Genomic DNA, 144179 nt, shown 5'->3' with positions numbered 1-144179 from the left:
GTGGCTGAACCACAGTGGTTCGGACCAATCAGCGTCCTATGAGGAACCACTGGCAGCTACGGGCGTGGTTTAACAAAGATGGCAAGAATCTTCTACCAACATGCAAACTGCATAGCTAGCTACACTGACTGCTTACTAGCTTCCAAAGTTCCTCAGAATTAGTTGTTGTTGTGTTTTGTGTGTTTTTGTGATCTGATTGGTTTAAGTTAGCCCATGATAGACAGTGATAGACAGATAGTTCATCCGGTCACCTGCCGTGTACTTTTTGAAAGTGCCTGCCCTTTTCCAAACAGTTTCCAAGGACCCTAAGCTACGATGGACAATCACTGTTCAGGGCAGGAGTTAAGCAAACAGTCAATTCAATTAAAAATTCTCTTTAGCCACATGTTCCTGACTGACACAGAGAACGACTTATTTCAGGTGTGATGAAACAGCCTCCACAGGAATTTTACACAGATTACAGATACAGTTGTGCCTAACCCATGTGCAGCACTTGCATTTAAACTCTGAAAGACTGTGAAAGATGCAGCTTTAGGAGCAATGTCTTAATTATATCAGTAATGTGACTGCCAGGAAATCACAAAAATACATCAATTAGTTTTGTGGTCTGCAAAGAATGAAAACAGCATTATTCTGAATGAGACTGGCAGAGGGTTATTATACCAATTAGACTTTGGCTCTCTGTGTCCCACTGAACTCTCTGGATAATTACTCTCTGCTGTGTAGATTGTGGGGTTTCATAACGACACATTTAAAGGGAGCACAACCTGAAAAGTCTGAGAATGGAAGCACTGATCAAGAGGATGTGATCACGTGTGAAGGTCAGGCAATCTGAGCTTTTATTTTTAAGATTGGGAAGTATAAATTCATAGCATATTCACAGTGAAATTCTTACTTACGTCTTTTTGAATGTTAAATCTTCATACACAGCTTATAGACCTTCTTATGTCTTAGCCAAATGGGTTTGGCTTATCCAATGTTTTATATAAATCCTTCGTTATGAAAACAACTTTTCAACCACGTGCACATATTTCTGCCGCTCTCTACAGAGAGCCCTCTATATACGTCCTGCTTGTGGAATCTTTTCGGTCGTCGAGGTGGAACTACGCAGTGCCCAGGTAGGTAAAAGTCTGGATTGTGAAGTGTTCACCTCATACAGACAGTGAACGCTTTTCAAGCAGCAGAGAACAGGCCTGTGTCAATACTGGGCAAGACAAGGTCCTGATTTATCCAAGGGTCTGACGCACTAGAATTAGTCTGAAATGCCTACTTTTCCAAGAATGACTTACAGTGAAACGAAAGAGAAGCCAGTCACTGCAAAAAACGTCCTTAGGTGTTATATATGAACATGAATGACAGAGGAGGGAGGGTTACAACTCAGAGCTCAGGTATGATAAATAGTAAGGGTCTGTGTTTCTCACGGGGCTCCCTTTATGATAACTACAACATCAATCAGCCCAAAGTATGTGAAGCAATGACTCTGTTTTTATTTTCCAGCACTGAGGAGAGTTTAGCTTTGAAAGGCTCCCAAAGGAAACGGAGAAGCAGAGATCTCTGCTTGTGCAGTATACTGTACTGAGTGACTCTTTGTGCTGCCACCACAGTACAACAATACAACATTCATCCACAAATCTCTCCACACATTTGCTGAAACGATTAAATCATTTTGCTTGTTTAATTCCAAACCTTGTTTTCCTTTTTTTTTTATATCCCCCAGTTCTTGGCTCGCCATTTTAATTATCAGCCTGCCAAAGAATAACCCCAGATTGGCTGTACTTTGAAGCACAGAAAGATTTATGAGACATTCAATTATAAGTAAGTGCCAGGAATCATTCAGTTTACCCTTCAGTGTTTCCCTCAAAACTATAGTTTAATTGGAGGCCAATGCTTTGTGGCCCATCTGTAGATTGTTTGAGAGCGGCATGGGTATGATCAAGTTTCCTAGCAGCCATCGAGTATTCATCCCATGTGCAAAGTCCACATCCAGCACAGTAGCAATTGGTCCTTTGGTCCAATATTGTACGACAAGTATAGTTATAGTAAATACTTGTAATCGTTCATCATGAAAATATCATTGCAACAGAAAAGCAGCAAATGTACTAATAGTAAAGCCCTTAGGTAAAATATTTTGAAAAAAGAACACTTAAAGTTAAATTCTCATCTGCTCGCCTGTTTCAATTCTACACCTGTCTGAGTCCAAGTCTCCTCTTTTATCCTGTTGTTTTTTTTGCTGTCCTTCTCATGCTGTTCCTTTGCACAACAGACTTAAAACTCTGTTAATTAAATGAAACCCAAGCCTCATTTTCATTGGTCTACTCCTTCATCCTTGTGTGCTTCATCCTTTTGTGACCTGCACTATTTCTTCATAAATCAAAAAATGTTTCACATCATTTTCCATTTGAGGCATGGCCTTTGCATGTTACATTTGTGATATGAAGGAATGGCACAGCTTGGCGCTATTAGACTGTTTTCAGAGCGGCTTAACTGCAGTGGCATGGCTCCCAAAATCATGATAAATAAAGTTTGAACAAATTTGTAACGTTTTTGTTTGCTGGTTGGTATGCTAGTATTTTAATAGTAAGTGACTAACTGTACTAACTTTGTATATGGTAGAGAAGAGGAACAGTAATATGCATCTCTGATTTAGATGGCAAGCTGACAAGTTATACAGAATATTCTTGCTATTCATAATAGAAACAGGATATTGCTCACTTCTGTGTTTTTCACATAATTTATCATAGAAAACGGTAAAATTGAATGATCTCCACCCTTGATGAGACAGGCCTTCTGTTAACTAATGTATGGAGACATTTGTAAGGGGCGAGGGAGTAATTAAACCTTGACTTGACTGACTACAGTTGTAATTAGCAGGCGGAAATGTATATGTACGCAAACAGTTGAACAGCTCCTCCTCTCATGTACAAGAGACCTCTGAACAACAAGGCGTTTGAACAGTGGAAACATTAGACGACAATTTACAGTATTGTCACCTGTATTGTGTTTTTTTTCTATCAGTTTCTCTCAAATACTTTTACTGTTGTGAGGGGTGAGTATTCCCTTTACATCTGCTCCCTCAGAGCAAACTGAAACAGTATGTAATACAGCACATTTGCTTTCAAAACAATCACAGGTCTGTTCGGTAAAATATGTTTAGATTTAATGTTAATATCCCTCAAATGTGTGTTTCAGGATCTACAAATAAAATGATTTAAAAAACGTGTGTGATGATTTTTGAGCAATTTGTGGTGTTCACAAATGCTTTTGCCCAATCTACAAACAAATACCAACTCAAAAATCACACATTTGTAAAGATTTGTCACCCATGACTACCCAGACTAATTTCTCTCCATACACACAATCACGTTATTGTCATGACGTCTAAATCTTGCCACTGGACAGACAAGAAAATCATACTTGTACAGCCTTGTTTAATGGTGACCATTTAAATTGCTACACAGCCGTTATTTATGTTCCCAGATATGCACTAAAGACTATTTACATCATGTGTTTTTTTACAATGAACTATTGGTTATATTGTAAATATGTATTGTGAGTAGTGTAGATTATAGCACAACCTAACTCAAAAATCAGACATGTAGGTTATCGTATGTAACTGACTCCTTGTTTGAGCTCTACCGTATTTGTGATTTGAGTACAAATGTTTTTCTCAGAAATTGAGGAATTTAGTGCCTTAATTATGTCTGTTTGAGTCTGTGTGCTGCTGTCTGGGCAGTGATTAGAAGCCTTTATGAAGTCTTACATATGACATGTTTTATTTTGAGAAAACTCTCATCCTCTACAGTTCAACACCTACAGCATCTTGGATCCTTTCCAAAAACGTAATCAAGCGTCTTCTGAAAGGAATAGCGACATGCTCCACAGCACAACAGAAGCTCAGCCAAAACAAAACACTCTTGTTTCTCTTTGGAGCAAAAATAAAAGACATGGAGCTTGAGAGAGGAAACAAATTCTCCTTTATCTGTTGCCTCTCTGCATAAACTGAGCACAATCTCCGTGTTGATTTTGGATGAACAGCAGAAAAGTTCTTACACAGGAAACCAGACATATCCCGTAATTCAGAAAGGGGGGGCGCAGCCTACAGGGAGAAAATATAATCATATTCTCTCCTACACGGTATTACAGTACAATATCAGTCAGTCCACAAATCTCCTGTTCAAATGTCTTGTGATGCAAACAGCAGAATTTAGGACTACTGTTCTTTCACAGTGTTGTATTTATTTTTATTAGCCATGCTAGCAGCATGGCTCTATGGATGGTGTCGGTCAGTCTGTTGGTCCATGCATCATTTGGTTCAGACTGAAATATCTCAATAACTACTGGATGGATTGACATGAAGCATCAGGGTTTTATTTTGACACCAACATTTAGGTTTAAGGCCAATCCACCTCAACTGTGCTGTACTTTGTGTTTAGCGCTAATTAGCAATGGTTAGCATTCTGATCAAAGCACAGCTTTGCCTAAACACAGTGTTGATACTTCAAAAGAGGGTGATGGCATTTCCTCATAGTTTAAATGAGCTTTCCTGCTCAAGTCAACATATCTTTTTATATACTATATACTTATGGTAGATGTTTACATATTCTTACAATGACATTCTTGGCAAAATTCACTCAGTTGCCAGTTTATCAGGTACACCTCTCTAAAACCGTTTCAACAAAAACTTTATAACCTTCATGAAGGTAGGATTTATTGCAGAACTGTTGTATTAGACTGCATTAGTCTTAGCTGTGTGTGCCTAATAAACAGTGTAAGGTTTATGTATACACTCTATATTTAAATGCATTCTGCATACTGTCAGCCTAGTCATCAAGCTCTTGAGGCTTCATAACCAACTGACCAAATGCTATGCAAAAGCTACTGCACTAACAAATTCAATATGCTGTAGAAGTACACCTTGAAAGGCATCATTCAAAGAAAATCAAAACTCAAAGTGTAGAACAAGGTCAGCAAATCAAGAGGATTTGTCTGCTTTCACTTTATGGTGTATCAGCAAATCTCCCTCTCTGGGAAAACTCATAGAGTAGCTCGATAAAGTCCGGTGGACTCAAAGTAAACTCAGCCCTGTATAAATGTCTCTTGCCTCCTTTTGAGCGGCTTGGGAGAATAAAGCACAATAAACAGAAGCCCCCCTCTAAAGGGCCACAACAAAAGCAAATAGCCCCAGCCTGGCTATAGCTTTATTAGCGGTCAGCTGGTTCCCATTAGAAGGGCTTTGTGAACTGCTATCTCCTCTCAAGAATCCCAAACAAACTGACCCTCGGCTCTGTTTGTCTCCCTCTAACCTCTCTCTGCATCCGTCGAGCTTCTTCAAGAAATATCCCTGGATACCAGCGGCCCTCCTACAAACGGGTCGGCCTTAGTGACCTCTCTGACCGCTGATGTCGTTACAAAGCCACTTAGGTGTAGCTGGTGTTGAATGATTTGTTAGACATCTGTTTCTCTTTTTTTGTCCTATTGCATCAGAGCAATGGCTCCTCGTCCTCCAACTTTTCTTTCTTTTTTAAAACAACTTATTTTTTTAAGGAATGTAATCATCTGTACAGATGACATTTTGAGAAATAAGTTAATTTGCTTTCTTGCCGAGGTTTAGGTGAGAAGCTCGATACCACTCTTATGTTTGTACGGTAAATATGAAGCTAAAGCCAGCAGCAGGTTAGCTTAGTTTAGCATAAAGACTGGAAACCGGCAGAAACAGCTAGCCTGGCTCATTAGTAAAAAAAAAAATTACAAAACTCTGGGAAGTGACTGTTGAACTATTCCTTTTTCAACTTTTGAAGGTTTTGTTATTAAAAATTGGGGGATCACCAAAGTCATTAGGATTCATCCTCTGGGAAACATGAATGTCTGTACAAAGTGGCATACATTTTAATTAATATCTGTGGAAAAGGTTTGGTCTACTGAGGGGTTTGGGATCATTTGGGAGATTGTATATATACTGTAGAAATGTGATTAGATATCAGCTTGAGCTGTGTGAAATCAAATGGGAGTTTCTTGGTAAAGAATGTGCTGAAGTTGAAATATGGGAGACGAAAACAGAGACTCTTTCCTTCATCAAAGTTGGTCAGGCCTGCAGCACTGAGCATCCTTTGTTGAGCGCCGGCTCTTGGGTCTTACTCATGCTCTCAGACAGCCCCATCTGGTTCAAAGCTCCACCAGCAGTCCTGCCATGTACTTCTTACTTCCTGTGATCAAAAAAAGAGATAGATGGGTAGAAAGAAAGAGAAATAGATATCAATCTTTACACATCTAATGTATCGATAGAACAAATGAAGACGAAGAGAGGGGTAGTTGAGTTTTGGAGGTATGCAGTCGTGGTGGTCGTGAGGGGGACTCAAAGACCTGACCAAACCAACATGAAGACCAACCAACAAAGCTACCATTCATGTTCTTTCCCCAGTAATGGAAAACGTTTCCCCCCTGATGCTGAAAACCAAATCAGCAAAGACAACAGACAGGGAGAGGTCCCCGCCGCCGTGGATTAGGATCTGCTTGCTGTGAGCCACACTCAGATCTCCACACGGGCGAAAGGAACCAGGCATCTGCACCACAGAGTGCAGAGCAGGGAGGAAATGAAAGGCCCGATCTTATTCCTCCGTGGGCAGAAGGATCATATGGCCTTGGAGGCCAGGGGGACCTGTCCTGATCCTGGGCCTGCTCAGACTGCTGCTGGGTATAACCGAATAACTGATTTACTTCATCCACCTTTAACTAGTGTTTGTATGATCTCAAATGCTTTATTTGATGTCTAACAATAAGAGTAGCAACCAATTAACAAGTTAGGAACTAATCAGAAACTCACTACTCATGAATAGCAAACAAGTAGTTCCTCACTATTTATTATTTAACATTTGTAAGCAGTATATAAACATTTCATGAATTGTTTATAACACACTATAATATAATGTGTGCATATAATAAACTCCCAGAAAACTTGAGATCTGCTCCAAATCTCTTTTCTTCATGCATTTTATTTCTCATGTTAAGTTATTGAAAGGTGCTGTACAAATAAAGTATCATCTGATGTAATTCACATTTGTCATATTATCTGGAATGTGAGGTGGGACAAAAACATTGGGGTGCTCAAGTCCATAAAAAACATTCACAGAAACAAAAAAATAGAGAGTGGCTGTTATTTCACCATGTTGTTATGATTGCCATAAACATATTGTTTTCAGATATTGGGGGGAGGCTACGGTCAATGGACGGTGCCAGAGAAAGTATTGGCATTCTGTCCCTTACTGCCAGTAATGAATCTTTTCTGATTAACTCTCTTAATCACATGCTAAATGCCAATACCTAATATGATTATGCAAAAAATGTAACCATAGAAGATCGCTTTAGATTCATGGCTTTAATGAAAAATATTGAACAGAAGTGCAGATTAAACCAAGCTTTAATACACATTCTGTACCATATCAGATGATGTAATCATAGGAGATATATTCCACTTTTCTTGTCTTATGAGGGCATATAAAGAAAGATAGAGATGAGCAAAAATGAGGTACAGGCCAAGTCTGATCACCAGACTGATTGCAGGATGTTTAAAATGTTATCAAAGCACAATCCCTGTCTTTATCTTAAGAATGAGTTTGCAGAAAGCTTGTTTTACTTGGATCCAGCTCTGCTCAGCTCTGAAAAAATATAAAGACGTAGATGAAGGGATGATCAAAAGATTGAATCAGCTTTGGGTGGCCCCTGAGCTTCCGATTGCCCCATATTGTGTTTTGGAAAAACGTTATTTTGTTTGGGGGTCTGAGTCTGCTGAGGGCGCTGGTATGAATCGGAACATCCTGTTTCCTGAGGGGAAGATGTTTCTCTCTTTCCTTGTCTGTCCTGGGGTGCTGCCTACAGCGCTGGAGAAACTTGAAGGCCATGACTGTTGATGTTTTTATTTTAAAAAAAGTGTGCGTGTGTTGTAATTGGATGTGAGATCAAAGTGCCCAGCGCAGAGGAACTAATTAGGTCAATATATCTCAGAGTCGCTGTCAGTGTGTGAAATCCTGGGGTTATAAAGATGATGAGATAATTCATTTGAACTTTCCCCCCATATACCCTATACAGTATATTTAAAAAGTAGAAATAAATACTTCTGAGAGCAGTTAACCTAGAAATGTTTTGTTTATACTGGTACAGATATTCACCACTTTCATTAATTTCCTTTGTCCAGGATATTACTATACAGCAGCACTACACATCATCCAGTAATATTATTTTACTGTAGAGGATCGCTTCAATTAACAGATAATTCCTGTTTATTCCAACTTGGATCTTGATTTCGTAGTTTTGACCACCATCTTCTATCAGTCATCTATTTATTTATCTACCATCTATATTTTTATATTTACAAGGGAAATGACTATATATAATGTGCAAGGGGTTGCTTGTGGTGACGAACTCACAGAGAATTATCACTCAACATTGCTTGTTTTTGTTTTACGACCTGCAGTTTTACTGTTCCCTCTCACCGCTCTCATCAGTGTCGTTTTTCAGCTGCAGCAGGCAGCTGTTTTCAGTGAAAACACTCTGTTAAACCCACTGTACACTACCTGGCCAGCACCAAATAACAGACAGACAAAGCTGGCGACTAGCTGGTGAACATAGTGGATCATTTAGCAGCTGGAGAGACAGATATTTCCCTCAGGAGTTGATAGAAACCAAAACAAAGCTACCAGGAGAGAGAATATTTAAAATATATTTGTGAAGTGGACACAAACACGCTTCCAAATCAATGCTGATGTATTTCTATGACTACTGGATGTGTAAATAACCCACTGTTTGCTATCACATTCGCTATAACAACCTTATAAAACAATAATATGGATGTTTGAAATTGTGTTTACAGCTTGTTACACTGCCCCCAAGTGGCCAGAAAATCAATGCAGGTTTAACTTACTGGGTACAAAGCCATAAGTACTAACAGGGATACTGGCCAAAACTACAAAAATAAGACACAACCTGTAAAAATCCCCAGAATGATCCTTTAAACAACAAAAAGTCCAGGATAATAATATTAACCAGATTGTATTATATTGACACAAAGCATCTGATGAAGTTTAGAAGACATCATTTTCATTAGGTTTCCCTAACATAAGGAATGTGCTCCGGAGCTCTGTCTATAGCACAATGATGTGACCTCCTGAACCAACTCTGCGCCAGTGCTTTATAGTTGGTTGCAGCTTTGAACTCCATTGAACCTCCTCTGAAACACTCGCTGTGTCTCTCTCCTCTGTGCAGAGTGAGTGCCCTTCTATATAAGATGTCTCCTCAGGCATCCTTCTCCTTCACTTTTAGACTCTAAAGAGCAGGTTAGGGAGAAAGGAATGTGGTAATTTGAGTTGGTGGAGGTGGGGATGGAAGGGGGAAAGTGCAGCTGGGCTGGGTCTCAGGAATTACCTGAGGAATGACAGAACATAGTTGTACGGTCCTGCCCTGACAGAAGGTTATTCTACTATCCGACTATTACAATACGCAGGAGCAACAGTCCAGGTTTTAGTGTTTTTACGGAAAACACTGACTGGATTTCTAGGATTGGAAAAGTTAGAATCGTACAGGTTAGCCCAACACATGTGCATACACTTGAAAGACGTAGTCAGAAAGTTTAAACCTTGTCTCCCAAAGATTACATTTATATACTGCTATATTGCTTTGCACTGGCAACATTTTTTCCAGTCAAGAAAGTCATAAGGAAGTATTTTTTGTACAGAACACAGGACTTTGACACTAGAAAGGGGGTGTCTCTCTTGTCTTGAGTCCCATATGTGGGTAGATTTAGGCAACAAAAATACTTTGGTTACGGATGGAGAAAGATTGTGATTTTGGCTAAATACTCAAAAGCTAAATCAAGATCTTTCTCCAACCTTAACCAAGTGCTTTGAGTGCCTAATCAGAATCATATAAACATTAATTTTGCTGTAGTTACTACAAGCAGATATAATGTGAAAACAAATTAAATCAGTCAATGTTTTACAGGTACGTTCATTATGAAGATTTTGCAACTTTGCAGATACGCTAATGAGAAATTAGAACATTTAGAAAATGTCCTTATTATGTTGCTCAGAGTTTGGGCGGTACAGTGTTTCTTTCAGAACATATTTGCTCTTGCAAATTTGTATTTGCATAATTTCTAGGAGACAGGGCTAGAAAATGTAGCCTATTAAATGAGAGCTCATATTCATTAATGAAGAACTGTCCTGTAATACAAATAAAGTGTGACCAGTGCAGTCCTTTCACAATGAGCACCAAGATTTTTAAACATTCATGGCTTACCTGAGACCCAGACTTTCACTTGAAGGAAATACTGATGGGTAGCAGAGTAAATCATACGTGAATTAGCATTCTCTAGCAGAGTTATATTTTCCTTCATAATAAGTAGTAAAGGACTGAAAAGTGAACCAAAGCTCTGTAGAAAATATACACTGATCTCAAGATGTCAAGATTTTATGTAAATGCGACAGCTTACATTTTCAGCTAATTATACATTGCATCGGGCAGTGCTGATTTGGATGACTGCCTGCTGCTTAATGTGTGTCACTGGGCGTTACCGCAGAGGCCTGAGAAGGCAGAGAAGAAGAAGATCTCCCAGTCTGACAGACACAATTACCTTGTCGGTCGTCACCTCCCTCCTGCAGCAGCAGCAGCCTCATCAGCTGCCATCCTCACGTGGTGACGGGTTATTACACACCTGGCCTGACCTTCAGTTCAGTAGCTGCCCTGTCAAATGTCAGGGAAGTGAGTTGCCATGGAAACAGATGGATACCAATGTCAAGTTTTCATAACGCACTGGCAGAAGACCAAATACTTGATGTAATTATTGTGTCAGATTAAAGGAGGTATTTCCACCTGGACAAACTAGCCCCTCTGCTCATCTTTGATCGTATCATTTTATGTGAGTAGAAATACTTAGATTAACCTTTTCTTGTGAGATTATTTTACATTATTTACAGTCTCACAGTCTGTAGCTATTTTCAACTATAGGTTATGTGGGCACATTACAGGCAAGGAAGCAACAGTAAATCACAGGGGGAGTCGAGAGATGATGAGGCTAAAAGTGTGTTGAGGTCAGTGTTTGGTGTAATTAGGACAGAGACAGTAAAACAGGGAGAGAGAGAAGGGGGTGAGGGGAGGGAAGAGAGGGAGAGGGAGAAGAAAAAACAGAAATAGAAGAAAGAGACTTGTCAGAGGGAGGCAGAGCAGAGTTTTCAGCCAGCCGCTGAGCTCTCATTCATGGGCGATTGGACGTGAACACTGGGCACTCTGTGTCTATGGAGGTGATGTCTACTGAGAGATGCTATCTTTACCTCATTGATACAATGGCCTCATAGACAGCAGACAGTGGGCTAGAGCCACAGGTCTCCACACTGAGCTTCACTGCTCAGCCATAGCTACTGCCAGGAAGAGTGCGCCACCTACAGGTGTTGACAGAGAGTGAGAATGTGGAGGTCTGTGGTATAATACAGTAGTTCCATACCTGGGGCCGCTATATTTGTTTTGTGAATAGATGGAGTCTTAAAGAAGAAAAGAAGTCTCAAGAGGACATTTTGTTGCCATCCTTTTAAAGACCATTTTACTGCTATATGGCAACACCATCTTCTGCTCAACCAGTTTCATCTTTTTGTTTGTTTTTTGTTTTTGTTTGTTGTTTTTTAAGAAGGAAGCATCGCTGCAGCAGCTTTGAGTAGGTTTGGATGCATGACTGCTAGAGCTATTTCCTTTTGGCATAACCTTAACTCTTCTCATGACGAGACATTCTGGCAGGAAGACAGGGGCAGAATGGAACATTTCGCTTTTTTCAAAATGTACCGATGCCAGGTGTCGTAAAACATATAAGAGGGCACTCAGAGCCACAATACATTAAGAGGACTCCCTCAGTCACTTGCTACATTCCATGTTTAGAGGATTTTTGTCAGGAAGGAAACCCCACATCAGTGAAGGAATTTCTCTTCACCTCCTTTTTTCACTATTGCCTCCTCCCTGTCACCTCGTTTTTTTTCCTCTTCCCACCCTCTCGCTCTTTACATTCCACTTTTCTCCTTTCTCGCCCTCCCCTGGCCCAATCGTCCCCCACTCCCTTTATTTTCATGTTGTCAACTCTTCCTACTCTGATCATTTTCTTTCATGCCAGATATCAGCTGATGTTGACTGAGTCCTTAATCCTTTTAAAGGAGCATACAGTCTTTCAGGAAAAAGAGTTTTTTTCAACAGCTGTCTTTTTTGTTGCATGGTGTAAATCAAAAGCTTTTATATAAAGTCTGCAAGTTTGTGGTCAGTGTAGATGATAATATTTTACTGATGATAACACTCCCGGAAAGACTTTGCCAGAGAAACCACAACCCACAAACACTGGACATCCTCTTTTAAACACACATGCACAAATCATAAGTTATGACCCATGCACTTTCTGCTCCAAGTATCTGCCGCAAAGCCTTTCTTTTTCTACTCCTACCGTCACTGAGTCAGAGCGGTGGTCACTGCAGTGGTAAAAGTAAAAAGAAAAAAAGTGCAAATGAAACCACCGGTTATTTAATCTGTGCTACCAGCTGAGCGGCTGGCAGACAGCTGACCTGTTTCCGATGTGGGGCCGTGCCGTCTGTGAGCAATTTGCATTCTTTTCGCTGAGTGTTTGACAATTTTGACAGTTTTAACAAGTCACCTTGTTAATATGTTAAAAGAAAATACATCAGCCTCAAAGACCCTTGACAATAACAGTGTGGTCAAAGGCTTTAAATGTTGACTAGAAGTTACAAAAGTGGACTTTGTTTGCTGTTAATAAAACATTTTTAGCCCTTTTTGAGCTGTTGCTGTTGTTTCCTAACTTTGTGCTGGAGTTACTGCATACTTTTGTGTTTGGGCAATCATAATATCATCTTGGTCACTAAACTGAGACAAAGTAGGTGGAAAACAAAAAGAGGTGGGGACTGTTCTGAGTGCGAAAAAACGGGCCTATTAATATAGCTCCCATTTGTCTTTGAAAAGTGCAATGTGCGGTGAAGGACACACCCTGGCTAAATGAGCCCTGACAGGCTCTCAGAGACGCCAGAGCAAAGCAGGTTACGGGAGAAAAAAAAGTCATGAGGGGAAATGGAAAACAAACCTTGAGAAATGCTTTCACTCAGAGCAGTGCAGAGATTTATACAGACTTAGACACGTGTGTGCTACTCTTTCATTTTCTTTTAGAAGTCAGCTTTGTTTGGGTCTATTAGGGGGGCAAGTGAAATCTTTTCTTTAATGAAACGTGGTCTTGTTTTGTTGTGCTTGATCATGCTTCTTCATACAGAAGGCCCACATGACCAGCAAATGTAGCTATCACATGACAGTTTTGCTGTATTTTGGAAAATCTTGCAAAGACTTGATAGCTCTACCATCTGTACAGTGGGAACCGTTGAGCAATTCCTCACATTTCACAGCTTCTGCTATGAATAAGCTCCAACTACCAGCTTTGTTGAAGTCCTGATATATCCATCTTTTGCTGTTTAAAAGAACATCTTTCCCATTATTGTCTCAAATAACTTTCTTTCTGTCTGAGTTTTGCCAGACTTTACAGGTCACTTTCCCAGATAGAATCTGAAACAAACAGTTGGTAGCTGAACCTCCGGCCAGGTGAGGGGATTACTGTCTAACTCCATCCTTCAAAAGGCTCTACCAACTCCCCCTGCCTTCATTTCAGTCCCCTGACCTGCATTTCCACTTCTAATGTCTTTCTGTCTGTGTGCCTGGTTCTGTCTGTCTCTCTTTCTCTCAGCTGTCTGTGTGAAGTCTTGCCAGGTTATTGGATTTACAAGTCTGTGAATGTCACTCTGCCATGCATTTACTGGAGCTGATCACTGGCACACCCACTAGAGTCCAGTGTGTGTGTGTCTCCGTGTGAGTGTGTACTTGCGTGCACATATGCCACGTGTCTTGTCATCATTTATTGAGTCCCTCCACTCAGTTCACTGTATAATTATCTAACAAAGTAGGAGGGCAGTTCTGGTGTCCTGCAGTTACACTCCTCCTGAGGTTGAGGAAACCAGCCTCGGGTCATTTGGGTCATTTGGTCACTCTCTCTCTTTTTGCATCCCTCTTTCAGCTGCAGGGCCGTTGCTCTCTTGCTCACCTCTCTCCTACCTTTCTTTCTCAGTTTGAATCCTTCTCACCCCGCTGTCATCCCACCTTCTCTGGCATTAGTAAACTACTGCATACCGCTGTCAGTTTGACATGAACCTGAGGTTAGAAAACTGCTGACTCAACATGGAAATACCTCCTGACGGACACTACAGGAAACAATAGTAAAGAATAGTATGTTGTTAGTAAGAGTTAAACTATTTTAAATTATATGTTGTGAAGAATTGTAATTCTGTGCAGATCATTATAAATCGGATAAGGTGATACCAGGTAACAAGACTGACACTCAAAAGGATTGCTATAGATTAAACTGCTCAAAAGTCTACAGAGTTGTTAGAATTAGTTCCACTTCAGCCACCTACACCATTAAAATGCTGTTTGAGCACTGGGAAATTAAGGAGCACTTGTGCACAATAAGTGCTTCTACTTTTAATACATTTTTCTAACAATACTTCTGTGCTCTTTGAATGTGCAACTTTAACGTGTAATGGAGTATATTATGAATTGTAGTACTGTATATCTACTGTTACCTAAGTCATGGATCCAAGTACTCCTATTGCTCTGATCGGCTGATACTGATGCTTAACTATCCATATTTTCCATGATGCATTACAATGTTTCTCAAAGTCACTATGTCTTAAATTAGTACACTAATAAAAAACACTATTGTGTGTCAACAAAGTAGTACGAGACTAAACCATTTAACTCCTACCAGCTGAAAAGAGCACATACTTCAGTACTCTTGGGGATGGAGCACAAGTGAAGCAGAAATCCAGCCAGCATACAGAAAAAAGTGAAAAACCTGTTTTCCTTGTAATTTATATACCAAGCGGCTAAGTGAGTCAGATTCTGAAGAGATAATCATCAGTCATGTTTATTTGAACTTGAATGCATGTACCCTCACTCATCACATACATCCCATGCTGCCTTTAAGCAGTAAAAGTGTTCCGATTTAACATAGGCTATATTCTGTTGCTGCCTGCCAATGATATGTTACTCTTTTCATCAGGGCTGCATATTATCCTCACTGTCCTGTTTTCCTTTCTGTCTCTGTACCATGTCCCAACGTGCCAAGGAAGAATGCCGTCTCTTTTAACTCCCTATGTTTAACCATTTAGATGCGTAATTACATGCCATGCAGGATGTCATAGCCGGGGGCCAAATTTACCCCAATTTTCTTAAAAGAAAAATGCCACATCCTTTGATAAGTTAGAAGAGAAAAAAGTCAAAGATAGTTACAGGCTCGGTAGAACATTTGTTCGTCCATCAAACTATGGTGGTGGTGGCCATGTAAATTGTCTTATATTGTATATTTTATACATTGATGTATAAAGAGATTGTATATAGTAACATTCATGACAACAGCTTGTAATCTGTCACCAGCAGTTGGTTTCACTGAACATTCTGTTGCTAATAGCAACCTCTACTGGAACAGTTCCATGGCAGTTGAAGTTAAACTGAAATTGTTACATCCACCATTTTGTCAGATCTGTGACCAGCAATAATCTGTAAGTGCTCATTTCATTATAGCTACTTTTTGATGGTTAACGTGATTTAGCACAGTTTTGTTTTCTGCTAACCAAACTGTTTAGCAATTAGTTAACTAGCTAGCTATCTGAGGCTAATGTTTTGCTAGTGGTACAACATTCAAAGTTACTAGTTAGTAAATAGTAAATAATGAGATATAATCATGATTGTGGAATGTAAGGGTGAAACACGTGGACACAATAGTTGAATCAATTTTGTATACTCTCAAAATATGAAGGAGCATGTGATTATCTTTCAGTGTCCTCTTTTGCAGCTGTTACAGTAAACCTGCAATAACTGTTCTTTGGCCTCTTGGGGGCAGCATAAACAAGCTGCGAACACAACACAGACTTATGGTGAGCTTGTTAGCAAACAGCTGCTTATGTACACATCCAGTAGGTACGGAGCAGCATTATTTGGAGTCGTGTTTCTGCATTGCCACCTGATGAAGGTAGCTAGTATTCCAAGTAGTCCAATATTTACCCTCTGTTTTGGTCTCCACCGAATCCTGAGGGATGTATCTGGCTCTTGAACTGCTCAATGCCCCACTATTTTCACCAACCGGTCACTAACTCTGTCTGTCTGCCGTTTAGTGCTTGGCAGGTAGTGTACAATCAATATTTAGAGCTTTTTTTTGCTGAAAACAGTTGTTCAAAAATGAAATTATGAGAGCGATGAGAGGGAACCAAAACAGTAAATCATAATAATGAGCTGAAAGACACTCAAACACTCAGCTGAGGGGAACTGCAGAGTAAAAATATAAAAATGTTGATTATAGCCAGAAGAAATGAAGTTAATCTTAAGTGTGTCAAATATTTGAAAATACATTCAAACAGACTGAATAATAGTTATGCTGATATGTTTACAGAAGGGCAACACTCATATCACGGCAGCCTCTATTATACTTGCCTATATTGTATTTATTAGACGGGCCCATGTGTTTTGCCATCTCTCTTCCAACATCTGGGCTGCAGCCATGGATGTACTGCTGCAGCTGGAGCTGGGAGCACTTCCTCAAACCTTTCCTCTGTCATTACCTCCTCCTGCAGTGTCTAAGGCCATTTTATCTGACCACTTTCACAAGTGTTAATCGTGCATGTACACAAATCTACTTTGTTTCTATCACTAGTTAGTTCTCTCCCTATTTGTGACATCTTTGGGTGGAATATCCAGCCAGACAGATAAAGATTTCTCCAGATGGTTAATAGATTATGTCTTTAGTCATACAGTACATAGTCAGTAGTCAGTCACTTGGTTGCATCTTGATTATGACTCTTCTATAGACCCTTCCCGTATGACTCAACTATAATTTCTGATATAGATAGAGATGTAAGTTGATTCGATAATACATCAGATGTATTGAGCTTTGGAAGCTCCCCCCCAGCAACTTAGATCAACCAGATGGTCCATTCAGCACAGTCTTGCAGTAGCTCTTGTCTCAGTTTCATTATCCACTTCATATTCCACAGCTTCATTCTTACTCTCATGTATTACTCTTTGTATTTGTGACCATAACCCTGTTTCAGATGCTGCCTCAGCCCCAGGTACAGCATGTGCATCTGAAAAGTTCCTGGTCTCACCAATTATAAGTTTCATAATAAGCCAGGTAAGAATCCACATTTTTACTTGGTTCACTGAGGGTAAGAGATTTATAAACTTTGTACCCCCCCTGTCCACCAAGCCTCATCACCCACCCCCCCTCCCACATCCACATCCTCCTGTCTGCTTTCCCAGACAGCCTTGTTAACATGTCTACCGCTCTCTGAGCTTCTGCCAGTAGGGAAATGATAAACACATTATTTCTTCGAGTCCACTTAACATCAATCATCGCTTTGCTTACTGCTGCACTCGCTGTGGTTGACTTTAGTGACTCTCATTAAGAAAATTACTCTCTCAAAGCTCTACAGTACTCTACTCTGCACTCCTCAATTCAGACTTTACTGAACCTGTTACTGAATTCCAAGAGGAGTTATTGGGGTCTTGCCGGAAAAACAGAAAATAACACTTAGTTGCTGAATAACTTAGGGCCTTTCTAGTGTACATGACAAAGTCAGTAATTATGCTGAATGTGAGAATACCTTGATGTGGAAGTAATGTGACTATTCAGCTGCTTTCCAGGTCATGAGCCCAGGATGAGTTATTGCACATTTATGAGCCAAAGTAGATGAAAATGGTCTATTCTAGACCTGTAATAAAACGATTTCTAGTTTCTATTTCTATTATTATTATTTACACAATATTATATTATTATCATCACAATTCATCTATTATGCCACATTTAAACTCTTACAGAACAGACCTCTATGTACACATACTTACACAATATACACTTAATATACTCTGTCTGTCCTGTCCCAACCCATTCAATCCTATCGTTCATGTTTGTCATTTGTTACCAGTCTGTGTGGGCATTTAAGTGACATAGTTTGAATGTGTCACACACACACACACACACACACACACACACACACACACACACACACACACACACACACACACACACACACACACACACACATTCACTTTATTGCATAATCATAATTGATCCCCCATTCATTCACAGAGAAACACAGCTTCAGTTAGTAAATAGTGCCATCTTGTGGTTAAAGAGAGAACTCTTTTTGGTTTTCTGTACTGGCTTGTTATTTTAGTATAACAAGTATTGTAAAAACATGAATATGTTTCATACCTTTCTGCTATTTCTGTTCACAGGAGTCTTTTTACAGACGAAGAGGAAGTAGCTCAAACTGCACACAACAATAGACACAGTGTGTGATAGGAACCATGACTTTGCCATTCATTTACATAACAATATATTATAGATAATATGTGCTTATCTCTCAGTCAAAGTGTTGAGTGATACAATTAATTATGGAGACTTTCTTAAAATGTGACTGAAAATTCAAATGTGTCTTTAAAAACAACACTTCATCTGCCAACTTTTTGTGATTTTAAGACATTTTTAAAATTTTTGATTTAGATTTTTTCTTTTTTCTCTTAAATTTATATCTGCTTTTTGTCTTACAGTTACAGTGTGTGGACAATTGTAACACTCAGCCCAGCTCAAGTCATGGCTCCACCTCCACCCATAAGCCCCATGTGACCTAGTGTCAGGGTGAGGCTCTGGGTGCACTTGTTTCCGAGGGTTCAACCACTACACAGGACCAGGAGGCCAAGGCTCAGTTGGAGGGAGAGGTTTCTGGAGCCATGGACTACCAACAGAAACTGGCTGAAAAACTCAGCATCCTCAATGAGAGAGGGAATGGGGTGCTAATACGCATGAACTACATTAAGAAGGTGAGGGAGGATAGATTTAAAGAGGCCAGTCGTCTGTGTAACAGAAACGAGAAATAAGGAACTTGACTTTCATTTCACGCGCTTGGTAATTTTGTCACATTTTGTATCTGTGTACAGTTATCACACAATACAAAGATACATCTAAGAGTTAATATATCAGTACACAGTTATTCACTGCTTATAAATGAACTAAAATTGAATCATATTTAGAATTGTATGCATTCATTTCTATTTTCAGATTCCATTGAACTGTTAAAAGGGAATGAGAGCTTGATTGTACAGATAAAGATAACAATTTAAATTTGTATCTACAATACAAAGAATAATGATTGTATAATGCCAAACATGTTAAAGTACTTCATCTGCAATGCACAAAGGCACTACAGAGTCTTATAAGGACGCAAACCACCAATAATAACCCAGTAATGCATTGTTTCTTGAAGTCAAGACACTCTTCAGGAGGTGTAACTCAAACTGCGGTCATGAAATGATGTGAGATAATTGTAACAACTGTGTAGTGTTCGCAAAAGTGGTTTGTGTTTATACAGGCTTAGCAGAATAGGCAGCACTGTGTTCCAAATACAACTGAGCTTATTTCTCCAAAGAGGAAGTGCAAACAGGAAGTCAGTCTGAGCTGTCAATCAACTCAAATTTCAGTTATTCTGAACTGAATGCTTAGAAACTCACACATCAGAATAGAAACGAACCAGTAAACCAGTAAAATATAATGAAGAAATCTGATGACGTAATTAACTGTTATAATGTGACTCCAGAGAGAGTATGATTGGTTTATTTTGACAACCTACACATGTCTGGATGCGACATGCAGGAAGTGACTCTCTCGTCATGAGAAAATAGAATATGTTTTGTGTTCTGTGTACAGGCACACACACACACATCCCCCTCTCTATAACCCTATATGAGTATGTGTTTGCATTTATCAGGAGGAGAAGTGAAAGAACATGCTGAGCATGCATGCGTTTTTTATTTTAAGTCAGACTTCACACTTGGGAGCTGCTACACAGTCCTCTACTGTCAGCCTCTAAACAGCCCCATAGGAGCGGTTTGAGGTTAACTATCCTGCTCAAGGTCACCTTGAGGGTGGTTGTTGTGGGAGATGGGGAAAGCATTATTACTTGCTCTGCTAACAATTCTCCCAGCTAGTTTGTGGTTGCTTTTCTAACCACTGGCTGAATGCCACTGTAAAAAACAAACAAACAAGGACAATCTGTCAAGAAAACCAACAGAGCATAAAAACTGATTAAAAATCAAGGATTTAACTGCCAAAACCCGCAAGTGAAATACGACAAAACTCTGGCTGAGTGCTATAGTATGACGTGCAAACTGATCACATCACATCCACACATATTTATCATCTCCTAACCTCTGTTACAGACCTGTGCAGACCCTAAGACGCGGCTATCCCTCCTGACAGATAAAACCACGGAGTCCGCCGTCAAATACATCAACAAGAAATTCCCCAACATTGACTTCAGAGGAAACATTGTAAGTGTGACTGCAACCTTTGCACAAGCTTCAGTTGTTTTGTCTTGTTTTACACACAAGCACATGCTTGTTCTAATTCTTTGTCATGAAAATATTATTTTGGGCTCTTGACACAAAAAGGTTTGTTTGTTCTTGATCAATACATAATTAATTAACAATTAACTGTGTGATCCACTGAAAACATTATGACGTTAAGTTGAGTTGACAAAAGAACAAGTTAACAAGCAACCAGTTATGTCAAAGAATTGACAAACTATTTTCTTTGTTATCACAAAACTATCTTTTGATCCCAATAAAACAAATGTGTTATCATGAGCTTGTAAAAGAACTGACTTGTGAAGTGTTTAAAAACAGATCAGTGGTGCCCATGCACGTCCTCTCTGGCTGTCCAAACCTCTATCTCTACAAAGTATACATGATGGTACCTCACAAAGTTAGTGCATGTTGCAGGCCTATGGTGTTATATTGCGTGATATTTGCTGTATGAGTCTTGTGTATCTGTCTTTGTGTCTATACTATGTTTATTTGTTTATTTCATTTAAACATTTGCATATGTCTCACGTTTTAATTTAATTTTTTATTTTATTCATCCTTTATTTAGCAAGGAAAGTCCTGTTGAGATCCAAGACCTCTTCTTCCAGGGAGTCTTGGCCAATCAAGTTAAGCTAATCAAGTAGCATGTGGAGCTAATGAACTTACCCACAGGAAGAAGGACTTCAAGAAATAGTCTATTTTTCACACAATGTGACATCTCATAATACCGTACCTGAAAAGTTCACTTTATTGTTTATTCCAGCAAAATCTGACAAGCATTCAGCGACAGAAATCTGAAGTCTTGGCAGCCACAGCAAGCTACTACGACTCTTTCCTGGATGTCAAAGAGTTCAGGGTGATTGCATCTTTCTTTCTTTCTTTCTTTCTTTCTTTCTTTCTTTCTTTCAGAGGGAGAAACAGAAGCATAACAACAGTCTACATTAACAAACAGTGAAAAACCTTGAAAATGAAAAATAAATATACATTATTCTTTAAATATGAAAACACAAATCTGATAATAGAGGACAATGATGGTGTTTGCAATATTCTCTCCCTTTATTTCTCTCTGTTTTTCTTCTGCTCGCCCATTATTTTAGACATTTTGGTTTACAGAATACATTTCCATATAGAGTGCTTCATTCTGATGTAGGAAAATAATTGATTGTATTCCAAATATCAAGGACAGTTAGCTCACTGTGGTTTGGTGCAGTTTGTTACACCTCCCTTCACATTTGCATATTCCTGTGATGGAGGTCGCGTTCAGGCCAAGGCATCATAGGTATTTGTAAGATTGAGAATGACTCAATCAGGATGTTATAGAAATATGCAAATGTGTAATGATTATTAGGCTTCTGGAATCTATAAAAATGATAATGTGTTTGGGAGATGACATTAGAGGCTTATCATGATTTAAATGTTGCTTTGTTGCAATGTGGGTCTTTGTTTTCTAATCTACTCCTTCTCTGTTCTTCATTCAGGACCACGTTTATGAGTTGCTGAACACCATAGATGCCTGCCAGTGCTTCTTTGACATTGTGAGTATTTACTGTGTGTCGTAATTGTTTTAAATCTGGGAAAGCGCTGAAGTCATACACAACATCTGCTGATAATCTGACGGGCTCCCACTCATTTCTGCTACTACGCTGTTTACTCCTTCTTGCTATGCAGTGCAGGCTGTCTCTGCTCACCGCCCCCCAGCCTCCTCCTGTTCAGTTTGTCAGGTTTTTTTATTATCATAATTAAAGTGGCACCTCTTGCCTTGTGCATTATGTATATCCTACTGTATATTTCAGTGATCTCTGTCTCCTGTGATCTGATCTGCACAGTCAATATGGGTCATGGGTCATTTTAAGCATCTCACACAGCTTGGATTTACCTGGGGATCATCTCTCAGCGCAGGACCTTTTTTTGTCAAGTACAACTGCAGATCCATTTATAAAGTCTGGTTTGAATTAATTCTTATTATTGCAGTCGTAACACATTTTGCAGTCACCTTTAATACCCCTAAAAGGATCTGTGATGTTATTTCTTCTAAAACTGACAAATAATATTAAAGTGATATTTCACCCCAAATCTATATAATCTATCTCCCCCTCTTGGCTTGAAAGGTGGCCATAGTTTGGTTATTGAGGGAGAGTAGTGGCTGTGGTCATCAATTTGAATTCACGCAGTTACAGAGACAGGTTTTCAGGTTGGGAAAAAGTAACAAAAGATTTAACCGCTCAAACCACTCCCTCAGTATAATCCACTTCTGTCTGTATGCCTGCCATGTTCCAAAACACTCCATGCATGTTCAACCACTTTTCTCTGTCAATAAGGAGACTATACAGCCACTTTCAAGCCTGCAGGGGGTGATCTCTATACACGTATATACTGACAAATACTTAAGAATACAAAAATATTTTTAAGGTTTTTTCAACCAAAGAACCCTAAAAAACGATTTTGTTATTTTCAAACTGGGAGTGACAGTAAATAATTAAAATTGTGATGTTCAATAAAAATGTCTTTCTTTGAGGTCCCCAAATAGCTGTACTGCATCTACACTATGTCCTAGTGGGACTGAGGTAGGTTGTTTCAGAGCCACTGACTTCACTGAAACTTTGATTTTCAGGGAATCAACTTTGACTTCACCAAGAACTACTTGGATCTGATCATCACCTACACGTCTGTTATCATAACACTCTCCCGCATCGATGACAAAAAGGCACTGGTGGGCATGTTCAACTGTGCCCATGAGATGACCAATGGAAGCAGGTGAGAAAACATGAAACTGCTTAATGGACGCTGAAGTAACATCATAGATGGAGTACAACATAAGTAGAGGGATGGATGTGTTTTCCATTTACTCGCCCCTATTGATCAAGACAGCACTCAGTCAACAAAGGGTTGTATTTGCTAAGTGCAGCTCTCTACCTACGACGAACACTTTAATTGATGCCATTACGAGTTTCCACATCCATCAGAACGACAATGTTTCTGATCCTTGTAATTAATTAGAATTTTAATTGCCGTAGACATCAACAGCCCACCACTAACCTTTTCTGAGTGCCAAGTGGTATTCTGACATTTTGAGTCTGCCCACTTTGCATGATTTTTATTTATACCCTTCAAAAAAACACAGAGGGCTTATCTCAATTTGAGACGTGAGCAGGGAACACAAACACATACATTTTAATGTCACATTTGACTTGCACACCAAACACAGCTCGCCCCTCGAGAGGGAACAGTCTTAGCGCTTCATTATTTCAGCCACCTAAAAACAAGGCTGTATAAAATTATGTGATTCATGAAATCCAACACTTTCATCATCCCTGTAGGTAATTCTAGACTGACATACTGTTGGCAATGTTGTATTATTATGATGGCCTACTTCTTTTTCTTCTTCTTGTCCCTGCTTTGATTAATTGCACACTGTGATGACTCCTGCAGTGACCCCTCCTACCCACGGCTCGGCCAGATGTTTGTGGAGTATGAGCATCCTTGGAGGAAGCTCACTGAGGAGTTTGGCCCTCACACAAGGGTAAGCTCAGTGTGTCACTCTTTATATATATCACATATCTATTCATAATTTTGTCATCATGACTGTCAATGCTGTAATTTTATTATGTTGGTCTATTCTGTACACACGACATTTTGTAGCTTTAAAAGCCTCCATTAAAGAGGTTAAGGTGACTAACTCGCAGTTGGATCTCCGAGTTTTACCAAACTCAGAAATCATTTCTTCATGGATGAGGCTAAAAGTACATAAATGCATGTGGACATATGACTGCCAAAGAGTAGCTTCCAAGGGCTTTACACATGACTAACAAAATACAAATTATATAATAATAATACAAATGATATGTCACCTTTATTTTCTTCTTTAACACCGGCAGTTACTCCGGTCTGTGTGGAGGATCATAAATATGCATATGTGCAAAAAAACCAGCGTGTTTTTGCCTCTTCCTCTCTCTCTGCCTCTCTACAGCTTCCTCACTCACTGTTGTCCTTTCCTTCTCCGTCCCTCTCCTAGTCTGTGACGGCGGCATTGCTGTCTCTGAAGATGGTCTACCCACGCAGAAACCTGCCAGCAGAGCAGTGGCGGAGCGCCCAGCTCCTCAGCCTGCTTAGTGCTCCAGCTGCCATGCTGGACCCAGCCTGCTGTGACACTGTGAGTCCACCCTTCCGACACCTCTCCTCCTGTATTTATCTCTGACAGAGGGACAAAGAGAGAGGAAGGGGGGTGTCTAAAATATGTTTTTTTCCAGTGATGTCAGGCACAGATATGAGAGAAGGTGCAATAACAGTATATGTGTTGTCTTGAAGGTCAGATACAGTCCACTTAACATTAGTAGCTAGTGTCCCATTTTCTCTGTCCTCCTATTATAGAGCTATCATTTAGAAAATGATTTATTTTATTGTATTTTAACCTCTCTGCTCCGCCCTGAACATTTATTTCTACAATCTCCCCTTTCTGCACTGTTCAGTCCTCTGTCATCCTCTCTGCTGTCGTCAAACACGGTCATTATGGCTCCTTTGATGTAATGTTATGATCCCTGTTGCCCATGGCTTCCTCATAAAAAAACACTAGCCCAGCCAAGACAAGGACCCCCAGGCAACAACAATATATTTGAAAGCAATCATTTCAAGTCTATAGAGTACTATACTGCTACTGATAGGTCTCTTGAGCTGCATTATAAAATGTGCATTTTTGTATTCTTTTTTTCCACCACATGTAGGAAGGATAGTCAATATTTCCTGGAAGGAAAATATGATTGATTTTCTTTTGAAGGAGGAACAAGAATATGGTGGCAATGAAGACGCTGATGGCTGTCATATAGTTTAACTGTTTAACTGACAGGATTTTACTCAATCATAGACTCAGCACATGTAAGGCTGTAGTGAATGCGTCTGTAATGGCAGTTAATAATCTTGTTGTTCCTTACAGATGGCATGTGAATACCTGTCTATGGAGGTGATGGAGCGGTGGATCATAAGTAAGTGTTAATCAGCCTGAATTATAACTTCCTCTAACTGTTCACTTTGTACAAATATATCAACGTTATGCAGGTATACTGTATTTAAATATCAGTGCCTGCAGATTTTAAGACATATGCTTGAAAACTTTGACGCGTGAGAAGAAAAAAAGCTTTGCACTCAAATATAAATCTCAGACCACAGGTTTCAGCAAAAGATTCTGAAGCCCAGTTAATGATGTAAATGCATGCAGCAGTGATGTGCCAGCCCCACAGACTGTATCATAAATGTTGCTGACTCTGCCCCTTGTAGTCGGCTTCCTGTTATGCCACACCAGCCTGAATACAAACCAGGCCTCCCAGGAGCTGTGGAAGATGGCTCTGCGGAGCGGCCTCTACCTCAACCTCACTAGAGACGAAGTGCTCAACATACACAAGGTCTCAGAGGACCTCTTCGACAGCATCAAAGGGTATGTTACAGTATGCTCTCTCCACACTGTGGACTGTGAGAAATAGTCCAAGTTGATGAAAATAACTTTTCAAAGCAAGGTAAGAGGCAATGGGTACAAGATAATGTGGCCTCATATTTCACAGTTAACGAAGGAGAACTGATTTAAAAATGTATCTTGAGTGTCATTCTCATTTCACTTCCCTGAATTAAAGAGTTCCTGTTGAGGACCTCTCGTCTGGTCTCTTTAATTGTTCATTAATTCTGGATATAAAGAGCTGGACTGAGCCTTCCTCAGCTCAACTGCCAGATACTTTACAGATATGTAACAATTTAAGTGTGTGTTTTTGGGGGAATTATTATATATCAGATTATGCACAGATTACTAAAAACAGCCAAAAACATCAATCCAATTAAAACGATTACAAATGTTATCTTTGCATGTTTGTAATAAACAAAATTGCATCAAAAGTGCATTTTTAATTAATTGTTCATTTATTTTTCAGGTATAGCAAGCGAGTTGCAGACATCAAGGAATGTCGTGAGCACGCTATAGTAAACAGGTGAGACTGGCAGGAAACTAAGCAAAGTTTTCACCACTTTTGTGTCATAAATATTCATTGATGTGTATTTATATTGAAATGAGTGGTGAGAACCAAATGTCCATGTCCATTATTACCAGTGGAGCTATGCACAGAGAGAAGAGGCAGTTTCTGAGAGGAGCGATGATGGAATTATATAAAGTTCTGGAGGATGAACCTGGACTTCTGGGACCAAAGGTAGAAGTATATGTAGTAATGAGCATAACAGCTGTGCTTGAGGAATTTAAATAATTTCCTTACTCTAAGTTATAAGTCCAAATGAAATTCTGGTCACATGACATAACGGTATCTTTGATCCAGCCTCCATCCTGCACACATCTTGGACTTTGGGGAATATTTGGACAGGAGGGGGGAATTCCTTTGAATGACCCTTCATTTCATAGTAATCATGGCCTTTACCAATCGTAGCTGAGACTCTTTCCTAACATTCCTCTTTCCTCTCTGTTCTGTGTGCCAATCAAATCCCCAAGGCCCTGTTTGTCTTCATGGCTCTGTCGTTTTCCCGTGACGAAGTCCTGTGGCTCGTCAGACACTCTGAGAATATGCCAAAGATAAAGACGCCCGAGGACTACATTGACAAGTAGGTCACAGGTGCAGAGAACGTGAACCACTGTGTCATCTTACTGTGCAAAAATCTGGCAGCCAGCAAGTTCTCCCTCGCTGCATCTCCACTCTTCAGATATCTCTCAGTGGTGCAACAGCAATGTACATGAGTTTTTAGTAGAGCAGTTATCCTAAAGCCTGCAGAAGGGATTTTAAAATGGCTTATTTGTACACATTTTAATTATGTAAGGTAATAGAAAGTGAATATTTTTGGTGTTGATTAGCTTTCTTTTTGATTTTCCAGTCAGATGGCAGAGCTGCTGTTCCACATGGAGAAGTTAAGAGGTCTGATGAAAAAGTACATTCATGTAATTCAGCGCTACCATGTCCAGTACCTGGCGCAGTTTGATGCCTTGGTTCTCAATGACACCATACAGGTACATATGGTAGATGGCGTGTGCATGTGTGTGTGTGCATAAACTGATGAGAATGTGCAGCGTGTACTATACCTCATACATAACTGAGGTGCAGAAAGTGGCAGAAAGAGGGAAGCCAGCAGTGTTTTTATTACTGAATGCATCCCCTATTCTCCTTCCTCAGCTTACACTTAGAGACCTTTTTCTCCTCTGCAGAACATGTATGTGTGTCCAGAAGAGGAATCAGTCCTGATGAGTTCATTCGTCTCAACCCTGTCTGCTCTGTCGGTCAAACAAGGTAATCACAACAAAATACTGCAGATTATTTTACAGACAATTTTTCTCTATGTAAAATGCATCATGAGAATTTTTATTTGATTAATGATGGATTAAATTTTACTCTGCAGTGGAAAACAAGGAGGAGTTTGATTTCAGAGCACTAAGACTGGACTGGTTGAGATTGCAGGTAGGAAGGCTTGTTGATACATATCAAATATCGCACAATGTTCATTTATCATTGTAAAACTTGAGGCTTTCTTTGTCTTCTGTTTTTAGGCCTACACCAGTGTGAACAAGGCCCCTCTTCCAATAAAGGACTACCCTGACTTAGCGAAGGTGATGAACATGATTCAGTTTCACACCAGGATGGTGGACAGTCTGGAAGAACTTCTGCAGGAGACATCTGAAGTGTCCATATTCTGGTCAGTTTCTCTTCTCTTCTCTTCTCTTCTCTTCTCTTCTCTTCTCCTACAAGGTTGATGTTTTGTTTTCCAGTTTCTATCCACGCGTCTTCGAGAAGATGTTTTGCCAGAGCAGTGAGGAGATGACCATGAAGCGTTACCTCATGGCCTTCCCGTCCGTCTGTTCTCACTTCAGCCAGTGTGGACACCCTCTCTGCCCAGAAGAGGTCAGTGTTCAGTCATTTTCTGACCAAGCTATTAATCATCAGCTGAAAGGAATTGAAGATACTGGTTACACACTACATGAAGTTTGATTTCTAACACCATGTCACCAGCTGTATCACAACAGCAACGTATAATTTTCTTCATTCATGACAACTTTTTTGACTTTATTCTCTGAGGTACTGAAATATTCTTTGCTATTAAATCACAGGCAAGTAAGGTGAAGTGAAGATCAGTGAAGTTATACCTGCAGTTTGAAACTTTTGAAACAGTTCCTATTTACTTAACAGTGAACTAACTGTAACTACGGAAATGATGGGAGAAAATGATGCCTTCTACATTTGTGTGTGCATGTGTGTGTTCAGGAATGCATTTTCTATGCCTTTGTACATTTCCTCTGTTGTTGTACACTCACACTTACTGCACTTGTTTGTGTGTGTAGGCAGAGACAATGGAGAAGAGGAGTCTGCGCCTGTGTGTGACCTTCCTGGAGCAGATAGCTAAGCTGACCAGCAGTGTTGTGTTAGAGATATGTGCTGAGCAGTGCAACCTCAATGACCAGGTGAAGTCTGAGTCTATTTCGGGTTTGAAAAAAAAAAACACATTATCTGGCGCAGATTGATTCTGCCAAACTCCATATCCAGATATAATCACACTAGTCACAGCTTGGCATCAATGGATTTAGCTGGAGGCAGTGGACAGACTGGAGAATTTGAATAAAATGATAAGACGTGTCTAAAACTCTGGAGTTGATTAAAGTGGTCTCTAATCCCTTGAGGAAAATATGACGAAAGTGTTTACTTTTTGACTGCTTCCAATGTGAATGAAAACCACCATGTTTGTCTTTGAGCATGTTACTCAATATCTCCAGGGCTGAATTCTTCCTCTCTTTCTTCCCCCCTTCTTCTCTCCTTCTCTGCATCCACTTGATAACCCCTTAGTTGCAGCCCAAGCACTGTGCCGAGACCATCAGCGCAGCTCGCCATAGAAAGCAAAAGAAGCCGCTGCCAAAGAAAGGAGAGGTCCAGAAAGAGAAGCCAGGCGCTGAAAGCCAGAGGAAAGACCGGGCCATCGTCACCAAGTCAGCTTTTCTTTCTGTTTCCCTGATTATTACCATAACTTTCTCTACTTATCTCCCCCCGCCTGATCCTTCAATAATTATACTGAATTGTAAAATTTTCGAAAAGTGAATGTAATTAATACACCTGTGATTTCTGGAGGCATACAGCGTTATCAACCGCTCTTGTTCAGGTCAGAGGGCAGTTACATAAACATTCGACAGTGTACGATTCTGATTTGCAAAGGTGAGAATTAGGTTAATGCAGTTCACGTTGTCTACTCATATTTCAAAATGATTTCCTTCACTCCATGGCGCATTTTTTTCCTTAACATTTTCAGGAAGACAGGATTAAATTGCTCTCGCCTACAAGCCATTATTTGTTCTGAGCTTTATTACCCTTCAAGTTGAATCAGTCAGGGTTGATGGGTACAGAACCAAGCTATTAAAAATACAAAACAAAACGTCTCAGTGTATTCAAAAAAACACTTTTACTGGCAGCACATTCTATTGTTGCCGTTTTTATCGTTTTGATCATATCCTGTATATAGCTACAGTTAGAAAGCTCACTAATTAAGTCTGAAGAGTTGTAATGCTGTCTCCTTCCCTCCTCTCAGTTTTCCTCCCCGCTGCCTCAGTTTGGAGATGTTTTACAGTTCTCTAACATGTTTATTACCTTGTTTGTCTGAGAAAAGCAAATCCATACCACAGTCATTGTCAAAATATTTGTCCTAAGTTTCTAAGACTTACATCCTCCTCTCTCTCTCTCTCTCTCTCTCTCTCTCTCCCTGTCTCTCTCCCTCCTCTCCTAGTGTGGACAAGATGCATCTGATGCTGACAGAGCTCTGCTCCTCCTACAGCTTCTGCATTGACTTCATTGTCTTCGACCACATCGTTGTTCCTACAGAGTTCCTCCTCTCTCATCTGGAGACACGCCTCTCTGAGTATGCTGAGTGGGGATGGGGGCCCTTATTATATTTGTCTGCACAAATGTGGATGATGTAATGAGTCCTGAAAGTGTATAAAAAGTCCCTGAGGTGACATTTGCTATTTATTCTTCCTATAAAGGTTCCTGTGCACTCTAAAATCTCATGTGCGCCAGAAGCATCTTCAGTTTTTTGCATATGTCACTTCAGCTGCTCCACAATTACTGTCAGAAATATGCAAATTACTGACATGCGTGCCCATTTTCATTGTGAAAGGAACATATTGTCCATGTAATATTGTTTCCTCTGCCAGTGTGTAAATGTGCTGTACAATTGTACTGCAGTGTGCCAATATAATGCCATCATTTCACTGTTTTTATACTGCTGACTCTATGGCCAAACTCATTGCTTGAATGCTCCCATAGCAACTGACCAGTGGGCCGACCTCCACGCTGCACAAGGGCTTTAGAAATGTTCAAGACTCAAACCAGGACGTGACAGAGCACTGGGAAAACTCAAAAGCTTCTCGAGCTCCATTTTCTCCAAATTGCCACTCATTCCCAGATTTGTACACAGCTTTTTTAGTCCTCCTGACAATTAAGGATCATTTGGAGCTTGTCTTTTGTGAAATGTCTCTATAATGAACCCTGCTTTTCTATCTGATTTCTCCGTGCCAGGCTGTGTTGCACCCACTTAAAAATCTGAGAAGAGATCCATCAAGTCACTCCCTTGCTCTGTGTCATTTCAGTGCTAACTGTTATTTAGATTAGGGCTTGGTACCAGGGCAACCTAATGTTTCTGTGTATATGCTCTGCTTAGTCTCCCTGTCTTGGCTGATGATTATCTCCCCTGTCCCCCTAAAATGAGTGCCCTTGAGTAGCAGCACGCCAGCAGTGATTGGTCCTTCTATGGCCAAAATTGTAAATACAGTTTAGTCAGGGAGAGAAAGAGTGAAGGGCCCTGACGAAGAAATAAATAAAACTGCAGTGAAGCCCCGAAGCAGTGAATGTGCTGACCTAATGAGAGTATAGTACCATGCCACCATGGCTCGTTTAACCCGTTTTACGGTCCCATCTGTCTGCCCTCAGTCCACTCCGGCCTGGTGATAAGTGATGTTGGTTAAACATGTTTCTCCAGGATCATCGTGAGAATGGCCAATTACAACCAGACCACCCAGGAGATAACCCGTCCCTCGGACCTCCTGGCAGGGTTAAGAGCCTACACAGCCAGCCTGCAAAGCCTCTCCAGCTACATCAATGTGGATGTCACCCGGCTATTGAAGAACGTCCTGCTGCAGCAAACACAGCCACTGGACTCTCGTGGAGGGCAGACCATTACGACCCTTTACACAAACTGGTGTGTGTAATATATAGGTGTATAGCATAGCCATCATACACAAAAGCATGCAAGTAGCACACATAAGTACATCTTCTCGGTTTCTCTCTCTCCGAATTGTTTCCTGTCTTTCTTGTCCCTTTTCGCTGTCTCTCACTTTCACTCTGTAATTCAAACATCTGCTGTGTAAAGGCTGAGGATGTATATATTTTTTTTCTGCACCTCAGGTTCCTGGAGAGTCTCTTGCGTCAGGCCAGCAACTCCCTCATCGTTCACTGTCCCACGATGCACTGCTTCGTCAACCAGACTACTGACAACGACCCAAGTTTCAGAGCAGAGGAGTTTTCAGATATATCAGGTCGGCCCCAGAGCTTCATTTCAGTAATTTAATTTGTAGCATAAATCAATATGTCAATATGAACCTAAAGGTACATCTCTCATTACATCTGCATGAATGCTCACAGGTCTAATAACAAAGTTAGAAGCGCAACCTTTTGCACATTTTTGTTACCGAGGTGATATAGGAAACAATAACACAAATAAATAATACAAAGCTTTCATTGCATGTTGCATTGTAAGAAAAAGTAATTCAGATGACACACATCAATGACATGAGTTTAGTATCCATAGCAACAACTCTAAATCTTGGCAGAGGCTTTCTCTGAACTTGTCCATGTTGTACACTAAATTCATGTATTTAATTACTGCAAATTATAGAGAATTTTAGTCATGTGGATGTAATCTGAGAAAAATTTGCCAAAAAAACAAACACATTGCAACAGTTTTTAACATATTTTTTGTATGAGAATGTTTGCATGACAAACGCAAAAAGGAATCAGTGAGAAAGAAATGTTTTCCTCCATTTTCACTGACACATGGCTTTACTCCTGACAGAATCAAAAAGTTCCCCTGTACTCTCAATTTTAATGATCACGGGCCCACAGATCCAAGAAAGGACTCGCTCTTTTAAAAAGGCACAACTTACAGATCTCGTTCACTCCTGTGACGCCACATCCAGAGGGAGAATTATTGCTCAAGAGGATGTGGAGCTTGTTATTGTGGTGGTGTGTAGTGGTTTTTTTCACGCTGCCTGTCATGCGGTTTACTCTGACACTGCCTGGCTAATGTAAAGTTCAGTATTGCTTATCATCTCCCCTGCTCTTCCGTCCTTGCCTCACAACCATTCCAGCATCACTTGTCTCTCCTCCACACAGCCTCCCTTTCGGACTCCACGCTACCTTGTGGGAGCAGTGGACTTCTTTATGACTGTATTATGGCTATATTCAATCCACTACAGACTTTGGTTCATACACACACAAGCAAACATGAACATGATGCATTCATAAGACATGCATACATACGGTACCTTGGAGACCACTGCACTTCAATAGACGCCCCCTCACAATGTCATCATCGTTGTCTATATTTACTCTGTAGTGAGATATCTGCCTGCCTCACAGTGACTCACTCGCCCATCCATTAACCACCTCCAATTTTAACCACACACGTCTTTATCCATCCATATTCATGTTGACCTGAGTGAAATGTCTAATAGCTGCAGTTGTCTCTCTTTCATTGATTCAGGCACACTCACAAATCAAATTTAATGTCCATGTCCTTTCTTATTTTTGTCAAAGGTAGAGAGTCGAAACACCTCACTGGAAACAAACAAAACATCTCTACAGCAGAGCCCGGTTTTGTTTGTGCATTTTTGTAAACATGTTTGGCTGCTTGACATCAACATCAATTTAAACCTCTGTTGATCCCTCATCTCCTTCCAATAATGATCTTAAATTATTCACATCACCTTCTGAACAGAGTTGCAGGCCCTTGCGGAGCTAATTGGTCCATATGGCCTGAAGTTTCTGAGTGAGAACCTGATGTGGCACATCACCTCACAAGTCAGTGAGCTGAAGGTACAGTATGATGCAATGGACTCGTTTCAAGGATGTAGATCAGTAGCCTGCTGATCTCTCAGGGTAAACTAAGTGTTACTTGTCTGTAGCGGGGAGACTTTACAGCCCTACAAAGGCACAGAGCAGTAACATCAGAAGCAGTGTAGTCGAGTTTTTGAAAAGTTTTATGCCATGATTACTTTACCCGACAAATATCATTGCCATATAACCTACATAATACCTAAACTATGCAGATAGGCTACTGCACACTCTGCCTTTGGATAGTCTTTAAGGAATGCAAAGGGAAAATGCACTTTCGTGTAACATTTTAACTTTGTTTAAGAAAATTCATTTTATTTTGATTATTCACAGTCCATAGCTAAAAGGAATTAAATAAATCTGGGTTTTGCTGTGTGTCTGTCTGCCATCTGCTATTGTTGTTTACACTGAAATTAATATATTCAATTACTTAAAAATTCAATACATGTAAATATATGATTTGAAGATAGCCAAATCAAATCCCAAATGAAAGCCAGTCAAAAGCTGAGATGGTAGCCACTAAGCTAGTTGGCTATAAGCTTTGAGTTTAGCGGTTGTTTTTCTCAACCATGATTGGATTTAAGCTACGTGGAATAACAAACTGAAATGTAATTTTTCCTTTACAGATAACAACATTTGTCTAGTAGGTTTAGTTTTAGCCAATGCTCGGCCTAGCATTCTAACCAGTTTGTAGTTACTGTGTTTATATAGCCAAATCTATGAGCACAATAGTAACGTTACCCTTTATCTTGCCATGAATCTCTTGATCTCTTGATCTTGATCCTCATGTAAAAACCAGTTGTGGCTGCTGTACTGTGTCAGGCTCCCCACTTTGGCACCTATGATTGAAGTGAGGAGTTGCAGCGCTGCAGCTCTGAACTTGCTGAGAGACAGATCTGTCACAGCTATGACCTCTCACCATTATAACTCCCACCTGGAGGTGGTTTAATCACTTACTTCACTTACTTCTCTTCTGTTAGAAACTGGTGATTGAAAATATGGACGTCCTGGTACAGATGAAGAACAACTTTGACAAGCCTGAGGACATGGCCAATCTTAAAAAGAGGCTGACAGGTGAGAAGTGGAGAGGGGGACGTGGGTGGAGGTGTGAGGGAAGAGCTACGGGGTTGAAAAGGTGTGAGAAAGGCAGACAGGAGGAGATCAGATAGAGTACAAAGTTCAATGTGAGAAGAAGGAATGTGACGACAGAGAGGAGATGAACAATAACAAGAAGCGAAAGAGGAGTACTATAATCACTCTAAGTGGAAGCCATTGTAGTTTCTATACTGACTGACATACACAAGTATATCTTTAGCTCACCAGCAGACTACTCGCACTTCTGTATGTTTTTCAGTATAGAGACAAGCATAAATATAGTTAATTGTGTTCATTTTAAGATGCTGTTAAGACAATCTGATGCAGAAGAGGGAAATACTGTCAGCACTTGCAGGCAGGTGCAAGATGTATAGACTAAATAATTTAATCCTTTGGGGTGTTATCAGTCAAAAGCAGAAGGCTATTAAATTTACACATAAGCACTCACAAGCACTCACACATTTTCTCCTTAAAAAAATAAATGAATGAACACATTAATGGATGTATCTATGTCTTATCTCTTCACAACATTCAGCAGTACACTAATGCTACATTTTTTTTCTAGATCTCTTAGTTTACAAAGCTCATAAAAAAGTATATTCGTATGCCACCTTTTCTAGAACTAGGTGAGCTGTCAGTGACATCACAACAATAATCTAATTTGCCCAGTGACAACATGTACTTAAATCTTTATAACAGCAACTAGTCTCAAGTTCGCCCACAATGTTATACTAAAGCCACAGCTACAGCTTTACTACTTTACATACAGCTGCAGGCCTCTGATTTGTTTCATATGCATTTCTACTGCAGGTGGAGAGAACGTGCTGAAGAGGGTGACCATCATCGGGGTGATCCTGTCCTTCAGATCGATGGCACAGGCCTGTCTGAAAGATGTAAAGTCCAACAAGATTTTATGATAATATAAAACTCTTAGACTGCTGATATGCTGATGAAACTGTTTGTAATACTGTGTAGGTACAACAGACAAGTGGATGTGGTACTTTGTGAATTACGAAAGTTAAAAATAAGAGTCAAGTTAATTCACGACCTTTGGAATAATGGTTTGACAAACTTTCCGGAGCTTTCAACTACATCTTACAGTCTTCATCCGCAGTTGGAGTTTTATCTATATGTTATTTATACCAGCTATATACGACCACCTGTTGTTGTGTGAGCGAACTTCCATATCAGGGATCATGTCATGACAAATAAACAAACCCTGCGAGATGCAATTGAAAGCTCTGGAAAAAAGCTAGTAAGTGGACCTTGAGTTAAAATGTTCTCTATTTTGAAACTAGTTTTAGTTTCTTAACAAAAAAAGACATACTGAATGATTGCTAATCAGACATACATTATTGTCCTGTAGTGTCCCTGTACCAGCACCGTTCAATCTAATGCAGCTCAAAGTCCTTTACAAATATATATAAGAAAAAATAAAACATAGTAGGTGAACAATGCTTCCATGCACTGCTAATCTCTATGATCTCAGTCATATTGTGCCATATAATCCTATCATCTAGATCCTGCGGAAGCATTGCCCGTATCTACTGGGGCCCATCAAGTGCCTGAGAGACTTCATCTCCCCTGAAGCTAACATCAAGGTAAAACACAGCTTTTATACCACTTTATGACAGCTAAAAAAAAGCATCCATATGTTGAGATCCCACAGAGGAATGGAAGTGCAATAATCAAGGTTTCACTGTGCATGAATCATCCCATCACAGTTTGTCAACATGAACAGTTTATTTTCACAGGAACTTATTGTGGGAGAATTTAGGTTGAAGGCATATTATTGTTTGGGTACATTTATCCACATGTATTTACATTTGAGAGTTTGGGGAATTGACCGACTTCCATCAGAGGTTAAGAATGCAGAATATACTGTAGCACAATGTGTAGCATAATGTAATTATTTAAATAATAGACTATGTGCATCAGTAGATCTGAGTGGGAGAATTGCAGAGAAACATTTTTTTGTATTCTCTAGCACCAACCAAATTAAATTCCTTATCTCCCTCTGGAGCAATCTGTGTGACTGTGGCTCACAAACTCCCCCTCCCTCCCTTAGTTGCGTCTGGCCTCTGAGTGAGGCATGACAGCCGTGCCACAACCAGGGCCAGGATAACCCCAAAGACGTCAGCAGCCCCCTCATGCCTCCGTGAGAGAGACTCTGATCGCCGCTGCAGCTAAACCACATCAGTCGAAACATTGTGCCCAGACAGTCTAACGATGCATGCAACCAGAAATAGTGCATGATCAAAACCTGTGTGTCAAGACAATAACCCACACCGCTGATTTAGTGTCGCTCCTCAGAGAATATGCAGCATGTCACTTTTTGTGGCTGCGACATAAAAATGCAAAGCACAGATCAGCAGCATCCTACTGGCTGTGTTTTATTGACGGCATGGGACAATAAAATGCAACAAAATTATGAAAATAGAAATGGTGCATTAAATTTAAATTATGCACCTCTTTTTGCCGCAGAGGCCTTAAACTGCCTATTTTAGCTGCTCTTCCATTAATGCTTCATGACCTTACAGGTGACTCTAAGCGTTTTCGAGCTGGCTTCTGCTGCAGGGCTGACATGTGATATTGATCCTGCCCTCGTCGCAGCTATCGGCAGTATGCAGACAGGTAAACACTAAAACTATTAGTGCCACTTCTGTAGACAGCGTCATCTAATGGCTTAGACGTCAAGAGAAAGAGAGTGTTCTTTCATCTCTTAATGTTTTCTATGCAGATAACACGTCAATTGATGAGGAGTACAAGCTGTCCTGTTTGCTGCTGGTCTACATCGCTGTGTCCCTGCCTACCCTGGCCCTGGACCCCAACTCTTTCTACAGCCGAGACCATGGCGGTGCATATTCATTCATTCATTTTCAGCTGCGACAAACAGCTTGACAGTAATTAGCCCCCAGACAGCCCTCAACCAAATACTAATCACTACTTCTTCCAGGCATTACTTCTTCCATCTGCTGATAGCGTCTAAAAAGGTGCTCCACCCTGAAACACAAGGCGTATTAGCATCTCTGTGTATCATACTTTCCAGTCTGACTGACGTGGTCTGAAGCAAAGTATGTTGGTTAATGAGAAACACGTTTCTGCTTAGAGACTTTTGTTTACAGATAACTTCGGCTGACGTGCATCGATACAGTTACTCTTGGCATGTGGCCCTGCTGACCCTAACCGCTTGGCTCCGAGCCTGGACTGCAACATTAAGAGCAGCAAATAGCCGAGATTTCTATCAAAGCACAGGGTGGCGTTTGTCTCAGATTATTTTCTTTGTCTCTATTTTCCATTGGCATGTTTGAAATAGATTTACCCTGTGAGCCTGAGGAAGTATGCTCAGTATGCTTCCTCTTAAGTTTTATGGATCATTAACTACATTTTCTTCTAATTGTCGGGCCATGAAAACATCCTCTCTGTGGCTAAAGTTACAGGACATCCTATTCTATTCTTTTAATTCTGCAGTGTTTAATTTTTGTGCTTTTATTTTCTCAGGCCACAACAACAACATCCACTGTTTAGCTACAGCTATCAACCAGCTGGCTGCGGCCATGTTCACTGTTCAGAACAAGAACATAGAGCAGCACCTCAAAGAGTTTCTGCTGGTGAGTGGCAAACATTTTATTAGCATTTAAATTCAAAAATTAATTAATTCAGATTTTGAAGTGTTCTGACTTCACAAATCAGTAGATTAATACCCAAGGGATTATCCCGAGGGTCCCAACTAGGGGTCACAAGATGAACCTAAATTCTGTTACACAAAATGTTGTGTAACAGATTTTTCAATAATCTTTGTTTATTTTTTCATGTGAAATACTGGATACTTTTACCTCTTCACGCCTAATAAAGTTGAAAAAGAAGCCTCAGAAGAAGGGAAAATCGCTTCAGTCAGTTGAACTGGTATATCTGATAGACCTGCAGCCTGTGACGAGGGGTCTAAAGTAGACTTGCCTTATATTAAGGAGCACTGCATTAATAAATAGTGTCACAGAAAACACAGATGATTGTGGCATGGTGCAAAGAAAATCCATTAATTAAACATACAACAACTATGGATAAATAGTTTCTTGGGCACACAACACTGACAATATTTCAGTGAAAGAGCTTTCTCAAGACTCTTCCAACCTTTGTCCCGTTTGAGGTCAAGTCCACCAGTGTAAAAACATTGTTTGACGTGCCTCTTTTTAACTTTGTGTTATGCCACAGCTGGCCTCCTCCACTCTGCTGCAGTTGGGACAATACGTGGAGAGAATGGAGTGCAAAAACCGAGAGTCCGTCTACCTGCTCCTGCACATGGTAGGCTTGCCAGTACAATAATAATCATGCATTTTCAAGTTTACAACAAGGCATTAGTGGGTTTATAAATTGACTGATGGAAAAACCTATGACCCTCCATTAATTGAGGTTTTTCTCTTTGCAATAAGCCATCATGCCCACAGTGTCTTCTATAATGGCTTACTCCTTATCTTTAAAGCACTAATAAATGAATGATTAGCTATAATAAAGTCATTAAAGACATCTTCTAAAAGTAAGTATGCATATTTTAAAAATTCAAATGAATGGAGAGGGTTTTTTTTCACATCAAGAATACAGAAATCTCGGCTCACACTAAAGTACTGTAAGTGCAGAAGAAATGACCCACAACCTTATTAAATCCTCAACGTATATTACAGTAATTTTGTGTTATGGAAAAACGTTACGGTGCAAATTTATTTAAAATATCAGACGTGTTATTCCATGATTTTCTGTATTGTCAACAAATGCCATGAAAATACCAAAACTAGCAATGAATCGATCCTACCAACAAAGCATCGTCTTTGTTTTCAAAGCTTGATATATGTTATTCCTCTTTGCGATAGACCTCAATGTTTGTCCAAAAACAATTAAAAACTCATCAATGAGCCTCGCTGTTGCACTGGCCGACATGTTCCTCCATTAAAATGAACATGGGCACTGTAGTCTGAGTCAGTCCCACACACACGGTACACCTGCTGCCTTAAATACTCAGTATTACAGCAAATGTGTATTAATCCACCGCTGAAAATAGTCCCCAAAAAGGCACTGTTTTCTCCTGTTTGAGTAACCTTTGCTAAAAACTACAGTGCCCAGCTGTTTTAGGAATTTACCTTTTCTTTTTTTAAATGAAACTTTATATTAGTAACTTGTTTTTGAAGATTCACGTCTTCAGTAGAAGTGAATGGGCTTGGAGCAGACAGGTTTTGGTAATTTAATGGGATTTGTTAACAATAACACTACATTAATAACAACATCCGTTAACACTTTCAACCCTGATTCATTTAGATTGTGGAGGAGTCTCCGTTCTTGAGTCAAGACATGCTGGAGAGCTGCTTCCCCTATGTTCTGCTCCGAAATGCCTACAGAGAGGTGTACAGGTCCTTCATCGTCACTCTGGGCTGAAGAACACTTTTAATCTAACCTTTATTCATCCAAGAGACTATTTTAATGTGCACGCATGTTTTGCTTTCATTACCATTCGGTCTCCTACTCATGCAGGTCACATTTGCAGCAGGTTAATCATGGCTTTGGATATTTTCTGTCACAGTTATCGGTGATAAGGCTTCCTGTGAGTCAGCACTCTTTATATACTCACATTACAAAAGATCCTCCCTCCCTCTTGCTTTGGTGCTGCTCATCTGCCAGTATTATAGTGTAGGTTTACAACTGCTGTATTATTACTAATATCAGCTTGAATAATTCAAATGCAAATATATTCTGTAACATCTTTTTTATATTTTACATATCAGTGCCATGACTTAAAGAAAACATGTTTTTAGATATTTTTAGAATGAAACCACATTTATTAAGATTTTTAATAGATCAATGTATTAATAGTTGGTGTATAAAATGATTTCTTGCAAATGTTCCACGAATAAAGATGGTAATAATATGCTATTTGTTTTCTTTTCGGTCTATATTCAACAAGTGTTCCTCTGCTATTTCCAGTCTGTCCTCCACCCTCGCTACCCTCCCATCCTCCCTCCCTGGAGGAGAGCCTTGTCCTCTTCATTTTTCATGTACAATTTAAATGATGCATTCCAGTTTTTCAGAACCAAAAGTGCTTGTTGCTAATTTTAGATGTCGCCTTAGTGATTTTATTTTGCAACCGGAACTGTTCCTTTTTTCTTCCTTTTTCTTCTGTCTCCTCCCTTCTCACCCTTTCTGCAGCTATATCCGCTTGGTTGCCACGCTGGAGAAATGGATGTTCACATCCGTTTGCGCACAGTGTGTGTGTGTGTGTGTGTGTGTGTGTGTGTGTGTGTGTGAAGGGACCCAGCCTTCTCACAAGAGCACAAGACTTTCAATTCCCACTACAGGCAACACTTACGTGAATACACAGATGAACATTGATGAGTAAACAAATGACAGATCCTAAAAACAGCACAACTTACTTAATGCAAAGTATATAATGTGCCATTGAGGGAAAAATGAACAGAGCTACGGTCAATTATGGCCAAAACTACAAACATTAGATTTAGTTTGTAAAAAAACCCATTCATTTATAATGACTGTTATGTGCAGAGGGAGCAGCCAGATATCAGGTGGGGGGTTTGCTCATTCTTATTTCATCACACTTCCCATTAGGCACCAGCCAGACTTGTAAGCTGCCTGTTTGTGAGATCCTTAATGCCTCTTTCATTTCTTTTTAGTGTTGAATATTTTATTGGAATTTTTCCTTGCCTTGCTTTGGAGGAGGCTTGTGTCCTCATCACTATTTAGAATTTATAAGCAATATATAAACATTTAACACATGGTTTATAACACACTATTAGGTTGTTGTAAGCAGATGTAAGTGTTTATACACCCATAAGTGGAGGCTGGTGTATAAACAGATAATGAATGACAATATAGTACAACGTTACAGTACAAATACTGTACATTAATAAACACTTAAAATGACTTTATATATGCATACATCTACATTATAATGTGTTATAAACCCTTTATTAAATGTTTATAAACTGCTTATAAATGCTAAATAATGGCTTAAAGTAAATTGTTACTATTGGTATCATACAGTATGTGTCTATTCTGTGTTTTAAGGTTTTACATGCAAATAAATTGATCCCTTGTAGCTTCACAGTGGATCCTGTCCCGAGACACTGAGGACAGTTAATGGTGGAAACTCTGGTCCTGATATAAAGACTCTCTGCAGATTGTGTTGGTGACACAGAGCCTCTCCTGCTGACACTGAGGATTACACACACGTCACACACACACACATACACACACACACACACACACACACACACACACACACATACACACACACACACACACACACATACTGCGCACACACTGCAAAATACAGTATACAAACACAGAGGAAAGGACTAGATGTATCCGAGAGAGTAAACACAGAGCAGTGTGGATTAACATAAACTACAGCACTATATACACACATTCAAACAGAAGACATTCACACATGCTGGATTTATAGTAACGCACAGAGGCTCAAGCTCATACTGTGTCTCTCTGACGCTTACAATCACACACACATGCTCTCCAGCAGCATTCAGAGCCAGAGGTCATGACACCAACTTGCAAGATACACAAAGCAGCTGATAGACATCTCAGCCTTGTGACATGGAGGACCACACTGGAACGGTAAGACTGCCTCTCATGGTTTATTTTTCTTACTCACTTCTTGCATTCAGTTATTTACATACATAAACCAGTCATCGTTTCTGTAAATTTGCTGGTTTGAACAGTTTTCAGTAACATTCTTGGGTTGTTGTGGGCCATAAAGATGCTGAAGGGTTAGATTTGTTTATTCAGTGACTGCTGTGCTGTGCCGTGAGGTGTCACTGCATTTTGTTTTGCAACATGCACACATACTTTGTAAGATAATATACAATACTAACATACATTATTTATGTATGTTGTCTTTTCACATTCAGTTCAATGATCTTAAAGGTTTTTTTTCTATCAAATTACAAACAAATAAATACACAGATTTTCTCTCTTCTACATGAGGCACATTGTTTCACAGTTGTTGTTTATGTGTAAATTATATCATTTAAGACAGAAACTAAAGAGGAGAAGCAAAGAAAGTATGTAGCACATTAGACTGATATATTACTTAAACGTTAAAGGGTCAGTTCATCCAAATTAAAAAAACTCAACCCTAACCCTACTGGTATTTAGCCATATTGTTTTAGGTTTTATTTGTCCAGGTTTTGAGATAACTGTCTCTGAGATTTCTGTCTTTACCCCAACACACCAGATATTAATAGCATTTTATTTGTGGTGCTCAAATCATTAAAAAATGACAAGAGTAAACAAGAGTCTTCATCCATGCTTGCGGCCCTGTGAAGCTGGAATTAGGCACATTGGTGCTTAGAACCAAATTCTAATGCTAGCAAAGTAAAATGCTCCCAGTGACAATGCTAACAAGCTGAATTTTAGCAAGAAATGTTTACCACATTCACCATCTTTGTTCAGCATGTTAGCAAGCTAACATTTGTTGATTAGCACTAAACACAAAGTGCAGCTGAGGCCGATGAGAATGTCAACAGTTTGCAAGAATTTGAGCCAGTATTGGACAAATTAAGATTTTGATCTGATGATGGGCTTAGAAAATTCAGGGGATCACCAAAGTCCATCCAAAAGCTGTTGAGACATTTCACGAAAAACCAAAAGTATCAACCTCAGGTTGGCGCTGGAGGAAAAGTCAGTGGATCATAGAAGTCAGTTAGATTCATCTTCTGGGGGTCGTGAATGCCTGCACAACATTTCATGGCAATTCATCCAACAGTGGTGGACTGACCGACCGACAGACTGACAGACCGACATTGCCCTCCCAAGAGCCACAACAATGTCTTTGTTACTCTGTATGATCCATACGACACACTGTCGATAGTGTTCAGGGACTATTTCTTTGGTAAATAGTTGTTCCAATGAAAATGGTTCACAGTATCATCTGTTCCTATAAAGAGAGATTACACTGAAAGTTTAAATGTGATTTTACATTGCTGTGAGCACCACTAATGAAATTCCATTCACATACTCTGTATCAGGGTGGTGGCAGAAAACTCAAATAAACAAAATGAACCCAAAACAATTTGCTCGGCTGAATACCACAGAAAGTGAGGCAATGTGCTTTTCGGAACAGGGATGAACCAACCCTTGAATTAAACCCAGAAGGCTGATCGGGTGCGAGCTTCATCCCAGAGACCAGAGAAACTTGAGATAATAAACATTTGACCCTTTGACTTTGTATTCAGTTAAAAAAACTGAAAATCTATTTGATTCCACTGTTGTAAAAACAAAAATGACCGCTCTGCGTGCCCCTCAGCACCCTCAGTCTCTTGAACATCTAGTTCCCATGCAGAGACATGAAACATTTCGATGTGATTTATGGTGCCACAAAGTCAGATTACTCTCTCTGAAGTGTGGAGCCTGTGAGTAATAAGGTCAGTGGGTGGACAGAGAGAGATCAGAGGGTGTATGTTTGTCATCATCAGAGGGAGACCAAGAGCATGACGGACGACTGCAATAGTTTAGAGTGTAAAACAAGAGGCTGGCAAGCACAAAAAGGGTTCAGTTTGAAGGATTATAAGCGACACTAGATGAATTACTCCTCTGTAGTGTAAGTCTATTAGGAGCATCATTCACTCGCATTTCTATGCCTTGATTCTCTTTCTCTCTTGATATTACATTTTCTTTTGGTAAAAACAAAAAACAGCTCAAAGTGACACGGGAGATGGAGAATCATGTGTCATAATGTTACTTCTCTTCATTTTTGCAATATGCCGTGCCATGTCAAAGAGCATGGGAGCATGAGAGTCAGTCTGACCCAGCAGCCAAAGCAGGACAAGCAAGGAGGGAGGCGGGCAGCAGGCAGGGGTTTTCCCAAGCCACGTTGTCGCACAGCTCTCACAATACTCTCTAAATAAAGACTAGTGATGGATTTAGGACCTAGAACTGTAAATGTGTTCAGGGACGACTTTCACTGTCTTGTCTGATCTTGCAGGTTTGCGTGTTTTCCTTTTTTGGTGCCTCAATGGACAGGTTTTTCTTTTGGCTTGACATACTCTCTTTACTGCTCAGAAAACACTCAGCTGACATTTATTGATGTAGCTAAATATTTTTATATAAATAAACCATTTAACTGCTGTTAAAGTCAATTATTGATACGATCTTAATTATGATTTGAACCTCTGTGCTTTTGATTGAAGCTACCACAGCTGGCTCTGTCACTCCAGTGTTTGTATCTTGTAAAAGTTTACACATGCTCTGAGGAAGTCTCTGATATTCTGCTAAAAAATAAGAGGTGACCTGTCAAATAAACATTACTTTAAATGTAAAAGTGCCCATTTGTTTTGCCTCTCATATTTTCTGTGCACGGCAGCATCGAGAACAGCAGTTAACCTACTGGGCTGTTGTGGGTGGCTTTCGAGGTGGCTTTGTTTATGTGTTTTGGTTGGGGTGACTCTGGTGGGATTCAGTGAAAGACTCTCTGTGTAGTTCCCTAATTTGCGGCTGCGGTGGAAAATTCTCATTTGAGATTTGAGTACACACGGCTTGAAAGCCTCGCAGTCAACACTTCATCAGTGAGTGAGGTCAACTCGCTCACACTTCACACAACGGGTGTACACATATACACAAACACTCACTCACTCACAAACACACACACACACACACACACACACACACACACACACACACACAGACATGCACACACTGACACAGTTTGGTCCTGCCTAACCAATCAGAGTGAAGTGGAGTAGGTCCCCCCAGAAGTGGGTGGGAGAGCTGTTGAAACAGAAGTCTGTCTCAGGACACACAAAGTTTGCGCTGGTGGTTTGGAGAACTTTTCTGCTTACTACTTCTCTGCAATCATTTCCCTTTTTCATCTTGTTTTTTTTTTTTTTTTTTTTGAACTCTGGGGTCCATTGGGGCACAGCTTGAGTGTGGAATGGCTGAACTGGTGCGAATCCGTAAGAAACGGCTGCAGATCCCCATCTCTAGGTAAGACGGGAGGTTAAGATTAGCACAGATTTGATAATAGTTAGTTACCAACAGCCTTTCTGTGACTGCATAAATAAGGCTGGGGGACTTTAACAAGCTACATCTTTAAAATTAACATGACAACTTATTGTTTGGAGCAGTAAGGCTGTCTGGATTGAATTCTGATGTAGGAGTTTTCTTGTTTTGTAGCAATGGAAATATGTGAGTCAAAACTACACCCTGTACTGCACAGTGATGAGTGATAATGTAGCAGCCCTCAGTATGTTTTGACACACATCTGCAGACCTTGATCACTGCAAAGTAAAGAATAAGAGGTTTAAACTAAATTTAAAAAGATAGTTGCCCTCTTAATTTTAATTAGCAGTATGTGAGCAAACCCTTGTCACTCCAAGTGGTTTTGTGAACTCTCATCTTACTCATGCTTTAGCTGTGGGAGGAAAATGTGCTGCAGAGGTGTCAGGTCTTGTGGTTTTGTCTTGAGTAGCACATTGACATCTTAGTGTCTGCAGAGTTCAGAGCTCGGAACCAAGCCTTGTTGGGTGTCTTTTGGGTTATTTTTTTGCCAGGAACTAATTTCTTATGCTGTCACAATCAATGTTTAAGTGACAATTCAAAGCACTTTTGATATGAGATATGATCTGATGTGGATCTAAGTTTTTGTTTTCTTCTTTTTTTCTGAATAAAATCTACGTAGACACAGAAATATGTGAAAAGATTTGTGCTGACAAAGCTGATACCATTCAAAGTCTTTTACACAGCTGTGCACCTAGTAAGGATGACACTATGCAGTGTGTAGATTCAACAAAGTCTGAGCCAAAGAAAGATTTGTCATTTTGCACTATAAACAAAGTTTCACGAGTGCACTTGACGAGTAATTTCCTGTAAACGTCCTGTCAGAAGCTCTTCTACTGCGAACAGTTGAAACAAAAAAGACTGTGTTATCGTGAAAGATTATTGAGATTGAAAGTGAGCGGTGGCATTCAGATGCATGCTATTTTTATGACTCAACAGCTTTTGAAAGCCCTTGCCAGCGTGATAAACACTTGAAAAGCTGTGAGCGTGTCTTCCCCAGGAGTTGGCTCCACAGCGTGGCCTGGCGCAGTCTGAACACAATCATTCTGGTCACGGCAACATATGGGCAGAGACTTTATCTGTGGCATAAATGTGTTATCAGATGAAATACAACTCTATTTCAAGTAGAAAGATTCCAGTTCTCCTCATCATGACTGAATTATGCTATGAAAGCTCTTGGATTTATTACTGAGATGAGATTACATTAACACGCTGCAGGTGGGTTACACTGTAGGTGCTCCAAGCATTTGATTTTTATTACACTGCAGGAGATTCATTCATTCCCACCAGTTCTTTATCATAATTTGATTAAAAGTTTCAAAACCAAGAATGAGCAACATGTTCTCAGATGAGATCAGAATGTGGCCAACACTTGAAAACCCAAAAACACAATTTTTCATGGAGTCCACTTTGACAAAATGTGGGTTACATAAGACCTCATCCATGGGAAGTTTTCCTCTCATGGAAAATTTGGCACTGATGATGCCCTTTTGCCATTGGCTTTCTTTGGGCAGCTTGGCATTTAAATCACTTCCAAATAAACTCTTTCCTTTTCACAAGGAGATTTCTCAACCTGTTGTTAAAGCACCTCTCGGACCTTGTTTCACTCACTCAAGACAACGACAAGTGCTGTCAACATATAGAGTTCAGAAAGCTTGTATCACACAAAGTCCCCATTATGTTCAAAATGACCTTTCTTCTGGAGCTATAACTTTTATTGCTGTACCCAGTGTGGTTTAATGTGAAGACTTTGATGCCAAATTGCTGCAACCTCCAACCATTTTCACACAACTACTACCTCTGAGTGATTTTTGTTTTGAGAGGTGAAGCAGTTCCAGTACTTTCAAAAGGGCATCTGCCATCTTATTTTGTTGTGATCGCATCCGAATAACATGATTGTGTTTCCTTCCAGGCTGAGGAGCATGTTGAAGCAGCTGGAGGAGAGAGATGTCGACTTTGAAGAGATCAAAAAGAATCTGGATTTCACAGTGTCGCTACTGGAGGCAGTTTACCTCGATGGAACAAGGTAAAATATCGTTGAATTCTATGATATTGAAAACAAAAGCTAATATGTTGACATTTAGCATTTTTTTTATACCAGCTCTTTTTGAACAGTTCATTACTTTGAACTTGCATAGAAAATGAAATAATCCTTTCTTTTAAATTGTATTAGACTAGAACTAATATCAATCCATTACAGTATCTAGACCCACTCATTCTTTGCAGTGTTGCTGGAGCCTGGAGCCTATCCCACTTCACATTGGACAAATAAGTGGGGTACACCCAGGACAAGTCGTCCAATATAAATAACCATTCACACTCACATTCACACCAGGGCCTAATTTAGAGTCACCAGTTAACCCCACCTGCATGTCTTTGGTCTATGGGAGGAAACCCACGTAGGGCGTTGTGAGGCGATGCACCATACTGAATTATTTTATTTTTTATTTATTTGAAATCAGCAATTAGGGGCTCCTCCAATTATGAACTACACCTGTAAATATCTGTGTCACACTGATAATCAGGTGCTAAAATGCCAATAAAATGTTAGAAATACTCACAAATGTTTTTTTTCTACGTTTTGATGGTGATCAATATCAACAATCTTTCTACAGCTTACTTGAAAGTTTTAATTTCCTTTATTTCCAGCTCTGCATCTGAAGTATAACATAATTATAGAACTCCTTACCTGAATTGTTTTTGTGATTATTGTTTTTTAATGTTTTATTTTTCCCTGTCAGTCACAGGACCTCAGCAATACCACCACCATATGGTGTAGTTTGATGATGTCCTCTGGTTAACTGCCATTACACAGAGGCACGTTCCACTGAAGAGGTCCAATAAACTACATAAAACAAAATCAAACCCTCATTCTCTTATTCACTACTTCCTATATAATATTAGTTTACTCTACAGTAAGCAATAAATTGAGATTTCAGACACATATGAAACATCATTATTCTGCGTCATAGTCACATGACTGTAGTTTTCGCATCTATAAAACGTGATGCATTGCATTGTGGGATTGTTAGCCGACAGTAGTGTACATACCATGGACTGTACACTACTTTTTGTTTGTTCTATTGTGGGCGCTACATAGTGCAAACAACAAATATAGTGCACTTGTAAACAGGGAGTTATTTTGGACACGACTGATCCTGTAGTGCTGTAATCGTCTATGACTGTGTGTTTTCACACCGTCTGTCTAGCTGTCACTGTTTGTGTGTATGTGTGTTGTCTCTCTCAGGCAGTGTCTGGAGTCTGAGGACGACCTTCAGCAGCTGCAGTCAGACGGGGTGCCTTCAGAGGTCACTGATTGGCTGGCGTCCACCTTTACCCAGAGGGTTCGACGGCCTGTACGACGCTCAGACGAGAAGCCCAAGTTCCGCAGTATTGTGCACGCGGTGCAGGCTGGGATATTTGTGGAGAGGTAAAATAACGTTTTATCTCAGCATTATAAGGTTATGCTTTTGATTTAAGGTTATGACAGTTATTCAAGGAGGCCTGTATGATTTGTTAGTATGTTTAATACTTGTCTGTAACAATGCAGCTGCTGCAGAAAAGAATCAGTCATACAGCTATATGTTTTATTTATGAGACCTAAATACAATAAAATAAGGAAACGATCATCTCATACTATAAAATCCACATTGTAAATGACTGATTTCCGCATCTGTACTATAACTCTGATATAAGCCCATACAGTGTTGTTAGAATCACAGCCACAGAAAACACAGACAGCTGCACTGGACTGTGAATCATTAGCCTCCTTTTCTCTTTAAAACATCCTCCAAAGGGGACAGGGACTTTGGAGGATTTATATAAACAGCTCCTGAGACGAGTTCACTGCACAGTGTCAACATCTGAACTTTAACTCAAACATAAACATTGCATTATTCCAGGATGTTCAAGAGGGCCTACACGGCAGCCATGCCAGACCAACCTGCGGCGGTCGTAAACTGCCTGAGGGTAAGCCTCCACCAATCATAAATCTCACTGTGCGTCGTGTGTTTGTTCAATAAATCAGACATCACAAAAGGGATCATATACACACCACAAGTATGCATCAATAATTTCCTCTCCGTCTCCTCAGGATGTCGACCGCTGGAGCTTTGACGTGTTTGCTCTGAACTCAGCCAGCTCTGATCACGCACTACGAACTCTGTTCTTTGAGCTGATCACCAGATATGGGCTCAACAGCCGTTTTAAGGTCTTTTAACTTTCATTTCATTGGACATTATATACAGTGCACTTTCCATACAATATGTTATCATAGAAATGCAAGAATGTCAGTATTATGATCATTACTGCCCTCGTAGACTCTACTTTTGTGGGGAATGTGTGTTGTAATTGCAGATATAATCTAGCATGTGTGTTTTATTAATAATTTGTGATGTTTGAAGGAACAATGGGTTTCCAAATTCTGTGTGAAAAATCACATGCAACATACTGTGGGCCCTGTCGATCCTTTATTACAACATTCAGATCTTTTATTGTTGACCCAAACTTTGGATTTTTCCACACAACTCTGACTGTTGACTGCTGACTGACACAACTCTAATGATTATGTAATGCACTTTGCAGATCCCCATCTCATGCTTGACAGAGTTCCTGTCTACGCTGGAGAGAGGATACTGCAAATACAACAACCCCTACCACAGCCACGTTCATGCTGCAGATGTGACTCAGACGCTGCACTGCCTGCTGCTGCGGTCTGGACTCGTGGTAATGAATACTTGTCCCATTTCTGAAGGATAAGGATGGTGGTTTTCCATATTGATCCTGTGTGGTACGAACTAGTTCTGTTTGAGCATAACTCGACCCAAAGTCCGTCTCTCAATACTTTCAGATTTCTCTACCTTGTCTGTGAAACTTGGCCTCTGGTCCATTTGGTCTGACTGAAGATAAAAATCTAAAAAACAGGCTAAGTCATTTCCTAAAACAGCTGGCCATTGTCGTTTTAAGCAAACATTACTCAACATCCCTCTTTTGGGGACTATTTTCAGTCGCCGATTTATACACATTTGGTTCACTAAACTACATGTGTCCCAGTAAAACTGTGTTTTTTGTTTTTTGACTATTAGATGGATTGCCACAACATCAGCCTTTGTACAGGCATTCATGGTCCCCAGAACATGAATAATCTCTTAATTTTTAATCTAGTGCCGTCATTAGACCAAAATGTTAATTTGTCCAATACTTAGGTGTATTACAAAACACCTAAAACTAATGACATTCCCATCAGCCTCTGTTGTACTTTGTGTTTTGTGCTAATTAGACAACTCAGATAGTTACCATGCTAAACATTTTACCTGCTAGCTAAACATCTTCACGTCAGTATTGTCATTGTTAGCATGTTAGCATTCTGACAGCTAGCATGGCTGCAGACTTTTGTTTATCTTTTTAATAGTTTTTGGCGCAGAGGAATAAACTATATCATCAGGTTTAGCTATGCAGGTAATACTTGCTAGTAGGACCAATTCATTGTAAGTTTTGGTCTTTTCTCAGGATTTGTTGACAATAAGAAAAATAAGCCTAATCCTTTCAATCTAAGTGATTCAGTCTGTTTTTACACATTTGGGAAGAATCACTCCCTCGTTCTTTGACTGAATATCTAAATCACTAAATCACGACTTTGAGATGTTGCTATTATATATCAGTAGATTGTCTATTCCCAAGTCACAATACTGACATTATCTGATATGACTGCACAGTAAAGGACATAAAAACTGTTCCTCTCACAGTACATTATGTGCACTCTGCTGCACATTTGTTTTGTCTCCTGTGTCTATCAAGCACTGGCTGACAGAGCTGGAGGTGATGGCGTCACTATTTGCTGCAGCCATCCATGACTATGAACACACGGGAACCACAAACAACTTTCACATACACACAAAGTAAGCCCTCTTTTTCTGAACCACATTTTTATAATCCTGCCTTATAAAGCACCAGCTATATACATATATAGAGTGCTGTTGTGTTGTATGTGAGAGAAAGAGAGCACTCTAAAGCAAACACATCTTTGTGGAGGGAACACAGTATTTTTAGATGTCGATTTTCCACATAGGAGGGCTGAAGAATGCGGTCTCTTGGCACACATTATCATCATCATCATGCTTTATTTCTGGAATAATAATTGTCCACAATAAGAGAAGATGTCTTAGTCACTCAATCTAAACAGTATCAGTCATACTCCACCCAAAATTTCACAGTGTCAAACACTCACCTTCTGTAAGCTTGAAACACTAAGTTTCTTTTTACTTCATGAAGAACATTGGCTTTTTCCCAAATTAAAAGCAGTTTTCCCAATATAAAAACAGTATAGAAAATGTCCATAGAAACCTCTCAAATCACTCCTGCAGCAGAGTGCACTTCTCCACTGTCCACCACATACGCTCCAAACATTCAACGTTTCGGGAAAATATTACTAAACAGCTTCATGTTGTGCAGCATGGGGCTCCTCAAAGCTTTGATGCTCTGATTGAGGGTGTGGATAGTGCTGCAGTACTATACTGTATTGCATTTGAAGTTTCTGTAGATGGAAAAGTTAAAAAGCCTTTATTATGGTGGTTTCTATGTATGTTTTGTTACTGTAGCGCTTTATTGTATTTGTACTGTAATGTCCTATACAGTCATCAAAATAACCATGTAATTTAGTGGTAATTATAGGGTAAAAGGTGACACTGTTCAATTGGTACATTTCCATTTAACTCATTATTACAATTAATTGCTAGTGTAAATCTTTTAGTCAGTGCGCACACACACTCAAAAACAATTTAATTTGGATACAAGCAAGCATGCAATTTCTCAAAAATAAAGAATAATATAGTTTCCAATAACAAATAATAATATAAATTTATTTTGGTTTAAATCGAGAAGTTCCTCTGGAAATCAGCAACTCCATATAAACTAAACAAATTACAATAAACTAGATATGTTAAGATGAGATCTTGAGCCCACGGGTATAGTGAGAGCTTTTTAATGCTAATAAGATGCAACAGCTAATGTTTCGACATACAGCATGTCCTCTTCAGAGTAAGAGGCATTGACAGTGTAGATGTTTAAATTGCCTGCACCCTGGCTAGTAGCTGTCTCTCACAAGATGGATAGGCGTTCACTGACGTCTAACCAACTCCATATTGCCACAGCATGTATAAATATACATAATAAAAAACATTATAGAAGCCATCAAACGTCTTAGAAAAATCATAGTAAAGAAGATTACTTCTCAGTGCATTTGGAAATCCTCAGAGTTTCAGTAAACTGTAAAATATCTGTCTCAGTACATCACCTCTATTTTCACTATGATTACTGTCAAATTACATACTTTTTACCATAAAATAAAGTGTTACTCAGGTTTTTTCCCCCACAATGAAATGTTGTCATTATTAAAAACCATTGTAACCATCATGAATTCCAGGTTACTGTGGCCACTTTCTCTGTGAAGGACGAAACTGCAAAAAGCTTTTACAGCCCTCAAAAGAACACACAACTGAATGTTATCTTTGAAGACATTTTCACAAGTGTTTTATTTTATGTTTGGTTTAACTGTGATGGGTTTGGCGGAAGTTTCAAAATAATAATTGGAAAACTTTTCACAGCTCACTTTGTTACCCATTTCAACAGTCTAATACAGCAGATTATGCAAATGAGTGGACACAGGATGCCTGATTGAGAAATTAGTTAATTAACTTACCACACTGAGTCATTATACCCACATGGTGCCAGTTTTTATCACATCCCACTCCCTCTTTAGCACTTTTAAATTCATCATTAAAGACCTACAGTCATTGTGCTTAAATTGCTCCCTGAGGACTCTCTTTTTATCTCATTCCCACCTCCTCCTCCCCGTACCACTACAGAATAAACTGCTACCCTTTTATGCACACTAACACTCCTGCATTTTCACTGTCTGTCTGGTAGGTCCGAGTTTGCGTTGATCTACAACGATCGGTCGGTACAGGAAAGCCATCACCTGAGTGCAGCATTTCGCCTGCTGCAGGACGACCAAATGAACATCTTCATCAATTTGACGAGAGAGGAATGGATGTAAGACGACAACATTTTTACCTTCTAAACTTGTGTTGCCTATTGTTGTTTCAGTTACATCACAGAACTTAACATTTAAAGAAACAGCAGATACACAGATTTGGCAGATAAAAAGACTCTCCACTTTGAGAGAGCTCCCAAAGAATCAGTGCTAGCCATCGCCCTAATAAAAGCATACATGAACATTAAAAGTTAAATCAAAAATACCAGAAACTCTGCGCAATGGAGTAGCAGCAAGAAGGTTATAGGATAAGGATGTATATCCACATTAATACAATTGGACGTGACCGGTTGGCCAACAGCTGCATGTGAAGCATGAATGAAACAGCTGGTGTCATTGAGCTAAAGCTAGCTTGACTTCAGTGCTCTGCCTGAACTGACGGCATGCTTCATTTACTATTAAGTAAATAAAGGCTTTCTTGAGAACACGATTTAAAGGGCAAATCAAATCTAAAACACTCAAATATTGAATGTTTTGTTCTCATCACGTTTTTGCGCAGTTAATTGTTGTGTGTTTCTCCCGTTCTTGTTGATAAGTGGTTAAATTAAGCGAACATGACATGATGTAGAGACCTTTCTCAACACAGTGACAATGAAATTTGATAGCCAGAGTAAAGGTTTCCTTATGATTAAGTATTTTGCACCAATGGTCAAACCATACAGAGAGATTACACAAAGATACTAAAATTTATCCAATAGACCAGAATGCATTTTGAACAAATTGCATGACAAGCTCTGGGAAAAACCAGACTGTGGTCCACCTACATTACTACACAGCTGAGTGTAACAAGTTTCTGTCAAATGTCATTCTCACTTACTGAAATAGAAATAGATTATAAATGTCTGGCAACAACCTTTCATGGTCTGTACAAGAAAAGAACAAATCACTTTCTGCAGTGAGATATTTGACAAAATCCAAGAAGATTTTATTTTCAAAGGATAAAGCAATATTCTATATTTTTCTTATTGTCAACAAAAACCAACAATTAATTGTTCTTACTAACAAATATTGTCTGTATAGCCAAAGCCTGACACAGCTTATTCCTTTGTGCCATTGACCTCCATTGTCCAAAAACTGTTAATGAGTCACACTGTTCTATGTCTCTCTCTCTCTCTCTCTCTCTCTCTCTCTCTCTCTCTCTTTTAATCAACATGAACATGTGCACTGTAGTTTATTTTGAGTCAATCCCACATAAAACATTCTGCTGCCATAAATACTCACAAGTGCTTATTAATCTGCAGCTGAGAAACAATACAAACAAATTCACGATTTACTGCTGCTTTTGTAATTTTTGCTAAAAACCACAGAGAACTGTTTTTCCTTTTAAAAAAAAAAATGAAACTTTACATTTGTGACCTGTTTTTAAAGATTTATTACTTGATAGTTGAGTAGGTTTGGAGCTGAGAGTCACAAACAGGGTGGGGAAGTCAGAAAGTACTGAAACACGTATTGCTGGTTTGGGTCTTTTCAATAGATTGCCAGTAACGCCAGCCTTATCGTTTGAAATTTAAACATGTGAGTGGTGTAATTGTGTTGGTGGACTTGAAAATGCTAAGAGCTACATATTGACAGAAGGGGGACAGAAGGGGACAAACACCTCATGAGGGCAATTATCTGTCCAGCATGAATCCTTAAATGAGATTTTGAGTCCTTACCGGCTCCAAGCCTTCTCCTCTAGCTGACCCTGACTTCTGACCTCTCATAAAATGTCTCCTTTAGGAATCAATAAAGGATCATGTTACTATTACTGGTTGATGACTCATTCACTCATCAGCGGTGGTGAACGAGTCACTGTGTACTTCCTCTGACTACAGTAACTAACAATCAGAGATGTGGTCAGTGAGCTACAATGATCGCATTTCATCGTTTACTTTAACAATGTGATATGTAATGTAAATAAACAGTTAAAAGTTAAAGCTATGGTTGAGGGTTATTGACCGAGATGTTAAACTAAATTGGCATTAGCTCACTTTCTTCCCGTACATACAGTATATTCTCACAAAACCGCCCATTTCTGCACTGGAACACAGTTTTTGATGAGAAAATATTCGAACAGTTTTTATATTCATGGAGGCTGATGCTTCATTAAGCACAGATACAGTATGTGACTGTTATTCATGGAAGAGCTCTGCAGATATCACCAAAGATAAACACCAGCAGCATACTGTAATGGGCTTTTCTAGCAGTCAGTGTTACCATGGGAACAAGAAAAAAAGGTTTCGACCCCATTGACTCTTCCTGCCTGCCGTTTTTACTCCATACAGTTTGTTCCCATAATCATAAGGTCAACTTGTAAACTGTGTGTCTGTTTATAGGGAGCTGCGATCACTTGTCATAGAGATGGTGTTGTCCACAGACATGTCCTCCCACCTGCTCCAAGTCAAAGCGATGAAGGCCTGTCTACAACAACAAGAAAGGTAACGCTAATGGACTGTCGTGCTGTTGACACTGTGCTGCATAATCAACAGGTCATAATATGAATGTTCGGAGGAAATTCAGCTGATTAAAATATCCCGCACAGAGGTGCAGACGGGCAAATTAGAGTCACACTGGCTGGTGTCAAGTCAGCTTTTTTTTAGGCATGTCTGACATGGCATGCACAACACATCAACAAAAACAAGAAGTGCATCATGCTTTTTCCAACAGGATTGACAAGCCCAAAGCACTGTCTCTGTTACTGCACACGGCTGACATAAGCCATCCATCAAAGCCCTGGGCACTGCACTCTCGCTGGACCAAAGCACTGATGGAGGAGTTTTTCAGGCAGGTAGGAACTCTAATAGACCTGAACTGACCGTGTGACTCTTTCTCCACTCTTCTCTTCTTCTTAGTTCAAGCATTACTGTGAATGCAATAATATGGTCAAACACAACAGAAAATTAGCTAAAATGCTACAAAACATAATCGTTTGTCTTGGTTAAAGGAATAAGGAAATCATTGCAGAGAGTTAGATGAGTTGATCGCTACCACTCTCATATTTGGGTGGTAAATATATAGCTAGAGCCAGCAGCCAGTTAGCTTAGCTTAGCATGAAGACTGGAAACAGGGGGAAACTGCTAGCCTGGCTCTGCCCGAAGGTAACAAAAACCCGCCTAACAGCACTTCCAAACAAATAAAAAGTTTGGCACATATACAAAAGCAACTTGTAATTTATTTTTTGTAAAGATTACACAAGATATAACATGTTAATTAGTGATATTGTCCCCTCTTAGCCAACTGAAATAGTCAATAAAGCAACTTACATCACTTAACCACACAAAAACAGGATGGATTATGGGGGTTGTGTGCCGAACTATTTGTGTTGTCTGTTTTGGACAGTGACAGGTTAGCTGTTTCCCCCTGTTTCAAGACTTTATGCTAAGCTAAGCTAACCAACTGCTGGCGGTAACTTCATATTTAACATAAGATAACATGCGAGTGGATCTTCTCATTTAACTATCTGCAGTAAAGCAAATAAGCGTTCTTTCCAGTTAGAGTTAGTATCTACTGTGTTTTATACGAAATATCATCAAACAGTTATTAAAACCCAGAAATACTTTATAGAAACCTCACATTTTAGAAGCTAGAACCAGAAAATATTTTACCCTTTATACTTTAAAAAAAATGCTGTAAACGATTAATTGATTATCATAACTGTTTCCAATTACTTTTCTCTGAACAACCAATTTTTAAACTGACCAATTGTTTCAGCTCTACTGGAGGAAAAACACAATTTAGACCTTCTTTGTGTGACATCTTATGTGTAACATTTTCACTGAAGTATTGTAAAGAGAAATATTCCCTTCACATAGTCTCAGATCTTTCTACTCTGTTCTCTACTGCTGTTCTTTCATGTCCTACTTCTATTCTTATCGGACTGGTTTTGGTCTGTTATTATCTTAGTGTGATTGATGAGTCAAAAGGTCGGACGCCTAATAACAGCTCAAGTTGCGTAAATGACTCATCGGAGTCTGAGAGGGAGAGTGGGAAACCTTCAAAGAGGTTTTCTACGTCAGAGCTAAAGAAAACGACATAAATAGCTCCTCAGGTATGAAGCAGAGACAGTCAGAGAGAGGAAAGTCTCCTTGAAAAGATTATTGAACATGTACTTTTGTAGTAGAAGCCACATTAGATCTTACAAGCTCAGGTTTTACAAAAGATTTAAGTCTGGAAATTATTTGGATATTTGATCTTCTTGAAATGGTGATGATGTCTTTCAAAACTCTCAAACCTCAGGAAAAACTGAGCCTAGAAGATCATCCTTGATCTTTAGGAACAATACGTGTAATCATTTAACAATTTAAGCTAAAAGATAATGAAGACTGTGGAAGTTCAACCTTTGAGGTTTGATTATTATGGAAGCTGAATTTGAATTTGAATTTGAAGTGTTACAAAGGGCTGAGAATTTAATTATTAAGATAATTCAGTTTATTGTTAGTGGAAATTATTTCTTTGATGTTTGGATAGTGGGTTCATGTTTTGAAAGTCTGGTATATTGAGACTTTGTCACTTGCATTTAAACAAGTGGACATAGATGTAAATAAACCGTCAACACCATATGATCGGATCTCCTCCCTTCTCTGGAGTTGCGAATTATTAACAGTAGAATAAGAGTACTCACCTCCAGGTCCATTTAGCAGCTGTTTTGGAGGTTTCGATAATATGACATGATCTTCATCAACGGATGGAATTAGATGTTTTTACTACTTATATACTTCTAAACCAACATGGATGAGAAGTCTTTAAAAAGCTGTTTGAAAATCTACAGTTGCATGACTGATAAGGATCAATTGAAAGCTCCAGAACAGCTACTGAATGAACCTTGAGGTGAGATTAGACGAGATGTTACAGATATCAAATGAAGCGTGATTCTGCAACTCCCCCTGATATTTACTACAAAGCTGATTTTTGTTTATTTAATACATTTGACAACATTTTCAGAACAGTTGGCATGATTTTTTCAGAACAGTGACAGCTCAGCAAGAGATGCAACCATCCAATCAGGTGTAGGAAGTGTTTATGTGGATGTCTGCATTACTGTAAGAAGAAAACTGTCAATCATGCAGTCTTACAACCCCCTTAAAATGTCATTATTTTCAAGCAAATTCCTACTGAGCCTTGCCAGATGGCAATGAACAAATTGGCTGGTGCTGGTACTTTGACTGAGTGAATTTCCAGTAAATACAACAAGTGTGCTGCCATCCTCTTTCCTCTATTTTCACCGCCTGGACTTGAAGAGGAATATAGAATATAGAGGAGGTGTTGGGCAGCCCTACTCTGTTTGAAAGTAAGATGTGAGAAACCTCGCTCTGAAAAGGCTCTTTAATGTTTGTTGTGTTACTTTAAAAAACAAAAGCACTTGTGTGGTACTCTTTGAACGATCTGAAAGTCTCAGCTGGCGAGTGATGGAATCAAATAACCTTTGAAAAGTTATTTTCAAGCGACGTGTGGGATGCCCTTTAAGATATCTTCTCTCTCTCTTTCTATCTTTGTGAGGGTGATAGAGAGGCGGAGCTCGGCCTGCCCTCCTCTCCTCTGTGTGATCGAAAAAGCACTCTGGTAGCCGAGTCCCAGATTGGTACGTCTCCCAAAACACTTTCCAAAACCTGTTTCTTTCACTCAGTTCTCTTCTCACTGATATTCTATAAAGGAGATTTAGTTTATCCACACTTGTGTTTGGTGAAGTCATGAAACTGCTGTGAAGCAACAAACATACAGGTGTTCCCACATAAATACATAAAAAATGTTAATACACACCAACTAAAAATCACCACTCATAACAGCCAATTCTTCTCTTTGTCGTAACTTTTCTTCCCAGACTCAACAAGTCAGTCAGTGACGTGCTTTATGCTGATTTTTTAACCAGTTAGCATGTCAATATATGACATCTTATACCTTATTACTTCAATCACTGACTTACATTTCGATTTCTTTACTGAAATACAAAAAAAAAATCCAGACATTTTTACTGCTCTGAAACATGTTATCTTCACATGATAATAGAGCGACATTTGCTCTTGCAGGTTTCATAGACTTCATTGTGTATCCTACATTCTCTCTGCTGACGGACATGGCTGAAAAGATTGTTATTCCTTTGGTGGAGGAGAATCCAGGTCCACCAGACCCCTGCAACAGACACAGGTAAGACAAGGTTGAAAAGTACACTGTACTACTTTTTTTTGGTTGAACATTTTTAGTGTAAAGACTGGAAACCATGGATGTATTAAGAGATCCGGTTATGGCAGCTCCACTCGACCATTTTGTCCCAGTGGCCACTTGTGGTATTACAATGAAAAACTCCCTGTGGCCCAAAAAGCATTGTCTCCATAGAGCAACATTATAAAAGAGACGTATATAAAACTGCTGATAGCACACGTCAAACTGCAAACAAGGTAAATTATTACGCTTCGTAAACTCAATGTAAAGTCAATGGGCCCAGTGGAATCACTGGGGTGCGGCTGGCAGGAGAAACACTAATGTGCAGTGGGATGCACAATGTGGAGGCATTGCACTTGGCGAGCATTTTTCATTGAAATGAATGGGCACCATCTTGGTATCCAGATATTATAATACATCCATGCTGGATACTGGGGGTAACAGCTAGCCTGGCTCTGTCCAAAATTAAAATAAATCCACCTATCAGCACCTCTAAAGCTCACCAATTAACACGTCATGTCTCATTTGTTCTGTCCGCACAAAGACTAAAGTGTAAAAACAACAAGTTGTAGTTTTACAGGAGGTTATGGCCGCATAACTGTATTAGTACTGCATGTGCATGTGTCTCACCCTGCTTCCAGTCTTTATGCTAAGCTAAGCTAACCGGCTGCTGGCTATAGCTTCTTATTAATGAAACGACTGGTTTCAGTCTTCTTGTCTAACTCTCAGCAAGAAAGCAAACAAGAAATGTCAAAGTATTCCTTTAAGAGACATTTAGATCTTTAAATAAAGACAAAAGTCACAATTATATAAACTTAAAAGAAAGAAAGGTGAATAAGGGTCAACTGAAGAACATATGAAGTATTGCTATGACAGCGCTGTTATTTCTCAATAGTAATCTCTGGAAGGAGAGCTCCAGAGGTCTGCAGTGGAGTCTCGCTCATATCACAGCTGAGCTGGTGAGTTTCCGCTCCACTTGGACACGACACACCGAAGACAACAAGCTCAAATGGAAGGAAAGTGGCTCCAATGGTATGTCCTATATTCATTCATTCATGTTACATATGTACGCACAACAATCTCGAAAAATGGTTCTACTTTCCAGAATTAAAGTGATCGCCTACGAAGAGTTTGACAACCTCTGCTAACACAGAAAGAAGGATCTTTTTTCTAGATGTGTGATTTGGCACGGACGAGGCCACTTTGCTCCATAAATGTGCTCACTTTCCCTGATTTGATTTGTTATCTACATTCATTTTACAGTGATCTCATGAGGAGATTAATAGATACAGATATTGTTTCCCTTTCAGCTTAACAAAATTTTCCAATGCCTCTTCCAATCTCCTATATCCTCCAGGATTTTCAGACCCCGGTGAGAGAAAAGAGCAGAGATCCAGACAAGAGGAGCAGTCAGAAAAATCCCTGCATGACCCCACTACAGATACAAAACAGTAGACCAGACTTCATTTATGATATGTGCTTTTTTCATAGAATATCTATAAACTGAGGTTAATGTTGAGTCACTGTTTGTAACAAAACCACAATGCCTTCTTATACCATGATGAGGGAGTCAGAGGAGGAAGGGGTGGAGGAGGAGGAGGGAGGGCTGGTTAAAGGTTAACATCATCTTCCCAAGGTAAGATGCAGTATATTCACAGAAATGTCCTCATGTCTTATTTCAAGTGTAGTATACTATGATAATTTAAATGCAAAGTGTACATGCTGGCCATGTTATACAGTATAGTGCATGTTATTAATTTAATTTGACACCTAAACACTTGTAATAATGTTTGAACTGTACACAAATCATTTAATCATGCAATAAACGTTGAAAATATGTCAGTGTTTGTCATATGTGACGTTTGGTATTGATTCATTTTAAGGCTGGCTTGGAGTGGTGGGATATTGTGCCTTGTTGTTTTCGTTACAACTTTTAAAAGGATCCAACCGTGATCAAAGATCCTAATCTTTGATTGAATTGAAACTGCCTGCCTTGCATCATTTTAACGATTATGTTATTCAGTTCCAAGACTGCAAAATATGTTAAAGCACATTCAGCAAACCAATAACTGTATGTCAATGATGTTCTGTACAAACGCAAGTGATATCGTCACCCTTTTCTAATATGTAATCCCTTTTTAAAACCAGTCATTTTAAGTAGTTTATGTTTGACTATAAAAAGTGACGTTTTTACAGCACATACATTTGTTTGGATCTGTTCAGCCTGATTTAGTGGACCATTCTCATTATAATACAAACAGTATTGTTACTGTACATTTCTCTTTGAGTTAAGAAGGCAGTGCTTACTTGTTTAAGAAGCTGTCCAATCAGGCGGTTTGTATCCACCAGACGCCAAAGTGTCCTGTCCTGTTAAAGTGCATGTGAGACTGCATCTTAACCATAATTGAGCATGGAAAGCGTAAATATACAATTTCAATATACTTTACTTGTACTTTACTGCAAAAAAACTTTTAGAAAAGTATTACATTTAAAGTGGCTCTCCAGCAATTTAGTACTGCATTTCCATAAAGTTGGGGGGACTTGCAAGAGACAGATCAAGTATGTTCAAAATAGATGCATTAGAGGCCAAGCAATCATGACTTTTAGTCCTTAGTATGGGTCAATTTCTAAAAACTTGACCTCATACTTCCCAAATGCAACTTGAAAGTGTCTTTTTTTAGACATCATTTTTACTTTAACATACAAAAAAGTTCCTTCATGCCTATTAAACCAAGGGTTTCAGTTCTCTGCTCTCCCAGCTGGAGGGGCTGTAGAGCAAAGGGAGAGAGCAGAGAGTTCAGCTTCTAACCTAATTTCTTATTTTAACAATGGTCAGTTAAGCAGTTTGAAATTGCATCTTCAGTTTTCTTCATTTCTGGACAACAGTGAGGACAAACTAATGCACTCTACATCCAAGTCAATTGAGTGGCTATAAATTAATGAATGGCACAACGTTGAAGATTGAAGACACAGTTCTGTTACCTCTTTAAATTAAATGTGCATAATCTGAGCAGTGCATGCTGTGCACGCACACTCGCAAACCCAACACCCAACACACACACACACACACACACACACACACACAGACATAGTCACTTCACACAAATTGTGTATGAGATGATGTGTTAAGATGTAGAGTCCTTCCTCAAGCCAATTTAAAAGTTGTGATAACAGTGTCTCTCGCCCTGCAGCATGTCCACCTGAAGTGACACCTGCAACTTGCTTTGCAATAGAAGTGATCAATCTCACTCAGGCTATCCTGAAAGACTGCTGGAAGTGTCTGTATAGATATAACATGTATCTTAAATTGCTGCAGTGTTACAAAATACATTTGTGAAAACCAGTCCTGTGTATGAAAAATGTATGTGTTTTTATGCTCCCGGCTCTGAGGACATTGAATTATTTATTGACAGAGTGCCTATTTTTAGGATATAGTCAAAGTCAACCTCTACTAAACTTATGACTAGTGGTCTAATGATGTCAGGCAGTGTAAATTTCACTTGAAGTTTTTGGAGACTTTCACCAAACAAACCTCATTTTAATGGGTAAGCAGGTCCTGTTTACATGATTTGGACGTTCAAGATTTCTAAGCAAATAGTTGAGAACAGACATCATGCTGACTCTCACTGTCAAACATGCTTTTAACTTGACTGGATGTAATTTATTGACTGTGCCTGGACATGTGCAAAATAAAAAACAGCCAATCACCAATTTAAACATTTTATTGTATCAAACAAATTTAGATTACAGATGTAATCGTCAATCAATTCAAGTAAAATTGGAACAAAACTCTGCAGATTTAATTCATGTAAAGTACACTATTACCATTCAAAAACAGAACAAACATTACATGGTCCATAAATACACTGCAGAAGAAATAACAAAAAAGCTTGCACAGGAATGTTTAACTGTATTTCTTGCTCGTTGTGGAAATAGTGTTCATTGTTGGCAGCTGGGAAATAAACTGCTCATACTGTGGCTGATTCACCTGCTAAAGTGACATCAATACTAGGGTGGCTTTAGTTTTCTGCTTCCGTTTGTTTTATTTCTTTCAGACGTGTCAAGTATGATGTGAAGGTTATGGAAGGATTGTCACATAATCTACATAGTAATGCCACTTCAGTGATACAAACAGACAAAATGACAAACATTTATGAACGTGGTGATGACTTTAGAATGTCCTTGTTTCATACAAAACTAGAAGTAAAAGGGATTGCCAGTAAGTACAATTTCTGTCCGGTATTTAAAATGTTTGATTCACTCTTTAAATTAATTCCCGTACAAAATGAAGCACAGAGAGGATTTGGACCTTGGATTTACAAAAAAAAGTCACTGTACGTTCGGTGCCATGCAGGAAGGTGTTTTATGACCAGGATTTAGATTCCCAAAAAAAGCATTCAAGTGTCAAATATGAGGGTGCAATTTGCTCACTGGAGATGTTTTTTTCCTTGTTAATTAAAAATATGCAAATGTATCTGCAGACACGGTAATGTTGCTAATAATGCTGCTTCTTAATTACAGATTAACAAACACACAGTTGGTTGGAAAAAGTCTGATTGTTAGTGTACTGCTGTAACCAGACAGGATATCATTGTTGTTAACTGGGATATTCCCAGTAATTACTTCCTCACCATTACTTTGAAGTCCAACTGAAATCACATTTAGTCCCTTCTTGCAGTCAAAAATAATGTCATGTTTTTTGTAAAATGTATTGTTAATAGTTGTTTTTATTATTAAAATGAATGGAAAAAAGGTGTTTGTGGAAATATCAGAAATACTCCTTTTGCTCTGAGCGGCTGGGGGGCGTGTCTGTGTTTGATTGACAGCAGCTATGCTTGACTGGCTGTATGGAAACAAGGTCTCCATCTACATAGACGAATACACAATGGTGTCTTGACAAATTAATGCAACGATTGGGGGCGCCATCATGAATCCAAAAAATATGAAATATAAATTTCTCCCGTTTGGTTTCTGTTTTTTGTTTTTTTCTCAAAGCAGAACGCAGGACAAGTGATTTATAGATGTGTATGCTGTTAGGGCTGCAACTATTAATTTAATTAATTATTCTGCTGATTATTTTCTTGATTAATCGATAAATTGCTTTGTCTATAAAAAAAAAAATCAGAAGATAGTGAAAAGTGTCTCTCACAGTTTCCCAGAGTTCTAGATGACGTCTTCAACTGTCTTGTTTTGCCCAACCAACGTCCAAAACCTCAAAATATTTAGTTTACAATTGTTGAAGACTAAGGAAACCATCATGTCCTCACACTGGAGCAGCTGGAACCAGAGAATTACGGCATTTTTTCTTAAAAAATTAATCAAAACGATTAATCGATTAACAAAAAAGCCGCCTATCAATTTTATTCTCTATATGTTGGGAGAAAAAAACATGAGATTTAATTTCACTTGGACTTTAAGAACATATTTGTAGATATTCAATCCAGTAATGTAAACACATGTAAATATATTTGTAATAGTCAGTCAGACGTGCTGTCCACTCATTTAAGATTCAGCATGTAACTCACTGGGACTAAATGATGGCATTTGAATTTAAATGTGATGGTTTCAGGTTCCCGTTATTAATGAGGTACAGATATATTTTTATTGCTTTGAGATGGAACAATATTTGCAGAAGTCATGGCACATATTTAATGGTAAAAAGGTTAATGTCTGAAAGGATTGCAGACAGAACATTTGTTGCCTTCGAACATTAAAATGGACATTATGCACATGAGTCATGGTAGTTTATGATAATGACAGTATGACTAAGACAGGAAAAGACTCTCTCTCTTTCCCATTCACTAGATCCTAACTCCCAGTCTGGTTCATACATACAGTAAGCTAGTTTTAGTTTAGTGCAGGGGATGCTATAGAAAACAAATACATTGTAATTAAATAGTTGGCCCTTTTACACAGGCATTGTTGACACAAGATAAGTGTTGAAACCTTTGTTCTTGTTCTCAGGCTGGTAACTGAGGCCTGACTGTAGAGGAACATAGATGCCCTGATGTATCTAAAAAGTGGATCTGCAGACACAATCTTCTGTCACTGTGTTGGGCTGGCTGAGCAGACTGAGCAGCGTTGTGTTGTGCAGCAGACCGCTCTATTTCTCTTTCTCCAGGCTGCATTTCTTTGTCTTCTCCTCTGCCGGCTGACTCGCACTGGATGCTGCTGCTTTTGTGTCTGCAAATTATAGACAAAAACATAAAAGACTGAGAGGCCATAAGAGAGAGAGAGAGAGGAGGCTGACTCTGGGGATTTTAATGGACTTGTGCAGCTAAACAATAAATAAACATTTGGTAACACTTTTTATTAATCCAACGTAGAGATGTTGTTTCTCCAAATGAAGACGAAATTAAACTTTTCTTTTTCTGTTGCTTTGTGTTACATTTCTACACAGAAACAAAAGGTCACCATATACATTTATTCATGTGGCTCTGCAGTATGAGTGAGTTAGACAGGAAGTCGGGTAGAAGTTCTTAAATTCACTCACATTTTGCTTTTTTGTATTTTCTGGTATCATATGAGACATGAGGGTAGAAGTAATCTTTTAACAAGGCTTTTTTGTGCTGCTACACAGAAGCTACACAGTCTGAGCCTCGGGCTTGTTCGCTTGACATCTGTAGCACGATTAAATTCATAACACCTTATACATTTTCATCAATTATGAAGAATTGACCGTCTGTTAAACACCTCAACCAAATAGTGATTGTCTCCTCGTAGCTTAGCAACCGTCACTAGGCACGGCAGGCCTGTCAAGCTTTAAATTTCTTAACATGCCAAGTGGTTTGCATGAGGCTCGAATAAGAGTGATACGTGGTGTTTTAAGAGGGTGGTGTCTTTTTTTTTTTTCCCCTGTCCACCACCAGAAATACAAGAGCTGAAGTGTAAGAAACGGATTAAACTGTGTGTTTTTTCTGAAAGCGTTGGCGTGTCCGGCTAAGTAGCTTACTACTATCGGTTACTGCCAAGGCAAAGGAGCACATCATTAACTAACTAAATAATTTTGTGCAGATACACGTTACATTAGTAAAAACTGGTCCTGAATGCTACTATATCAGAGTTTAGTGGCTCTGTCCTGCTTTTTTATCTGATTTGGTCAAACTTAGACCCCTGCAACTCCAGCCAGGCCCATTAACAGTTGTTAGTCCTGATTCTCTCTCTCTGAAGTCATTTTGGAAAAGTAAAACAAACTCATTGGAAATACGACAATAAAGGACAAATCTAAAGTGATTCGCTCCAAGTGAATATTCATCCCATTTCATGTTTCCATTGCCTCTAGAATTAGCCTTGTGTTCTGTCTGGACACACAGTAAGACATATCATAATTCATAAGGAAGGTTTATAGTAAGTATTGACCAGTAATCTGTTGCAACAAACTGAATATTCTCGATTAACAGATCCAAAAGATCAATTGTAGAAATAAATTAAGAAACAAACAGAATCTACAGTACTGACAGAACCTCAGTATCAGCTCAATCCCATCGGACCACCAAACACATTTTTCCACTTCCGTATGTTGCTGCCTCCCAGGGTATTTCAGCCACAGCGGCGCTCTATGAAGTGTGGATCAAAGCCACTTCACAGATGTTTGCTGACAAGCCGTGATTACATGACACCAAGCCAAGCCTGTTGAACTGTTTAACATATCTAAATAAACCCTGCCCAGTGAACGGATGATGAAGAGTCCCCTGAGGGGAAAGGATTCCTGTGTAATCGTGACTCTTTTGACACTCATGTACCTGCTTGTGCGTTGTTTTGTTGCGATGAGGGATCTGCTACATTAGCAACGCTGGAACAATCCTCTTTCTCCTTGGAGAGGGGGCACTCGAGTCCACCTGCAGCTTCTAATAGACTCTCCCTGGAGAACTCTGCAGGGCGCAGAGGGGCAAACGGAGGACGAGATGAGGGCGAAGAAAAGCGACAGATACAATTAACCAGGCTGAAGAAACAAATACCTTCTCCATCAAACAGCATTGTGGATGCAAATGCTCCTACCTTTTCTGTTAAAATATGTCTCATCTCATCTCATCAATCAATCAATCAATGCCACCTGACATTTACAGATGCATGTTATTTAGTCATGCTGAGTGAATTCAAAAGGCTGATCTTTAAGCGAAGCCACCCTCGACTAGACTCGTGTTAATGGTCATTGATTTGTTCCCCCAGTTTCCTCTTTGCTCCCTTTATCTTGAGTGAGAACTTAATTTGCAGCTAATCCATAACACACAAGCAATCCATAAAAAACATGGTCACCTTGTTACATTGGAGTACGTTTTTTTTTTTTTTCAAGCTTTTGAAAAAAAACTTGCGTGTCCCAGTGAATGAACATGAAAATAGATAACAGCATTTCCCAAATTAAATTTTTGCACCTCAGAAAAGCAGGCCTGTCCACTCATGATGCATTAGTGCTGAGCAATTACTGAATGTGTGTACAGTATGTGCTGCACTCTGTGACCATCTACTCACCTGCCATTAAAGTGAATTACATGGCCTGAGCTGAAAAGCTGACCTTTCATCTGCTTTTTTCTCATCAGATGTGAAGTATTTGGCACATGAAGGAGACGCTATCTGCCAAGGTGGCGCTTTGAACCATGTACGTGTGTTTTCATGAAAGGAAAAGTTTAATTATTCACTTTTCTCACGGAGAGTTAGAAGAGAAGGTCGATACCGCTCTAATGTCTGTATGCTAAATATGAAGTTACAGCCCTAGCTTAGCATAAAGACTGGAAACAGGGGGAAACAGCTAGCCTGGCCCTGTCCAGAGGTAACTAAATAAGCCATCTTCATGCTAAGCTAAGCTAATTGGCTGCTGGCTCAAGCTCGACACAGTATTTATCGTACAGATGTGAGAGTGGTATCAATCTTCTTTATCTAGGGGGATCTATTTCCCAAAATTTAAAACTATTCATTTAAAGTACTCTTTTCCAATGCCCCCTTTCCCCCAATCCCTGTGTTTCACTTCTTTTAATTCTCCTCTTTCTCCATGACCCTATCATGCATTTACATAAATCCCTTCCAGACATTTTCATGCTTCCTACCGTCTTGACACCAACCCCCTCATGTTAATAAGCTGTATTTGGCTTCATCCCTCCCTTAATATTATTCCTCAGCATCTTCTCCCTCTCTTCCTGTCCCTCCATCTGCTCTCTTCTCATGGTACCACACCATCCATTCCTCAGAGGCCACAGCAGTGACCTCCTTATCTGTCGCATGTCCTTCCTTCACTCCAGCGTCCTCATACCCTCTTGTGTCCGTCTTTTCATTCTTTCCCTACACATTTGACAGACTCCCTCTTCATACACTCATTCACGGCCTTTAAAGGGCAATGTTTTACATGTTACTTTTACTTTATGTATCTTACAGCTAAAGTTCCAAGTCACTTTTCAGATGAAGAATTTACAAATAAAGCAGCTGATACTGATACTTATAAGATACAATGCATTGTTAAAGATTAAATCAGTGGCTCAACCTTCGGACTTCTTACAAAAAAACCAAACAACTGAATGTAGCAGAACTTCTTTCCTGCCCGATGAATCATCTCATGACCAAACAGATTCATCTTGTGACCCTTTGGAGGTGGTCAGACCTCTACGTTGAGAACCAGTGGACTAAACTACCTAACTGTATTTAAAGTAGTTACAACTACAGGAGCTCCACCTTTTGGGTGCTTTTACTTTTGAGATTTTATGTATATTGTGCTGAAAATACTTTTACTTGAGTAGGTTTTTGAATACAGAACTTTTACTTGTAATGCAGTATTTTCACATTGTTGTATTAGTACAGAATACTTCTTCCACCCGTACTGAAATGTAATTTGGCAAGTTTCAAGTCCAGATAGACAAACACCAACTCTACCTCATACTTATGATCATGTTTAGAGGAAAAACACATGAACATAAACATAAACATGGAAACTTCATACAACTCCATACAGGCTCTCATTTTACACCTTTTTGTGTCAAAAGTGGTTTTTCAAGGAGGTTTGTGTTGCTGAATGGGCAGTTGCAAATAAAACAGTCTCCATACACACCTTCCATTTGGCAGCGCAGTTTCTCAAAGGCCTCTGCAGTGGCCTCATCGTCGTGTGGGAGCTCCTCCCCGGCGGGAACAGAGTCGGGGCTGGGACGGTCCGACAGGCAGCTCTCTGAGGAGCACTCATCCCCAGCTCCTTGCTGCTGCCTGTACAGGTGGTGATCCACCAGGAACTGCAGCTCTGGGAGGAAGGGGGTGAAAGAGAAGCAGGGAGGAGAAGATGAAAAGGGAGGGAAGGTAGAAGTCGGTCAAGAGGAAAGAGTTAACAGGGGAAGGAGAGGGAAGATGAGAGGGGAAAAGAGTGGATTGGAAGAAATAGTGCAAAGTAAAAAGCACAAAATCATTGGGGAAATGTAGAAGGGAGAAGGAGGACAAGCAAGAAAAGAAAGTGGTATGAGATGAAGGGAACCAATGGGAGAAAAGACGGGGTATGAACAGTACACAGGAAAGACAGATGGAGGGAAGGAGAGTCAGTGAAGGTGGAGATTCAAAAAGAACCAGCACTTCAAAAGAATATTGTAGGTTAAGCATTTTTAGATTAAATGAAGACCCAGCAGTGTTTGGAGTGAGGGGGCAGGTGAAGATGCATCAGAGTTGGGAGATGATTAGTTTAATCGCCTTCTTCAACCTCCTTCATCCATGGTTTTATTGCTCTTAATCTCCTTGTAGTAGGAAAGTAAAGCACCCTGATTATCGCCTGGGTTTTCTCAAAGAAGTGACTCATCACACTTGGAGCTGTTTTGCTGTGAAACTAATTGAAGAATAAACATCCCAGAGCACCACATTTCACTTATCCTCTCATTGTTACTCCTTTATTGGAAATCATGATCTGTTTTCTCTGCATAAAATCATTCTGTGTTTGTATGTAATTGAGAATCGACACTTAAAATAAGATTTGCACTGCAACGCAGTGACAAAAACAGCCTACAGAAGGTGTTTCTCCGTCAGTGCTTTTTATACATTTGTTCTTCAGGCTTTCTGTAAGTGGTGCAAGACCCCAAGTGCACTAATCTCACATAGACCCAATTTCTGGCTCAAAAAATTCTGAAAGAAGAAATTCTGGTCAGAAAATTTGGGATAATGAGTCCTTGCTGTGGCAAGTGCTGCACTGATTGGCTCCGAGGTTGAAATAGCAAACTCAAGGTAGAACAAACTTCCATCATTAGTGTAGTGACTTCACAGAGTAAGTTACCTCTGATCCTATTGGGCATACTAGTAGCCTTAAAACGTTTGTCTTAAAACAGTATTTACATCCCCATATGTGCATTGAAACAACAGGTTTTGGTTTCTGTAATAATTTCTCTTTTCTATACCGGCTGTGAAAAGATCAAATGTAAGAGAAGGAACAAAATTCACCGTTTTCTGAACACGTGTGCCCACTACACCTTCGAATGTGACGGATCTGTGACAACAGCTGCCTACAACATCTCCACCCCGTACTTCACCTTTTCATCTTGTCCAGACCTCAGTCATGAGAGCCATGAAAGAGTTTATAAGAGGGTTCTTGTACGTGAGTGTAAAAATGACAAGACAGGGCCTTACTGAAGGTGCAGCCTTTGTACAGTCAGGCTGAAAGAAGCTTTGTGGTTTCTAATTGGAGTATATTGTAATTTTACAAAGTATCGCAATACATTTATAGCAAGTGGAGTTCATTGATTTAAGTATATGTTAAATTAACCTGCTAAACAGACTGAAATGCCAATGTTACATAAACATAAAACACATAAAATGCCAGCATCACACACAGGTCAATGACAAGACTGATAACTGACTCTACCTTTCATTGTAGGTGTTCCTTTTTGCCCTTTTCGCCGTTGTCGAGGGGAGTTCAACAAGGCTGCCTGTAAAACATCAACATCACATGTCAGCTGGGCAGAGAGCACCAAGATTAATAGAGATGAAGCTAATTTAGAATAAAGGGAAAACAGAATTCACCTAATTCTATTTCTGTAATGTTATTTCAATAAAACTGACTTTCATAGAGCACACATTAAATTACCTTGTACAACTGGTTTGGGAGACGATCTTCATCTATTTCTGCGAGACAGAAAATAATCAGTTAAGTACATTACACAATAAAAGAATGAAAATAAGGGATCTAAAGCAAATACATAAGGAACGGGCCCAACATATTGTGCAGTCTTGATTCTGCTCATAATAGCACAGTCGTTCAGTATATCAGTGTACTGTAGCTGGAGCTGTGACTCCAGACTGCAGAGCAGAGTGGATATAAGGTGACCTCCAGCCAGATGGTTATCTGACACACTACAAGCCAATGCAGTAAGTGTTCCCTCTGTTTTTATCAAGCATGGTGGGTGGAATTATTATCATTGTTGCCCGCTCTCATCTAGGAATAAAAACAGACTCTCTGGATGATTTTTTTGCTAACAAAGGGGGATGCTAATCCACTCTCATCCTCTTCCTAATAGACCCACGCCAACTGCTGATGATAGATAAACAGTAAAACCCCTGAAGGTTCATAAGCGTGTCGCACACTGAAGAGTAGTCTGGAGCTGAGTTGATTTGTACTCTGTTGCCAGTTTATTTGGTACATGTAGCTAAAACTAATGCAGTCTAATAGCAGTTCTGTAATAAATCCTCCCTTCATGAATGCTATAATGTTCAGTTTTTGTTGAAACTGTTTTACAGAGGTGTTGATTCCACTGTATGGTCATTTTGGAGGATGTAGATTGTGGTGCTGGTGTTGAACTGTGTTATTCTGACAAGTGTTTTATAGATAGATGTAGTGAGGGTAGACTACATACTGCAACAGAAACACCTCTCTGTATAATGCACTACTGTTCAACAGCACCACAAACTACAAAATGATCATACATCCAACACCTCTCTAAATCAATTTCAACAAAAACTGAACATCATTCATGAAGACAGGATTTATCACCAACCTTTTGTTTTACGCTGCATTAGTTTCAACTCTGTGTACCTAATAAACTGACAACTGAGTGTATATTACATCAGTAAAAGCAGCTACAGTGTGTGCATACATAACTGTAGAGGTTATATTTGCTTACGAGAACAAGGGAACTCCAACATGATACTACACATGATATAGCTCATGTGACTCTCAGTGGATAAAGAAAAGCTTTATCATCTGTTGTCGATATGTGAAACTCGACTCTGTGGTCACTACGTGAACGACTGAAATAGAAAACAATCAGTTGACTGTACAGTGAAACCATTAACTGTGATCAATAGTGAGTGTGTTGAACCCACATCCAACTCTGCGTTTCCAGCCTTGGAACTTTTTTCTAGGACACCACCTTGTTGCTTGGCAACCTATGCATCCCTAGGCACGAGGAAGGCACTGTGTGTGTGTGTGTGTGTGTGTGTGTGTGTGTGTGTGTGTGTGTGAGCATGTGCATATATTATTCCTACTTAAAAGTATGAGCTAGGCTGTTCAAAATGCCAGTGATGTGCTTGTTTCTTTATTCATCTCTCTCTTTCTCTGTGCACCAAACATGAACTCAGTGGTGTATAAAAACCAGACACCATTACATTCAATTTCATTTCAGGAAGGATTCATCTTTACGATGTGCGTGTTTACTGAGATGCTTGAAACTGATTCTTATTTTTAGCATCTCCCACGAGTTTGAGAAGGTTCATACAACCATTATGGATTTTGTTTCAAATCAATCCCAGGAAATGGGCCAGTCTTGGCCTGTCCTTCAAGTTGCTTAAGATTCAGTTTAAGATTTATGAACTAGTATTTGACAGACAAACTATATCAGTCTGAAATTGATGAGTTTCATCCCACCAGTGCAAAATGTAATCTGTAATTTGAAACATTTTGTGCAGCAATAGAAAAGTCAATATGTTTGTAAAAGGAGAAGGCAAATCATCTTAAAGGAAAATGTAAATGTAAAAAAGTAAACGTATTTCAATAAAAGGGTGAAAAGTGAAACAATCTTGAGGATGAACAAGAATGTGTAGTACATTTCAGATATGAAATATATATAAGAACGGTAATAAACAAACTATTATATAGTTTTTAATAGTATAATAGTAACAATAGTTTGGCATCCCATCTCACTCTGTATACATGACAAATTACTTCTTGTGTGTATGTGCGCTGGCATACACATGTCAGAGAGTCAAATTAGAGACTGTAATTAAAGAAGATGAAGGTGTCTTGACCATGAAAAGACAAACTTGCTGTTGCTGTAGAATTCTGCAGTTTCAGAGATGATAATTAGACATGTTTGTGTACCAAAGATGGAACGAAACTGGGGCTTCAAATTGATCAGGTGTCTCCTCAGGTTTTCATTTAATATTTAAAACTGGTGCACAGGAACAGTGTACTGCAGCTGAAGACGAGTGAACAGCTGTGCTTGAATTTGAAAGAAATAACGCTGTTATTATTGTTAGCAGTGGTAGTAGTCAAAGTAGTAGACATGGTTGAAATATAATTTGGGTCAAGAAACATAAAATATGGCTTTCACACGACTGATATTCAGATTTGTCTGTATATCGAGCCCATCTGTGCTGCAGAATGCTCGAAAAGGCAAATGAAAAAAAGCTTTTCTGGCAGTGATGGGTCTATCACTGCAAGTCCCAGCTGACTGGCTGTCTGACACAAAGCCAGACGAGAACAGAGACGAGTCTTCTGAATCCACTGTATTCAGCCAAGCCACTCTAATTTAGATGCCAACTGTAGCCTGTGTCGATTCAGAGTTTCTGTACACTGCATCTGATGAAGGAAAATCAAGAAAACTATTGCACCGTGAGTTAAAAGAAATATAAATCCACACACAGTCCGTCATGCATCTAAAAGGGTTGTTTCATCTTTGTTCTTTTTGCTTTTGTTTACTGTTGCTATGCAAAGGGCAAAGAAAGTGGGGGAGGAAAAGAGATGGCTGTAACATGTTTCTCCCTTATTTTAATTTAAAAGAAGACATCTTCCTTCTCACCTCCCACTTATTCGAGTTTTAACAAACCAACCTTGAACTGTATTCAAACAGATGTAATCTCTTCAACAAGAGTAAAGACTTAAACATGCTAATGATGTTACAATCTGTTCCAGAAGAAGACGCATGTGAGAGCTGGCAGCTGCCTCTGTTGCTTGATGAGCGCATACTGACAGTAGAAAAGCTGCATACAGATTTAGATTATAGCTCATGAGCACGGGGGAATATCTTGTGAATTTACAAAGCTCGATCAATAAGGTGCACACAGTACCAAGTGAGCTAACGCCTGAGACAGAAATTGATGTTTGTAAAACCAAAAACAAAAGCAAAAAAAAAAGAAGGGGAAAAACAACAGTATTAAGGACATTGTGTGACATCAACCAACTTCAGTCACCAGAACACTGTTGTCAGGATCATCTTTGTCAACTAAGATTAAAGTTTCCTGCAGTCAGGATTGAACTGAGAGCCTTCTGGCTGTAAAACAGCGCAGCTTTGTCAAGATCAGATTTTCATAAGGAGACTTTTAATTGCATAAAAACTAAAAGCATAAAAAAAGGCCTGTAGTTCTACAATATTTTACAATAGTAAAAGAAGCAGCAGTAATGGTAACAACCCTGGTTTGAATCTGCACTTTGTTGTGCTTTAGTTCACTATTCCCTCCCCTCATTTCCAGCCTCACTGTCTTCTATTTAATAAAGGAAAAAGTATAGCAATCAGATGAGACAAGGCTGGACAACATCTAGATTAAAAATGAAACACTATTTTCATCCTTGTAACCTCTGAATCAATTCAAGAGTGATAATGTATAAAAATTGATTTCCTGGCCTGTTTTGTTTCTCTCCAATTTTAGTTGTGGTCAATACCCAGCATGCACCAGTCCTTATTTTTGCTGACAGAGGAAGAAATGTGCGTGCTTGTAAGTGTAATATTCATTATGGTCTAGATACAAAGATTAATCAATTCATCTTGTATTTTTGTGCAATTTCTTTACATGCCCAGGGTTTCATACATTTGCGTTTCAAGTGGCAGCACACACACACACACACACACACACACACACACACACACAAACCAGCAGCAGCTGATGCTTGTAGAGATGAAGTATCTCACTTAAAGGGTACTACATAACGTGATTACTTTTTGTGGGCATGTGGTTATTTCCTCCCCCATTTAAAGGACCTATAGCGACACACTGCTGTAGAGATTTTCACAATGGCAACCAAATGCAAGCAGCTCACCAGGAAACACAAAATACCAAAATACAAGTTAATAAAGAAGTAATTATTTTAAGTTTTATGGGCTGGAATGAATCTAAATATTATATTTTTGTTCAACTTTATTTTATCTCACTCAAGTTGTCTCTCTCCAGGAATCAGTAAAGACATGAATCCTCCCAAATTTCTGCTTCCTCATTATTTACCCCACAGCCTGTATCTCTGTTGTCTGTACATCTGTGGCTGTTCCTCTGATGTGCTATTGGAGTTCACAGTGCAAAGGGCAGAGCAATCTGCCGAGCATTAAATAATGCAGGGCTCTGTCTGATGTGGGGCACACCATTACTGCACCAGCACAACTCCTCTCCCTCATCATCATATCTATTCCTCCCCATCCCCCTCCTCCTTTCTGGCACATCAGTCGTTCTCACACACACACAAGCTGCAACTGTCTCTGATTGTGTCTCCGTGTCTGATTTGATGTCTGTCTTTGCCTCTGCTAGTCTACGTCAATCCCTCTGTCTAAGTCTTTTTTTTTTTTTTCCATAGAGTCTTTCCATGGCATGGTTGTCTTTCACAATTTCTAATTTTGACACACACACACACACACACACACATACACACACATGGTGAGATGCAGCCCAGTGTGAGACATTAGTGTATCTCAGGATCCTGTCTAGTCACTAAATTAAATGAGGCTGACAGTTTGCAGCCACGCTAGTGGCTCTGTGCGGCTGTACTTAGGCACAGCAGTGGTTTGAGCTAAATGCTATTGTCAGCATGCTAACAGTGACAATACTAACATGCTGACGTTAAGCAGATATAATGTTTACCATGTTCACCATCTTAGTTCAGGATGGTAGCATGTTAACATTTGCTAAGTAGCACTGAACTCATACCAACATTTGTGCCAATCCATCCAGCAGATGTTGAGATAGATAACTACTAGGTAACTTAAAACTTTGACCTGCTGGTGGCATTAGATGAAAAGTCAGGGAATCATGAAAGTCATCAGTATTCATCCTCTCAGCACCATGAATGTCTGGACCAAATTTCATAGCAATCCATCCAATGTTGAGTTAATTTCAGTCTGGACCAAAGAGACCGACCAACAGACCGACTGATTGACATTGATATCCATAAAGCAGCGCCACTAGCATGGCTAAGAATGTTGCATGTGAGCATAATGCATGCCGTTACGTTTTCCATCAGAAGGTAATTGGGAAAGATAATTAGCATCATATAAACAGAATTTCTAGGAGACCCTAGTAATAAAAGGCCAATCACAAGTGATGCACCAAACAAGAACAATAAAATAGGTCATACATTTGAAATGAAACCTAGCGTAAACGTTAAGCATTGTTTATTTTAGAGGAGTTCTGCAACTTATTTAAAGACTCTCTCATGACATTCTTCCAAAAACATTGCAGGCACTGCTTTTATTCGAAGGCATCTTCAACCTCTTCCTCACTGTTCTACTATGGACCATTAACTTACATCAAAAATGTAATCTCTGAAATCTGATTTCAGTTCAAAAAGTTTTCTCTTTGTGTTAAAAACTCCAAACTCCATGACACCATAATATTTCCTGTAATCTTGTATGCTTTATTTCAGTTTGTAATTGTTTTTTTTTCCACATTCCCATTCCTTCACTTCACAAATGATGTCTCCACTTGATTCCCTCTTAAGTTTGTTCTTTCTCTCTTCTCTCTTCTTGCCTCTGATCTACTAAGCAGGAGGATTGTTGAGGGTCCTCTCCTCCTCCTTTTCATTCTGAGATCAAGGTTGACTCTGAGACACTCCACATGCTCAGCGTCCAATTACTGAATCAAACACATGTACATGTAATCACGCGCACACAGTACGCCAACAGATCAGAAGCAAAAACACAATCAGACTCAATTAGAAAGACAATTGTTTTACCGATAAAAACACGTCAACTCTCAGTGATAAAATGCTGTGATTTAAACAATTTAACAACGGCAGTCTCTGCTGTTATCCTCAATGACTCATCAACTCTTATTTATTCATACAAAACAGAGAACACCACCCTCTGTTTTCTCACCTGGAGGAAAGTACTCTTGCCGCCCCATATTCCCAGCTGATCATCTTTTAATTCTGTAGTGGGTCACATTACACACCAGAGTACAGCAGAGGCAGGGAGCCAATGGATGACTCAAAGAACAAGAAAACTCTCCAGAGGAGCGCTGATGTGTTTGATCGTTAAGATCCCTTGAGAGGACACACACACATGGCTGTTTGTGTTGCTCTAATGCAGCAGGAAGATTCATTTGCTGCATAATAGAGTCGAGATGCTACATCATAGCAACCAACATAAGAAATAGAAATGTCTGGAATATTGTGAAGCATATTGTGGCTATGGTGACTTGTTGTGTGTGATCAAATGTCACCATGTCCTCAGCTTTAATAAAACAGAATAATCTATGAGGTTTCAGGTGAGACTCGAGATAATGAATGTATGTCAATACAATGTCTACACAAGTGATAAAAAAATAGTCTGTTTGTGTGTGTGTGTTTGCAGTAAGTGCCTTACCAGGTGATGATTGATCACTGGATGCCACTAAAGTGGCGGGTGTGGGTCTACGTCTTCTGATCTGAAAAAGTAGAACAATTTCAGTTTAAAGTGAGAAAAAAAACATCCATTACAAATGTTTGCTGGTGTGACAGTAAAGCACGTTATGAAGCTTTTTGAAGCTAAAAATAATCTCAAAACCTTTGCTTTAACAGCTGCTCTTAAGTTTGAAGGGACATAATGAAATATTGACTGATAAATCTCAAGCACTTCCAGGACGTAATTTCACACAGGCTTTGACCTCTAATGGGTTATATTGGCTCAACCAATCAAAATGCTAAGCAGTGCACTGAAATCTGCATATTCTTATTACTCAGCCAATCAGGGACTCTCTCAGCACCAGTCGCACGGCCAACTCATCATCCACTTTCTCTCATGATGCTGGCAGCCCATAACACAGCCTGTGTGGTCCATATTTTGGGTTTGGTTGTCTTACACTTTGAAGACGACTGAGCTGGTTGAGAGCAATGCTGGATCTCACAGCGCTGAGCAGTGAGATCAGCAGGGCAGCCTGCCACCACCTACTTGCTTCTTGGCTCATGACTAGTGGAGTGCGGCAGCTATGGACCATTCTGGGATAATACATGAAAGAACATGCACATTTCACTGAGCTGCGTAGTCCAAACCTGCAGTATAGCTTTCAGAAAGATCTGTCTGTGGACATAAAAACTAGAGTCACAGTGCATCTGTTATTTTTAACTGCTAACAGGCCAAAGAGTCCAAGTTGGATCAGGCAAAAATAGGTTGCCAAGATTGCCAATTGAGCCTGATGCATGCTGGAACTGGAAATGAGTAAATACTAGAAACTCGTTAATTTGACTGTCAACCTAACTCTAATGGAAATAGGGAGAATGGAGGTGAAATAAATATAGGGAAACAATAAATGTCTCTTAAAGCCTCTTAACTGTGAGCAACAGCAGTAAATTCTAATTTATTTTGTACGTTTGCAACAGAAAAAAACTCCCAGACAGCACTGCATGTCATGCCCTGTGTTGGCTATACGAATTAATCCAAAAATATTAGTTTGACATCCATTAACATCAATTTTCCACAAATATGCAACTAATACAAATACTTTTGGTCCAACTCCACACCAGAACTTTTGAGTACAAGTGCAACCGTTGAGCACAACTGCATTTACACTGACTTTAACTGTTGCCTGTTACAATAGGAAACATGGTGGTTCACTTTGGTGACCAAATAACAACTGACCTACTTTCCACTTGTTACCCTGCTGGACTGGAGTCTATTCCATTCAGCCATAATCTAAAATGAATTCTTTATCCGACGGCTGATGGCTAGGTTTAGAGTGAAATATGTACCGCATGGTTCTGCAAATATCAAATGAAATCAGTTCTGCATCTTGACCAAAGATTTTTAGGGGCGATTCATTTTCAGTCACCTCCAGGATCAGGTGATTACTTTTCTCATTTTTATCGCTCCATAAACCTAAAAGGCTGTGATATAGGAATTTAAATAGACAGTCAATTATTCACACACACACATAAATGCACTCCACAGCTGACAGGGTTGCTGACTAATGCTGGCAATCATGTGAGCTCCAGTCCACCATGCATCTTTTCTTAATGCTGCTTGTGCACTTAACAAAGCTGTGTAGTCAACTCCAGTCAGCCGTGTAGCTTAACCTCAGCCAACACAGTGCAGCTTCACTTGGTATTTTATGAGACATTTTACATCAGCTGGCAGCTAAACTCTTTTCCATCAAGATGAGAAACCACAGATCAAAGTCTGAGAAAGAAATCGAGCTCCAAAGTTTCGAGCTGTGCGGTGAGTCTGCAGTGGAAAGGAAAAAGATAGGGCTCCTTTTTATTGCAGGTGCATTCAAAGTTGAAAAAGTGACAGAAGCAGGAACTGAATCGTTGCCCTTGGATTACAATTTCCAAGGTGCAGGTTTGACTTTGTGGCTTTGCTGTGCTGAAAAAAATGTGTGAGGAAATAAAATAACACAAAATGTTTCACATCACTCATTTCAACTGGATTGTTGCTCTGTCTGCCGCTTTCCTTCTATTCAGGACTCCTTGCCACAATAAAGACATTGATAAACTGCGGTGGGAGCTCTGCATGGTGTCAGACCTAAATTGATTAGCTTCGCATTATAATGACATGAAATAAAAATGTAACTGCAGAAATAATGTGCAGTAATGACAAATGAGCAGTCAGTAGCCTCTCAGTGACACAGTCTAATTGAGTATTCAGATTTGAAGAGGCTTCTTCTTTATTACCTTTCAATTCACAGCCATGGAGTACAGGAAGGCAGTGTGAATAAGAAGAGGCATTGAGTGACTTTTCTTTTCTTTATTAAGCTTGCAGAGATGTTTTACTGCTTTTTACTTTTCCAAGAGACGCATGTCAACTATTCAGAGTTGCCTCCCTGTGGCACTGCTGCCTTCTCTTTGAGCTTGTGATTTAGCTGTTTTTTTTCCTTTCTGCATCTGTCTAATGTCTGTGTTTAGGCTGCCACAAACACAGGTGCAGGTATATTTCTCTTTGCAGGAAACTGTGTTTTGTGTCACTGGATTGCAGTCCCTTTGTGCATAACCGCAAATTAATCCAGGTGTGCTCAACATGCAGTGTTAAAAGATGGTGATGCATGGTGAGATGCAATTGCTCAAGCTACATTTGCTCCTGCATGTGCAGTATGTGGTGCTGATGGTGTGTGATGTAAATGCAACTGCATCCCCACCATATTCTTCCACATACAGTTGATTTGCCTTTTGTCAAATTCATAGGACAAGCAACCAAGATAAGGTACTAAATAGATATCACTGTCTCATCTCTTCTCTGTCTGCATGTTGGAGTGTAAATGTTTATTTTTCTGCTCAGCAGAAGTCACATTTTTTCCACAGATAAATTCAAATCTTACTCGGGAAGCTAAATCCAACCACAAGTAATCACTGGAGTTGCCTTTGAGTTACATTGTGATGCCAGGTGTGAATTGCATCCAACTTATTTAGACACAGTATGAACCTACAATACATGAAAGCAACATGCTAAATTGAACCATGCAATCTATGGTTTGAACCAAAGTTACTGTTACACTGATAATACTTACAGCCTTGAGCGTTTTTGAGAAATGGTGAACTTACAAATGTAGTTATTTTGCATAAACATCTTGCTGAAATCGACGACTAATGGATTCAAAACTTTCTTCAATTAAACCACAACAATCTGAAATCTTCAGTCACTGGCCAGGATCAGACTTCAGAAATGGCCGACACACACCAGGTTTCCCTTTAGCTTTAAATAGAGGGTCTGAAAGTTCAGAAAGGAAAGGGGTCACTTTGTGATCCCTTGGTGAAATCTTTTCCGTCAAAAAAGCCAAGTCAGTTTATAATCTGTAAAGCACTATGCAACTCTGTCTGTTGCACTATTGGTCCCTTGAGCAAGGACTTCTGTCTAGCTATATCACAATCAAAGCTTAAGACTACAGATGGATTCCAGGTTATTGAACAGTCTCCCTCTGTGGGTCAGGTCAGCCATATCTATCACACTGTAAGTCCTGTTTTTTTAAAAAGGCATTTCATTGATTTTTCCTGCTGCAGTTATGTTCTTGTCAGGTACAGTTTTATGCTATCTTTATTTCATTTGTTCCATATGTTTCTGTGAAGGACTTTGGGGCTTTATTTAGTACCCTTGCGTATACTATAAATCTTTTAGTCTTGTATGTGTGTTTTGTTGCCATTCCAGAAAATCCAACCCCCCGTCAGCCCACGTTAAAACGAGCCGTAGCTGTGTAGAACTGATTATGCCCAGAGTCATTGTTATTCTCCTCACCCGGCAGCAGAGCAAACTCCCTGATCCTTCGCTCACACAAATACCACCGCTTACTGGACAGACTCACCCCTCAAACCACCATGGCTGCCTTTCAACCCACAGTCCATTTAAAATGCAGCTTTGTCACTTTTCACAACAACGGACAAAAACAGCCTTCAAAAGTGATGGGTGGGCAGGAAAAGCTGTGCATGTCTGATATTTTTGTGGGGGCAGCGGGCAAAATACCCTTGGCTGGAAAATATAGGTCATGCCAAGAGACAGCAGAGTCACTCTTTCCTATTTAACCCTTGTGTTCTGTTGACAGTGGAGTTACTTTCTAATTGTTCAGGGTCCCACAGACCCCAATGCTGTATGTGCAAAGAAAAGCAATCATAATTCCAAAATCAACCAAGTGTTGTCCTTCAAATATTTGTTATTTTCTTCTGACCTCATTAAAACCCAATATGTAAGCCCTGACAACCCTTCCCTTTGCCACAAACTGAGCTTGCACATTGGATGAAGGCGACAAAGTATGGAAATTACCATAAAACATTGTTGTCACACCAAATAAGGAAATATTTTCTTTCTTTTATATGTTACACAGGTTATGCATATACAGAGCCATATGTAGAGAGCCAAAGTCATGGCACCACATCTGGGTTAGCCTCTGTTCCACTCGCTTTCTCTCATCTGTCTTTCTGATGTTTACCCATGGAGGTCAAGGAAATGTTGTTTGTTAAAGGCTGAAAAAAAACAAAAATGCTATATACACAACAATATTGGATAGCTTTTCAAAAAGCTACTGTCCTTATCTAAACATATGAACAAACTGTTGAGAAAAAATCTGTTACACATCTGTATTCTTAGTTATCAGCGTAGTTTTCTTACTTCTGGAACAGAACAGATGTTCTAGTTTCACTTTGACTCTCTATATTCCTTTTGTTTGCCAAAATGTAAACAAAGAAATGTTTGTTATCCTGCGTAGTGATGTTACTTATGTTTGGTGTAACTCCCTAGTAGACCTCTTATCATCAAACTATGTAAAAACTACTGTCAATACAGATACAGAGGATACATCCATTGTATTTCTACAGCTGGCGACTCTGAGACCCCAAACAGAACTAATGTGTCGTCTTCCGTAGTGGACTTCTGAAATATGGCATCATTTCAAAATCATCATAGGAAAGGCCATGGACTATTAAACTGATAAAGCAAGTCAAATGTGTCTTTTGAGCTGTTACAGCGGGTCCAGGATCTTCAGGACCCCACACAGAATCATTAGGGTTAATGTGGTGTTGTCTCAGTGATGATATTTGGCATTTTGTTGGATTTTGCCCATGTATTGTATGCCCACTGTCCTTTCACATAAACACATTTAAATTTCAGTGGAGGTGAATTAAGATGTTTGGGTGAACTACAGCTATTGTTTTAGTTTTATTGCTTGAAACAGATTTGACCTTGGGAACTCTTTTCTTATCGTGAAATAGCCAAACTCAGAACTAATTGAGGTGACAGAGGTAGAAGAAAGGGTTTATAGTTCAAAATCTGCTTTGGGATCCTGAGGTATAAAGCCTTCACCTCCTAACAATGATTTGCCTTGAAATTCAGTGATAGTTTTGTAATCCTTGCACTATCTGAGTTGCTATGTCACTTTCACAAGAACATTGTGTTTGCACCTGTCAAAAAGGGAATTCACGCCTACTAAACTGCTGCAGAAATATAGTTTAAAGAAAACTTTCCCAACGCCTTGTTGTTGGTTGGGACAAGGCAGTACTGAGCTGTCAGAGATTCAATGCACAGACCATGTGATTCCTCATCCTTCGTCCTGTCATTTGAAAAATGATCTTGGTATTGTTCAGGCTAAAATCAGTGCTCAGCCATTATAAATCCACACAGGCTCTCTCCAATGGTAGTCTCATTTGGCTCTGAATAGAGGGAATTACTGTATTCACAGGACACTGAAAACCTACTTTCTTTTATCTCAGTTTCTTCAGTCCTCTGCCTCCCTCTCATTTTCTATCAATCCTTTGTCTTTCCCCCTGTAACATTCCTCCTTGTCGTCTTTTCTCTCATTGAATATCACACAATCAGCTGCCCCGGGGGAGCAGGGGTTAGATGCAATACACAAGCTGTAATTTAATTGCTCCAAGAAAATGTTCATTTTTGCGGAGAATCACAAAGGCAAATAGCAGCAGTTCATCATAAAATACAATTAAGGAGAAATGAGGGCTAAACATTGTGCTTTCAATGAATGCAGCTTGGTAGTTATCTGCTCAGGCCTGTTACTGCTGCAACCTGTACAAGCAAGTGTTAAGCTAACAATAGCTGGTTGACTTTTTAATGTTTTGCTTGCTCGTTTTAAAAAACGAACCTTGTAAAATGGGTCTTAGATATGCACTGGATGAGTAATCTCCTGGTTAAAACCATATATGTTCAGTTTAACGGGTCTTGATTGCCTTAATGTGCAAGAGATATGCATGGTGTAATAATAAATATAATCTACTGCACTTGAAAGTTCTTCTTGGGAAATGGTCCCCCTGAGGCAATACAGAGTAATTGTTATGTTCTCAGTGAAGGACAAAGATGGTCTGACAACATAACAGCGTAGGGAATATTAGGGAGGACATTGTCAGCCCTGAAACGTCTGTAATAAAAGAACATCGCCTCAAAATGTCACGATTCATCATCTCAACAAGGAGTATATTGCCTTCATCTCAACCAAGTGCTCCTCATCTAAATGACAGAGGTAGTGAACGAGTTCAATATCAACTGCCTGTTGGTGTGGGAGAAGAATTCATGTATATTTTTTTTCTGTGAACAACCTTGTCACTCAAAACCAATTTAGAGGTAAGCCAGCTGTATTAATGTGTTATACATGCTCCATTTACAACCTTAATGTGAGAAAATAACCTGCTGTTAACATGACTAGTTCACTAATCAGACTACTGCCTCAGTCTGGTCGTAATTTGCAAAATATGCATATTCACTTTGTTGTCGAGAGTAAGACGAGAAGGTTGATACTATTCTCATATATGTCCATTAAATTTAAGGCTACAGCTAGCAGCCAGTTAGCTTAGCATGGCACAAAGACTGGAAACAATGAGAAAACTATGTCTTACATTTTGAGACATATGCTTATTCACTTTCTTGTTGAGAAGAATACCACTAAAGCTGGAGCCAGGAGATGGTTAGCTTAGCATGAAGACTGGAAGCAGGGCTAAACAGCTAGCCTGGCTCTGTCTAAAGGTAACAATATCCGCCTACCAGCATCTCTCCAGCTCACAAGTTTTCACGTTATATCTCAATCGTTTAATCCATACAAAAACTATGGACTATTTGTTGGCCAGGCGCACTGACTTCCTGGAGTCTTGTCGTCTTTATGTTAAACTAAGCTAAGATAACCAGACAAATATGAGAATGCTGTCAATCTCAATGTATGTTTCCCAAAATGTCAAACTGTAATACAACATAGAAACTAACAATACCAACTTCGAATAAGAGTATCTAAATCATTGCAGAAAAAAGAAAAAAGAATCTGGAAACTACTATCTTTACGTCATCCACTGACACCTCTTGACACTGTATCAGGTACAGTTTGTGCTCGTAAGTACACAGTGATCTCTAATGTAAGGTTATGATAAGGGTGGCACACACCGCATCTGTGAGTGGATAAGCGAGGATGAGTGTGTGTGCTGTTGTTGTGAGGGTCAGACCTCAGGGAGGCTGTTCTGACTGACGTGCAGTTCTCCACGGAGGCTGATTCACCATGCTGGGAGGTGTCAGGTTACAGAGATTACTGAACCATGGGTGAAGCCCCCTGGCATGACATTCATAAGTGTGCTTGCAAACACAAAGACAAGCACATATACACATTTTCTTCTCTTTTTTTTTTACATTTAGAGATTCCCTTTGTGTGTTTTCCTTTTCTTTATATCGGACAGTTTCGCTGGCAGGTCTGTCTGATTCGGTCATCCTCTCTCTGTCACACACACACACACACACACATAAAACCACGTACTTAAGAACCAGCAGCAATAAAGTCTCAATGGCAATCAGCCAAGCTTTGGTAATGCTTACTGAGGCTGAGAGCTAAGAACTCTCTTGAGTCTTTGCAGAAGAGGCAAACTGAATTTTGCTTGTACACAGCAAAGGAGATCTGTCTGTTGGTTAGGAAGAGTAGGTAAAGAGTAGGTGACAGTGGACACAAAGTCCCTGTCACCAAGACAGACAGGGAGACCTGAGCAGCTTTAATTACATCTGTATCTATATGTAGAAATAGGAGAGACAAATGCACAGCATGAATGCACAGAGAAACTCAAAGACAAACACACACTACATTCATTTTTATAAACATACCACAGGCACCAATTTCATAGACACAGTGTCTCTAACATCACTTGGCCAATTACACACATGATGAAGATTCTTAGTTCAAAACAGCAACATAATGAGCTCCACACTAGCTAGCACAAACTAATAAGATTCAGGCCTGAATGACGCCATCTAACCTTTATGCCCATCCGCTGGCAGTTTCATTAAAGTTATAATCCTGAAGATTTCAGTCCTTCAGTTGACCTGTGGTTACCATAGTAACAACAAGTGTGATTTGATAGTACAGGTCGCAGAACTGTGGGGGAAGCGAACACTCATTGAGACTAATACACCAGAATAGCAACACGCGTATCTGTTTAAAGTGCAGCCAAACAAGCTCATGTTGTTTTAATAAAGTCAGTGCAAAATAATTTTTTGCTTCATGCCCTGAGCATGTCAACACCAACCTCGGTGACAAATACACAGCGTTTCCTGTGACTGCTTCACAATAAAAGCCAACCTGTGTTTTGCCAGTTGAATGGCTTTAATGTGAAGCAGCAGCAGTAGGAAATGTTGCAGTTGCATTAGCAGTAATTTAATACAAAGTAAAAGAAAGCAAACAGCGAGGCTGTTATTAGTGGCTCCCTCACTCACTATATAATAAACTATATCATACTTATCATCATAATTTTTAATTCAAATTAAAAACAGTAACACTGGATTACATGATACTTTGTTTTCCCTTGTAGGGAATCCTAAAGGGAAATTGCAGTGTTACAGTACAGCAGCTACAGTACTTAACATAAATCACAAAAACAAAGGAGGTAGGTGAGAAACAAGTACAATTAAAAGGCCAAATTATATACAATAACTAAAATAGACTGAATGAAATTCAAATTCAAATTAAGTTTTCGGTTGTTGTCGTTGTTGATTAGTGTTGAAAAAGCCACATTTAATCCTCTTTTATTCAATCCATAAAACAAACACTTTATATAGGTACTGCAATGTGATGTTACATTGAGAGTTACATTATCACAGACTGACATGACAGAGGGACAGAAAATACATCAGGTGGTCTTTTACACATCTCTTTTATAAAGAGAAGCACATTATGGAGTTTTATGGTTACAGGACATTCTGTACATGAGAGGTCTGCAGGTTTTGTATAATCTGTCTTATATAACACTGCTGTTCATTAAAAGCAGGATTTTACTGTTGAAGTAGGTTGAGGTGGAGCTAATTTTTTTACCAAGTTTGTATTGCACTGTAACTAATAATTATTTTCATTATGCATTAATCTGCTGATTATGCCGCCAGAGCCCAAAGTGACACCTTCACAATGCTTGTTTTGTCCAACCAACAGTACAGTTTTCATCAAAATAGTTGCCAGTTAATTTTCTGTCAATCGACTCCATGTTTTGTATGCATAAATTTTAATTTGTAAAGTAACTAGTAACTGAAGCTTTTAAGTAGAAAGTACAACATTTCCTTCTGAAATGTACTAGAACTATAAAATGAAGAAAAGAAGAACTACCTCAAATGTGTACTTCAGTACAGTACTTGAGTAAATGTAATTAGTTAAATTCCACCACTAGAGATGATCCACATCCAGTTCATAACATTTGAGCCCTACAAAGTTATAATAGTTGATCATTGCAGCTCTAACTCAACCTGAACCTTACCCTGACTACACTGTATTCCCAGACCATCCAATAAAATGTCCTCACAAGGTCAAACTCACACACATGCACTTGAACCAAGCCGTCCTCCTGACATCTCGTTTCCATCTGATTTTTACAGTCACAGAGGGGAAAAGACTGAACAGCAGAAAGAGAGAGAGAGAGAGAGAGAGAGAGAGAGAGAGAGAGAGAGAGAGAGAGAGAGAGAGAGAGAGACGTGGTGCAGTCAGACTCATAAATCTTTGCCGGGTTTTACTCGAGGCTCATTCATTATTAATGACCTGTCCTGTTCATGTTATATTTATTAAAACTAGAAAATGGGACACATCTTTTCACTACATTCTCTACAGGCACATGAATTGCACCCACTGGTGTTTCTTCGGTCACTAATAAGAATTCTTTCCTCTTATGTCTTTAAGTGATGTTGAGTTTGTAAGATCCCCTAAAATAAGTGACTAAAAGACTTCTTGCATCTTTTCAAACTTCCTCTAGTGATAATTTGCTGACCGAGCCACCGATCATGCAGCTACAATCCAATGATATCTTTGAGACTGATGTGAAGAAATGAAATGAAATGATCACATTGCTGATAGCAGTTTGATTGTAGTTGATCTTGTGATACCAGGCAACTTGCTGTGCAGTGCATGCAGCCAGTCACTGAAACCAAAACAACACCAAACCCCTGGAGACACATCCATACACTGCAACACCCCCTTTTTTTAAACACTGCTGAGATGCTGTGTCTCTAAGAACTGCTACGCTGTGTGAGGAGGCAGAAAAATCAATCTTAAAATCATCATGATCACTGTAGCGCTGCATTCAAAAGACATCAGCTTGTTAAGTAGGTGCAGGGGAGTAATAAGTAATAAACTGAAAATTTGCTTGAAGAGCAGGTGTTTGTCGTCAGCATTTTGGACACAGCACACTACGCTTTTTATTCCAGTTGAGTTGCTCTGCTACGTCTGCACCTGCCCGCTTTGATGACTGGAATAAATGTTTTTTTTGCCAAGTGACAATCATAAACTATGATTAAATCTTTTCCACAATAATCTTGCTATAACTCCACTCATGTCACTGATGCATCAAGCAACCTTTAAAAGCCTGAAAGTCCAGAATCACCCAAACCACCTCCTCTTCCTCCCCCTTGCGTCCGCTCCCCTCTCCCTCATCCTCACCTGTTCGGCTGCCTCTGGGTCCAGGTGGGTGTCCAGTAGGGGGACGGTGAACTGTATCTTCCTGGGGCTCCCGGTTTCCATCGTGGCTCTGTCTGTCAAAGAGGAGGACAGGGCGAACAGGAGGAGGAGGAGGAGGGGATGATCCGAGGAAAGAGAATCCGTAAGAGAAAAGGGGGGTAAAGGGCTCAGTGAGGGTGGCTGAGGAAGAAAATAAGTGGGCTCCAGCTTAGGAAAAACTAAGTTTGTAGTTTCTGTTCTTTATTTTTATCTTTTAACACACTTTGCCCTGATTAACTAGCTTTTTTTTGGCACCTTATTTCTATTTTACCCTGTTTTTTCCTCTCCTCAGCACCTGCTGGTGTCTCTCTACTCCGGCTTCACTCTCCTTCCTCTCTGTCTCTCCCGGCTCTCAGCGTTGAGGCAAGGGCATTCTGGGCTAGAAACACCTCTCCTTCGCTCCCATTCGCTCCCTTTCACGCAAGTCCCACCCTCTTGTCACGTTTCTTTCCGTCTGTATTGGACGTCTGAGATCAGGGCTGTTCTGCAGCAGCCCCTGCACAGACGGGAGAGAGAGAGGATGACAAAGACATACACTCTCTCTCTCTCTCTTTCTATCTATTGGGTGGGTTGGAAAGATGTAGGAAGGTGATTTTAAAAATACCATGATCCTGTATTTTTAAAATCACCTTCCTACACGTGCTTAAATATAACCTACGTGGTATTTCAAACACAAAGAATGAGGCACATACACACTGACTCTCTCTCACACTTATGTAATGTGTACATACACCCCTAACAATATTTAATACAATGATACACAGTCATTGTTAGCATGTTTTTTGATGAATAACAGCTATTTTACCCAGACCACTGAGGTATATTTCATGAATAAGAAGGCCACATACTGATATTGTTGAGCCCAAACTGAAGAAAAAGCTGTGAAATGGTCATCTGAGCTTGTCCTCGCTGCCGCCTGGCCAGCACAATCTTTATTGATCGCCTCTGAGCCTGAGTGTCCCTACATCACACGTCTACTGGGCCCTGACACCTGACACCAGCCAAGAAGCATATCACTGCTGTTTAGTTCCTGATTTGCAGTACATTTTGTGCGTGTGTAAGGGGGGGGGGTTAAAAAATAAGCTGGGCAATTACATCCCCAGAAACGTTATCATTTTGTAAGCTAACTTGAATTCCAAAGTTCACATTTCTTACTGGCAATCACATTCAAAATTATATTTCAATTCGATATAATTTTATTCTAAAGCTGAGAGCTCATTTTGGAAATGGATGAACAGATGTTTTCACAGTTTCATCCAGACGCTGACTGGTAGCTTTAGAGATGATTCCTTAGGAGGATGACAATCACATTTAGATCACTATGACTGTATAAGCAATATGGATGTTGCTTTTATATGCTAGTTCACGGTTGAGACAGACAGGAAATAGCAAGGGACAACAAAGGTCCCCAGCTGGAATTGAACCAGGGGCACTGTGACCATATGGCACACATCCCAGACCAGTAGGCCTCAGGGATGCCTCTAAATTTGTGTCTTTCAAGTCGAGTGGCAGTTTTTATTTTGCCTATAACTCCTCATTTTATTGTGACTGGATGGGATGGAAAAGACCTGCAGTCAGCTGGATGAAGAGATTTTCCCTCACTAGGTAAATCCTCTGACTTGAAGACCTCCCTCCCTCTATATTCATGTATAAATAAATGAAAATGTCAGAATAATTTTTTCTCTTTTATAACTCTGCCATTATGCTGCTCTACCAGAATTGCAGAGAAAAGACACACTTTCTTTTTCTTGTTGCTGAGAGTGAAAGAGCGTGAGTGATAATAAAAAAAGTTAACATTATAATAAGAGCTTTCAATGAAGCAGAGAAGTGTGTTAACAAGAGACCACATGCTCTGTGTCAGAGTGTGTGTGTGAGAGAGAGAGAGAGAGAGAGAGAGAGCTGACAACAGCTGGCTGCGTATTCTCCTATACAGCCTCTGATGCTTACAGTGACTGAGGGGGAAAACTAGTAAAATTACACAGTGTGTGTTATCTCTTAATACCAGCATAGTGTTTGTGTCTCTGGTTGAGTACGCTTCAAAGAAAAAAGCTTACAGCCATGCATACAGTCTCCTATAGACTGGTAAAGGTCCTGTTTATTACCGATCAAATACTGCATGGTGTTTTAGTATTTCATGTTTTTACTCTCCCTGCCAGTGGTTTTGATTTTCATCAGATATCATGCAGCCATCTTCTATGTTCTTCTGTGTTATTCTATGCTGAATTATTTACAAGTTATTGCAAGTCAGAGAGAGACAACAATAAAAAGCCTCTAACAGACCTAAATACTAGTTGGAATCATCAAACCAAACCGCCCACATACATGCATCTTTAATACCAGCCGCCTTCATTTATCCAGGCAATTATCTCTTTCAATAGATGACAGTGTGCTGCATAATGTGAGGTTGTGGTGGTCAGTTATTTTCCTCAAAGCAAACCTCTCCATTGCTCACTTAAAGAACCATACCAGTGTATTTGCAAGTTGCTTAACTATAAACTGCGTACACTTATTGATCATACTGTACAAGTTAATCAATAAGCAGAAACTTGAATCTTGCTACCCTCATTCAGGACCGTCGCAGTTCTCGATCACCATCTCACAGAGACTCAAAAAAATGAGCAACTTGAAGAAGAATGTGGAAAATACAAACTCATCAAATGGTAGCAATTTTCTTAGCAACCAATCAAGAGAAGTCTCTTCCTTTAAAGTCGTCACAAACCATGTAAAAACAGAGGTGGCACCAGATTTATTATCCACTCACCCACTGGAGTGCAGTGCAATCATTTCTGCCACTGATGACCGGAAGCTATATCACTATAAAATCTTTTTAAAAGCCCTTTTATATATCTTCTGGCCACCAGTTGCAACCCTGAGCTGTACTCTTGTAAGTGAATGAAAAAGAAATCTGTTTGATTTTTTTCATTACTGTGACAAGATAATAGATTTTCTTTATTATATGGATATAAAAACACAGCAGCATGGTTTGCACTTGTTAGTGCTGCAGGAGAGCACACCCCTGCAGCGTTCCCTGTGACATTGACAGTGCTATTTTTTTCTTTAAACAACATCCTTCACTCACCCTGTAGCCATTAAAGCCTGTCGCGTGTGACAAATTGTGCTGTGTCATGGCCGTGGCCGGTAATGGCTTACAGTAGACCTCCCTCTCCACTGTTCAAGATGGCTGCCTTCCAAGACAATGACCATGACGGAAAAATGGGAGCAAAGGGGGGGTCGAGGAAAGGTCAGCAAGCCATTCACACAGAAGGACAACGAATCTGAAAGGTGCAGTTCTTATTTTTTTGTTGTAAAGTTACTGCATACAGTAGATGGCAATAACAGTCTTTATCAGTCTGTCTTATCTCTCTGTGTGTCTCTCTTTCTGTCTCTGTCTGTTATAATTGCTGCACACACAGACTTTTTGCCTGAGCTCCCCTGCAGACTCATGAAATTCAGATGAGTTGAGTCTCTCTTAAACTCAGCTGTGCAGATCAGAGGCTACAGCTGTGTGGACAACAGCACCCACGCCCTGATCTCTCTCTCTCTTTTTGTCTTATCTTTTTGTCTCAACATGTTTCTTGTTACCTCATATTTATTTCTCGTATCTCATTGTCAGTTCCCTTGTTGCTGCACATTTTATTGTGTTGCTTTGAGTGTGCACCTAGACACCTCAGACATCCTGGTGGGGGATCCCGCTGAACATTTTAGCTGACAGTTTTTTCTTTCTCTCTCTAAAGTGATTACTGAGAGTTTCCCTTGTCTTCACTGAGGTTGGTGAGGTAGGCAGTTTAGGCTGACCTCCATGTCTTTGTGCTTGTTTGTTTGTGTATTTAACTACATATTTATGTAGTTATATGTAACTAGGCTTACCTTAAAAGTTCCTTGAAATATTTTCTCTTGTCAAACCAAACCTTGTAAAAAAAACTTGCCGGTAAAGCTTAACTCTCACCTTTGTGACGTTTGTCCAGCTAGGGTTTAAGGTGGGGCTCCTTCTTCACCTTATTGATGTTCTAAGCCGTAATTGGCTCATTACTGCCCCCTTAGGCTGCCACTGGTAGTCGATGGTTGGTAAGAACCAGCGTTGTATTGGGTGTTTCTCCCCCAGTTTCCACAAGGCGCAGCAATGAGCCACTTTGTAAAGCAACACAAAGGTGAAAATTAACTGGTTGTTTTGGGAAATGTAAGTCACCCACCTGTTTACTGTCACAATTGCTTTTGATAGTCTATCTGATTTACAAATCACAAAGATCTTAGTTAATGCATACCTTAAGTTTTAATAGTGCTATACAATTTAGAAAATCACCAGTTTGAAACTGGCTAGTAGTCACTAAAAACGTAAGAAGGACTTTATACATGAACTTAACAATGAATTTACGAATAGCTGGTGCAACTCAACCCTGCTTTGCTATTCTAGGAGTTACATGAGGTCAGCATGTGTGTACTAATAAAGATGATTGCTTGGTCACCACAGGGCCATGACTCCATAGTCTTATTTAGTATATAGAGATATATATCATGATTATCTCATTTGAACATTATGTACCTTTCTTGTTGTCGGTCTCATATCTGTGTACATATTTTTGTTTTCTGAACTTGTTTTCTTATCCTGTTTCTTGTGGTAATAATAATGTATGTAATACAATATTATGCACATTATTGTTAAACTTTGAAAAGCATTCTAGACGGTGAATTGCTGAAAATTACCCTTAGTGTTGGAAATTGATGGTGTAAGAGAGAGAAAATTACGCTCTACTGTACCTGTGACGCACACACTGCAACAATGCACCTTGATTAAATGGTCAGAAAAACAAACCAAGCAGACATAGGTTAGCAGTGAAGAGGTCATCTGTCAATAGTCTCCAATCAGCACAGTTATTTTTCATTTTGTCTTCTGGGCTCATAAAGAGGAGTGAGAGGTCAGGCTAATAAAAGACTCTTCCTAAGAGGGATTGACGTGCTTTCCTTCCCAGTAATTGGCTGCGGAAACCGTTAAAGTGTAGAGTAATTGCATGTTGCTATGTTTTAATTAGTGCTGGAGCTTATTGCATGCTGCTTCCCCAGGTGGCCTGTAAATTCACCACACACAAAAAACCAAACAGCCACCGCTAGTCTGCAGAGAGGAGCTGTGCATCACTTTACATTGAAGAGATTATTGTAAAATTTGCCCCCGGGGATCAATAAAGTATTTCTGATTCTGATTCTGATTCTGATTGCTGGATAAAACATTTTCCATCCGCGTCCCATAAATCCTAATCCTGCACACGGCTGTCCGCCAGTTGTAGAGACAAAAATATAACTAAATATCCAGTGATATATTTTTCCAAACAAGATATTGTCTTCTTATATGAAAGACATTTTTTTGTGTCCTTCATTTACATTCCTCTGATGTCTGAGCGAGACAGTTAAATGTAATGTAGTGGAAAAACGATGTAATTATGTGCTTGTATGTGGTCTAGCAGATGTTTGTGCTGTAGAAATTGCGACCAATTAGTGTTGAAATGAAGTGACTATATTTTCATGTTTTATGCATATCCAACAAATATAGCACTGTGCCATATACATCCTGCTAATCAGTTGTGAGGAAAATGTATTATCAGAATCAGAATCAGAATCAGAAATACTTTATTGATCCCCGGGGGGAAATTGTACAGTACCGGTGCTCCCATTCCAGAGTAGAAAAATAGCATAATTTAGAACTAAAGGTATGTACAAAATATAAAAATAAGAAATAGAAAATTAAAAATATACACATTTACAGTATTTAAGTGAAGTGAGGTAAAAAAAAATATATATATATACAGTAACAATGTATATATATGTATGGATGTGTTGCACTGTAGTGTATGACTATATATGTATTGCACTATACATGTATTGCACTTAAACATTCACAATAAATAGTGAGGTAGTGTATGACAGGTGAAGTAGATACAGATACAGATTTCCAGTTTCTTCCTGAGTGTCTGACCCTCAGAGGGAGGAGTTGAACAGTTTGATGGCCACAGGCAGGAATGATTTCCTGTGGCGCTCAGTTGTACATTTGGGAGCAATGAGTCTCCCACTGAAGCTGCTCTTGTGTCCGACCAGTACGTCATGGAGAGGATGTGAGACATTGTCCAAGATGCCCCGCAGCTTAGACAGCGTCCTCCTCTCTGACACCACCGTCAGAGAGTCCAGCTCCACCCCAACAACGTCACTGACTATTATAAACAATTACAACTGAGCTGATGCTGTAAAGTTGTCCAGCAGCCAAAACTGAGTGCAGGTTAGCAATTATTTTGACTGCGGAACATTTCTAAATACTTGCTTGTTACAAATTGTAAAATGTGAGGATTTACTTTTTCTCAGTTTTATACTATTTTGAATTAAATGTTTTTTGTGTTTTTGGACAAAACACAGTATTTTTTAGACTAATCAATTGATAAATTGATTGTAAAAATAACTGATAGATTAACTGATAATGAAAATAATCATTAGTTACAGCCCTAATTTGTGTTTTAAAATGAATATTTATTCCAGTGATTACATTTAATTTTGTTTCATGCAGATGTTAAAGCTCAGACAGAAACGTCTTTCATATGATTTCAACATCTGTATTTGTTGTATACTGTAAGTCCAGATAACACTCTTTGAATATTTGACTGTAATACTGATATTTGTACATTGATCATTTTGAACACACACTCACAAGTATATCTTTTCCAAGTTCAAAGCTCTTTTATTTGACCAGAGAAAAGAAGAATGACAAAAATACAGCAATCAATTTACAGCAAAGACTTTTGGTCCTTAATAACTTTCCAGTCAGAACAAATGAGGTCTGATCAGAAAGCCTCAATAGGCACTCGTTAACATGCTCAGCAGTGTTGGAAATCAGACAAAAATGAAGCTCATGTCATCTTTAACTAAACGTTGGGTGTCAAGTAAGGCCTAATGGGCTGGGACAGTGTTTTAATATAATTCAGATTTATTCATTCATATTTCATCTCTCCACGGTTGCCCGCTGCTTGGCCTTATGCCAGGACAGTGATGTGTGGATCTGCCTGCCGCATTATTTCTTGCCAAATCTCTGAGGCACGGCCATACTCCAGATCTGACCGGGGGCGCCCTCCCAGTCACGGGAATGTATCTGATCCTCCGACACTACCTGCCCTCTGGAGCCGCGGCCAAACCTGCCGGGGAGGAGAAACAGAGGCAGGAACTGATGTAATGTAAACTAATGTAAGTAATATTTGGTTTAAATAGCCCTTTTTATAAATTTCCTACAATCACACAAAACCAGGCTTTTGAGGTCAAACCTTAACTGTAATTAGCTGATCAGAGCAGGCAGGACTGATGGGAGGTAAGTTTAAGATAAAAGAAGCAACAGTTTTAGTAAAATGTTTAAACCCTCAAGGCTGAGACCACAATTTCAAAAACATGATCTTGGTGGTTGGCTACTTTTACGGACAATCTCAAGTACATGATATTCAAAAATGGTACATATGGTACTTTGTGTCATTTTAAAATTCAGATATGGAAAAGAGTTGCAAATGGTCAAATGGATCTTCATTTTATCTGCATGTTGAGCTGCAACAGTATGTTGATGATTCGACAGACTAACTAACTATACCAAAAATTCTCTGATTCCAGCTTTTAAAATGTGAAAATATGCAGCTTTTTCTTGTCTTACATTATAGTAAACTGAGTATCTTTGGACTTTGGACTGTTGGTCAGACCAACCTCAAGCTCCAGGAAACCGGGATGAGCATTTTTCAGTTTTACAGAATAAATGATTTATCCAGAAAATAATCAGCAGATTATTCGATAATGAAAAGAATCGTTTGTGGCAGCACGATCTGCATGGCTCTTGTAGTGTACTGATACAGAGCCATGTATGATGTCTGTTCTTTTTCTGAAACTCCTCATGTGACCCTAACATGGCATTGGACTATGCAGCAAGTGTTGTATCTGAGTGAACCTACTGTACTTAATGTCATGTATTTGGTTTTAATTCAGTGCTGATCAGAAACTGCTATAGAGAAGGCTGAAATTGTACAGTTTTAGATCACCCATTTCCTGTGTGATTGTTTTCACGTGTACTGTATGTGTGTGATGAATACAGGCTCTGTAATGGCACTGACCTCTGTGGCTGATGGAGGACAGAGTTCCTAGTTTCTCTCTGGGATCCGAGCAGCAGAGCTCTCAGCACTGCAGTCAGCAGACGATCATCAATGCTGTTATCTGTGTTTTCACTCTCCTAGAGCAAAACACCACACGCACAAACAAATGCAAAGCCTAGTATCAAAAAGTCTTGTATTCTGTCTTTGAATAAGAAAAACCCACAAAGTATCTTGGGAACATCAAGAGCTCTAACTGCATTCAATTTTGGGTTGCAACACAAACCCTGGGGGTTGTGACTCCAGCCAGTCGGTGCTGCTGTGACAAGGGACCTTGAGATGTAGATATCAGTGTACAAAGGCAAAGAAATGTACCTCACATCCACTCAAATATCCATCCAGCCTTATCTTTATGAAAAATTAAAACCCAGATCTGTCTGTCTCTGCTCGCTACAACCTTGTATTTTTCCTCATGAACTGAATCTTCCTGCTCTGACTGTCTGTTGACCCCAGAATATATTACAGTGTATTTCAAACTGTTGCATGAAGAGGAGCACCATCAGAAATCTAAATGGGTTGTGTGATTCAGCTTGTCCCACTTGATAAAAGCGCTCAAATTCCATTTACATACTTCATCACATGTAGCGACAGACCTTTCTGAAAATGGTTGTGGTGAAGCCTCAGGATATTTTAACACATAACATTGTGTGCCTGAGATATGTTTCAAAATTAGATTTTTATTTTCAGATGCCAAAATGGTTTTGGCAAATTGGATGTGACATGAATTATGTGGTATAAAACACACATAAATGGTGTTGTACCTATATTTCCTTGCTACAGCTACAGTTAAATCAAACGGCTAAGATAATAAAATACTAATGACAATGTGATGATAATTAAATACTTTTTAAGTGGTTTGTTGTCTCACCAGCCCTAGCAAGTGGTCGACCATGTTCTCCTCCGAGCCTGGCAGGATGTCATTTTTGTCCAGACTGCCTTGGATGTGAAGAGCCTGACTGACGCCAGCCATCGCCAGAACCAGAGCCAGAATAGTCACCACCGCAGCTGTGTCCATGGTCTCAAACTGGAGATGATGGCAAAGGCAGAGGAAGATTTCGGCTGTCCTGATCACACCTGTTGACTTCAAAGGCTCGGTTCTCGGAGAACAGAGGAAAGACTCGTCTTGCTCAGGGTTTAAGTGTCCTCTTTGCGTTGTGTCCTGGGTAACTTCAGTGGTGGTGACATCCTCGCCAGGTCTTATATACACCTCACAATCACTGGCTGGAGACCCCCAGGAGGGCTGGAGAAAGATGCTACTGTACAAAGGGGAACAGGGGACAGGATGGAGGAAGAACCAGCCCCTAATATGAGACTTAACTAGGTCCATTTAGCAGGATCAGGGCATTAGTGATGACTGAGCGCCATAGTGGGTTATTATGTGGCCCTTAGGGTAGTGCAACACAACTCTCCCAGTTATTAAACAGATAAATCCCTGCAAATGGACTCTGATCCACCAGTCCCTGTTGTCCCGTAGTCCACATTGCATGTGCGGACAGACAATATGTGAGAACACTCATTACCCGCTTAATCGTGCACCAAAATTAAGCAGATTAGTCCGGACAACTTTGGTGATCTTAGGCAACAAAGTAATGAACCTCAAAAAGTCTTTAAAAGCAGAAAAAGAAAGCAGACACAAATGAAATGAGCACGAGAGTGACACATTTACTGCTTATTAGTTTTGTAATATTTTGCTCCGGAGCTAATGTTTCTAATCTAGAGGACGTATCCACAATATCATCTCACACCTCAGGGTTTACAATAATGTTACTGACTCATCAGTGAAGGATCAGCCTCACAGTTTGCATCTTAACAGCGGCTCAGATTAATGTTGTGGATGTTTTATTTTCATTTTAGGGATACTTTTTTAAGTATAGGCTGAATTGTCCAAGATCATGCTGAAGATAATGTATGTACATTTAAATTTTCAGGTAAACGGTTCATTTTTTTCTTGTTTTGAAATTCATTATCGGGACCATTTAAAAGTACTTAGTGTAAAGCGCACTATGGTTCAACCGTAACAGTATGGGTCATCCAAACCTTTGCTTACACAGTAGAAAGGAACGTCTAATGTGTTTTTTCTTAACATGCTGATGAAGGGATTTCAGAAAGAAGCTTCTCCCAAAGGAACGAGTGTCTTGGAATAAAAACCCTTCATTTGTTAAATGTCAGCTTCCTTCATTTTGTTAATTTCAAACAAAGACAACTTAAGGCTTGATTTGTGAGAGTGACACCAGCTTTATTAGTGTTCACTTTGTCTCTGTCGTGTGTGTGTGTGTGTGTGTGTGTGTGTGTGTGTGTGTATGTGTGTGTGTTATTATTAGTCACTTCCCCAATACTGGATGAGACATCAACAGATTTGGCTCATCAAAGTGCCCTAATGGGTGACAATCCGCTTAAACTGCAACACATACACACACACGCACACATATACACACACACACACACACACACACACACACACACACACAGTCTGACTGTTTAACTGCCATGGCAACTGGGATGACATCTGAAGGGTTCTGACGGGAATTCGTTTTCATTACTATAATAAGATCATGAGCTTTTGGATTAGAGAAAAATCTAATTCACTCACACGATAAAAAGTAACATTTATGTTTAGTCTGAGCTGTTTTCCTTAAGATTAACTTTAAACTTAATTTTTAAACAGGATTATACACTCATGGCCACTTTATTAGGTACATCTGTACAGTCTAAGGCACCAGTCCTGCCATAAAGAGTACTTTTATGATGCCTCTAATGTTTAGTGTTTGTTAACATTGTCATAGAGTTGTTAATTCAATTATATATTTTAGCACTGGGGGTCATAGTTAGTGATGGGTTGTACTGGACTGCATTATATTCAGAGATGTTTCTAATATTCTTCCCTCCTCATGTATGTAAATAGGCAGGACAAACAAAATTAGGAACACCTCTCAATATAATGTAGTCCAGTACAACACCACCTTTAACTATGACCTCAGTAATAAACGTGTCATTGATTTTACACATTTCCAACAATGTCAACAAAAACTGAACATTATAAACTTTGTAAAGGTAGAATTTATGGCATCCGATCTGTTGTATTGAAATGCAATAGATTGTACAAGTGCACCTAATAAAATACAGGTGTCCCTAACCAACCCAAAATAGTACAAATGCTATTATAGGCCACGTATTTACTATTAGTCGTTCAGATATGTTTTGAGTTTCACTTTGAGCTTTACGTCATTACCCTGATCTCGCAGTAGGTGGGTCTTGATTTGGCTCAGGTTCAATCAAATATCAATTAAACATTTTCAGTTACCATAACTAAATCCCCATCTTGTTTTGCAGATCATGGTATGATGGTAGAGTTACATGATTTGAGATATTATATATTAGCTTATTATATTATAGCTTAAACATTAGCTTTCATATTTCTTGGTTTTACACTTCAACATTTTGGGAAATATGCTTATTCGCATTCTTTCCAAGAGTTAGGTAAGAGGATTGATACCACTCTCGAATCTGTCCGTTCAATATGAAGCTACAGCCACCAGCCGTTCAGCTTAGCTAGACGGGAAACAGGGAGAAGCAGCTGGCTCTGTCTGAAGGCAACACAATCCGCCTACCAACACCTCTAAAAGCACGTTATATCTCGTTTGTTTAATCCATACAAAAACTTAAAGGTAAATAGTCATTTTTACACTTCTTGTTCACGTCTTTGTGCTAAGCTAAGCTAAGCTAACCAGCTGCTAGCTGAAGATTCATATTGAACAGACTGATATGAGAGTGGTATAGATCCTCTTGTATAACTCATTATTAAAATCTATATTATTATTATCAAACTATTCCTTTAATCCTGCATTACAGTTAAGTAATAACGTTTTCTCCATGTATTGTATTTTACTAGCAGAGTGGAATGAACAGTTAAGGCTTTTGTGTGGATGTATAATTTCTCATCCACCCCTTATTTGGATTATTTTAGATAGATGTTTATATGAAAGCACTACCTAAAGTGTTGTCACAGTATCAATATAATGATACTGATATAATTATTGTCCAGCTCTGCCTGTCTGTCTTAGAACCCAATATACATCTGAATGATCTAAAAGACTGTACCTCAAACATAAAGCTAATAAACAGGTGCTATAGAGCTTCAGATTCTTCCGTTGTACAGTTGAGAGACTGATCTAGAGAAGGTCATCTATGCTTACATCCAATATTTTTTTTTTTACTCTTGCTGCAACACTCAAAGCCAAACATCTCTCTCTCACACACCTCATGTAGCAGCTTGGATTTAAATTGGACCTAAAGCAAAAGAACCATGTACGAACAATTGAATCATCCCCCTGCTGGAAGCCAGTTAGAACAGGAAATGAGCTGAGGATTTAAAGCTCAGGTCAGTCTGACCTCGAGCTATATATGGCAGACCTTTACGTTCATTTCTATGAGTCAGAGCACAAGCTGAGGTCTTGGACTGTGACATATCCTGATGATGATTGTTATTATTATGTGACAAAACCACAATTAGTTTCCTATTCATTTGTTATTGTTTCATTTTAGTTACACACACACACAAGATCTACATACTGTATTTCATAGACACAAAATACCTTTACGTCTTCTTCAAGAGTATGTACATTCAAAAGCAAAGGTTTTGTAAAATGCAGAAAACCCTTTTCTTTAATGTACCACTAATCTCTGTCCTTAAATATGTCTCTCCTCAAGTTGACAAATTCACATCACACGACAAGTTTATTAGCATTACCATGAAAATAAGGAACAAAATAATGCTAATTTATTATCACAAGTTAATTGTTTTTGTTCCATACTTAAAATGACAATATTTACATGGGATTCATTGGTTTTGTGTATCACATACAGTTCTGTAACCCGAACAGTACGGACTACTTTTCAGACATTTGCTTCCCCCTGGTGTTCTCTGAGGGAACTGCAGGTTTAACAAATCAAATACTGCAGGCGAATTGTTGTGACTGAAATTCAACTGAGCATGACATGACTTACGTTATCTGATGGGTTTATTTTGTTTCCTTTTATTTTATTTACAATGTTAAAACAGTGCAGCCAAACATAAAATAAATAAAACACTGAGTCATGACAACGAAAAAAAAAAAAATGGGTGGGGGGGGGGTCAGAACAGCAACAGGAGCTAGCTTCATGCAGCTAATACAAGATTGTCCAGCAATACCTAAAAAATAAAACAAGCGGACTCTTCATGCTTTACAGCCACTTCATCGACCCAAATTAGATCCAGAGAAAGTTTGTCTGGCCTTGCCGACATTTTCTGCTCTTCTAGAAATCTTCTCTCCTCTCTTCATGTTGTGTAAGCGTTGGGGGGGATGTTTATTTGTCCACAAGTGTTCAACAGATGCTTTGATTTGCCTTCTGTTCTTTACCAGAAGCTCACAATCTGCTACTTTTACCATAAGGCACTTGTATGCAGTTACAAATGTCAGTACTAATGTACTATCTTACCCTGGCTGGCATGACTGGAGTACATTACCAGGAATAGTGCGACAAGTAGGTTAATATAATCCAACTAAAAAGTCTGAAAACTATTTATACAAAGGTCATGATGTCTCCTGGTGAAATATTTTTACATCTCAGTAAAAAAAATAAAGGTGGTGTTGCTTGAAAATATTCATAATTTAGATGTGTCTACTTCAGTCAATTTGAGACCATGTTTTCACATATAATCCTTCTCCACTGGGAAAGTATATGCCTTTATAAGCCAGGACTTCCATTCAAAACTCAATGTTTGGTTCAGAAATGTATATTCTTTCACTACAAATGGGCAGACCATATTTTAAATGTTGCTTCACTTTTCTGACATATTTGTTTCTCATATGAACAGTGCTATGGCCATCGCTGTCATAAACCGCAATGTGGTTTTCTTGCTCTTATTCAAGTTCACTCATGCAATAAACTAATGATGTACAGCACATTTGACTGACATATTAACAAAAAATGAAAAAGACATTGACACAGAAAAGTCCCCTTTTTTAGAAGGCATTCTTTTCCTTGAATAAGGATATACAAAAAAACACCGGGTGTACTTATTCAGTGGCTCTTTCAGCCGGCCCAGAGCAATCAGCAAGCCCAGACAACAGTGTTCTGCAACATACTGATATCATTTTCCCAATGTTTAACAGTGCTAACTAAATGAAAATCCCAAAACATCATTAATATAAAAAAAGATTTTTTTCATTATCAGTCGTCAGTCTTACAGTAAGGCAAAAAGTAGTCTTTGTCACGGGCAGTGGCTTCTTCATCAGCAATGTCCAGTGTGTCTGTATGCGTCTAATATTACACTGTATATTTGTGCATTCATGCATGTCTTTGAGTTGTGATTTTCTGTCCTCCTTTGTTGTGTCAAAACTGATGGCAGACAGAGAAGTCCATGTGAGCATCGGTGTGAGCTCCTTCTGCAGGCTGTGAAACATATTGAGCAGCTAGACTGATTCTAATATTGTTGCTGGCCTTCAGCATTTACTGTAAAACACTGATATAGATGCACAGTATAAATAGGCTATCCGAGGCCAGCCATCAGCGGGCTACAGCATGGGAGAATATAGATCTAGTCACAGTGTAACGGGCCACCAATATGCAAGTACTGACACAGTACAGTGTGCACAAGATGATCTCGGTCTATGTGCACTTTTTTAGTCCGTTAGTTCCAAAGACAGAATGAGTGCCATACATGGTGATTTGAATTAATTCAGTCAGTCAGTGCTTCAAAGCGAGTTACGAGGTCCCGTCGCTCCAGTGCGTGGCCCATTCCTTTTTATGGACAACTCCGGACTTCTCAGTCTGGAACTGTGGCCGGTCCTCGCGAGGAATCTTCACCGCGTGGTACTGAGGCAATTTGTCTTTGTAGTGGGCCCGTTGGAAGAAGCCACACTGTCAGTGCAGGAAAGAGGAAGGAAAGCAGGAAGGAGTGCAGATAGAGGAAGAAAGGGAGAAAGGGATGGAGGGACAGAAAGGAAGGAAAAAACAAAGAATTAACTGATGTCATATATAAGAATGCGACTGCAAATCATTTGCATTAGTTTTTCCTTATTTCAGTAGATAAGAGGGTCAACTTTCCAATATCATGCCTAGTAAGAGAAGTATAAAATCTAATTTATTGTATTAAAGTCTTCTACTTCATCTCAGAGAGATGAGAAGAAAAAGTGAATATCTGATGACCTTGTGCAGTCAAGGTGACTTTTTAATACAGAAGTACATTCACCCAAAAAGCACATCCACATGCTCTACATTTCTACTTCATCAGCATCAGTCTTAATCAAGTGTCCTTGATTTACACACCAACACACTGCCAAAGTGCCATTAAGACAAATTTCACACATTAATACGAACAAAAAAACCCACTGATATTAATGACAAGTTGATTCTGACACCTGAAAAAGCCAGTCGGTCATGAGTGTTAATAGATTGAAAAGTGCCTGAGAAGCACAATCATGAAAACGACGAATAGTCTTCATAAACTGGTGCCAGAATGAACAAGTGTAGATAATTAAAGTGGGACGTCAACAGCAGAGGCACAACACACAGCACAGCAGGCATCTGAAAGCCCTGAAGGAGAGGTGACTGGATGGTGTTCAGTAGACACAGATTAAAAAGACAAAACAATGCTAAATAAAGGAATCCGTTTTTTAATTAATTTATACAACAAAACAGCACATTTCTGCCATCCATAATCTAATAACAGAAAGCACTGCTGTGGCAAATTGTTTCAGCCAAGTGCCTGATTGGTTGAAGAGACCTTGTAATAATATGAGTAAGCACAGCTGGCATTGATACCATAACTGTAATTGACCGTCTGTTAAACCCCTCCGCCAGAACAGCGATTGAAATCAGTTTAGTAACCGTCACTAGGCACAGCGGGTCCATCAAGCTTCGAGTTCCTCTAAATGTTGAAGTAGTTTCATGTGGCTCTTTGAGGTATTTTAGCCTTTCCAAAACAAAAAAGTCAAAAGCGAAAATGTAAAGAGGTCTAACATTAGCTGCTCTGTTCTCCTTTATTAGATTTGGAAAGTAGGTAATGAAAATACAAACAATAAAGCATAAATCTACCTCTGTTGTGTTTGTCCAAGTGTGTAGGTTCAGTAAAGCAGGCAATCAGAGTTATGTTACCTTATGATGAGAATTTTATCATCATACTTATTAACGTTAACTATCTCTAGACTGCATTGGTGAAACAATGCTGTAACGTCCATTTACATGTACTCTGGGTCATCAACTGGTGAAGATACTAACTTTAGCCCCAGTCTTTTAGCACGATATGTGTGTAGCCGTCAAGCGCACTGTTTAAGGGGTCGTTCCCTCATATAGACTCAAAAGCTGGGAGAGCCACCTATTTTACAAGGTTCTTGTTTTAAAACGAGTCAGCTGGAACATTAAAAACTCATCCGGAGACAGCATTTTCAACCAACGTTAGCTTAATTAGCTAGCTAGCTGGAGCTAATACAATCTGCCAGCGACAGTTGTCATTTTAGCCAGCAAAATGTATGTTCGCCGGCTAGAAATTAAATCAAGGACCCATTGTTTCCAAAATGACAAAGCTTTTGAGCGGTTATCATTGTATCATTGTAAACTGCACATGTGCCGTGCTAAAAACGTGAAGCTTGAAAGGCATAGCAACAGTAACTAAGGGTGGCAGAACTGTCAGTTTGAAGATATTAGTTTGGGGAATTGTGATTTTCAACTATTTAAAAAAAAACTAAGCAATTAGAAATAGGGTTATAAATAAATATATAAATCTGCCACTGTTATCACTGCAAATGTGCCATGCAGTACGAAATGCTTGCTAAGCATAGCAACTGTAACTGGGGGGGCCGACCTTAACAAACAGTCAATTACCCATATATGCTACAATATCACATCTGTGTGTTTTAGTTATTAGGAGTGCCAAAATGTGCTAATATTTCATACTGTAGTGAACACCACCAGCCACACCAGAGTGGGTCGAGGAACAAAGCGATTGTGAGTATTTTTACCACTTGGAGGGAGAGGAGGAGGGGAGAGCAGGCCAGAGTGAAATATTCTTTATAGTTCTGATGCCTGCTTCTCCACCTCCGAGGGTTGGACCCCCAAATGGGCGCGGTAGTACTCCGTCTCATAGTGTCGGCGCCTCTCACTGCGTTTGAAGAACCCACACTGGGCAACAGATCGCCACAGGGAAGTCACGGGGGAAGCAAAACAGGGGGGAAACAATGAGAAATGAAAGGGGATAGAGAGCCCCCCCATGGAATTGAGAGGAGACAAAACAAAAGAAATGACACACAGAAGTACAAAAGAGGAAAGGAACAGATGAGTGAGCTGGAAGGAATAAAATGATTATAGGACAGAACAGAACAAAGCCGAAAGAAATAATTGGACTACCATGAAAAGTGAAAGACAACGCCAGAGTAATAACGGTGAGATAACAGGGATGAAGTCAATGAAACTATAAGGATCTCTTATATATAGGCCATAGAACTGCATATATCAATATTTGCTATTAAAGTGAATCTTAAAGGGGCACAGTTAGTGTTCATGTTAGTATTTAATGACAAAATATTCATTGTTTTGAGACTTAAAACATATGACATGAAGGTGTATAGAGAGTACGAGTACAAATGCAGTTACAGGTAGATATCCTGTGCGTTACCTTCCACAGTATGCAGACCAGTAGAGTCAGCAGCAGGATGCCTGCCAGGATGGCTATGAGGATGATCCACCAGGGGATCGAGTACTGGTCAGCAAGACCCGGCTCAGGATAGATCATCACTGGGACCTGGAGAGGAGGAGATGTTTATCACAGCTGGAGTCAGGCCTCAGTCACACATGACTGTTAAGATAATAGGTGTATTTAATAGGTGCTGCCAATTTATAATATAATTATATAATATAATATAATATAATTTAAAAAAAGTTGAGTTTTACACTAACAGACATCTAGTGAACAAAATTTCATGAGGACACATGAACTGAAGTGTGCTCAGTACCTGTGCAGCAGCGTCCTTGAGGACCAGGTGTTTGATGCTCGACTTCACAGTGATGTTGGCTCTGACCAGCAGCTCCAGAGCACTAACTGCTGGAAACTCCTGAGAGACAGAGAGAGAAACAACAATGAAAACTTGGTATTTAATAGATGATCAGTTACACACACAAACTGTTCAGAATAATACAGTGCTTTGCTGATTCAGATACATTGTTCTGTCAAAATCTAAATCCCAGTCTTTTTTTCTCCCTATAAAGCGTTTTTGTTTTATATAACCCATCACATCATTTAAAACCTGCAAGTACACCTTCACACTTACAGGGAAATGATGTTCTTCTATAACCTGGTCTTGTGTTTGTAGTTTTAGCAAACATATTCCTATCATAACACGCACTAGCACAGAAGAAAAGCACCATCTCAAACCCATTTTATTGGATGCTCAAGGACAAAGCATGTTGGTAGAATATTTCTTGGATCTCCAAGTGAATATTAAACGTTCAGCTGCAGGTGACTTAGTGGTCAAAGCTGACAGCTGTCTGCCCTAACATCAAAGCCTCCAAACATCTTGTGTTAAATCATTCATCATGTAAACGCCCTCGCTGCAGTTATCATTCATTCACTTGCATTAGATCAACGTGAGTGCCAGCAGCAGCTGTAAGGTGCTGATGTAACGATGACAGGATTTTCTTTTACCTCTATGAAACTGCTGTTCCACAGCCTGGCGTGGATCTTCAGGACAGCCTGACCGGAGAAGCTGTGGAGGGGACACTGAAACAGGACACAGCGTGCCGACCCCAAGAGACAATCCTGGAGGACAAAATGACAGCTGAGCACTCTGAACTGGAGACATAAGCAGCTATAAAAGTAGTGTATTTTTTTTTCATTTGTGCATGTATATTTTAGGTGTGTTTACTGGCCTGTATGTGCAGTAGCAGGAAATCAATAAAACATGGATTTGCATTATTCCCTCTTGTTTTCCCTTCTTCTCATTTGTTTCAATCTGCTTCTCTCTCCTCTTGCCTTCTGTCTTCTTACCAGTTTGAGTGACTTGCGTCTCTCTGAAGCTGCCACAGCTGGAGTGGTTCGTCCCACGCTGCCTTTTGTCATCACTTGACCTTCCTCCCCTGGGTGGGAGCGGCGTGTTCGCCCAGCCTGGTGGAATTGAGGCAGAGAACAATCAGTCTCTAAGTGGTTGAAATGTGTTTAATAAACTAAACTGACAGTATAGACGATGAAGCTGTGATTCTTAGGATAAATGAGCTAAGGAAAGGAAGCACTGAAGCGACGTTCCTTAGCATTCAAAGAATTTAACCAGCTCTTATCATGGCTCCTTACCTTTCGCTACCTTTGGGAACCTTCCAGGCCGACAGCACCTTCTGTGGCAGTAAAGGCGGATGCAGAAAATGTGTGTACCACAGTCAAAACTTAACTCTGCTCTACTTACCATGTGATTGACAGGCTGTGGAAGCTCTGCAGGCGAGGAGCTGTGTAGCTTCAGAGGATTCAGGGCCCCTGTTGGGGTGCAGTGTGTGTCTGGGTGACCCTCAAACTTCAAGCTGGCCGGATACAGGAGCCACTTCTCATTGTTCAGCTCGTAAGGCCACATGATGTTGAGGAAGGCCGAGCCGAACGTCTGCAGAGCTTGCCCGGGATTAGCGACCTGACAGACAGAAAATATATATGAAGAAACTGCGATGATTGGCGGTGCTCACTTGTGTCCACATGGTAATCAAAACACACATACAAGGGAAAAGCTTACACACACACACACACACACACACACACACACACACACACACACACACACACACTCGTTCCTCACCACAAACTCAAAATCCACTGGGCTGCCGATGTCCTCCAGACTGGTCATGGCACTCTCTCCCTTCACTGTCCCACTGAAGAACAGCTGGTGAGGACGAGCAAGCCTACAGTAAAACACGATCACATCAGTGGGTCAGACAGCTGCATACACACTCACACAGCTTCATATAGCTTTCTGTACTGCTTAAACTGCCTAGGATTATAGCCTATAGTCTCTCATACCTGCTAGAGAGCAAGATGAATCTTAAACCTTGAAGTCTTTACTTACACAGCTGCTCTCTGATGGGCCAGTCATCACAAAGTCATGCATGCACATCGTTAAATCGTTATAAACTTTATTTTAAATTCCTGACGAGATCCCAAAGTTTCCAAAGATACTAAATATCTCAGGCCAAATTTGATGTATAAAATGATCCACGCGATATCTATGATATCTCAGTATGTGACACTTTCAGGCAGCATGGAATAACATGATCAAACTTAAAGCTAAAGGGAAAATGTGTATTTTAAGGGTTTAAGTGAACTAAGATAATGCAGGCTTTCTCAGCCACAGACAGTTTTAAATATTGGTGAAGAAACGGTGAAGAGTTCACTCACCCACTGACAGACAGAGGGAGCTCTATCACAACTTTAGCAAAAGCTGTGACCGGTGCCAGGTTGGGCTGCTCACTGATACTGAGGACAAAACCATGAACAAACACTTCGATCAAAAGGATTATTTGGTCTCAACAAGTCAAGTTAAGTCAACTGCAATCAAATAATCAAAGGCTGGACGTGAGTGGAACAAGAAGTGAGTCCATCATGGGGTCGTTTGACTTTTCGATGTCAGAAAAAAAAATGTAGAGGGCTTACGTTGTCAGTAAGAGATCTGCTGTCAGCTCAGTGGTCTCGATTGTGATGTTAGATGTGCTCAAGTTTATGGAGAATTTCAGCTGAAAGCAACAAATGAATTGATATTTCAGACATAATAATTGGTGAAAAGGTATGGCATGAAAAGTATGTGAATTATTTAAAAAATATATTTTTCTTTTATGGCAACAAGCTGCATCTTTTAATCCTGACAGCCCTCCGAGCTTTGACTGAATTCACATTGTTTCCTTACCTTCGTGTTTCGTTTCACAGGGTTTCCCAGCTCACATTCAACTTGGGAGCCATTCTGATTTGCCTGGCATCTCATCTACAGTCAGTCAGGACATCAAACAAACACTATCAGCAAAAACAGGAATCCAAACACACGTTTCTAGTATAAGAATCCACCTCTACAAGACTTGTACCTGTGGTGGGATCCTGGAGCCGGCATACGACAGAGTGTCTGGAAGGGAGACAAGCAGCTGAGCAGCGTGGGCGTCATCTCCGTCCTCCTCAGGGTCCAGGGGGTCAGAGGGCATGTTGGTGACGGTGATCTCCAGCACCACCAGCCGCTGTTCTGACAGGGAGAACACCTGCACATCATCCTCATCTCTACACGAAGCGAAAGAAGACAGATGAGGGGGGAATTGAGATGGAAAACACACATTTACAGTTGTCAAGAAAATACTCAACAAATTACGTATTATTGCTTTAGTTTTTAATAATAATAATGAATGGAGTCTGATTATTGAAGATGTTGTTAGATAACTAACTTCACATGATTTTATTCTACAAGACATGATATAAACCCACGATATATAAACAGCCAAAAGTTCTTTTCACAACTTGGCAGCCTAAAAGTTGTTATGAAGGCTTATAACTGATCCAGTAAATGATTCATCAAGCACTGATACATCCATCAGTATCAGCTTCTAAACCCTTTAGAGAGGTAACCTTACTATCAGCTGATCAATTAAGAAATTAAGAATCAAGTGAATGTTGAAAAATAAAACTCCATACAGATATTAAAATATTACGTTTTCATGGTTAACATTCGTATGCACACACACACACATAATTGTTTGTGTTGGGGGTATACGTTGCTAGGCGACAGTTTGCATCATAAAGACCACCAGCTCAGATACCAACTTTGGCAGAGGGGTGAAGAGGTCGGAGGTCAGAGGTCGTGTTCCAAACTGGTAGCTCAGCTTCAAGTTGCTCTGGCAGATTTTGTCATATCCGCATCCTTCTCGCAGGAAGTTCACCTTCAGACGGAAAACACATGATACATCTACTTTCAGGTTTTTAGTGCAAGATTCAATGAGGCAGCATGGTAAATGCTGAAATGTGTTAATTTTGGAAAAAGGCTTTGACTGCATTTAGTGCTAAAAGAATTACTCAATTCATCGATTAGTCGATCAACTGACAATCAATCAGCAACTGAGTTATATTTCAAGCAAAAGTGTCAAAAAATCACTAGTTGCAGCTTCTCAAATGGTCTTCTTCGTATTATTCGTATATTAAGTTGAATTTCTTTGGGTTTTTGACTGTTGGTCAGACAAATCAAGAAATTTGAAGGCGTTGCTTTGAGGAATTGTAACAGGCATTTTTCTCTATTTTATGACATATTATAGATTAAACGATTAATCAAGTAATCAAGTTAATAATCAACAGATTAATCATTAATGTTGTTACAGCCCTAATTGCATCAGAGGGAGGAAAAACTGCATGAGGTTAAAAACGATGGATGCAGCCAGTGGATGTGTGTGTGTGAGAGAAGGTAAGACGGTGAATCAGCAAAAGGCTCCAGGAAAGGATGCTGACTCAAAAACTGACTCAGTTTATTGTGATTTATGTGTGTCAAGGATCTTCACTGCAGCAGTATTGTATTTAACTGAGGTGCATGTAAAGTAACAACTTTTAATCAACAGAATCAAGCCAAGCAATCCAGTCTGAATCCCCGTATTTTTTCAAAAACCTAATTTAGCACGTTTATCCATGCTTTTGTTGTTACCCCAAATCATGTTTTTCAGCTAGATATGCTTTATGTGTGTATGGATGTCTTTCACTAGCCTTGACAAGCCCAAACTTCTGCAGAAAGAATCTGTTGACGGGAAGTGTCTCATAAAGCTCGACTTGTTTATGCGGTAATCTGCGGGCAAGTGTAGCCCGTTAAAATTAATCCCGACCATAAAATACTTAAGCATCCTTTTCGTTACACACCTCAGAGTGCAGCGTGTTAGAGGGGGAAACACTCAGCACAGGCGCCAGCTTCTCCAGCCTCTTGGCACCTGAGTGTCTGCGTGGTGGCACAGGCTTGATAGTGTGGGTTATCGCCAGCGAGATGGGACGCAGTTTGTCCCGGATGTTCTCCTGCGTGGACAGAGATTATAAAAAAGATTAATTGTCAACAAAAGATTTGGTCAAAGAGTTTGTTTATGGGGCAAAAGAGTGGGGATTTTGGATTTTTGCAGCATTTTGACTCGTATATGTCAAAATATTGAATGAAAAGTAAACTCTTCAATGCCCTGAAACTCTACAAAAGGTAGATTGTCAATAAACACATTATATACCTTTACTCTGTTCAAGTATTATCATTTTCATCCATCTTTTGCTACCAGAGTAAAATAAAAGACAAAAACCAAGACCAAGAACCACCAATCATTGTTTACAAACTGAATCAGACAACTCTTTATGATTTTAACAGCACAATAAGAAACTACAGTTGGTGTTTCTGATCTGGACAACATGAACAGATCTAAGTTACTGACATGGAGCTGGAAGACAGCAGTGGCGCACGCAGGGTGGCGCTGCCAATGCAGCTCCACTTCCTCTGTCTGAGTGTACTCCGGCTCCAGGGAGCTGCGACCCAGGAAATTAACACGGTGCGGGAGGCCCAACTTCCTGCGGTCGGTGTCGGCTTCAAAGAGCACCACCAGGGCTTGAGGGGAGTAAAACGAGTGCGATGCATGAAGAGAGATGGATTGAAAAAAAGAAAATGTCAGGACACACACTGAGAGCATTTAAAGAGCCCACCAGGGACAGAACATATATGAAACCTCCATCTGAGGGAATACAGTATTACACAGCTGTGATTTAATCAAAATAAAGTCTAACGTTACGCCACAGATAAGGTTACTTTCCACTGTAAATAGAAATGACTCCTGTCACTAAGGGGGTGATCTGAAGTCCCACATGAGAGAAGAACAAAAATGGGTGTGACTTACTAATGTGTGGTGTGTAGTGTTCTGGGTGGGCTACGAAGATGAAGCAGGCTTTGACCTCCATGCTAAAAAAGGCAGACGGTGAAAGAGTGAAAAACATTATATGTGTTACAGTTTTTACAACTACAACAGTATTATAGATTGAGATCACACATTATTTTGACAAAAAACAACAAAAACATTAGCAGCTAGTTATGTTTTTTAAATTTGGGTTCAGTTCAGTTATCCTGGATGTTTGTCACATTATCAGTTCTCACCAGACTCCTTCTCTGCCCTTGCAGTTGTGCTGCTCCAGATCAATGTATTGAGGGTCGATAGATATATCTCTGATCACATGGATGACTGGGCGAGACCTTGGGGACACACAAGAACACAAAGAGATGTGTAGGCAGAACAAATCATGACTAAAACATGGTTAAAATGGATTATAAACATGCAAGATTTATGATAAAACTTGAATTTCATTCATTCCAACAATAAAAATTGAATTTAGAGTTGCAGAGCTAGAAATCGGGCCTTTATGTTTCCTGTCAAATGCACATTGTTATCAAATTTGAGTTTAAGTTTTTAAATAAATCTTTTCTCACCTGAAGAGAACCACTGAGTCATTAAGAGAGCCCACTGCAATATCTGGGTACTGGTTATTATCAATATCCAAACCCCCTGAGATGGAGTATCCAAAACGTCTCACATCAAAGTCACGACCATCAAGCACCTGATGGGATAAGAAACACTGATCAGTCATCATTCACTCAGACAGCCACTCTTGTATTCTTATTCCTTTGGTCTATTCAGTTTTATTCTTCCTTTCATCTTTCCTTCCTTCTGTTCGCTCAATCATGAACTGTTATTGGAAACTTATGACTCACCTGAGCAGGTTTTGTTTCAATTCCAGCATCTGAGCCTCTGTAGATGAAAACTTTGCCATCTCCATCAAATGGTGCCCCCACAGCAATATCTAAACACATACAGAAACAGTTTTGACTGTGAAACATTCAATTAAAGTATACATTTAAATAGAAATTAAAACAGAAAACACAGCATGATGAGGACAAGTGGAAAGATAAGATGAGCCTTGAGGTCATGGCTTTGCCTGGCACTGATAAGCTGCGTGAAAAGCCATTGTTCTCACCTCCGTATCCGTCCTGGTCCAGATCTCCGATGTTGCTGACCGTCATTCCAAACATGGAGTCATAGGTCCCGTTGAGACGGATGGGCCGAGCCTGGTCGTCCCAGTGACCGAAGGGGTTTAGGTAAACATACACAGCTCCACCAATCTCTGCCTTACGGTCAAAAAAATTAGGAGCTCCAACAATCAGATCTGTCCAGCTGGCGAAACAGAGAATTAAAATGAATAATATAATTTTTTATAAAACATTTAACTGAGTTTTGGGAGCTCCTAGAACTTATTATCCATTTACATATTTTTAAACCCACCCTGTCTCATCTACAGTCACCCAAAGTGGTAAAATGCAACTAGTTTACTCATGTACTATTTTGAGGTACTTCATGCTACTTTATACATCTGCTCTACTACATTTGAGAGGGAAATATTGTACTTTTCCCTCCACTACTTTTATTTCACAGCTATGGTTACTAGTTATTTTTTGGATTTTACATGTGAAATATGTGATCAACTTATAAAATATGATCCACTGTCATAGATTAAACTACCCACAATTATACAAAGCAGTAAAATGAGCTCCAACTCAGCCGGCAACAGTTAAGTTCTGTAATAACTTCATTCATCCATAATAATTCACACTGGCAGGGCCCGCTCTGCCTAACAAGTGCTTATGACACTTTAAGTACATTTTGCTGAAAACACTTTTACTTAAGTAGAATTGTGAATGCAGAACTTTTACTTGTAAATGAGTATTTTTATATTGTGGTATTTCTACTTTTACTTCAATATGTAAATTATCTGAATGCTACTTCCACCACTGGTCTCCCCTTATCTATGTTATGATGATCATCCACATTGACTTCTCATCCGGCATTTCCTCACCCGTCCCTGTTTAGATCCGTTGTAGCCACTGAGTACCCAAACGAGGACGCAAGCTCCTCCCCCCAGAAAATGTGCTGTGGTACCAGCCGGTACACGTTGTCCTTCCTCAGCAGCACCACTGCCCCCGTGTGATTGGCCCTAGGTGCACCCGCCACGAAGGTCAGCTCCCCGAGGTTCATTATCCCCATGGCCGAGTCCACAGAAAACCCTGGAACAGGAAGAAGAAGATGGGGGGGGGGAGGAGGAGGAAAGGGTCAGGGGTTAGTATTGACCGTGGGGCTCAGAGGCTCATCTCCTCTCAGTGTAGCTTGTTCCGCTCATCTTCTTACTAATGAAATGTGTGCCTTAAGTGACTATTGATTTTATGCCAAACTCATGATGGGTGTAAATGTCCCGTGTGCTGTGTTCGCTTGTGGAAGGCTGCTGGAGGCTGGTGAATGGTTGTGTGTCCACTGGTAAGAGCAAAAAAAAAAATGGTTGTGACATTAACAGAAGGAGATGTATGAGGTTTCGCCCAACGTCTCATGAGATTCATGATGCCGCTGCTCTGTATCAGTTGCCTCAAGCAAAGGCAGTATGTAAACATAGTGGGTGGACGTTAATCAGATTTATAACCTAAAGCAACTCCTCTTTTGTGTGAGTGTGTGCGTCTATGTGTGTGTGTGTAAAGGAATGTGAGGATGCATATAAATCAGGTAGAGCAAAGGAGTGAACAAGTGTGCGTGTGTGTGTGTGTTTGCTTCATAACCAGATTGTGTTGACATTTTCTTATCAAGCTGTGAAAAATAACACATCATATCAAATATTTCACCTGAACAGAAGCAACCGCATGCATTTGCTTCACCAGTTTAAAAACATGCAGGGGGTGTGAAAAGGGAGGATAATCTGTGAAGACATGGGGTGGGGGAGGGGGGTCATTTGTTAGACCTGAATAAACATGCAGAGGGAGACAAACAGTGGGCAGCTCCAGGGTGGCAGGTGTGGAATGCAACAGTCTGAATCGCAGGTCCAGTAAAAACCAACGGATGGAGACAAAGGTGCTACTTTTTCCACACAGGGTGGCTTTTAACACACAGGCTTGCTCCAAGGTCGTCTCTTTAAAACTAAATGGGGAATGGAAGCTTAAAGCTGCAAAAGGCTTTTAAAGGGGCCCTCATTCTCTCTACTAGTCTTTGCACTATATGTTGCATATTACTGTGATATTGCACAGTACACTTTTTGTGTATATATGGTTATACTGCATATATACATAACATCATATCTTCAAATATGTAAACATAACTTTGATTTCTTCCTTCAGCGCTACTTTTTATATTCTATTTTATCGTGGAGGGGCTACAACTGCATTTCACTGTGGAATCCTGTATTCTTGCTGACCCTTACTGTTTGGTTTCACTTGTGTGTTTTCTATATGTAACAAATTGCAGGAACAGACCGTATTTTCTCACATTTGTTTTTTCTGAGAATGACAACTTGGACAACTCCTACTCTTGTTCCACTTGGATGTGGCATCAGGCCTCCAGAAAACCTGGCTTTGACATAACAGTCCATTTAACACCCTGCAATAAAGGGATTCATTCTGTTCTCAATAACAAGATTTGATTTGGCCTTGAGGTAAAAAGGACATATGCTTCTATTCAGCAAGACACTGCTCACTGGGATGTAATTTATGTATTTAACCATAATAAAGAAAACAACTAGAATCCTGCGACATTTTGGATTTAATGATACTAAAGAAAAAATAATAGCTACAACACTGTCTCTGTCATTTTAGTAAGCATGCATAGGTGTGGCATATCATCTGGTTAGGATCAATGGAAGCATGTGAGTAATAAGCGAAGGCGAAAAAGGTCATGTGGGAATTAGTGTTGTCAAGGAGACGACTCAATATGGAGAGCAGGAGGGTAAGCAGGCTTGGAGGTATGTGACTGAAGAGATTTATGGCAGATCCACACACTTATTAGGAAGTAATACCCGGAACCCAACAATAACAATAAATAGGTCCTGATAAGCAGACGATGGGTCGTTACTCATGGACACTAAACACCAACTGATTCAGAACAAAGCGTCTCCTCGAAGAAACAAACCTTAGTCCACCACTTTGGTACAGACTGAAATATCTCAACAACTATTTGATGGATCGACATGACATTTTGTAAAGACATTCATGGTCCCCAGAGGATGAACCCTATTGACATTGGTGATCTCCAGACTTGTGCACCAGCAGGTCATAGTTTTCATTGATCCACTGAAATATCTACATTTACAAGACAGATCGGAACACTATTTTGTACAGACATTCATGGTTCCCAGATACTCCCAGATAGTGGTTAATGACCAAATGTCTTCAGAATGAATGACATTCCCATCCACCTCAACTGTACTTTGTGTTTAGTGCTAATTAACAAATGCTAGCAAGCTCTAAACTAAGATGGTGAGCTTAGTAAACATTATACTTGCTAAACATCAGCATGTTAGCATTGTACAGTCTCCCAGAGCTGCTAGTGGGGCAGTAGAGTCTTGTTTGTTAGTTAAACCCTTTTTTCGGACAAAACTACTTACTAACTAAACTTAATAGTAACTTTAGCAACTTATGAGAAACCCACCACCACCTGGAAAGCTTCATACAAGCACACACATGCAGACTGACTCAACACACTACAGACGACAGTTATCTACAGACAGAACAGACAAACACCCTGCTGCTTCTCGAAGAGACAACCATCTGCTTGTCTTTGTCAAATCAGTGGCTAGTAGCAGAAAGTTAAAAATAGTCAAACCACAAAAATTAAATTAAATTAAATCATAGTTTTACAGATACTTTTCCGTTTTGGATGGCTGTCTCTTCATAACAGTAAAGGTGATACAGTCCCACGGAGTACATAGATTACACGCTAAAAATCTATATACGTAGACACGAGGTGGAATTAGCAGAAAGGATTAAGACGAAGACGGAGAAGAGGGTGGGACTACTTCCACTACAAGCCCAGTCCAGTCCAAACAAAAACACTCCACGCCTACAAACCTAAGTAGCTATTATGAGCTACATCCTCAAACGGTGTGGGCCGGCTGGAGGGCTCCAGAGTTTTGTACAGCAGTGCATCTTCAATGGGGCTAGCCATGAACAAGAGCCCTATGGCCCAAGACAGGTAAAGGAAGACAGAAAGAGAAAGAGAGCAGAGGGAGGAGTGATGGAGGAGAGTGATGGGGTGTGAAATGGTGAGGGTGGGGGAAAAAGAGTGAAAAGAGAAGAAAAAGGGGAGAGGGAGGTGCAGGTGAGACAGGCTGTGATTGATTGCTTTTTTGTCTTTGTGGTGCCGCAGCGGTTTTTTCCTGCAAAACCACTGAGTACCTGGTGGAGAGACGACGTTTCAGGCTCAGACTGTACCCTCACTGGTTGTACAACACTCTCTCAAACGTTTTGACATGTACTCTGTTTTTAGAAGAGGGCGTTGGCTGGAATGAGGATAACGTCATTGTTGTTGGGTTGGGTTTTTTTTTTGGTAAATATTTCCCTTGTTCGCCCCCCAAAAAAGGGAGAGGTTGCAAACTTATGCAAATACTTAAGAATTAATGTCAGGCCGCATTAGCTCTGGGCATTTTTTTACCACATTCACATGTGAAAGTGATCAAAAATATGAGGTGGAGTCATATTCAGGGATCTGTGAGTCACACACAGATAGGCTTACGAAATAATCTACAGGGAATAACCAGTTAGAGGCAGTTGCTACTGTTACCAGCTGCCGTGGTTACGGCAGCCATGTTGGGGTACAGTCCGAGCCTTGGTGTCGCCCTCCCCCGGCCCTCTCTTTCTCTCCTGTGCACAGGCAGCAGTGAGCAGGGAGGGCGAATCCTACCCAGGTAACTGTGGTAGGGCACAGGGATGAGCTGGGCATTAAGTTGTTTTTGATCTGCCACCTCGTAGGGTCCATCGTCATAGAAACCGAGGTCAAGCAGAGTCTGGTTTAGGAGCTGGACGCGCATCTCACCTGGAATGGAAAAAGGTGAGGCCGCAGCAAAGTACCAAGGAGACATTGGCACACTTTCACACACAGCAGACATCAGAACACTCACATTATTTGTACCATACATGGCATGTCCCAAATCTGTACTGCTTTCTAAGTGTACTATTTTAGCAGTTTGTACACCAAATATATCAACATACTTTACAATTTTAAACACACGTGCAAAGTTGGACGTCAATCAAACTGTGACTTTGCAAATACAATGTGAAATTAAACTTCACAAATGCGGTAAAGTATTTAAGATTTAATAACTGTTATGTAGTTTTACAAGATATTTATATAGCTGTCTCATTACCACTCCATCGACAGCATACTCAGAAATTGACCCTATTTAGTTTGCATACTCTCTCTGGTTTAACTGTACTTCCTTTTGTCACTTTTCCACTGGGAACATACTACAAACTCAAAACCTGCTTAGAATTTGCAACAGGCCAACACACTCACACACACACACATATACACACACACACACATAATCACACTTTCTATCAATCTAAATACACCTTGTGTTTGGTGGACACACTAGAGACAGTCTTACACCAGGCTTTACAAAATAACATTCAGTAAAATTGGAAACAATAACCACATCAGACAAAACGTAGACATATATTTCAGTGTTTTAGAATGTGAATTGTATAAATTAATATTATTATGCAGTAAAGCACAGTATTGATCTCATGTGGCAGATTACGACAATACAAAATAAATCAATCCAGTAACTGATTACTGCACCAGATAAATCTCAGTGCTTTCTTTGATTAACTGCACGCAATCACTTGATTGGCTTATAAATCAATGATATAGTTTTAATCTCTAACAGTATCGTCCTGTTAATAGTGCTGTTTTAATTAGACAGTTCTAGTTTACATTAGCTGCAACTGTATTTCATCTATTTTTTGTATACACTGTAAATTGCCACAGTACTCAATAATGAACATCAAAACCACCAAGAGAAATAAACATCTTGCACATTGTACTCATGAAGGCAAAAGAGGGGTTATCAATACAAACTAGAGACTTGAATTAAAAAACATTTTCCTATTAACATTTCTTTCTTTCTTTAATCTTCATACCTGTCTCCTGGATGCAGTTGTTTGTTAGCAATTTACTCATAACATCTTTAGAAGGTAGAAGGAAAGAAATATATTGGGGGTTTAGTCAAGTCAGTTGAATTTATACATCCCAGAATATAAGACACCCCAAGCCTGAACACCCTCAATTCAGATTAAAAAAATTTGTTGCTGCCACCTAGTGCCCTAAAAATAATAAATGCACCAACTACAAAGGTAAGAAAGTCTCTCCATAGGAGTGAACATATCTGTGTAAGTGCCATTTCTTAGCCTTGTTTCTGTGATCCAGCTGTCTGCAGGTCAATCAGACACCTCACCTTTCCAGTTGTATGTTCCCGGAGCCCCAAACAGAATGAAGTTGTTGTCTGGGGTGAAACTGACAGACAAGCCCTGCTGACAGAAGCCAAACTGCTCATGTCCCTGCGGCCGGCCCTCGCAGAACTTCCACTCCCCTCCGTCCAGGTCATCTCGCTCTGTCAGATCCTCACTCAGGACGTAGCAGCGTCCAATGGGGTCACGAGTCTCTGAAGGGCGACTTACTCGTTGCCTGAGCTCATACAGGTGAGCGCAGGTCTGGTGAGGGACAGGAAATGGCATTAGAGCATTCATTTTTATGATTTACTGGTGTCTTGAATATCAGTTGGCCTTTGACTTTTAACAGTATGATAATCTATACTGTTGATTGAAATCTTAATTTCCATGAGTCTAAAAATGAATACAACTGACTACAGATGAACCAAAGCTGAAAATGTGCCTTTTCTGTTCACAAATCATTGGGTCAGAGGCAGAACAACATTTTTACTTTAAACACAAGAAAGACCCTCTTGTAGCTTCCTGCACTGATACATTTACAGTCTGTGGTCTTCACTTACCACCACCTTCCCTCCAATCCCCTGACTCTTGACAGTGACTCCCAGCCACTGGTTGTCTTTGCTCTCTCTGTCCAGACTCACTGAAGGAAAACACAGAAGGAAATGCCAATCATAATGGTGTCCATATTGTAAACCAATTAGGATCCAAGCCACAGTAAACAAACAGCACTTTGTAATTCAATGGAGTTATTCAAATTATAGCTAACTTTTCTCTAATGCGATCTCTAATAAACTTTTAAACAATTTTTTCACAATCTGTTAATCTGCTCAATGAATTGATTAATCATTTGGACGACAGAAGTTGAGACATTTGTAAAAAGTGCCCATCACCATTTTTATAGTCTAAATTGACATTTAGTCTGGCCATCAGTTGAAACCCCAAAAGGTATTCCGTTTACTATTGTAGAGGACTAAAAAAACAAGAAAACCAGCAAATATTCACATTTGAGAAACTGAAACGAATCAATTTTAAATTATTAGTTGATTGTCAAAATTGTTACTGATTCGATTAGTTTCTTCTTTCCGTTAATTGACGAATCGTTTCAGTCCTACCACACTTACCATCTCCATCAATATCCACCCTCTCACAGTCGTACTCCTCTGGTGTGATTGGACACCTGAACAAGGCTCCTGGCCGACTGCCCCGCAACTGGCCCAGTCCTGCTGCCTGCGGTGCCCCCACAAGGATCCTGAAGGAACATCACATTTAATTGCAAAACTTGGTGTCAAAGAATGATTGCTGATTTCACCGGGGTACATGACAGAAACTAAACAGCTCATGTGAGTACTACTACCTACAATGTAGCTCTAGTTGCAGTGGTTAAACACTATTGAAGAACTCTGCATAATTTGACTGTAAACCAGCTGTTTCCGGTGGCAGGGTCACTGTGCATCACCTGTTCTCATATTATTTCACACGTGACTGGTGGCACATTTCACACAATAGCCTCAGCTGACCTAAGTCACCATTACTGTTGAGTACAAACACCTGCAGCTCAAGCAAGACTGTTCAAATCCTGCCGAGACCACCTAAAGTTAAACACGCTGTCATGTTATCTATGACTTTAATTTGATTCAAAACAGCTCTGTGGAGTGTGCGTGCACTGTATCTTGTTTGTACTAACACACTGTAGCTATCACCAATCACCTCTCACTTTCAAGGCAAGGAAAAGTTTTATTCTCAGTGAGGTGGTTGCTGATATTTTGGGGCCAGTGTCAATGCCCTCTGCCTTATTAGGAGCGGCCGATTCGGGCTGGGATGCTATTTAAAAACCGAACGTTGAGCCACATTCCACCCAACACCGTCAGCCATGGCATATGCATGGAAGCGAGACACGGGGAAACAGAGGCAGAGGAGAGAGATGTGAGAATAAAGAGCAGATTGTAAGATGGAAAACAAAAGTGAGAGGGATCAACCTTAAATTGGTTGCCACAACAACAGCAGTTATAATGTGCCTGCTGCTTTTAATTATAATATAATTATAACAATGATGTTGGAAAAGATCATGCTTGGCTTCAAATGTATAACCAACAACTCTCTGCAATGCCTGTGTGAAAAGTTCCCATCACCAGCCCCCCTCATATCTACCTTGTTATGTACACACTTAAATTAGAGCTGGGAAGTATTTGCCTATAAATACAGTGTAGCAAGCTGATAGCACTGCATGAACCATGCACAGACAAACAGACAGAGAAGTAGACGTCTGAGCAGAAACCAGCCATAACAAGAGTGTTGGATGCACAGAAACTCATCAATTTACTCTGGATAACTGAGATCGTTGTTTGATAAACCACATTGTGGATATGTATTAATATATATATTAAGTAGGTGAATAATAGTGAATAAGTCAGGTGAATAATAAAATATCACTAATTAATTGATATTCATAGTCCCCAGAGGACATGGTGATGACCTGAATTTTCATCTAACGCTAATGTTAGCTTGTCCACCAGCTTGTCAAACTTTGTTTCACTTTGACATGACAAGATACCTTATACACAGATGACCAAAACGCGACCTGTGTACATGTTAACATGCTAATGGTATTGTACTGTTAGCATGTTACCACTGTAGCTTCAGCATTAGCATTTAACATAGCTAACACATCTACATATGTACATATCAGTGGCTAACAAGCTTAGCATGTTAACATGCTAACTGTATGCAGTACTAACACTAAACAGCATGATAACATGCTCAACATTAGCATGTGCTAGCGTAGCCCCATCTGTCACCTCAGCACTCCCTACGCAAAACATTATTGTTTCCGCTCATTCAGCAACAGGTTACACATTCAAAGGTATTTTCATGATCCCACAGATGTCTAACGTTACTGTCTGCCAGCAATAATAAATTGTTTGCTCTGGGGGAAACTTTAAAATTAATGTTTCCAATGACTGTGCCCTTCCGCTTTATGGTGTGCAGGTAATGGCCATCGATGTCTGTGGAAATATTGGATTTAAATGGTGGTTTCGACCTGGCCAAACACTTTATCATTCCTGGCAGCATCTGTGTGATCATGAAATTATCTTTGAGGACAATGGTGGCACTTGTGTCAGGTGGTACGTTGAGGCACTTATTCCTCTTGATCTACTGTGACTTGGACTTTACCTCATGTCTATATCGCTTTGGATAAAAGTATCTGGCAATTGAATAATGTAAATGTAACCCTGCAGCTGAATAACAAGTTAAAATAATAGGAAATGCTATGTGAATCAAGGAGTATCGTACAAAGTGCCAAGATCACAAATGCGGCTAGTGCTAACTGTAAACATTGCATTAGCATATTGTAGATGTGTAATCTTACCACTAGCAGTTAGGATCTTACATTAGCAAAGTCCAACAGTTTTGTTTTCTGAAGGGCGAAGGGGTTTACAGTGTCATGGGGCCACTAGTCACAGAGTTGGAGAAAAGATAGTTTGAAGGTGATGAGAAAGGGGTGAGTCAAACGTAGTGGTAGTCTTACTCATTTTACACCATGACAAAAGATGCCAACCTGAGTCTTTTCTTCCAGTGTGAAAAAAAAAAACCTTTCATCCTTCCCATCATAATACACACACACACAGAAACTACCACTGATACCACCCAGACTGCCAGACGGCTCTACTTTCTATTTTCTACTCCTGCCTTCTCCTTCCTGACAAGTGCTACTGTTGAGGAGCAGCCGTGCATGCCTCAGGAATGACTCCCCCTCACCTTAATGAGTGAGAACCCTAAACAGCCCAAGTCAAGACATCCCATGTGAAATAATGACTGCTACACATCACTGGTGGTCCACATGAGAAACCTGACCAAACGATGTTAAGCTAGCGCAAACATGTGTTAAACAAAAGGGATCTGATAAAGTGGAAGAACATATCACTTTAAAAAAAACATGATAAGATCTGATCCCTAATACAGCTCGACATTCCAGGGAGCTCTGGCTTATGTTAAGGAGTTAAGGTGATATCTCTCTTTCCACTCCACATGTGCAGATAGACAGGCAGGTGTCAGGGTGTAAGGTGGGAGGTCTGTTAAGCTGTTATACCGCCAGTATTTGGAGGAGAGAGTTGTCCAAGTGCCTAAACATAACATTCAGCCAACTTTGACAGATCAAATTATTCTGAATCCATCTTTCACCAAAAAGCCCCATAAAATTACTAACATGTGACAGGTTAGGAATAAATTAAAACTGGTATACCATGGCTAAGAGACTGATAATTCTGCAACTATTGGTATTTAGGCAACTTCAGATAATTAAATAGCACAAATTTAATTGTCATTTAAGATAAGTTGTGACACCTCATTTAAGAATTAAATTTTTTTTTTAGGATGAATTACTAATAATACTAATAGTTTTAATACTTAATAATCTTAACACTTTTTACAAGCACAATACTATGCATCCATAGTCTCAAATGTGAGAAAATATTTCAGACTAGAGCTGATGCGAGTAGTCAATTATACATTTCGCAATTATTTTGATATCTGATTTATCATTTCAGTCGGGGTTTTTTTTAACAAAATTGCCAAACATTCACAAGCTCCAGCTTCTCATTATGATGATCTGCTGCTTTTCTTTCTCTCATGTGATAGATATTTGAATATCTTTGGGTTTTTGACTATTGAAAAATGTGAAAAATGTAGTCATTTAAAAATAGATTTAAGAAGTCAAGGGCATGTTGTCTGGCTGTCCCTTACAATCGTCACAGCTGTACATTTGATGTGTGAATGTCTTTGTACGAAGTTAAGTGACTGAGTTAGAGTTGAATAATGTCCAACTTACAGACAGGCACACATGTCTCACATTTGACACAGATAAAATGTCATGGTTGAGTAATGCTTTCATTCGAGTGCCCTCTACCCAGTTCTTAGCTCCCTCCATTGTTCAGGATTGAGTCAGACATTATGATCATGATCTCCATTGCCAAGCTCATCTTTCAGTAAACCGACATTTGACATGGATTGTGTGTGTGTGTGTGTGTGTGTGTGTGTGTGTGTGTGTAATATGAGTGATTGTGGGTATGTTGTTGCTGCTGCAGACTGAGCCTGGAGGAGATATCAGGGTGTTGAGTGTGACGGTGACGATGTCTAGAGAAATACCCGCATAAAACCAGACGCCACAGAGCCGGCACCAGCACAACTGAAGTGTGTGTGTGTGTGTGTGTGTGTGTGTGTGTAATTTACATTGCCGGGTTGTTTACACAGATTAGATGATGCACCTGGGCCCCACCTGCATCAGTGACCCCCCCTGACAAACTGATTAGAACAAGATTAACAGTCTACAGCCATGGTAGTGGCTCCAAGGCTGTACTTAGACACAGCAGGGCTTTGAGCTAAATTCTAATGTCGGCATGCTAACATGCTGATGCTATGCCTCATGTAGATGTTGATATTTAATATTTTAGTCTGGACCAAAGTGGTGGACGACTGACAGACAGACCCACAGACATTGCTGTCCACAGAGCCATGGCACTGTTATATATATATATATAATATATATATATATATATAATATATATATATATATATATATATGTAGAGTAACGTAGTCACACAGTGCATGTAAGCATCAAAAATATGCACTGCTACCAAGTCTAGACATCTTGCATTACCCATCACAAATTAGAAGTGTCAGTCATCGTTCAATCAAGCAATTAACATGTTATAAGCAAAGGCTCAACTCAAGGTTTTTAAATGTGAGCAAGGGTGTACCCCAGGGTCCGGGGTAGTACTAGTCTTACTTTGAATATCCCACCAAAACCTTTATGGTTTATGTTCTATGTGATCTTGCTATCTTGGACACTTGATCAAGGACATTTGGCAAGCAGGTTTTTAATATCAGTGAAGCTCTTTCCTGGTTAAAAAAGGTAATATTGTTATATTATTATCATGTCTTGGCGGTCAAAAACAAAAGCTCAGCTACTGTGTGCAACACTGATTTTGGACCCAACAAAGCAAGTGAAAGCATTTTTGTATGTGTGTGGTTTTGATTGCATCTAGGAATCATGAATATGGTATACATGATCCAGGATAAATTCATCAGCTGCTGTCATTGAAACAGTGTATTACAACACAAAACCAAAACCCCTGAAATTCATGTGCCTCTGCTTATTGGAGGTTGATTTATAACCCCACCCTCCATTGTCGTAAAAATCATCCTTGTTTTTCCAGCTAATCATCACAGACACATGACAGTCACACACTGGACCCTCATTACACTACACTCATACCCATGTGTTCATTGAGGGGGAGCATGTGCAGTGACCCCAACACTCATTCTCTCCACGATCCTGTCCAAACCTCCCCCATCCAAAACCCATCCACACACACACACATCCCTTTACTCCTCCCCCACTCTCAGGAGTCACATCCCTTGCGTACAGCTTCCCATACAGGCAGTGAGAGTGAGAGGACAGGCTGGACAACAATACATCACACATGTAACCAACATTCAGACCAGCCCTCTTTCTCAAAATATCAAGAAAACAGTCCAAACTCTTACTGAATGACTGACAACCTTAAAACATGATTAAGTTCAACAGTGTTCAGCCTGCCCCCATACACACTTGCACTTGCAGCTTTTAAAATCCCATTTAGTCAATTTTCATGTTTTCGACTGCAGGATGAATGCTCCCCGACTCTTGTGCTGCTGTAAACCTTTTTCAAAATCAATGTGATGTACTCTAAACATTAAGCTAAAGGCTGTATTTTCTTTGTTACCGAAAAAATATTGCAAGGCAATAGCAGCATGCCTACATGTAAATACATCAATACACAGTCAGTATTTTGTAATACCATGAGAATTCCTCTGAGAAAAGTCATGTTTTGTTTGGTTATGGAAAGAGGGGAAAAATAAGAGACAGATGATGTGTGAGAGAGAGAGAAAAGACTGGGATGCTGTTCAGATGTTTGTTAAGGGCCTCATTGTGATCCAAACAATATGCTTCAGGGGACAGAAGCTTTTTCTTGTAATTTTACTCCGAATATCAATTTAAAGAGCAACTGAAATTTTTAACTGCGGATTCTTTTAAACCCAACCCTTCCCTGGAATTTTCCAGGCATGGGCCTTTGAAGGCTAATAAAGTTTGTGAAATCTTGAATCCAAATACACCATAAGCATTTCCAATATTTAGTGTCAGGACCATTTCAGTTGATCCCACCTAATCTGTATGCTCACACCCTTTAACATCTGTCCATCGGAGAGCAGCATGAGGCTGTTGCTCTATAGACAGTGGCTCTACAGGATCAGCATGGGGGCCTTGGGCTCTTTAGGCCTTCTGTTATCCTGAGGCAAGACTGTGACCTCTGACCTGGACTCAGAAACACACACAGACACATATATACAAGCAAAGGAAAACATGTGCAAGCATGCAGACATTAATAGAGGTATGAGTGTACAAATGAAATGAGTATTTGTTCATAAACTCTCTCTCTCTCACACACACACACACACACACACACACACACACATAGGCACATGTGCAGATACACACCAGACAACAGGAGGCTGCAACAACTGTGTAAACTATGGATTAACACACTGACTGCAGCCTGTCCGACAACATCGGCTGTGACAATCAGTCTCATAAAACAGAGCTAAAGGGCCTGTTTCAGTAAATGCCCACTCTCACACCTGACTCCAGTTTCTCCTTTCAGTTTTGCTGATGAGAAGATGACAGCTGAGAATGAGGTGACAAAGCTGTGAATCATCAAGCTTTTAACATCTCAACTCTCTCCCACTCTGGGAAGAAGAGACAAAAAAGGGGTTGGGTAGTGTACAATAATGAGCAAATAAGAAAGACAGAAACAGCTGCCAGGCCAAGCTTTGGTATATTGCGGTTAACTGCCCACGGATGTGATTCAACTTCCTGCTTAAACAATTTGTTCAAGGAAATCAGGAGAACAATTTAATCAATATAAAAAACAAACCAAAACAAATAAATAAATAGCTAAAACCCTATGAACTTCTATCCAACACTGAAAGTGTATTTCAGGAAGGGGAATGCTTTTAGAGGACAATGGTAACCCCATCCTCACTTCACATGCATCTTTAACAACCCCTAAGCTCACCACCTGCCCCACTACTGATCAATAAGTGAACGGCCATTTCCAGACATAGATGGGGTAATGATTGGCCCTCAGGTCCAAAGTGTAAAGAGGACATAACCCCTACACCATCCCTCCCCTGTTTCTTTTTATCTCCTCCTTTTATTCTCCCCCCTTATCTACTCATCCATCTATTGATCTGTCTATCTACTCTATTTGGTTCGCATGTTCTGCCTCTGTTTTAATTGCTCCTTCTTTCCTTTTCTTATTTTCTTTCTTTAAAGTGTGACTGGGGCTGGGACAAGCAGCATGCAAGGTGTGAAAAACACAGAAACACCCTGTGCGGGGCTATCACCCAGCCAGACAAACACATTCAATAGTGTCACACCTATGATCAATTTAGAGCTTCTAGGTCACCTGACCTGCATGTCGCCTCGTCCTGGAGGAAACTAAGATGTTCTTTGTGTGTGAATGTGTGATAAGACACAGACGCAGAGAGAGAAAGAGATACATGAAGGAGAGAAAATCCGAAAAGCAAAGAGAACAAAGAGAGGAGATTCATTATCCACATAATTATTGAATAAAGATTGATGTGAGAGGCTACTAATTGCGTCTTTGCCATTCTAGTCATATCGGCTCCTGTTTGGCTTTCTTTCCACATTAGTGAGATAAAAACCTGGTGTCTCACCCCCAACTAGATAAAAACTAAGATAATCATAATTACAAAACACTGGCAGCCATATTTACAGGTTGACAACTGTGTTCCCTTTGTTGTACTTCTCATGGGTCAAATTAATGTCCATTCATACTGACTTTACTGAGATGAAAAAAGCTCTCCAACTGGTATTAATCATTTGTCACTGATGAATGAGTGTAAGCCAAAACATGATGTATTTTGGGCTTTTCTAAAATTAACTACTTCTTTCAGGAATCAGCAGAGAAATGTTCCTCAAAATCACAACAAGGATCGAGCCATTCATTTATCCCCATACAGGTCCTGAATTAGGTTGAACCAGCTATTCGTAAATCCATCACTAAGTTTGTGTATAAAGTCCTACTTAATTTCTTAACAAAAAGCTAGTTTCAAACAGGTGATTTACCAAATCAAGCTACACAATTAAAACTTAAGAAATGTCTTAGTAGAGACTTGTGTGTAAAGTCGATGTAGCATTGCAAGCTAAGAACTGTCAAAAATTATAGTTTTAGGGGCTGTGTATTTAACTTAACTGCAAATCCTTCATAAATGTAGGTATTACTTGGTTTTATTTATATGTGCATACATGGAGAAATGCGTGTTTCAGATGTTGTAGTAGTCATGTAGTTTGACATGAGTGTAAAAGAAACAATTACGCTAATAACTAACACTATTTAGCTAGTCATTTAGTGTGACTACCATTTAGCATTTAATGTTATTGGCATAATGTTTTGTAGTTTGAGGTTTATTGTGTTATTTTTGTGAAATGTCATCTTCCCACTTTACGTCATTGTAAAACAACATTTTGATCAAATGTAGGTCATATTTCAATATTACCTATTTTGCTTCAATATAAACAGGTTATTTACTAGCAAGATAATGTTTCAGTTAGCGTACACAATGTATGCAACAGTTACCTGATAGTTACTGGGTGTAAATATTTACTATTCTCTATATAAGAACTACTTTTTGTGGTACAGCCTGTTTTGATTTAGTTAAGCATAAATCCCACTTAGTAAACAAGTTATAATTAGCTAACGTTGAACTTACAAAGAGCTTGTGCATCTTAGCTAGTTATATCTATGACAGACTTGAAACATTGTCTTAGTCCGCAGGTTGCGATTCACATAAACCTGACACAAGATACAGACACTGATGGCACATGCTAACATCCATGGACCTAATCAGCACATAACTATTCGAGGAAATTAGACAAGATAAGCGAGCAACAGTGATAACTCAAAGGGCATCTATATAAAGAATGTTTAAAACGTTCAAGTAATTAGACCGTTTGTATCCAAAGACTTTCCTGCGTAATCTCTTTTAATAAATACAAACAAAAAGCCTCCACATTCTTTGTAATTTCCTGTTCCTGTCTGCTTTTCACTGCTTCTTTCCAACCTCAGTTCTGTATCAGTCCCCAGTAGCGCTGCCATCAGCTGATTGATTAAACTGCCTCTTTACCAGAGTCAACACAACTGCCTCCAAATGGACACACACACACACACACACACACACACACATACGCACACACATATTTAATCAAAGGGGAGGCCATCCATGATTTATTCATCCCTGCAGCTCCCGTCCCCATCAGGCCCTCAACCCCTCCCCCACATATAGATCATACAATATTTGTAGTCAACTCAAGGTAATGCAGCTGAGTGTTTTATCAAATAACATGGAAAGTAAACCTAACAGCAGAGTCAGTCAACATGAGACATTAACACCAAATGCAATAATTTTTTGGACTGATAATCTAACAAAATGCCAGAAAACTTGACCTTCTCAGGACAGCAGAATCAATTCCTGCTCCTCCTACGCTGCCAAACTGCCAAATCCCTCAAATAAGTTGTATGTTTCCTCCTGACTCTGCAGATTGTCCCTCTCCCTCCAGTGAGCACGTGGTTCGCAGAGTAATATTCCTGAAAGCTCTCTGCCAGGCAGCGCTGCTTCCCACCGAGCTTTTGTCCAAGCCCAGGCAGCCCAGTGTGGAGGAATGGGAGAATGCTAAATAGACAAAGAGTAAGTGGGAGCTAGTAAAGAGCATTAATCGTGTGTGTGTGTGTGTGTGCGTGCCAGACTGTAAAGCCTATGCTATATACCCTTTGCTCCATCTGATCTCTCATATAAATAAGAACTGCAACGGGGTGAGTTCCTACATTTACGAGGCTTTCACGTGAGTGGCCTCTGGAAGACTTAGCAACAAGAGAGAGAAAGAGAGGGAGCAGGAGAAAAATCATGAATTGAATTAGGGAGGGAAAAGGGGGAAGGTTCATTCTCAACTCTTAAGATGGGGTTGAAAAAGCGGCTTTTATTTGGCTATTTTAATGCAAATTGGCCCCCAGAAATTCTTCATTGTGATATGAATGTGTGGAACAGTTATGCTGGGCCCCATTTACACTCATTGATATGTGTATTAAACTAAAGATGTGGAAGGATATTGTGTTTGACTCATGGAGGCATAAGCCAAATATTGATTTTCACAATTTAACAGCAAAATAAAAGTTATCAAGACTTGAAAAAAAGTTTGACATTTTGGAAAATACGCTTATTTCCTTTCAGCCGAGAGTTGGATGAGAAGATTAATATCACTCTCATGTTTGTACGGTAAATATAAAGCTACGGCTAGCAGCCAGTTAGCTTAGCTTAGCACAAAGACTGAAACAGCTAGCCTGGCTCTGTCAAAATCCATCTACGAGCACCTCTAATTAACACGTTGTATCACATTTGTTTAATCTGTACACATAGGAAGTTACTGTGACTGGCCAACAAATAGTAACCTCCCCATAAAAAACTCAACGTAGGCTGATGTTGTTACCTTTGGACAGAGCCAGGCAGCCAGCTGTTTCCCCCTGTTTCTAGTCTTTATGCTAAACTAAGCTAACCGGCTGCTGGCTATAGCTTCAAACTTAGCACACGAGAGTTACATGGATGTTCAAATAAGTATATAAGTGTCAAACTATTGCTTTTATAGAAATAAATGTTGCCTCCTAATAACTTAAACCTGCACAGTGCTGAGGTTCTTATCTTTTGCATTTGACTTCTCCTGCAATCTCTGTAACCTTTTGGAGGTCATCCAAAAATCCCTTCCACACTCCACTCTTGTTTTTTAAGCTGTGTTAATCAAGCCTCCAGTTCAATGAGAGGATTTGTTCAGCTTCAGAAAGCTCTGTTTTAGATTCTTACTCAGCCAGTGAAACCGAGCTCCAGACTAGATGTCTGGGATTATATCGGCTACCTGCAGCCCCACTGGAAGTGAGACTGACCTCAGAAAAGGCACCAAAGCAAAATCCATGGCAAACATGAACCTCACTGTAACTTGAGACTTTCTACTTTCTCTATGACAGCAACGCAACACAGCCAACTCTACATCTACTCACATCAACAGCCTGACAGTCCGATGAATTACAGCCTAATAATGTTGACAATGTGTGGCTATGCTGTGGCCAAAAACAAACTGATGTGGTTTGGGGGAAAAAGACATTAATTGGCCAATAAAAAGCCTGTTCAGAAAGAGGAAATTACTGCCATGATTCAAAACATAACACAAAGGGAAGACTAACAATTGGGTCAGAATAGAGAATATGCACAATAGATGTCTTTCAAGGCCAGATAGAGATCCTTCATCAAGAAACAATAACAGATGACCTACAACAGTGCAGCAAAGCAGAACTGCCATCCCCCACGTTTGTCAAAGCACTCTGAAAAAGAAAAGACCTTCACATTAAATCATGAGGCAGAGATCAATGTAAAGAAATGACCTGAAACTGCGAGGCTCGGCGCTTTCCAGCATACATGTTGGTGGTACAGTATGATTTACACACCTTTGGCAGTGAGCTGAACATTTATATATCATGCTGTCATGGGTTTGTTCTGAGTATATTGATGTGCGACATTAAAAGCTTGCAGTATGTCGAATCAGCTTATCCTGAATACAGACAGCAGTACAGCATAGTGTTTGTAGCCACATTGTATGTCGCTCCACCACTTTGGTCTTTGCCAATTGCCCTTATTGTCTTTTAAATATATATAAATATAAATCTATTATAGGTCGGTTATATAGGTCTATATAAGGTTGGGTTATTTTGTTTTTCTGTTTGACAGATTTATTACAATGTATAAACAAGCAGGAGCTGATTTCTGGAAGATTGGCAGGGATTAAGCTCGGGGCTTCCTGTCTTCACTAGGCAGTGAACTATTAGCGGAAGCACTTCTCATAGCAGTATAAATAGCAGACACACACATAACTCAGACTGAAATACCCTCTCATCTCATCCTCTGTCTGGCATCAGCAGCAGGAGAAGCCCCCTAAGTTCAGCTTGGTGCTTCTGCTTCAGGTCAACAAAGACAGATCATATAGAAAGTTTACCAGAGTTCGGGAGACCAGATCGTGGCTCTTATCCCCGTCTGAGTGTGGCATACTTTTACTTCCTCCCAACATGTCACTGAACAGGATCTCATTGCAGCACATCAGTCAGTATGAGATCATTGTGTCACATGTGCTGACCTTTGCCTTGGTCATATTGAAAAGGAGCATTAGGTTTGCTGCACTGTACTGAAGAGAGACTGTAAAACTGAACAAAAAGACATTCATTAGATAAACCTGCCAGCTGTATCTGAAGCTGAACGTCTCCTCCCCGACATTGTATGGTCCTGCTTTTGAAGAAATCACTTCTCTGATGCCTTAGGGAAAACGTTTTTTCCTGAGCCTCCAACAAACTGAGAAAACCAGAGAAGATGAATCTCTACAAGTGTGACAGTATGACTAAGCTGATTTCTATGAGCACTTTAGCATTACGCAGTGTGTGATACAACCATGAGTAAGCACAGAACAGAGCATCAAAGTGGTAATATCATTTTCACCATTGAATCCGGTGGCGTAACACACAATGAGCGCATGGCAGTATGACCACAGGCGACGGTAACCCAAACCTTCATAATATAAAGAGAAAATGAGTCAATAGCATCTAATTACAATAAGTTTGAGGCTAATTGTGTCAAGTGGGTGTATCAGAAGAACAGCAATAATAATGAGAGCAACTTGGAAAACTCACAAACGCACAAATCTGAACTGCAATAACACAGAGAGGGCACCATCATGAAGCTTAATGGAAATGTATTATTCAGACAGGAAAGATAATTGCTGTGTTGCTATCTGAATAATACATTTCTCTCACTGAAAGTGCAATAACATCAAATCAAAATGTTTTGCACTCCTACAGTCCATAGTGATGATGAAAGGCCACGATCTCTTTTTATTTCTGGGAATTTGGGTTTGAGTAGCCTGCAAGGCATACATTCTGCATTGGTGCAATAATTTATTGGCTAATTTCAGTATTTCTTACACACGATGTAATCAGTTTTGATGTCTTTTAGGCTAACAATTAAATTAATAAATATAGGAGTCATTATTTCCCCACCAGAATATTATTCTTCTGCCTCTCTGAGTCACTTTCCAAAATGTGGTCAAATATGGTGAATCTTTCAGATAAACTTAAAGTGGCTATAATCAGTATTTTTTATAATAACAATACATCAAATGACTATGCAAAAACAATATCACAGTCATTTTCGGCTGAAGCAGGCATCAAAGTTCTAAAAACCCACTGTACTCTACCTGACCAGCACCAAACAGCAGACACAGTTAGCGACTCGCTAATATTTTATAAAAATATGTATAAATCATTAATTATTGAATATTTCTGACCACATTTAGTCAGCTTCCCAGCAGGTTCTCTATACAGGAACAACTCATAACCTCATAAATTCTAAAATCTTGTGATAAATGTTGTGATGGGGATAAAATTATTATCAAGTCATCTATGCAAACAGTGGGTGTGACGTCAGGGCATACTGGCAGCAGCATTATTCATCCCACTCTCTTCCAGTAGGTGCATCACATCAGCACATCAGGCCAGTTTATTGCCTCCTGGCACTAACTCTGCTGCTGTAGCACGGACATTTTCTAAAATACTTTCAGCTTACTGTCAGTTATTGAAATAAGTTCCAGGACTGCTGCTGGACAGTGAACAAGTTTCAGAGGGGTGACATGACTCTCGCACTGACGGTCCGTGTGTCCCTGAATGCTGATGTCATTCCCCTGGTCTTACCAGGCGACAGGACGACTCCAGCCCGAGTAAACTGAGGAGCCAACAGTTAAATATGGAGCTCTAAAACAGGGACCTGTAGTAAATTAATTCTCTCGCTCAGAAAGTGTTTGAATTGATTTTAAAGGATGTACATTACATCAATGTTGAATTTGTTATATTCAGTGATGGAAAGTAATAAATTACAGTACTGAGGTTTGAGCTACCTTTACATTACTCAAGTATTTCCATTATATACAACTTTATACTTCTACCCCACTACACTTCAGAGAGGAATGTTGTACTTTTTTAGTTACTTTGCAGGTTAAGTGAGAGTGTGTATGTATATATATATATATATATATATATATATATATATATATATATATATATATATATATATATATATGCTTTTACTTTTACTTGTAATGTAGTATTTTTACATTGTAGTACTTTTACTAGTACAGGACCAGAATACTTCTTCCATCACTGGTTATATTCATGTATAACACAAACTTTTGAAGTTGTAAACGTATAGGGACGTTTAGGATAACTGTGCCAACTGAATTTGTCGTGGAAAATACAGTACAGACCTCTGGGCTCTTTCTAATCCTATGGATATATTACAAAACTGTTGTCTCTGGCACCTCATTAGATGAAATATTAATCGCAAGGCTTCAGGAGAGGTAAATTTAAGGTCATGCAGTAAACATTTCCAAAGATTTACAGGCTGATCTGTTGTTATAATTTATTCATGATTTCTGGAGGAAAGGGCTCACCAGTGTTCCAGTCACACATCAAAAACAGCTGTTGGCAAACAGCGGATCTGAAAACAAACACGGTCACATAGACACACACATGTACAACTCATCCTTGAACAAATACACTCACAGCTCCACACACTATAGGACACATTAGTATCTCCACTCCCCTGAAGTCAGCATCAGACCTGAACTGCTAAAATCACTTACAAAACCCTTTTTTCCCTTCTTCAGAAGCTGAGTCAGCAAGCCTACTCTCATCCACTCTCCACTTACTGTAAATCATCGTCTATTAACTCAGAGCTCAGGCTGCTCTTGCTGTACATGCTGCACATAAACATGCTCAAACTCCTGCACCCAGTTCAGAGTTATGGGTGTAACAATGATTTAGCAAATCTAAGAACTGGTGCATGCTGACTGTAGTAGCCACACATTTCAAATTACATCTTTTACCTGCCCTAAAAAATGAAGATTCATGGTATAATGAAGATTTTGCACGAGGAGCAGGTGCAGATACAAGATACCACACATTTAAACTGACTATGTAAGGTGCAATGAAAAAGTCAGAACCGCACAGGACACACAGGGCAAGCTCAGTGCCGCATTCACCCACTCACCAGCTCTGAGGCTCTGGGGTAAGCTGTTGGTGAAGTGCTAGAGAGAAACCAAAAAAGGTGCCACGGTCTCCCAACTTGTGCAGTGTGTGAGTAGTATCCAGGTTAAAGCCCCGCACTTGGCTTAAAAGGGTCAACAGAGCCCAGAGGAGGGTAGTCCAAGGATGAGAGGAACAAGAGGAGAGGAAGACGGTGTTCCCATGTCCCACCGGGGCTGCCATAGCAAGGTGCAGAGCAAGTTCAGTTCAAGCAGCTTTTATGGCTCCCAGAGAGCTAAAAGAGAAGAAAATAATGTGGCAAATCCTGTGTACTCTCCTCTCCTGTCCTCTCCTCTGTGGATGGCTCCCTTGTTTCCAATCCTCCTCCCTCGCTCTATCGTGCCGGCTCTCAACTCCGTTTGCTGCTGTCAGTCTGAAGAGCAGGCTGTGAAAATGTGGCCGCTACTAGTATATGTGTGTGTGTGAGTGTGTTTCTCTCAATGCATGTGCGCCTCCCCCCTCCTCTATGCTCAGAGGGAGACAGAGGACAAGTGCCTTGAATAGCCCGCTCACTCCTCCCCCCCTCCCCTCAGTCCCTCCACCTCCCTGCCTCCCCTCTCTCAGCTGACATCAACACTCAAGGGACTGCTGCCAAAATACCAGGCAAGGTTGTCAAGACACTTGGAGGCTATTGAATAGAGAGAGAGAGAGGGTGAAAAGACAGCAGACTGTTTTATCTGTTGGGTTCACACGGTCTAAACTGCGGCCTTTCTGCGGCCACTGGTTTGGTGCAGGTGCTTGTAGGAGGAGCATAAAAGGGAAAAGACCTGAGGTGAAATCTGGAAAGTTAAAAAGCGGTAAAAGAGAGCATGAAAGCCCTGACATCTGACTTCTGGTGGCGGCGATCTGGAATGAATGTGGTAGACAAAAGGGGCCAAAATGTGCACAGTGACCCAGGAAACTTTATTACAGACCTTTAGCTCTTGTGGAAAGGGAGAGTGGGAGAAATGGATGTGTCCTGACAGAACCAGAGACATAATCAGAGAAATTGCAGGCTCTCCAACAAAGCATATCAAGTGTGATTTTATGTATTCACTGTTAGTGTTTTACCCCACTGATTCTTAGTATTTTCCAACAAGTGGCTCAAACAAACGACACACACCTCAGTTACGCCCCGTCATGCACAGCTGCTGTTTGAACCGGCTGATTTCTGTTTCTCTTGAGTCAATCTGTGAGCAGCTGCCGGTGTGTCACCTCAACTGCTCCACACAATAAACCTCACACACGACAGTTGCACACGACCACAGCATGAGAAGATGAAATACTAGGACGGACTTGTCCTTGCACCTTTTGTATTTGACCTTCCCAGTCAGGGTGGCTTTATGTGATTTTTGGATAAAAAAACATTTGTGAGGAGGGATGTGACTTCATGTGGATATTCACATTTCTAATCTTATATTCTTATATATGAATATGTTTCTTCTTGAACTTGTGCTTTTTACGATGCCAGTTCACGCCCATGTTCATTCTGTATTGCATGGCTGTGCAGGTGTGCCTAATAAAGTGGACACTGAGTGTATTCTGTGTATGGTTTTGAGTCTTACATTGGAAGAGCAGTTGTGAATTTAGAACAGAAAATGGACCCTTCCTCGTTTCTTAAGCTAAAAGTCTCTTACCCATTTTTGTCTAATAGTATCTGTGTTTGCTAGCAGCCCCTCCATAAAGTTGGACCTACGTGTTTACTTCCAAAGAGCCTCCACTTTCGTCATTTTGGTTGGTGTGATTTTATTGCCTGAGAAGTTTGCTTTGAGCGTTGACAAAGAGGCAGCAAAGGTCCTTAACAAAACTTTCACATTAAGGAGGATTAAAACTGACCTAAGATTAGTGTCTCTGGGCACTTTCATCAATGTCTACACACACACACACACACACACACACACACACACACACAGGTTACTAGAGGGATGAGGCTGAATTCCTCTCATGTGATCTGGCTGGCATCATGAACCAGCTTCTCTCGTGTCAAACAGTCTCTGCCCCCTGCTGCCCTTATGTGGTATTAAAAAAGAGCTGATAAACTTTTGATTTACACTCAGTTGCCAGATATGTATCTACAAGTTTAGAATAAAAAAGAAAAATGATGCATGTTGTTGATTTTTGTATAGATAACCCTATATATAACCCTGTCTACTTGTTGGCTCTGAGGGTGAACACTTTGACTTGATGATGGCTCTAGATAACAAGTCCCGGGATCACCAAAACAATTCATGCCGAGGGAAACATGAATGTGGGTACCAAATTTTATGGAAATTGTTGAGATATTTGGTGGCGCTAAAAGAAAAGTCAGATGATCACCAAAGTTGGTAGGATTCATCTTCTGGGAACTATGAATGTCTGTACCAAATTTAATGGATGATATTTCAGTATTTCAGTCTGGACCACAGTAGTTGACCAACCAACCGACTGACATCCCCCGAGCCACGCAGCTAACATGGTTAATAACAACAAAACTGGAATAAATGTAAAAATATCAAAACATAAATAATGTTGGAAACGTTTTATCACTTATCCTCGGTAGTGGAACAGATTTAAAAATATAGAAACACAAATAATGCTGTCAAGTCTGTTTGTGTTTCTAAGCATGTGGGAAAGTTCAGCATGCCTGTATCTCTTTGGAGCATCTTGGCCAGAACATGCATTGGGGAGTTTGTGCTCTGGTCAGAGGTTGCTCCCACACACAGCTCACTGGCTCAGAGCAGAGTCCTGAATAATTATCTAAAAGCCTGACCAAATGGTTGATTTCTGAAAACATAGCGTGACCTCTGTCCGTTCTCTGTGTGCCAGACAGCTCCAGTTCGAGATATAAATACCAAGAAGGATTCCACAGAGCAGAAGAAAATGGAAAAGAAGGAAGGAATGGTGTGGGATGTCGAGAAAACGCTGAAAAATCTTAATTGCAGCTCGGGGCGGGATGCCAGAAAAGAATGCTTTCAGACAGAACAAAGCACAGTCAGAGGGAAGGATGGAAGAAAGGAAAAGAGAGAAGAAGAAAGGGATGGAGAGGAAGAAAACAGCAGTGACGGCCGGCTGTAAAGATTATCTGCCACACCGTCCATGACACTAGCATCTCTACACGAGTGCTCATTAGCAGTCTGAGCCGCACTTCAAGGAGAGATCTTATTTTTAGATGGCAAGCAGGGAGCAGCACATACAGTCAGGGTCATTTCTCCTGTTATAGCCTCCCGTCACTTCGATGACTGAGAGAGCCGCAGTCAGCACTATTACTGTATTGATTCATGGATAGTGCGGGATGCTATGAGAGGGAGTGGTGCCGGTTATAATGGGATTAAATGCAAACACACCCACTCCGGCTATTTAACTGCACCCGATCCCACAGGAAGAGGCTAAACTGAGCACAGTGGGTTTGTCACACTGTAGATAATAACATTTAGTTTCAACGTTATGGATTTTACAACAAACACTGTTATCATTCGTCTTCATTGCGTAAGCACATAAAAAGCACATCCTGCTGCAACAAGTAACTCCTCACGCAAGACAGCAAAAAGATGAACAACCATTGTTTTCAACACAATGCATCAAACTACAAGTTCAAACCTGCCAGTTTTGGAGGAAGTATTCTGATCCTAAGTAAAAGTACTAATACCACACTGTAAAAATACTCTGTTACAAGAAACAGTCCTGCACTGAAAATGTTACTTAAGTAAAAGTATGATCAAGAAAATGTACTTAAGGTATCAAAAGTAAAGTCTTCATTGTAGAAAAATGTCGCCTGTTATTGTTCTTCTATTATAGATTTTATCATTATATTATTATTTCTCATGCATTATGTAAAAGCAGAATTTTACTGTTGAAGTTGGTTGAAGTGAAGCTAGTTTTTTGTATTGTATTTTTTTGTAATCTGACTGTAACTAATTATTATTTCGAGTAATAAGTGGATAGTGGATTAATCTGCTGATTATTTTCTCAATTAATCGACTGATTGAGAAATGCTGATTATTAAAACAATTAAAAGGAAAAGCAGAAAAAAGCAGAAAATCCTCACATTTGTGAAGCTGGAACCATGAAATGTTTTGTATGAAAAATGACTCAAACGATTATGAATATATATATAATTATATATAATATAATTGCCAAATAATTTTCTGTCAATCGGATAATTGATTAATCGACTTATCGTTTCAGCTGCAATTGTATAAACTGTTTGGTAGTTTTATGACTAAACATCAAATTTTATAAGCTCTTTAAATGTTTTGTTTGCAAAATTCTTAATTTGTAAAGTAACTAGTAACTAAAGCTGTCAAATAATTGTAGTGAAGTACAATATTTTCCTCTGAAATGTAGTGAAGTAGAAGTAGAAAGTGGCATGAAAAGAAAAGACAAAGTGAAGTACAAGTACCTCAAATTTGTACTTTTACTACTTTTATTAATTTGATTAAATGTAGTTACATTCTACCACTGAAGCCTGCAGTCATTTGGTAAAACTACAGTGTACAGATGTAAAATGTTCTCACTCTCATTCAACTCCATTATAGAGTTGAAACTTTTGTACCTCTGTATATCCTCACCCAGCAGATGAGCCAAAACAACTGAAAATTAAGAGTATTATGAGCAGACTCATGATAAGATAAGATCATGATAAGACTCATTCAAAATCTGCACTCTGTCTGCCCTTGTGTTAAATGTTCTACAAACCATGCTTTCTATCTGATAGTAGATAAGTGAATGCATTTGCAGTTCACTGTATCACTGAATTTACAGTCCTACAGTAGAACACAGTTGGCAGATAACGGACAACTTGCTGTCCCAACCCAGATGCTACAAAGCCAACAGGAGAGTCAGGGAGGTGTCAATCTTGTTCATGACTGTTGAGGGGCTTTAACAAAAAAAATCTAAGAAGTCTCACACCGCAGTTATTCCATAAACAAGCAAATCATTACAAAAGTACCATAAACAAGTTATAATCACCATAGCAATTATCAACATCATATTATTCTCACTGCATAAGTTTCTTAAACTAGCTCAGGATGTACGTCAGGATAAAAACTGAGTTTTAATAATCCAAGTGTCCCTGAACGAGACTAAATGTGCAAACTTGGACTGAAAAAATGCAAAGAATCGCACTTCAGTGTCTCTGGAGATGCTGTAGGTTACACAACACAGAGTTGTTAGTGTTAACAGACCCAGGTGGCTTACTTTAATGGTGTGGTACTATAGATTCAATCAGTGCAAGTACTGTAGTTTTCAAAAAATTAAAGTTTCATTACATTAATTACAGGCAATAGAGGATGACCCAGTGTTTCTTTATTGTACCCAGCAGACTTAAAGTTTATATGTGGACCTCTACAGAGTCTATAAACCTCTTCAATCATCAGTGAATCAGGACAAACCAACCATGAATCCTCTACATCAAGTGGTTAAAATTCAGAGCCTGTGATTTTAGTCCTTAATCTCTGCAAGAAGTGTGCTTAATCATAATGAGACAAAACAGCCAAACGTTTATTGTCTTGCATGTAAAACAATATGCTTGATAGCAACACTTGGTAGCACCAGTATGTAGCATACAGTATCCCGCTGTCTCCCTTTTCTACACAAAATAAAAGTGGGACAGAGGCGTCCTCTAGTGGCAGTTGGAGTTCATTAGAAAATAAGCATTTTTAAATGTGTTTCATCATAATTTCAACTATTCTAATGGCAGTTCAAACACAGTTCAAGGTGTCCGTTATTGGAGGGAAATCCTAAAAACTCCTCAGCTGTTCAAGAACAAACCAAGACTGAGAACAACAATTCATGTAATATTTGTTGAGCGAATGTGAATGAATCTGAATACATACAGAAAAATTATATATCGCTTTAACTGTTGTGCCCATGCTTAAGGTATTTTTATCATATATCTTTTTTCTCTGTAATGTTTTGGTCTAATAAGTTATCCAGTTTAAGTTTAGGATTTTGGGCCATAAGAGGGGTTGTAGGGCGGCTGTGCAAGTTCGCCTAGATGTGGTGGCGGTGCATAAGGCTGGCTGGGGAAGGGGTACATTGGGTGCCCTGGACTGAATGCAACTGGAGAGTGAGCTGGATCGGCTGAAAAGACAAAAAAAACATTCATTTGGTTTGTTGTTGAAAAATCGTTTTGCGGGTTAACCCAATAACCCAATAATCATGAGAGGATCATGCTGGTGTTACATATCCAATGACAAGACTACCCTATCGTGTCTGTTACTCTCAGCCCATTCTTTCCTACTGAAGATGTAAATCTTTAAAAAACATATATATAGTTCCATATAGTACAGTCTAAATTATTTCCTGAAATACCTGGGCACTGTAGTTTTTTTTAAGCAAATATCAATCTATCAGGAGTAAAGACTGAATTTGCCAGGGACTATATTCAGAAGCGGATTAATACACATTTGGTGCTCTAGTGAGATGTGTATGTGAGATTGACTCAATGATCTTCAGTGTCCACGTTCATGGTAATGGAGGAACAGGAGTTATCCTCAATGTTACTAGAAACATGGGACTTAAAATTTACAAATGTCATGAGTTAAATGTCATGAAGTAACTCACTAGCTTCCAAGTATGAGGGTGGTGGTGCTGTAGGGACGGGCGGGCCTCCATGTCCAGGCTGGACAGGTACAGGCTGGTAGCCCGGGTAGGACGGCTGATATCCAGAGGCGGGGAGTGGCTGCTGGGGCACGTTGACTACGGTGGTGGTGTTTCTCACAGCTACAGGTAAGTCATAGATTGAGTTTGGTTTGAAAATAAGGTACAAATACTC

The 144179-nt window shown here is 39.7% G+C and overlaps 6 protein-coding genes across 7 annotated transcripts in view; 2 read left to right on the top strand and 4 right to left on the bottom strand.

Moving 5' to 3' along the window:
- The first annotated feature begins 18919 nt into the window (after positions 1–18919).
- Positions 18920–40585, top strand: nckap1l (NCK associated protein 1 like). Its single transcript, XM_070902215.1, has 31 exons — positions 18920–18945; positions 20341–20451; positions 21248–21340; positions 21963–22019; positions 23096–23238; positions 23914–24004; positions 24497–24634; positions 25412–25460; positions 25753–25909; positions 26394–26450; positions 26570–26666; positions 26960–27069; positions 27337–27469; positions 27665–27746; positions 27856–27914; positions 28004–28149; positions 28223–28359; positions 28797–28912; positions 29292–29431; positions 30220–30351; positions 31471–31689; positions 31896–32026; positions 33487–33584; positions 34583–34676; positions 35508–35590; positions 36218–36298; positions 37238–37331; positions 37438–37554; positions 38199–38308; positions 38910–38999; positions 40005–40585. Exons 1-31 carry the CDS (start codon positions 18928–18930, stop codon positions 40119–40121), a joined length of 3300 nt encoding a protein of 1099 aa, XP_070758316.1. The 5' UTR covers positions 18920–18927; the 3' UTR covers positions 40122–40585.
- Positions 40586–42252: 1667 nt separating this feature from the next.
- LOC139282491 (dual specificity calcium/calmodulin-dependent 3',5'-cyclic nucleotide phosphodiesterase 1B-like) lies at positions 42253–61773 on the top strand. 2 transcript variants are annotated; one of them, XM_070902234.1, is made up of 15 exons: positions 42253–42328; positions 45623–45695; positions 47680–47793; positions 49015–49197; positions 49670–49736; positions 49861–49977; positions 50352–50492; positions 51564–51664; positions 53691–53816; positions 56133–56234; positions 56464–56584; positions 59293–59374; positions 59820–59937; positions 60848–60984; positions 61310–61773. In XM_070902234.1, exons 1-15 carry the CDS (start codon positions 42253–42255, stop codon positions 61405–61407), a joined length of 1656 nt encoding a protein of 551 aa, XP_070758335.1. In that variant the 3' UTR covers positions 61408–61773. The 2 variants fall into 2 exon arrangements, with proteins under 2 accessions (XP_070758335.1, XP_070758336.1); XM_070902235.1 differs by lacking the exon at positions 42253–42328 and adding an exon at positions 44558–44697 and having other exon boundaries at positions 45631–45695.
- A 4282-nt stretch (positions 61774–66055) lies between these two features.
- Positions 66056–89739, bottom strand: LOC139282492 (protein phosphatase 1 regulatory subunit 1A-like). The gene is made up of 7 exons (XM_070902236.1): positions 89659–89739; positions 78681–78741; positions 71987–72024; positions 71765–71828; positions 69986–70168; positions 67695–67823; positions 66056–66135 (listed from the first exon to the last, which is right to left on the bottom strand). Exons 1-7 carry the CDS (start codon positions 89737–89739, stop codon positions 66056–66058), a joined length of 636 nt encoding a protein of 211 aa, XP_070758337.1.
- A 7021-nt stretch (positions 89740–96760) lies between these two features.
- On the bottom strand, positions 96761–98883 carry npffl (neuropeptide FF-amide peptide precursor like). The gene is made up of 3 exons (XM_070903385.1): positions 98737–98883; positions 97833–97948; positions 96761–96881 (listed from the first exon to the last, which is right to left on the bottom strand). Exons 1-3 carry the CDS (start codon positions 98881–98883, stop codon positions 96761–96763), a joined length of 384 nt encoding a protein of 127 aa, XP_070759486.1.
- A 5729-nt stretch (positions 98884–104612) lies between these two features.
- On the bottom strand, positions 104613–137629 carry itga7 (integrin, alpha 7). The gene is made up of 26 exons (XM_070902068.1): positions 137412–137629; positions 122284–122411; positions 121723–121802; positions 121168–121423; positions 119613–119744; positions 118781–118888; positions 115756–115963; positions 114880–115076; positions 114617–114705; positions 114335–114462; positions 114005–114100; positions 113751–113812; positions 113295–113464; positions 112747–112896; positions 111673–111788; positions 110949–111135; positions 110777–110851; positions 110527–110606; positions 110272–110349; positions 109676–109778; positions 109298–109513; positions 108889–109005; positions 108547–108660; positions 107858–107956; positions 107521–107646; positions 104613–104768 (listed from the first exon to the last, which is right to left on the bottom strand). The coding sequence occupies exons 1-26, from the start codon at positions 137627–137629 to the stop codon at positions 104613–104615; spliced, it is 3489 nt and encodes a 1162-aa protein (XP_070758169.1).
- A 5059-nt stretch (positions 137630–142688) lies between these two features.
- LOC139282859 (protein shisa-5-like) overlaps positions 142689–144179 on the bottom strand; it is a 2970-nt gene continuing 1479 nt past the window's right edge. The window contains exons 4-5 of the mRNA XM_070902758.1: positions 143969–144127; positions 142689–143485 (exon numbers count right to left, since the gene is read on the bottom strand). Coding sequence (XP_070758859.1) covers positions 143346–143485; positions 143969–144127 — 299 coding nt within the window. The 3' untranslated portion in view covers positions 142689–143345. The remainder of the gene's footprint in view (positions 143486–143968; positions 144128–144179) is intronic.

The sequence above is a fragment of the Enoplosus armatus genome, chromosome 3 (genome assembly GCF_043641665.1).
Source record: "Enoplosus armatus isolate fEnoArm2 chromosome 3, fEnoArm2.hap1, whole genome shotgun sequence".
Lineage (NCBI taxonomy): Eukaryota > Metazoa > Chordata > Actinopteri > Centrarchiformes > Enoplosidae > Enoplosus > Enoplosus armatus.
This window is presented reverse-complemented; position numbering and strand designations above follow the sequence as displayed.

What these genes read in the sequence shown, in the direction of transcription:
- nckap1l (XM_070902215.1), top strand. An exon ending in GAGATGACCAATGGAAGCAG is followed by an intron (nt 23,239 to 23,913) that starts GTGAGAAAACAT and finishes TGACTCCTGCAG; the next exon opens with TGACCCCTCCTACCCACGGC. An exon ending in CTACAGCCGAGACCATGGCG is followed by an intron (nt 37,555 to 38,198) that starts GTGCATATTCAT and finishes TTATTTTCTCAG; the next exon opens with GCCACAACAACAACATCCAC.
- LOC139282491 (XM_070902234.1), top strand. Translation starts at nt 42,253, where the DNA reads ATGACACCAACTTGCAAGATACACAAAGCAGCTGATAGACATCTCAGC. An exon ending in GTTTACCTCGATGGAACAAG is followed by an intron (nt 47,794 to 49,014) that starts GTAAAATATCGT and finishes TGTCTCTCTCAG; the next exon opens with GCAGTGTCTGGAGTCTGAGG. An exon ending in TGCTGCGGTCTGGACTCGTG is followed by an intron (nt 50,493 to 51,563) that starts GTAATGAATACT and finishes GTGTCTATCAAG; the next exon opens with CACTGGCTGACAGAGCTGGA.
- LOC139282492 (XM_070902236.1), bottom strand. Translation starts at nt 89,739, where the DNA reads ATGGAAACCGGGAGCCCCAGGAAGATACAGTTCACCGTCCCCCTACTG. An exon ending in ACCCAGAGGCAGCCGAACAG is followed by an intron (nt 78,742 to 89,658) that starts GTGAGGATGAGG and finishes CTACTTTTTCAG; the next exon opens with ATCAGAAGACGTAGACCCAC. An exon ending in AGGAACACCTACAATGAAAG is followed by an intron (nt 70,169 to 71,764) that starts GTAGAGTCAGTT and finishes CCTTCCTCCCAG; the next exon opens with AGCTGCAGTTCCTGGTGGAT.
- npffl (XM_070903385.1), bottom strand. Translation starts at nt 98,883, where the DNA reads ATGGACACAGCTGCGGTGGTGACTATTCTGGCTCTGGTTCTGGCGATG. An exon ending in TCGACCACTTGCTAGGGCTG is followed by an intron (nt 97,949 to 98,736) that starts GTGAGACAACAA and finishes GTTTTGCTCTAG; the next exon opens with GAGAGTGAAAACACAGATAA. An exon ending in GTCCTCCATCAGCCACAGAG is followed by an intron (nt 96,882 to 97,832) that starts GTCAGTGCCATT and finishes CCTCCCCGGCAG; the next exon opens with GTTTGGCCGCGGCTCCAGAG.
- itga7 (XM_070902068.1), bottom strand. Translation starts at nt 137,629, where the DNA reads ATGGCAGCCCCGGTGGGACATGGGAACACCGTCTTCCTCTCCTCTTGT. An exon ending in TTGAAACAAAACCTGCTCAG is followed by an intron (nt 114,463 to 114,616) that starts GTGAGTCATAAG and finishes TTATCCCATCAG; the next exon opens with GTGCTTGATGGTCGTGACTT. An exon ending in GACGCAAGTCACTCAAACTG is followed by an intron (nt 108,661 to 108,888) that starts GTAAGAAGACAG and finishes TTTGTCCTCCAG; the next exon opens with GATTGTCTCTTGGGGTCGGC.